This window comes from Staurois parvus, unplaced genomic scaffold (genome assembly GCF_062004578.1).
Source record: "Staurois parvus isolate SC_StPar_1 unplaced genomic scaffold, SC_StPar_1.0 ptg000207l, whole genome shotgun sequence".
NCBI classification, from domain to species: domain Eukaryota; kingdom Metazoa; phylum Chordata; class Amphibia; order Anura; family Ranidae; genus Staurois; species Staurois parvus.
This window is the reverse complement of record NW_028318003.1, coordinates 3,408,402-3,552,580: the sequence shown is the minus strand read 5'-3', so window position 1 is coordinate 3,552,580 and position 144,179 is coordinate 3,408,402. Positions and strand designations below refer to the sequence as shown.

At 39.5% G+C, this 144,179-nt stretch overlaps 1 protein-coding gene across 2 annotated transcripts; it reads right to left on the bottom strand.

Moving 5' to 3' along the window:
• Positions 1–54,403: 54,403 nt before the first annotated feature.
• On the bottom strand, positions 54,404–111,616 carry TRIM29 (tripartite motif containing 29). 2 transcript variants are annotated; one of them, XM_089678559.1, is made up of 10 exons: positions 110,839–111,615; positions 84,626–84,721; positions 82,864–83,097; positions 77,965–78,151; positions 67,583–67,675; positions 66,136–66,225; positions 62,571–62,654; positions 58,200–58,292; positions 56,311–56,387; positions 54,404–54,825 (listed from the first exon to the last, which is right to left on the bottom strand). In XM_089678559.1, exons 1-10 carry the CDS (start codon positions 111,442–111,444, stop codon positions 54,766–54,768), a joined length of 1,620 nt encoding a protein of 539 aa, XP_089534685.1. In that variant the 5' UTR covers positions 111,445–111,615; the 3' UTR covers positions 54,404–54,765. The 2 variants fall into 2 exon arrangements, with proteins under 2 accessions (XP_089534685.1, XP_089534686.1); XM_089678560.1 differs by lacking the exon at positions 62,571–62,654 and having other exon boundaries at positions 110,839–111,616.
• Positions 111,617–144,179: the final 32,563 nt, after the last annotated feature.

The following is a 144,179-nucleotide window of genomic DNA, read 5'->3' as shown; positions in this document are numbered from 1 at the left end:
AGAATCACTATCTATTATTTTAGTCAAACTTGTAGCTATAAGACGTTCGCAAATTACTTTAGAAAATGCACTTATATCAAATTTAAGTGATTGGGCTTGGATCTAGTTGAACTGCAGACTTTTTCTGGGTCAATGACTTTTGAAGCAACAAGGTCAGGATAGCAGCCAGGTAACTCTTATCCTCACAAAGAGAGTTCAGCAATGGCATCCTCTGTGGTTCTATAATTACCATGTATTTTATAGTCTGTCCCAGTTATTGAAGTCAAGCAACAGACAGGCATAGGTTAATTTTAATAAAATCAAAACAAAAAAAATAAAATACAAATATTGAAGCTTTCAAAATGATATTCCATTCCTAATGTTCAATGTATAAATGTACTGGAAAAGAAAACAATATAGTGGAAATCATGCCATTCCATGGATCCCAAGGGGTAAAAATAATAATATTTTATGTCTGGATACCACTGCCCTTAGGATCCTTGAAACTCAACCACTGATCTCACTTGGAGCACTTTGCTCCCCTCCTTGAATCACTGTGGGTTGCTATTCTATTCTCTCAAGGTTTAAGTGTTTATTACATTTTTCTCACTAGTACGAAAGGCACCTGCTGAGAACAGAGAAATCAGAGGCTCCGGGAAATAAAAGAACTTCCTAATCTACATTAGCACTCTTCAGCCCTGCATACATAACAGTTGAAATAAGGCAGCGGATATGTGTATCTCTGAAGTATATTAAATCATTTGCAATTAAAAGATCTTCTGCCATGCAGGCTTCCTTACATGTAAAAGAGGAAATCATTTTAGTATTTTAAAACAGTATTTCCAGATTTATCTGCATTTCTTTAATCTATTAATGAACACCAGTAGAAAAGGCATTAAAGGAAGTAACAAAAGCCAGTGAAGCAACATTCCAGCAAACAGCTATCTTCACAAGTCTGTCAGCCACTCAGGCAGATCTCTCATAACAGGTTCTATTTAAGGAAATTCAGGGCTAATAAAATAAAATCACACAGCTTCTGGCCCTTAGTCTTCTTTTTCACACTGTTTCTGTTGTCCAACGCTCTTTTCAGAAAATGTAGCTGCCTTTATTTATATAGTTAACATTTAGATACATGTATGAATTTGGTATCCGTATCTGAAGCCTATAGGACTATCAGCTCATTAATTTTCCCCACATTTGAGCTGCTGTCCGTTAAAGTGCACCTGTCAGGAAAGAAACGTTTAAAGGATGAGTTCACCTTTAAAAAAAAAATAATGAATGCACGTCTTTTTGCAGGTAAAAAAAAAAGTGCATTTATTATTTTTTGTACTGGGAGCCTGCAAAGCATTGCACCAGATTGTGGGTGAAATTCAAGGCTCCTGCAGACTGTCAGTGTAAGCTATCTGCTTGTACCTCATACGGGCAAGCAGTTACACAATGACAGGAACCATCAATGAACTACATAGAGCACTCACCCTAAAAATGGGTGTAATATGTAACATGTTATCCTTTATGCTGCCACTGTTGTCCATCTTTTGATTTGCCACTTCCCTGGCATACACTTGCAGCTTGCAAAGTTCACAAATCAGCAGCAACCATGTAAAAAAGAAAAGGATGATAAAAATCAAAATTCCTTACTTCTATTTTTGCTGGAGGTTAGTGATAAAGGATAATTGGACTTTTTGTAGTTACCCTTTAAATGTCCTCCCAGCAACCCACCACCCCAAATGTTCTACTCACATGTCTACTTGTTGGGGTGTTATACTGCCACTTTGTTGAAAATCTCCTGCCTGGACTATGTGGAAGATCTCCACTTTAAATTGGGCTCATAGGATGTCTACTTTATGTCTATGTTTTGTGTGCATAAAACCATATGTAAAGAGGTATACTGTATAATAATCCATTGTCCTGTGGTTTGTGTATGTTTGTGAGACACTTGCCTGGGGCACAAATATTAAAGCATTTTGCGCATACAAGGACCATTACTTACAATGTGTGCAGTGTATACTGTGAGTAGGCTTAGGCTTTATATAACCATGTCCATTTAAGCCCCTCCCACTGTCAATGGGCCATGCCTATTGATCTTTGCTTTTTCTCAGCTTGACAAGGGTGCCCCAGGTCTTTCACATTCCTATCAACACCTCAGCCTATTAGGGTCATTTGATGAATGAGAATTCTTCCTGAAAGCATTTTGTAAGAGTCACTGCTATTATCAGATGCTCCAGGAAAACTACATGATAAAAATCTCCAGTCAGGCTTGTGTCAATGGACAAGTGCAACTCATTTCAGGTGCATTCTGCTTGCATCTGAAATCATTTGGAGACTATTCTGAGATTACTTACATTTTATTGACAGGTACATTTGACCCGCTGTTTTATTCCTTTTTCTTCAACCTGCTTCAAGCTGCTTCTGCAACTTCATTGACTTGTACGGGGAAAGAAGTAGTTCCGACAGCAACAAAAGCCTATTGACACGTCCCTGTAAAATAGGTTCACCTTTTTTCAGAAACGTTCACAAGAAACGTATTAAAGCTGAACTTGAGGCAGATATAAAGATACCAATTAATGTAGCTATGTAATCATTAAGGCTACTTTCACATTGATCCATAGCAAAAATGCAATAAAAATACATATGCGTTTTTGCCACATTGTTGCTGCATTTTTACTGTGTTTGGAGTGCATTTTACGCAGGAGATGTGACTCAAACACCCTGTACCTGCATTGTGTTTTTGATGCCTTTTTGATGTCATTTTTTTCCACATTTCCCATGTATTTCAATGGGGAGGTGCGTTTTTGGTGATTTTTTTTTTTTTTTTTTTTTTACTGCACCAAACCTACACTACAAATTCAGGAAGCAGGATTTTACTAAACCCAGCAGACCTGCAACTAGTCAGTGTAAAGAGTTCCATAGGATTACAAATTGGAGTATTGTGGTGGTGGGAACTTGAGGTCGCCATCATCCCTTAGAATAGTGCAGACAAGAAAAGCATTTCCCAATGGAGGTGGGACGTTAAAGGGCAGCACTGATCAATGAGCCAAAATATCAAAAGCAGAAAAATGTTTAAAATCACAAATGATCTATTGATACATAGTTCATTAAAAAGGCAATTCTACTAACAAATCAGCAATCATAGTTACATAAGATTGCATATATGCTACTGCACATAGTCAGTTTGATAGTCATATGTGCAACACGTTTCGAGATTAAGACTTCTCTTCTTCAGGGATGCACAACTATGAATAAGTTCAATAGATTCAATATATATTGGATATAACCACATAGATATTTTAAAATCAAGAGTAATGCAGAGGTGCTGAAAGCTCATGTTGTCTGGGTACACCACTATCCGCCAATGCCACTGAGGTCACCATAGAGAGCTGGGAGTAAGAATCTCATCCATAATTAAAGAGCAGTAGTTTACTGTGGAAGTTGTATATAAAATCACAAAGAGATTGTAGACCCAAAGGGCAAACAATAGATGGAAACTTGTTGTGGATAGCCTGGAATAATCAAGGATGGAAGGGTTCACTGTATATAAGATGGTTAGGAGAAAGATGGCTGTGATGTTGCTCACCCAACCAGGGCCATAAAATCTTTCCCGGATAGCATGTAGTGTGTAGAGGAAGGCAGCATGGTGCGTCCATGTGCAGTCTATACGATTACATGGTCACGCATTGCGCCTTTTTTTAGCACAAATGTGGAAGAAAAACAAATCAGTGTGAAAGCAGCCTAATGCAACATTAAATGTATCTTTTAAATGCATGCAGTGTTACTACCGGAAGTTGATATGCTATCAGTTTATTACAGACCATGTACAGCAGGGATGGAGTGTAAGAGGAAGAACCAGAACAAGAAGCCAATCAGCCAATCAGTTCATGTGCTAACAAAAGTCATGCTAATAAGAAGAAAAAGCTGAGTGCCAGAAAGATGAACTATATATTATATTCTGTATGTGGGCTGTAATGTGCATATTGGGTAGCACAGTGGCTAAGTGGTTAGAACTTTTGCCTAGCAGCACTAAGGATTTTTCTTCGAAACCCAACCACAGCACTACCTGCTTGGAGTTTGCACAGCACTACCTGTGCTTGTGTGGGTTTCCCCCCACACCCCAAAAGCTCCTGTCTAAATAGGCCCTAGTATGTGTATGTATGAATGTGAGTTATGGAGCCTAGGCTGTAAGCTACTTAAAGGGCAAGGACCAGGGGTGGACTGACCATTTGGAAATTTGGGCACTGCCCGAGGTCCCGGGTTCAGCAGGGGGCCCCATGAGATGCCCCGGTACCTTTTTCATAGGCTTTTTTGAGTTTGGGCAAGGACACAGGGGCCCCATGATCCCCTATTGCCCACGGGCCCCATGAGTTGTCAGTCCACCCCTGGCAAGGACTGATGTGAAAGTACAATAACTACCTGTAATAAAAACATATAGATATAGTATTTTAGTTCTTTACCTGTAGTTTTATGTTTTATTTTTGCAATTTATGTATAAAATGTATGTATAAATATAAATGCATGCAAGTGAATAACAATTTCCTTTACAATTTCCACTTTCTCATTTAATTGTAAAGATATTGGAAAAAAGGTGGAGAGATAGCTGTGTAAATGAGCAGTACTGACAGAATATCAGCCTGGACCATCTTTTCTGTCACTCTTGCATGCACAGGCTAAAAAAAAAGCAGTCATTGGTGCTGCACATCATCCGTATCTTCAGCAAGCAGGGAGACCTTGCATGCCACCATGACTGTGACATTAATGACCTACACTCTGAAGCCCTGTAAAGACCTACATTTAATTAGATAAAAGTAGTAGACAGGTGCACATATTTCTCACCTCTCCCTCAAGCGTACATCTCCCCAATTCTTTGCAAAGTAAGACTGGCAGTTTCAATTTAACGTTTAGTTAGATAAGACTGGTTGGGACCAGTAGATTAAAGAAGGGATTTTTAGTCCATTTGGATTTATTTTAGCACTGATGGAATCCATAAGCAGCCTTATAGATGAGGCAATGCTGACACAGGCACAGGTCATTCTTGATGAATTAGAAATTCTTAAGCTGTAGGCTAGTTTTGCATTTATAGGAAATGCTTCATTTTTTTTGCACATTTTTTATATAATGTAAAATAAAAAGGAGATAAGATTGGCACAAATAATTTTATCAACGTGAATCACCGTTACAAAAAATATGTTTCTATATATAGTTTAGAATTTCGTATTTACCAGGAACTAGCAATTCTAGTGTATAAGGCTGACATTCCAAAGCAACAGAAAATGAGTTTTTATAGTATGTTTATTTTGCTCAGTGCAATGTTAGTAAATAGGGTGAACCTGCGTTCACATGACTAGGTATCCAAAATGCGTGAGATTGACTGACATGACTGTCATGAACAAATTCACCTTATTTTCCAAGCTCAGTAAATAGTCATTTGTTAAGTGTCCAGTCCTTGCTACTTTAATAAATCAAACCCTATGAGTTAGCTGACTCTTTGAAAACAATGCACTCCGTGTGTGACAATCATATGCACCATTTTCATTTTTCGATTGACAGAACGTTCAGTTTTCATTTTGTCTATGGCCAGTCTAAGGCCATAACAGCTCAACTGTTAAGCAGCCATTGTGATAGCCAATCTACACTGCCACTAATACTACCTCTACAAATATCTACATTTAATTAATGTAGTGCCCCTCAAATTCAGCTATAGGGAGCTAGACAGGTTTTTAGTCGAGGCTGAGTAGCAACCTGGGATGAGTGAGCCTGGGAGTGAAGTAGTGTGGTTAGCTTGGAACAAGCTAGGGAGGTACTGAGGTTCAGAGCTTCTAGAGCCCTCCCACCTCTCCAGAAATCTGAGAGTTTTCTGGAGGAGGGATGGAGAAGGGGAGGAAGCTCAGATCTACATACTCAAGGTACCTTGGCCAATCACCTGGCATGAGGCTGGGTATGGTGACCAAGGCGACCCCTTAAGTATTGCAGAGCCTGAGAGGAGTAAGTCAGTGTTTGGTAGAGGATGGAATGAGAAGAGCTTGGGAGGGGGCCCAGGAGAGGGGCTTACCTGCAAGCAGGAGCTAGAAAGGAGGATCTCTCAGCCTCACTGCCCCCTGAGAGAGGACCACCTGTGGATCAGGGAAGGAGCCAGCCCAGCGTAAGGGCTGAAGGCAGCCACCAACCCATCAAGCTCACAGGAAAAGAAGTAATCCTACATTCCCTGGGCCAGATAAGGGGAGAGGGCAGTCAGGTGGGAAACCCATCTAGCTCCCCATCTGGGACTGCTTTACTAAAGTGACATCCTCTGGGTCCCCTTGCCCAGGGATTCCCTCAGGCAGCTGGATGAAGAGGAGGATTCTTCTGGAGTCTGGGGTGGTACACCAGAAGGGCTGAAGAGCCTTTCAATCTTTTTTTCCACATCTGTACATAGTTGCTAAGGAGTTTGCCTTCAAGTTTCTACAGTTCCTTGGGCATCCTATACACCCCTCAACCCCATCCAAGTTCAGTACCCATTAACAAAAAATACAAAAAGCAAGATGAAGAACTGTTTACTGTCTCCAGTGTGCAAGTGTGGAACAACAAATGTTTGTTGCCTGGCTGTGCAGGACTATAGGGTGACCCAAAACTCACCGTCTCCTAAGCGGGTAGTGCTATAATAATAAAAGAAATAGGAACACATGAAAGCATCAAATATCCTGTGTATCAGTACAAACACTAAAAAAAATTTCATGAACATAATTAATTCAGCAATTAAGCTTTGTATTGTACTTTTTAGAGAAATGTTTACAGAAAACATTTTCTATGTCAGCATTTAATTGTTGATTTTTCATTTTCTGATCGTTGTGGTTACATAATGTTTTTTCAGTCACATAATGGTTACTTCAAAAAGTAAACTACAGAAATAAGAAATGCACTCTAAGTTTGATATTATAATTGCAATAGGAGTGTTCCAATCCAATAAACAAGACATTATTTTAAAAAATAATCAGAAAATTAAACAATAATAATGATAATTAAAGATTTGCTTCAATGTTCAATGCCCCTAATTTATGAGCCCCAGTCCTCTTGAGGGTTGAATGAGGCTGGCCATCCTTGAATATACTTCATGTGATCCCAGAAAATTGAGGAAATACCCCTTGGAGGTAAGTTATCAAGCTGCTCTGTGTTTGCAAACAGTATTTTTAATAATCAGTGCATTGACTGATTACAGTGATGTCTCCAACCCAAAACTAGTCTTTCTTGATACAATGGACAATCCCTGTGGGCAAGCCAGGAGTGGTGAAATGCGTCAAGAAAGGTGGGTTTTGGGTTGGAGACATCACTGTATGCGGTCAATGCACTAATTATTAAAAATACTGCAAGATGAGTTGATTGGAGTGTGGCCAATTTATTTCCATTTTCAATGAAGAGTGGATAACGATTGTGATGTGCAGGAGAGGTCAGTTTTGGCCGGAGCCATTGATCTGTGTGTGTTCTGCTTTTATGGTGGTGTTCTATGCAGTGTTTAGAACAGGCAAACCTTTGATGGAAGATGACGACCCAAAGTCAAAACCAGCAATAAAATTGCTATATGTATAGAGAAAACAACAAAAATAACAGTGTGGGGTGGCTCTACGTGGGGCTTTCAGTTGTTTCCTTATAAACATGAAATATACTTTTATTCTGTCCTGTGGTTGTTTCTTTTCATTAGTCAATAAGAAAAAACATGTATAAGCTAATTCAGGAGATTATTTCCACTGCATTTATTGAATTAGTTTAAAATCATTGCCCTATTATGTGTATTACATTATATTGAGAATGTATTGTAAAAACAAAACAGACAGGATACATTTTTTTCTCATACATACATAAAAGTGTTCTCTCACTGGATGAAGTGGAGAAGATAGTGTCACGTACCTTGATTGAAGGTTGAGTTGACGAGAGGGCTTCCCTTGTGGCTTTGGTCCGAACACCCCTGAATGTGGTGACAGAGGTACAAGGCTCAAAGAACCACAGGTGCCGATAGCTTCATAGCAGGTGATTGCCATAGTCAGAAATGCAGTCAAGTTTGAGCCAAGCTGAAGAACATCCAGTGATTAGTACACAGCTGAGTCTCCTTTAACCACTTCAAGTCCGGACACTTTTAACCCCTTCCTGTCCAGGCCAATTTTCAGCTTTGCACGATCATGCAACGCTGTAACCATTTTTTAGCCTTTTTTTTAGACAGATACAACTTTATTTTGGTGTTATTTATGCACCACTAGGATTTTTTTTTTTTTGCTATATAAATAAAAAATTCCAAAAATGTAGAAAAAAAGTGTTTTTCTTATAAAATTTTGCAAATAAATAATCTTTCTTCATAAATCTTGGCCAAAATGTATTCAGTTATCTTTTTAATAAAAAAAAATAACCCAAATTAGTTTATAACCAAAAATTATAATTTTTCTAAACTTTTTTTACATTTTATTTTTGTTTATATTATTATTTATGTTTTTTTTTTTTACATACTATCACCCTAGCAGTACAGTGTTACCATAGTGACACTGTACTACTTGTGGGGAGTGATAAAGATTTTTTTTTTTTACATTGATTGCTTTTACACCCATAAAGGCTGTAAAAGCAATCATTTCTCTTTCTCTCTGGCTGCATTCTTGCAGCCATTGAGAAATACTGTGTGAGCTGTGATTGGTCACAGCTTGTCACATGGTACAAGGCTGTTGTGAATAGTGATCACATGATCGGGACCTCACACAGAGGTCCCATACAATATTCGGTGTTCCGCTGTGTCCGGGGGACACAGTGGGCACCGGATCGCGGTGCTGCATGCTCTCAGGGAGCACGCACAAGCTGGGAGCGGGGAGGACATTTATAAACAGCCACCCGCTCTGCACTGCTCCCATCCAGCAGTTTATATATATGGGCCAGATGGGAAGTGGTTAAATAGGCAGCTTGGTGCCAATGCGGGAAGACGTGCACGTTGGATATTAGCCTGGGCTCGTCTGTGTGCTGGTACACGTGAATGAGCATTAGTGGCATGGGAATTAGCATCAGCTACGTGGGAATTAGCATTAGCTGAAGAGGAATTCACATGAGCTGCAGAAGAATTAGTATTAGCTGCACTAGTTTTCTGATAGATAGGCAGTGTTGTCACAGTCTCCACCTTGTCCAACAAGAGAGCGCCTTGTGGTCAGTGAGCAGCAGGAAAGTCGAGCAGAACCTAGGGGATCACAGCTATCACTGTAGTAGAAACAAATGGCAACCTCCCCAATCTATAACTGGCCTTTGCAGCAAAGAGCACATGAAGGGTTGACGCATGTAAAAAAAACAACAAACAAAAATTCCCAGCTCACTTACCAGTCAGCCTGCAACAAACCAAATTAACCTGTCTAACAATTCACGTTAAAACAAAGGGCTTAGTTTGCACACATTAGCAAATTTATCTGTATGCTGTAGAGGACACTCCATGGCAACCCAGTATACCTGCAGTCCTAACTTTTGAGAGTCTCCAAAGTTGGAGCACATATATAGTAATGGATAGATTGAGGGCAGGTATGCCTGGAGGAGCCCACCCCTCCTTAAAGGTATAGGAACACACTGGACACTTAGCAATACTGGGGTGCCATGAAGTGGCCTCTGCAGCTTACGCATATATTTCCAAAATTGTGCAAACTAAACCCCTTGTGTTAATATGACCTGTTGGATAGGGTAATTTGGTTTGTTGCAGGCTAGCTAGTAACACTCTACTAGCACTGACTACTACAATGATTTCCTGCTTCCCAGGTATAAAATATGCATACTTACATTGTGCTAAGCCGGACCAATGTCAGTATGCAATACAAATAATTCCTGAAGTTTAGCTTTGACTATTGAAAGCCTTTATTTCTCAATAACCATATGACTTCATATGTGCACTCATCAACAGATATTCGCAATTAATGCTAGCCAGAAGAGTGTTTTTATGTAATCATAAGCAATAAAATAAAAATTTGATAATGTAACGTGTATTGTAATTTCCAGTCATCTATGTGAGCTTTAATGCAAACTAATTAATACCTGGGAATCTCCTTCTTTGTTAAAAATAGCATTGTCATTGTATCCATGATCCATAAATAATACAATTGGTCTTAAACAGCTATTTCTGATCAGATGAATAAAATAAAATGGATACTGACAAAAAAAAGAACAGAGAATGATTAGTGTGTGTAAAACTAATCATTTTTTTGCATTAAAGTGCTTGTAAAAGCAGGTTTTTACCTTATTGCATTATATGCATTAAGGTAAGCGATTGGCTCCTGCTGCTGTCAATCATAGCCAGAGAGGAGACAGCAGGGCCAAGCCACGTTCTGTGTGTCTTATGGACACATAGAGCAGGGCTTGGGAGTGAGCAAACCTGAGTTCCCCCATAGCAAGCAGCTTCCTATGGGGGCATTCGGCTGGAGGGAGGACCAAGGAACACCGGAGGAATATCCAAGACAAGAAGGATTAGGGCTGCCCTGTGCAAAACCTTTGCACAGAGCAGGTAAATAAAGTATGTTTGTTATTTTAATACAAAAAATTACAATCCTTACAATCACTTTGTGTAGAGTAGAGAAAGGTTGAAAGCCCTATGAAATTGTTTTTTGCTATCAAAATCCTGCTGGGGAGTTGTCCCTTCATATCCTGCCCCACAGAAACAACAGGAAGTGAGAGGAAATCTCCCAAAAATAGAGGGAATTCCAATCTTTTTTTTTTAATTATTATATGTTTTATTAAATTTTCTTTTTCAAAAAATACATTACAAAACACCCCATTCCCTCCCCAAAACCCCCCTCCTAATACAAAATAAAAAAAACACAAAAACACGCTTGTCAAATTTTGTCTTATCCTCTCTTTCCCCTCCTATTGATCTAGTCATGTATTTAGATCTCTTTAACCATTTAAATTCTCTGGTTCTGCTACCGAGGGACCTTTCATTTTTAGGTATTTTTCTGATGTTTTAAACTCATACCATCTACCCCAAATCTTTCTAAATTGAATTTTTGGGCATTCCCATCATATATGAGCCATTGTCCCTATTGCCCCACACCCTCTCCAGCATAAAGGTGATACTTCTCACTGTTTATGTGCCACACTCGGTGTACAATACCATATAGACATTTATAGTTCATCTCAACTATATTCATGTTCATCACCCCATGCCAGGGGAGGACTGACCATTTGGAAACTCGGGCACTGCTCGAGGGCCCGGGGTCAGTAGGGGGCCCCATGAGATGCCCCTGGTACCTTTTTCATAGGCTTTTTTGAGTTTGAGCAAGAACACAGGGGCCCCATGATCCCCTATTGCCCGGGGGCCCCATGAGTTGTCAGTCCACCCCTGGCCCAAACATTTTCCTCATCTGGTGATCATTCATTTTTGTACCCAGTTATCTTTCCCAACCCTCCAAGAACGACAGGGATCATGGATCCACCAATTCAACCAGGATTCCAATCCTTAACAATTGTCACTGGAATCCCATTGAAAGAAGAGCCCCACTGGAAGATTTTCACTTACCTCTTGTTCTTATAACAACTATAACATTTTGGATTTCCACTCACTTTCTCACACTGTGACAATAGTCATCAGGACAAATGGATGGGTCAATCTTCCCAGCGGGGACACAAAATCAACAAAAATTCTTGACATCAAAAACAAAGGAAAAAGTTTTCTCTTTATTTAATACATGTTAAAATATATTCTAAAGCAAATTCACTGTACATTACATGTTCCCAATGTATTTTGTGCATAGAATGTATACTCTCAAGGCTTGTTTATATGGACTATTATAATATATAGATAAGTATGGAAATCTGGTTATAATTAAGCAAAATGCCAAGTTTTCTAAAGCATTAAATTATTTACCTGATTAAATTCTAAAACTTTGCATGAGTTTCTGTTCTTAGAGGATGGAAAAAATACATTAAGTCCAAGAACCAAAGTTCAGTAATGATAATAGTGTGATGACAGGTTTCTTCCTCCACTTTGGTATCCTCTGTGGTCCCCCACCCCCCATTGTCAAATCCTGCACATTTTTCTCCATCTTTTATAATGTTGAACATGCATCAAGTTTTAAAGATAAAAGAAGAGGATGCGTTGGTGCAATGAAATCTACCAAGAACGGCTGGTGGGATTGCAATGACTGTGCCCAAGTAACTTCATTACCCAAAGAACTGAAGCGGCTAGATTATTATTCATGTGCAATTTTTATTATTTGGAGCATATCTGTTCATAAAGATGTTGCTGTCTTTTTCCAAAAATAAATATATATATTTTTACCTCAATGCCTGTGACATTTTTGTGGATATCTGCCCTGTTTAGAGAGATAAAGCTCATTTACCCGTATTATATACAGAATTTCTATGGAAATGTGTACCATATAGATACATAATGCACATTTCAGCCCAGTGCTTATGATATTTCTATGGAAATATTTCCTGCATAGAGAAATATAGCTCATTTTGCAACACTATGTATCTTTTTTCCCAAATATGTGTAGAAAAATGTATTACTGTGTGAAACAACTGTATATATTGTCAGTCCTGCTACCTAGAGAGTTATTGTGCAGAATAAAGTGCATTTTCCTTCAGTGCTTATGACATTTCTTGGGTTCAATTTACAAAGATGGATGACTTAGTTTCATGATAATTTTAGCTATAAAATATCCAGTTCACAAACTTAAATATCACTAAGTTTTGGAATAGTAAGGCTCCATTCACACTAGGGTTTTTCAAATTGTGGGCAGAATTGCCGCGATTCTGCCCATGAATTGAAAATGCGCTGTAAAAGTGTGAAAATGAGCAATCACATGTTCAGGTGCCATTCATTTCAATCGCAATCCTGCAAACAAAATCTCGGGACGCGACGCCCAAAAAAGGTTCCGGAACCTTATTTGGGTGCCACGCATCTGGCAATTTTGTTTGTGCAATCGCGAAGCATTTGCGACGCAATTGTGCCAAAAGAAACCTGTGTTTTCAGGTGCCATTGCAATTAATGGCACCTGAACATGTGATCGCCTTTTTTCACACTTCTACAATGTGTTAGCAAATCGTGGGCAGAATTGCGGCGGTTCCACCCACGATTTGCAAAACCCTAGTATGAATGGAGCCTTATTTTACCATATTTTGGAATTTTAATTTGGCATTAAAAGTCAATCTAAAGTCTTAATAAAATGGCATTTTTTAAATAAAACACAGTTTTTACCTTTTTATTTCGCTATTCTTGTATGTCAGTACTGCTGAGTCCCTTTAAGCCAATTTCCATCTACATGCACTTACTCTTGTTTTGGCTGCTCATTATTTCTCTAGGCCAGCTTGATGTTAGTGAGGATGGTGGACCATGGTTGCACAATGTGGGTAACAATGAGGAGCATAACTAGGAGACAGTTGTCCCCCCATGACAGGAGGCTTCATCTTTAAAATGAATCAGATAGGTAAGGAGGCAATGCCATGTGACAGCGTCTTCCTTGATGATACCCATGTTCAGATCTGTTGGTGGCCTAGTCTAATCAGAACTTACATGTCACCCACTTTGAGTCCCTACACTTAGAATCTAATTGCGATTTTCTCCCTGTGAAGCTGTTTTTTCTTCTCTGGCTGTATCAGTGTGGTTTTATCTCTGTGAGCCCATTTCTAGTTTTGATGGCTCTGCTCTGATTACTTCTCTGCAAACATGTCTGCGGATTCTAGCTGTATGAGTACGGATCTAATCAATTTTAGTATTGATTGAACTCTGTATATATGACCTCAATCCTGTTAGTGTGATTTAAAGGCTAGACATAGATAGATAGTGTGGATGTAATATTTGGCCACATTTTATGATTGTTTTGCAGAGTGATCATCACTTGGACAAATACATGGACCTTCCTGCAAACAGGTTAGTGAGCCATGGAGCCATCCACTACAGAAGGAGGCAACACAATTGGGTCAGATAAGATGTATAAATCCTTCCAGATCCTGTAAATACACAAGAAGTGTAACTGCCCCTTTGATGCTCCTATGCTTGTTATGTAGCCCCAACTTCCCTCACAGACTTATACTCACTTGTCCTAGCAGGATATTGGTTGTGCAACACATTGGCACTGCACAGCCCCTAGTTAACATCTTCCCAGCTGGGCCTGAGTATGCCCTCTGCACCTTCATTCAATCTATTAACAAGTTCTAGCATGCAAGTTTATACTCCAAAATGAGGAGAAAGGAATGACTGGGAGTGCGCAGAAATAAATTATAGGTGGACAGCATTTGTTTGGAGAAACAAATCCTTAAAAATGGAACTACACTGCATCTGACCACCTCAAACCAAAACATTATTTAATTCATTTTTAATATTCAAAGCAAAATCCCTCATCCATCCATGTCTCCATGCTTTTTTTTGCTGAGAAATAACTTTGAAAAACACCCCCTAGCATTTCTGGCCATGGCCTTCTTGAGTATGAGCAGATGATTTATGTACCATTTACTTTCTGGAATCCATCTGTCCTTAGCTCAGGCATGCAGGCAGGAGGGTGTGCTTAGCTGTGAAAACCCCTTCTCCACTCCTTCCATCCTGAAGACTGAAGTACAGGTGAATATTCCAAGTGCATGTGTTTTAATCAGTGATTGTCATTATTGTACTCACTGAGACCAATGCTTAGGGTTACTATTCGATTCACAGACACCAAAGTTGGGGGTTATTTTTGTGCCCATTGACACCAATGTTGGTGGTATTATTGCACTCACTGACACTAATATTGGGTGTTATTATTGCACTCACTGACACTAATGTTGGGAGTTAGTACTGCACTCACTGACACCAGTGTTGGGGGTTAACATTGCGCACACTGACACCAAGGTTGGAGGTCATTATTGTACTCACTGACACCAGTGCTGGAGGTTATTTTTGCGTCCTCTGACACCAATGTTGGGGGTTATTATGTCCACTGACATCAATATTGGGGGTTATGGTTGCACTCACTGACCCCGATGATGTGGGTTATTAATCCATCCACAGACAACAATGTTGGGGATTATATTGCACTTGACATGTGGATGACAAGGGACAGTCCACCGCCAGAGCATAGGAGAGTGCTATCTGCCGGCGCAGTGGAGGATAAAGTAAGTGAAATCGCTTTTACTTTCCCCCTATATTTAATGAGCAGCCAGTGGGGGCAAGGGAGAATTTGTAAGTTTCCTGGAGCTGAACTTTAAATAAAGGCGGTATATACACAGTACTCTACCTTTAAGGCCACAAGCAATGGAACATATACCCTTCCAGTGACCAGGAACAATGGTAATGCAACCACTGCATCAACAACAAATCTGAGAAGAGGTTTGCGAACAGGATACTCATGGCACATGCCTGGGAATAGCAAATCCACTATTCTAACATTTATCTTATATTTTACATAGCTTAAAATTCAATTCACACATGAGTGGTTTGCAGCTCGATGCTCCAAAATGCTCAACATCCAAAATCCCATGACTTTTGCAGTTTATAAAAGTACATAGATGAGCATGGAAATATGTTTCGGGGCATGCGGTCCCTTGCTCAAGACTGAGACATCATCACACCTGCAGCAGCCACCATCTTGGTTTTTACATACTGATGGTTCATTTGCTGGTTCTTCCTGGTGTACTCCTTGGTGTATTTTCTGGATCCTGGAATCTGACATCATAACCCCCTGGAGGGGTCTGCTGTAACACCACTGACCACTTTATATACTGCCACCTAATGGAGACTTGACAGATGTGCTTGTATACTGTATTCATTTTACATGTGAGTGTAATATACTGTACACTTTTCATTTTTATAGCGTTTTAATAAATACTACACTCAGGTAGTGGTGCGCTCTCCCTCTTTTTTCCTTTTTGGTGTTTGCATGAGCTTCTTTTGAGCTGCAAGCTTCAAGTATTTGACCCCAATAGATTTCAATTAGACACCTGAAAAATGCACTAATATGCACAAAAAAAATATAAGAAAATGAGAATATTGTGGTGTCTTTGACATATAAAAATTGTATTCATTACCCTACTGTTATCAGGTATGTAAAGTGCACACCCAGGTGCAAAACAGTTCTTGCGGTCTAACTCAAAAAAGGAAACATTATTATACACTGCTCAAAAAAATTAAAGGAACACTTTTTAATCAGAGTATAGCATCAAGTCTATTAAACTCCTGGGATATTGATCTGGTCAGTTAAGTAGCAGAGGGGGTTGTTAATCAGATTCAGCTACTTTGGTGTTAATGAAATTACCCCCTCCCTCCTAGATTGTAAGCTCGAAAGAGCAGGGCCCTCGAACCCCTAGTGTATTGTATTGTTACTGTATTGCCTCATGTACTGTCCCCCCACGTTATTGTACAGCGCTGAGCAAGTCTATTGGCGCTATATAAGCACTATATGATAATAATAACAACAGGTGCACTAGATGACGAGACGACCCCCCGAAACAGGAATGATTTTAGAGGTGGAGTCCAATTAAATTTTTTTCCCACTCATTTTTTATAACTACTGGTATCATGAGGCGATACCTGGACTTTACAGAGCTTGCAAAGGCAGTCCAACTCCTCCAGGATGGCACATCAATATGTGCCATCGCCAGAAGGTTTTCTGTGTCTCCCAGCACAGTCTCAAGAGCATGGAGGAGATTCCAGGAGACAGGCAGTTACTCTAGGAGAGCTGGGCAGAGCCATAGAAGGTCCTTAACCCATCAGAAGGACCTGTATCTGCTCCTTTGTGCAAGGAGGAACAGGATGAGCACTGCCAGAGCCCTACAAAATGACCTCCAGCAGGCCACTGGTGTGAATGTCTCTGACCAAACAATCAGAAACAGACTTCATGAGGGTGGTCTGAGGGCCCGACATCCTCTAGTGGGCCCTGTACTCACTGCTCGCCACCATAGAGCTTGATTGGCATTTGCCATTGAACACCAGAATTGGCAGGTTTGCCACTGGTGCCCTGTGCTTTTCACAGATGACAGCAGGTTCACCCTGAGCACATGTGACAGATGTGAAAGGGTCTGGAGAAGCCATGGAGAACGTTCTGCTGCCTGCAACATCGTTCAGCATGACCATTTTGGTAGTGGGTCAGTGATGGTCTGGGGAGGCATGTCCATGGAGGAACGCACAGACCTCTACAGGCTAGACAATGGCACCCTGACTGCCATTAGGTATCGGGATGAAATCCTTGGACCCATTGTCAGACCCTATGCTGGTACAGTGGGTCCTGGGTTCCTCCTGGTGCACGACAATGCCCAGCCTCGTGGTGAGAGTATACAGGCAGTTCCTGGAGGATGAAGGAATTGATACCATTGAATAGCCCCCACACTCGCCTGACCTAAATCCAATAGAACACCTCTAGGATATCATGTTTCGGTCCATCTGACACCGGCAGGTTGCGCCTCAGACTGTCCAGGAGCTCAGTGGTGCCCTGGTCCAGATGTGGGAGGAAATATCCCAGGACATCATCCGTCGTTTCATTAGGAGCATGCCCCGCCGTCAAGCATGCATACAAGTACGTGGGGGCCATACAAACTACTGAGTACCAATTGAGTTGCTGCATTGAAATTTCAGCAAAATGGACTAGCCTGCTGCATCAATTTATCACATTCACTTTGATTTTCGGGGTGTCTTTGAATTCAGTCCTCTGTAGGTTGATATTTTTCTTTTCCATCAAACGATGGGGCATCCTTACGTTCCTAACACATTACCCAGTCCATATCAGTATAGATATCCAGCATGATATTTTACCCATTGAGATCTGATGTGTTTTCAAGGTGTTCCTTTAATTTTTTTCAGCAGTGTATAAGAACAGTGAGTCCATAAGGAAAGTCCATAAAAACATGAAATGTTCATATGATGGCAGCATCAGCAGTCTCTTCTTCACACAGTTCCCAGCAGAACATGTAAACACCAAAAAGGAAAAAAAAACCTACCTGGGTGTAGTATTTATTAATACTCAGTAAAAATGAAAAGTACATATTTTACTAGGGCGCACACCAGGAAGAACCAGCAGACGAACCAGCAGTATGTAAAAACCAAGATGGTGGCCGCTGAGGGTGTGCTGACATCATACAAAATATAGATGAGTATGGCAGCATGTTTCAGGGCATGCCGCCCCTTTCTCAAGACTGAGACATCATCACACCTGCAGCAGCCACCATCTTGGTTTTTACATACTGATGGTCCATTTGCTGGTTCTTCCTGGTGTGCTCCTTGGTATGCTGAATCCTGGTATCTGACTGCATAACCACCTGGAGGGGTCTGCTGTCACACCACTACACACTTGGCATACTGCCACCTAATGAGACTGGACAGATGTGTTTGTACTGTATATTCATTTTAAATGTGAGTGTAATATATACCTTTGATTTTTATTGAGTCAATTCTACACTCAGTCCCGCTCTCCCACTTTTTTTTTCTTTATTTTGTTTACATGAGCTTCTTTTTTAGCTGCAAGCTTCCAGTATTTTTCCTCAATAGATTTAAATTAGAACACCTAACATGCATAAAAAATGCAAGAAAAAGCAAATATTGTACTGTTTTTCCCCTTAATAACTAGCTAGCTTTCAATCTACTAAAAATAAAAAGCTCAAACACCCAAAAAATACACGAAAATGCCTTTACAAATGATATAAAAACACTCAAGCATGAATGTAACCCAATAACTTACTATCCAAACCTTCTGTCAAGCTTAAAACCTTATAGTTCTTTTTAATTCTGTCCTTGCAAATTGAAAGTATGGTACCCATTCACACATGCTCTGATTGTTGAAGGTTATTTTTCCCGTTTTTTTTTTTGTCCTTCAGTATTTTGAATCTGTCCGCAGCCTGCCTGATACAATTATAATAAAGGAAAAGAGTACAACATTTGGGAATGCAGATGAATATTGACAACTTGCATGTGGTTACATATGTATGTGCCAGACTGTGACCTGCTAAATTAGAGGCAAGTGGTCCAAACAGCATGGTGTATCTGATTCTCATGAATGATCAGCAAAGACTCCCAGGGAGAGGATTCTGGATTAGCCTTGTAGTATTATGGGCTGTAATGTGCCTATCCTCAATATAATACTGCCCTCTAGTGAGCAATGATAAAACTGAAAAAGAAGTGACCTTTGCTTAGCAATATGCAGTTTCATAAAATAAGGAAGCAGAAAACAAAAGGAAAATGAGAAAATAATATATACAGCAGTGCAGTGAGGGTGTTAAAACAGCTCTGCCTTCTTGCCTATTTTTATGATTGAAGCTAAATATTTCTGTCTTGTATACATAGCTAATGAATGTATTTTCATATTAAATATTTTAGTACTATCCTGTTATATCAGATATACTGGCAAGATAAAGCAAATATCACAGGATCCCCTGGCAAAAGACTTTTGGGCAAGATTTTAATTTTGGATGAATAACTGGTTTTCCCCCAGAAATAAACAAAGCTAATAGGGTTGATTTACTAAAACTGGAGAGTGCAAAATCTGGTGCAGCTGTGCATAGTAACCAATCAGCTTCCAGTTTTTATTGTCAAAGCTTAATTGAACAAGCTGAAATAAGAAGCTGATTGGCTACCATGCACAGCTGCACCAGATTCTCATTTTCAGTAAATCAACCCCAATGTGTCTGATGTGCACACTTACAGAATTTCAGTGTACATGTCCATAACACAGAGTAGATGCATTGTTAACCAAATACCGTGTGTGTAGCCACATTCTGATTTGAGAATTCAGCCTCTGATAATGGCAGACATTTCTCGGTGACAAGAATTGTATATCAGCATACAGCGAATACATTTCTATAATTAGCTGGAAGATAGTGGCTGTGCTTCTAATTTTCCATCCACGTAATTGGATTTACATTGGAAGAGTTCATAGAAATCGCCTTGAATTTCATTGACAGATTAATCAATACTGCATGCACCTAATTAATCTGACTTGTTACCAGGCATTTAAACCCTCCTGAAGTCTTTTTCCATTGACAGGTTGTAAGACCGTAGTTTTTTTTAGCCATGTGCCAATAGCTGATCTGCAACAGGAATAGTAAATAAAATAGCTGTGTACCCACAGGGTGACAAAAGGTAAGGTGGCCAGATGATATAATCAGATGATACATTCACATTCACATTTGGTGGTTTCCAGCAAAATTAAAACAAAGTACAGGGCATGAAAGGTATCACAATCTGAAGGATCCACAAGGTGGCGTGTCAGTAAAGGAGTTCTATTTACATATTGTACTACACTTTACATATTGTATATCATCAGCCCCTGCCATCAAGGAGCTTACAATCTAAGGTCCCCACCTTGTATGCATACATACTAGGGCCAAGTTACCTACAATTGGAGTGTGTGAGCAAATATTTGGAATGTGGGAGGAACCAAAGTAAGCACATTGAGAACATGCAAACTCCATGCAGGTAGTGTAATAGATATGATTTGAAACAATGACTGTAGCGTAGCAAGGCAGACATGCTAACCAATAAACCACGGTGCTGCTTTTCTATGGTATTATATGGTCACAGCATACACTTTCATTTTATAACATCAGCATTGTAATTAGAGATGAGCGAATTATTCAAAAATTCGATTCGGCTGATTCGCCGAATTTGCGGGAGAAATTTGATTCGATGCGAATTTATTCGCCGTGAATTTAACTTATTAAAAGGGTTTCTAGGCTTCAGAGAGCCTTTATATTAGTGCAGAACACTGTACCTTTAATTTAAATGCCCTTGGAGTCTGCTGGGGAAGAGAAATAATACTGTCAGTCAGTATGACATGCAGATGAGTGCCGTCGATCTTAGAATCACCGCACACTTCACTCATTTGGGCAGTCACAGGGCACGACGAAGAAGAAGAAGAAGAATGAAAAGAAGAATGAAAAGAAGAAGAAGAAGAATGAAAAGAAGAAGAAGAATGAAAAGAAGAATGAAAAGAAGAAGAAGAAGAATGAAAAGAAGAAGAAGAATAATGAAAAGAAGAATGAAAAGAAGAAGAAGAAGAATGAAAAGAAGAAGAAGAATGAAAAGAAGAATGAAAAGAAGAAGAAGAAGAATGAAAAGAAGAATGAAAAGAAGAAGAAGAAGAATGAAAAGAAGAATGAGAAGAAGAATGAAAAGAAGAATGAGAAGAATGAAAAGAAGAAGAAGAAGAATGAAAAGAAGAAGAAGAAGAATGAAAAGAAGAATGAAAAGAAGAAGAAGAAGAATGAAAAGAAGAAGAAGAAGAATGAAAAGAAGAATGAAAAGAAGAAGAATGAAAAGAAGAAGAAGAAGAATGAAAAGAAGAAGAAGAATGAAAAGAAGAAGAAGAAGAATGAAAAGAAGAATGAAAAGAAGAAGAATGAAAAGAAGAAGAAGAAGAATGAAAAGAAGAAGAAGAAGAATGAAAAGATGAAGAAGAAGAATGAAAAGAAGAATGAAAAGAAGAAGAAAAATGAAAAGAAGAAGAAGAACAATGAAAAGAAGAATGAAAAGAAGAAGAAGAAGAATGAAAAGAAGAAGAAGAAGAATGAAAAGAAGAATGAAAAGAAGAAGAATGAAAAGAAGAAGAAGAAGAATGAAAAGAAGAATGAAAAGAAGAAGAAGAATGAAAAGAAGAATGAAAAGAAGAAGAGGAATGAAAAGAAGAAGAAGAAGAATGAAAAGAAGAATGAAAAGAAGAAGAAGAAGAATGAAAAGAAGAATGAAAAGAAGAAGAAGAAGAATGAAAAGAAGAAGAAGAATGAAAAGAAGAATGAAAAGAAGAAGAAGAAGAATGAAAAGAAGAAGAAGAAGAATGAAAAGAAGAATGAAAAGAAGAAGAATGAAAAGAAGAAGAAGAAGAATGAAAAGAAGAATGAAAAGAAGAAGAAGAAGAATGAAAAGAATAAGAAGAATGAAAAGAAGAATGAAAAGAAGAAGAAGAAGAATGAAAAGAAGAAGAAGAAGAATGAAAAGAAATAATACTGTCAGTCAGTATGACATGCAGATGACTGCCGTCGATCTTAGAATCACCGCACACTTCACTCATTTGGGCAGTCACAGGGCACGACGAAGCAGAAGAAGAAGAATAATGAAAAGAAGAATGAAAAGAAGAAGAAGAAGAATGAAAAGAAGAAGAAGAAGAATGAAAAGAAGAATGAAAAGAAGAAGAAGAAGAATGAAAAGAAGAAGAAGAAGAATGAAAAGAAGAATGAAAAGAAGAAGAAGAAGGAGAAGAATGAAAAGAAGAAGAAGAATGAAAAGAAGAAGAATTAAAGTACAGCAAAAAGTGTATCTGCAGAGAGCTCCGCTATTTCTGACAGTTCTCTGACAGTTCCTTCACATTTACAGCAGTTGAAACATTGTATCTATTTATTTCCGAATAAAAACATCTGTATCCTAAATGGAAACAAATAGATACAATGTTTCAACCGCTGTAAATGAACTGTCAGAACTGTCAGAAATAGCGGAGCTCTCTGCAGTGACACTTTTGCCGGCTGATCGGGAAAAATTTGATTCGTGCACCCGAAGTTTGCTAAAATTCGGATTCGATGCGAATCGAATTTTTCCTGATATTCGAAACGAATTCCACTTCGCCAGGTTCGATTCGCTCATCTCTAATTGTAATAGTAAAACCAACAATAGTTTTTATTGACAATCCCGTAAAAGCTTACTTTCATGTTCTGAGTTCTGTGTGTCTGCTGACCATGTCAGTCCACAAATTCCTGGATTCCTTGCATGCTTTGCAGCTTCTCCTCTGCTGTATACTTTTAATTTACTAAGGCCTACATATCCCAAGGTACCTTGCTGCCTGCAAGCAGTGATTCCCGCTCAGACTCCGCCTCTTGAAACTCCTCCTCTCAGCTCCTCTGTAGCTCAGAAGGCAGGCTCTGTGAAATGGGTGACACAGCAGTCCCTACGCAGAGAATAGTGGATACGTGTCACAGAATTTAAGGAAGTCAATGTGTGGGGATATTCACATAGTACCTCCATGGCCACAGGTGTATAAAATCAAGCACCTAGGCATGCAAACATGCACAAACATTTGTGAAAGAATGGGACGCTCTCAGGAGCTCAGTAAATTCAAGCGTGGTACCGTGATAGGTTGCCACCTGTGCTATAAGTCCATCCGTGACATTTCCTTGCTACTAAATATTCCACAGTCAACTGTTAGTGGTATTATAACAAAGTGGAAGCAACTGGGAACAACAGCAACTCAGCCACGAAGTGGTAGGCCACATAAAATGACAGAGCGGTGTCAGCAAATGCTGAAGAGCACAGTGCGCAGAAGTCTCCAACTATCTGCAAAGTCAATAGCTAAATACCTCCTACCTTTGCATGGTCTTCAGATTAGCACAACAACAGTGCACAGAGAGCTTCATGGAATGGGTTTCCATGGCCGAGCAGCTGCATCTAAGCCTTATATCACCAAATGCAATGCAAAGCGTCGGATGCAGTGGTGTAAAGCACGCCGCCACTGGATTCTAGAGCTGTGAAGATGTGTTCTCTGGAGTGACGAATCATGCTTCTCTCTTCTCTGGCAATCCAATGGAAATATCTGGGTTTGGTGGTTGCCAGGAGAACGGTACTTGCCAGACTGCATTGTGCCAAGTGTAAAGTTTGGTGGAGGGGGGATTATGGTGTGGGATTGTTCGTCGGGGGTTGTACTTGGCCACTTAGTTCCAGTGAAACATTTGGAACAATTTAGTGCTCCCAACTTTGTGGGAACAGTTTGAGGATGACCCCTTCCTGTTCCAACATGACTGAGCACCAGTGCACAAAGCAAGGTCCATAAAGACATGGATGAGCAAGTCTGGAGTGGAGGAACTTGACTGGCCTGCACAGAGTCCTGACCTCAACCAGATAGAACACCTTTGAGATTAATTAGAGCGGTGACTGCGAGCCAGGCATTCTTGTCCGATGTGCCTGACCTCACAAATGCGCTTCTGGAAGAATGGTCAAACATTTCCATAGACACACTCCTAAACCTTGTGGACAGCCTTCCCAGAAGAGTTGAAGCTGATATAGCTGCAAAGGGTGGGCCAACTCAATACTGAACCCTACGGACTAAGACTGGGATGCCATTAAAGGTCATGTGTGTGTAAAGGCAGACAACGCTTTTGGTAATATAGTGTATGTATGCATATGTGTATGTATATATGTATATATATATATATATATATATATATATATATATATATATATATATATATATGTAAATATAATTATATATATATATACACATCGTACTGGTACTGCTTTGATCACTGATAGCTAGCTGGTTCTACATTGTAAAGGAAAAAAAGACACCTTTTATTTTTTTATTTTATTTTTTGAACACAGGATGCGGGGTGTAGGAAATTTAAAACCTTATTATGTGGAAGTTCACGATTCATGGCAGAAACAGATTGAGTTCTGGATTCATGGGAACGCCTTGAGCAGTGAGTTCTACATCAATTGCGGCATTGGGCAGCACAGTGGCTAAATGGTTAACACTTTCGCCTGGCAGTACTAGGGTCATTGGTTTGAATCCCAGCCACGGCACCACCTGCTTGGAGTTTGCATGTTCTCCCTGTGCCTGCGTGGGTTTCCTCTGGGTACTCTGGCTTCCTTCCACACCCCAAAGACATGCTGGGAGGTTAATTGGATCCTGTCTAAATTGGCCCCAGTATGTGTATGTATGAATGTGAGTTAGGGACCTTAGATTGTACACCCCTTGAGGGTTAGGGACTGATGTGAATGTGCAATATATATATGTAAAGCGCTGCATAAATTGATGGCGCTATATAAGTACCTGATATAAATAAATAATAAATAAATAAATTGTTCATTAGCGTGTGAGACGTCCAAAAATATCCCTGGGAGCAATTGCCTGACATCTCTTCCTTGTACTTTGTATTCTTACAAAGTCACTCCTGTGTTGCTCAACATGTTGGCCAGTACTACCAGCTCTGTACTAATCAGGGCCAAAGACCAATGCACATAGGTCGGTGATCTGCACATAAAGGATTGCCATGCTAAAATGCCATTTATTTAGATATCCTTGTAGAATGATCAAGGAGACACACAACAGGTTCCATATTTGTGTTGGTATTTACAAATTCACCTAAAGTATGTTTGGGGATGCCACCTTAAATTTAGTCCCAAAGTCCCCAAACCTGTTGTGTATGGCATGTGGAACCAGCTGTTTACTACCGTTTTTAATATATTTTGAATAGACATTTGTAGAAGTGGTGATTCCGTAAAGGAATTAGCACTGGTTACCATTAGTGGTATAACCTGTGTAAAGATATCAGAGAGTATAGGTAACTCAGAAGCAGGACTGTCTACTGAATGGGCAGAAATGGGCACTGTCCAGGGGCATAGGGGCCCCATGATCAGGGCCAGGACAAGGGGGGCCTGGGTGCTGTGTTGGGGGGTGCACTGGTGATTTGTAAACGTCTGCTGCTCCTCTTTGACAGGAGTAACTGGAATGTCACCCCTGTCATAAGACTGGCAGCTGGCTTCTGCTGGAAAGATAATTCTGCTTTCTCTTCCTTCCTGCAACCGGCAGAAGAGAGCTGACACTAAGACTGAGAACTCACCTCAGTCTCAGTGTAGGAAAGGAGGGAGGAGCTGCTTTCATTGCAGGTGGGAAGATGGGCACAACTCTGATGTAAGGGGACACTGTGATGGAGACACCGGATGGATGGGAACACTGTGATGGGGACACCTGATGGATGGGGACACTGTGATGGGTCACCTGATAGCAGGGGGAACTGTGATGGAGACACTGTTATGGGGACACCTAATGGATGGGGACACTGTGTTGGGGACACCTGATGGATGGGGACACTGTGATGGGGACACCTGATGGATGGGGACACTGTGATGGGTCACCTGATAGCTGGGGGAACTGTGATGGAGACACTGTTATGGGGACACCTAATGGATGGGGACACTGTGATGGGGACACCTGATGTATGGGGACACTTAATGCATGGAGGCACTGTGGTGGGGACACCTGACATAAGGGGGCACTCTAATGGGGACACATGATGTATGGGGGCACTGTGATGGGGACACTTGATGTATATGGGCACAGTGATAGGGGAACCTGATGTATGGGGGCACTGTGATGGGGGCACCTGATGCAGCTGGCAGGGGCCCCTGTGAATTACTTTGCCCAGGGGCCCATTATCCTATTAAGATGGCACTGCCCAGAAGACCTTTCTTTTTTTGGTGAGGGTAATTTGCATACAGTGTATTTCCCAGGGACCATTGCATGAAGTCCCCTTGCCTGCACTTTATGCTCATGTAAAGTCATTTTTGTAGTGCATCACAGGGTGCCCAGAAACATTGTCCATTGGCGAATACATCTGGAGTCTGAAATAATACTGTCCATAGATCAGTATTCTTGTTCAGCAAAGGTCTTGTGAAGCTACAAAGGCCCAGCAGATGAGGCACTCACTTCATACCAGCCTTGCAAACTTTGCATTTAATTTGGAAGCTCTTTCTCTCTTTGCAGAGGATTAGACATTTCGTATTATTTCCACGATAATACATCTCCCATAGAAGATTACCCAAAGGGGTAGATTTAATAAAACTGGTGCACTCAGAATCTGGTGCAACTCTGCATAGAAATCAATCAGTTTCCAGGTTTTATTGTTAAAGCTGAATTAAACAAACTGAAGTTAGACACTGATTGGCTACCATGCACTGCTGCACCAAATTTTGAGTGTTCCAGTTTTAATAAATCTGCCCCGTGGTCTTCTTACCTTTGTTTTATACTCTAGCCTCTAACCGGTCATTGACAATCATTCCAGTGCTGCTGGAACAAGCTTATAAATAATACTACAGCCATTAGAAATGGGAAGACCCTAAAGCCACCCAAGAAAATATGAAAATAGTTATGGAAGACATTTTATTACTATTTTCACACTTAGGGGGCCTCTTGATAGCTGGGAGCAGATCCTACTCTCCACCGAATACTGCAGTGCAGTTCTGCACACTGCACCTGCTTTAACCGAGTCATTTCTAAACTGCAGGCTGCAGTAGTGGGTGGACAGTGTCCTCCCAAATTCTCTCTATAAATCCTGCAGAGAGCACTCTCTATACACTAGGAGAAGAGGCCATACCATTGCTTCTTAAACCAAGCCCATTGTTTGCAGGGATGATAAAGATGATAATAATTATAACTTGCCTAGGAATTGCCTGAATACAGTATGTCATAGTCAAGCATACACTTGAAGTTATCTCTATTTTTATAATTAATTGGCTTCAAATGAATATTAAATCGGAAGAAAATCATGCTTAATGTCAGCTCAGCATACAAGCTGCTACACATCCAGACTCAGTGAGCATCCGTATTGAACAATGAATCACTGGATGGATTTGTCAAACTGATGCCTTTGCCAGGTGCTTACAAGCTTATCGGGAGCGTACCACCAAAGTATAAAACAAGTCAGCATCCTAATAGGGCATATGGTACAAAGCAATGATTTGTTCTAATCCAAATATCTAAGCCTTATTCTCTTATGTGTGTGTGGGCTTTAATTACCATTATTCAGTCCCTCTGCTTGCTGCTCATCCCTGGCAGCTTAGCAAATTGAAATTCGGTATTGTCTCTTCCTTTATTATTTCAAGGGAATCTTACAGAGCTTCCATTTCAGGATCTTAGTGGCACTGCTGCTAAGATTATGTTTGATTGTTTTTTAATCACAGTAATAACTGTAATGGATTCAGACACTGAATTGCTGTACACATTTCAATAAAAATTCTGTTCTGTTTGGGGAAAATATAAGAAAATATAGTTGTAATTTAAAAAAAAACTGTCAAAATATTATTGCTGCACAGAGTGTATTTATTGAATTTAGGTTGTAATAGAAAACAAACTCATTTGCAGTGGGAAAACCACAATAAAACAGGATGTGCGTTGTCTGAGAAAATAGTAGATACAAATGTACACTGCAGGCTACTTGTAACCTATAGGTCCTTGATAGTTATTCCATAAGCAGACAGAGGACATATACTCACATTGTTCCTTGCAATGACATTGCTCAGTTGCATCCGTTACATTGCTTTTCAAGTAAAAAGTCCTGTACATCTGTATTGTTTAAGCAGCTTACAGGGATTGCTAGCAATCCTGTTTTATTTATTGTCTACTCTGGCTTCGGATGAAGTGTCTGCAATTATTGAGTTGATTGTTATTCAGCCCTGCCACCTGCTAGGCACTGGTGAGTTTGAAAATCCTATCCACTGTGGTACACATAAAAGGAGATTTACAATAAAAGACCATTCACTCTAGAGCCATTCACTCCATCCAGTGTATTATGTTTGCTCTTTTCTTCTGAAGAAGACAGCTTACAATTGCCCCAACACTTCTGGTACATGCAATTATGTACATTTTTTTCAGAAACTTCAGAATATTAATAGAAATTGCGAACCATACACCACTGAATATTTCCAATTCAAAAACTAAAAGTATGTGCACACACCTAGCATCCCTGAGTTTGAACCTTTTGGGTTATCAGCCAAGACCAGGAAGTCATCATTGTTCACCAGGAAAGCCAACAAGATAATTTCATTTGCTTTTATTGATGCTACCATATAGGGCTGTATTTGACTTATGAACTCTCATTGACGAGGACCCTCTTCTGCTCACTTCTGGACATTTGTGAATAAATTCAGGAAAAGAACTGTAGGGAATTCTAAGGGTTCTTTCACATGGAGAGGAAGTCACCCCAATCAGCAGGGGATCTGTCAGCAAATTTCCTGCTGAATCAGAGCTGAAAAGGACAATGTCAGTTTTTTGACAACCATGTCCATTTGGTGGACATGGGCAGACCCATAACAGCTCTATGGGACTCTAATGTCCATTTACATCAGGCTAATCCATCATATTTAGGTCTGGAAAATGGAAAGGGATGTGAGTAGGTAGTCAGGTGTAAACTGACACAAGTCAGTTTCGGTCCATCTGTCCATAGGGCTGCATGGAGCTTCTGATCAGGTCCACCTGAAAAACTGGCATGCAGAACTGATCAGAATACCAATATGAAAGGGCCATAATCATGATGGGAGTATTCAGAAGGGTCCTCATATATTGGGGAACAAAAATTATCTCTACTTTCTATTGTTTGTTGAACTTTACAGCCAAAAAGATTATTATTATTATACAGAAATTATATAGAGCCAACAGTTTGCACAACACTTTATAACATAAGGGCAGACAATTACAATATAAATTAATACAGGAGGAATCAGAGGACCCTGCTCGTTAGAGCTTACACTCTAAGAGGGAGGGTCAATTGATACAAAAAGTAATAACTGTGGGGGATGGACTGATGGACAAAATATATGTACAGTTGCTAGGTGAGGACAGGATAGGCCTCTCTCAAGAGATGTGTTTTTAGGGATGGTCTAAAAGTGGACAGAATAGGAGATAGTCAGACACACTGGGGAAAGGAGTTCCAGAGGATGGGAGAAGTCCTGGAGGCGGGCATGGGAGGAGGTGACAAGAGAACTAGAGAGCAGGAGGTCTTTGGTTGATAGACTAGGTTACTGATGTAGCTGGGGGCTGAGTTGTGGATGACTTAATAAGTTATTGTAAGTATCTTGAATTTAATTTGTTGGGTATGCGGAAACCAGTGGAGGGATTGGCAGAGAGGGGTGGCAGACACTGAACAGTTGGCAAGGAGAATGAGCCTGGCAGCAGCATTCATGATGGACTGGAGGGGGGGTAACCTGTGTAAAGGTAAGCCAGTGAGGAGAGAGTTGCAGTAGTCGAGGTGGGAGAAGACCAGGGAGTGATTTAGAAGCTTTGTGGTGCCATTGGTTAGGAAGGAGATGTGGAGGCTGAGGCGGCAAGCTTTGGACAGTGATGGGATATGGGGAGATCCAAAGTAGTTCTGCATATTAAGCAGATCATATGCTGTTTCCAACAGTGCATTCTTATTGTAGGCTTTATTAAAATAATCACCTGACACAAGGGTGGAGCTTGTATTAATGGGTTCCATCATTAAAGGAGAAGTATAGCCAAAGCATTTTTGGCTGTACTGCTCCTATGGATCACAGAAGTGCAGTTAGTTCTGCACTCCTGTGACCCGTTTTGAGTGGACAGCTGGATGAAGCCCGATCTCAGCAGATGTCCGCTGTCAGAATCCACCCAGAAGCCTCTCAGTGAGGAGGAGGGGCAGAGCATTAAGCTGATGACTGTCACAGCTCTCTGCTCAGAGTGGAGAGGAGAACTGAAAGATCACAGTGTTTGATCGCTCAGTTCTCTGCATAGAGCTGGCGGGTGACAGATGCAGCATCAGATCAGTGCTGTATCCACTTAGGTGAGTATTTTTTTTTCTAAAGTCCAAACTTTTCTTTTAATGTATTCTTAGGACAGCATGATATATAAATACATCCCTGCTCACATTTGATGGCATATTAGTGGAAATTGGTCAGGTGGAGTAATAGGGGTTGAGTTAACAAAGGCAAAGAGGCTGTTCATATTGCAAGGACATTTTCTGTTAGCTTAGTGAATGTGGGGAAGCTGTGCTGACTTCCATCACCCAATCATGTGTAAGCAAAAATATACAGTATATGTTTTTATTTTTCTTGCATATGAGATTGGGTAGTCTTTGCAAAGTAAATTTTTCACCCCATTTACTAAGGAGAAAACTCTTTTGATGAAGTGCAAATTTCCTTGCAAAGTAAACAACCAATTTGCCCTTAGCAAATCAACCCCATATATGAATACAGACCAAAATGAGGAGCAGCAGTGAAAAGGCGTATTCATAGAATAGGCAGAAGCTTAGCTCTGGCATCAGGCTGGAGCAGTCACTGTATGAGCAGAAGGCTGTGAAAGGCACAATTGTTGCAAAGACAGATGGTCAAAGTTGGCCAAAGATGGTCAAAGATCCAGCAGCTGTAGACAAGATAACTCATTATCAAGATATATATGTCATGTATACATTTTTAGGCCTTGTAAATACTGTATTCTGATAATATGCTATTAAAAAAGTGTGAGGAAATCGAAATTATTAATATATCACCCTAACAGGAAAAAATACATACTTAATTCACTGCTTAGTGATAATTCCACAAATATATATTTGTCAGCTACAATAAGATTTTAAAAAATCAAGCATGAGTGCTTTAAATTAACCAATAGTTGTATTTCATTTGATGAAATTACAAAGGTTGCTTTACTGAGAATTTTTATAAAAAAGGGAGAAATCTTTTAACAGTGCAGAAAACATATTTCGCTCAGATAGTGATGTTCTGTATATCAGAAGTAAACAAGACTTATCAGCGGGTCATTAAATATTAAAGATCAAGTGGCTAAAGCTTCATGGAATTTATCAGTGATCATACCAGGAATCGCTTTATAATAGATGAGAAAGAATCCTGCAGTATACAGTCTGTCACATAGAGTACTTGCAGTTTGGTAGCAAGCGTATATCAAGCATTAATTGATTAAAGGGTATGACTGGGGAAAAATACAGTAAATTTCTGCAATACAAGTCCATTTCACGTGCTCTGTCTCTTTAAAAACTCTGCAAGTACAGACAAATATATTTTGATTCTGCCAGAAATCCAGTGTGGCAGAGCTGTGTAAATCTCAGAACTGGATAGATAGGAATAGAAATCATTGGGCTGGTAAGACATCTCCCTGGTATATTTGCCTGCAGTTCAACTTTGAAGCAACTGCAACATCAGAAAGGGAAGCTATAATGAGGTTGAACATGGGTGTTCTGATCAACAAAATCTCTGACACTTTGGTAATGTTGAAGATTGCTGCAACCTCCCACTCCCACACATACCTATTGGCCAATCACTATGATGAGCTGCCTCACTGGCCAATGGAAATATGCACCAGGCAGGAACAAGCAAGAAAGGTTTAATGCTACTAGAAACTGTTAGAGTTTTGCCTGGCAGAATTGCCTGGCATTTGGTACATGTAAATAAATAAATACCTCCCAAAATAAACCCCCACCAAAAAGGTCACACTTTCTCCCTAGAAAGTATAATATAATAAATAAACCTTTTTGTAAATCTACCAGTACATACCCAATCGTAAATACATATACATAAATAAATAATAAATCAACTAATTAATCAATACATGCACAAACCATAAATCCATAATGTGTCCAATTAAATTGCAATCTCAAATATGTCCAATAAAGTTCAAAATCCAAAATTCAAACTCAATCCAGTAAGAAGGATTTCAATCCTATATAATCCGCGAAAACCTCAAAGAAAAGAAATAATCTATAGTGCATTACCTTCAAACATATACATATGCCCACTCCAATCCGTGCAAGTTCAAAACCACTCCAAAATGTGTTGATAGTGCAAACACACCCAAAGAAAGAGAAAAAAACAATATATATATATATTATTAAATATTAATAAATATTAAACTCCGTGAGTACTCCAAATCTGTGAACACTCCGTGACCACTCTAATACTGTGTACACTTTGTGATCAAACCAAAAGTGATACTAAATACTATTACCCTCTACGAGTAATCATAAGCATAACCAATATCGTTACCTTCCAATTCCTTCGCCTCAGGGGTTGGTCCTCTAAAATCCTCATAAAGATAAGAAGACTCATAAATATATCCAAGTATAGGGACAATTTTATTCAAAAACTTACATCAGGATAACCAACTTTCAGCTCTCTCAGTGGCTCAGATACAGCCCTGCAAACAATAACATAAATTTGGTACATGACAACAGTTATTTTTTGCCGCCCTTCATGACAGCTTTACTTTAAAGCAACCCTTAATTTTACCATTGCTTACAGATTTCACTGCCATACTCATCTGTGTATAATCTATTATACATAGATTCTGACACTTCTCACTCATATGTGAAAATCAGCATTATTTTGATAGAAAATTACTTAGAACCCTCAAGCATTATATATTTTTTTAAGTAGAGGCCCTACAGAATAAAATGGAGAGTATTGCAATTTTTTGTTACGCAGTATTTGAGCAGCGGTTTCTCAAATGCAATTTAAAGAAAAAATACACTTTAATGAATTTTACTGAAAACAAACACATATGCTGAGTAAATAGATACCAAACATGTCATGCTTTAACCTCCTTAGCGGTATTCCCGAGGGTAGCTCTGGGTAAAATTTCTATACCAAAAGCGGTAACCCTGAGCTACACTCGGGCTTACCATGCGGCGTTGTTCTGGGGGTCCCTGCAGCACTTACCTTGTCCTTAGCTCCCGCGATGTGTCCCCTGCAGCGTCCCCGGCCATCTCCTCCGGCCGATGCCGGCATCCGGCTTCTGTGTTCCGGTCCCTGTGACGTCGGGAAGTACGGGCGCCGGAGCGGGAAATTTGAAATTTTTAAAAAATATCATTTTTGCTGTCATTGCTGTTTCAATGCATTTCACATATATTTTGTCCCTACTGCTTTGTCCTGTGCCCTGCCTGCATTTTGAATGTTCTTTCTGCCTGGAAACTTAGAAAAGTCCATGGCGTCCAAAAAGCCTCCCTTTATGTCAAAAGCGGTTTTAGAACAGCGATAGTAAATCAGAACCACTTGCAGAATTGAGTGATAATGATTAGTGGGGAAATTCATCATCAGACACTGAAAACGATTTTGCGACTTTGCTCAGCGATGTGCGAATTGCCTCTGTATTTCAAATTTCAGTGTTTTTGGTTTGATTATATTATTGAATTAAATTTATTATTATATTATTATTTTTTATGATTATTTATTAAATTATAATTTATGATTTCGTGTTTCAAATTTTATCATATCCGGAATGTTTAATAGACTCTTGTTCGTACAGATTCGGTGAGTTATTCCTAAAAATTACAGCCTACAATAAAAAACTACATATTTCCATGCAAAAAAATGGTACCACTTTCAGCACAAAAAATCGGAAAGAATCATACCGCCAAGGAGGTTAAAATAGCCCATGCCTGTGGAACACCGACAAACTACTGTACATGAAATTATCCACAGGCACCACTTTAACAGCCTTTCAGGTTACCACTTTAGATTTACACAAGAGGTTAGGTGCTAGAATGATTGCTCTCGATCTGATGTTCGCGGTGATACCTCATATGTGTGGTGCGATCCCTGTTTATGTACACATGCGGGACCAATGCGTGCTATCACTTTTGAACGTGAGCACAGGGAGATGGAGACACTTTAAACGTTTTTTTTATTTTGGTATTTATTTGATTACATTTTTTTATTTTTACGCTGTCTTTTTTGCGTTTTTATATCAACTTAATTCTTACTACAAGGGATAAACAACATGGGCAGTGACAAGTACTCTTTGCTGAGAGATATGGAGTCTAGTAGACCCCAAATCTCTCCTCTGCCTTTAAAAGCATTGGATCAACCCAAGATCGGATTCATCCGATGCTTTCCCAGTCCATGTAGTGGCTTTTTTATTTCTGGTAAAAATACTCGTTGCTTCCGGTCTCTTAGACCATGGAGACATTCCAGTCCTCGAGCATCTCTATGGTCAGCCAGAGAAATCACCGGCTGCTGCCCCAGGCACCTTGGTGGGTCAGAAGAGCCCGGGAAGATATGGTCAGCCAGTGGGAGAAGGGGGATCCCCTTCAAACGCCTGTAAAAGTGATCCAGCAGCTTATTAGCTGCTTGGATTGCTTGTACAAAAAAGTGCACTGCCAGCTTCATGCAACAATGAAGAAAGATTAGAGGAACTGAATTTATTCTCTCTTGAGAAGAGGAGATTAAGGGGGGATATGATCAACATGTATAAATACATCAGTGGTTCATATAGTGAACTCGGTGTAGAGCTATTCACCCTGAAGTCATCACAGAAGACAAGGGGGCACTCTTTATGTCTGGAGGAAAATACATTTAATCTCCAAACACGGAAAGGTTTCTTCACAGTGAGAGCTGTGAAAATGTGGAATAGACTCCCTCAAGAGTTGGTTCTGGCCAGCTCAGTGGATTGCTTCAAAAAAGGCCTGGATTGTTTCTTAGATACACAGAATATAACTGGATACTAACATTTATAGGAAAAGTTGATCCAGGGAATATCCGATTGCCTCTCGGGGGATCAGGAAGGAATTTTTTTCCCAGCAGGAGCAAATTGGATCATGCTTTGCTGGGGGTTTTTTTTGCCTTCCTTTGGATCACCTGTGGGTAAAGGATTATAACTTTTTTTTTCTATGGTTGAACTAGATGGGCTTTTGTCTTTTTTCAGCCAGACTAACTATGTAACTATGTAACAATACTGAGATGATGCCTGTAGCTGCAGGCACCATTCTGGTATAACCACTTTAAACTGGCGACATATATGTAAATGTAGCCAGGCTTACACATCTCTGCTCCAGTTTGTCATGTAGACTTATTTATTCTTTCATTGGGTGCTGCCATCTTGCCTCTCTAGAAAAGGTGAAGCCAGGCTGTCATTGACAACCAGAAGTGTTTTCCATTCCAGCAATTATTTTTTTAATCACATTCTATGTGTCTCTGAACTCAGTAGAAAATGTGACTAGTAAATTCCCTAGCACAGTCCCCTCTCACCTTGCATGTCATAGCCTCTGGTCTTCTGGGGTGCCTAATTACTCTCTGGGCTGACCTAGCTCCTCCATACTGCTCTTATCCTCACCTTCCTACACAAACTTTTATTTATCTGCCTGAGGAGGAGTAAAGAGGAATACTTAAGTGTTGGGGCTGCTAATATCACATCCAAGATGGCGGCACATAGTAGCAGTTTTGGAAATATTGAATGTCTACACAGGTAAGGCTTTTAAAAGTAAACAACATGCATAAAATATGTTAAATACACATATATTCTTATGTAAATATTTATGATGAATTTTATGATCACATTCTCAATAAGCTGCTTAGACTGCAGTTTTGGGGAAAGAGATCTATTATGATGGCACTGCTATATATAGTCATTATAAAAGAAGAGGCATCTCCTTTCAAATCAAATGTTCCCTTGCAAGCAAACAATAGAACTCTACTGATAAATCACAGCAGGAGGTGACGCTAAATATGTAGAATGCATGTCAAAAATTCTAGCAAAGTATGCTGTGTCTATAAATTTTTCTTTCATACTTTGACATACATGAAAATATTCATCATTGTATGTTCACATTGTTTGCATTGCATGGAGGCATTTGTGTCTGCCATCATTTTATGACATTCTTTTACTGTTGAGTTTCTGGAGCTATTTCACTGGCATGCTCAAAGGAAATATATCAAATACAGTTTCACTGTTTTCAAATGCTCTTCCTTTTCTCCCACTCTCACCACCCAGCAAAACAGAATTTGCATTCCACTCAAAGTCTGATTATGTTGCCCTGAGGATATTAGAGCTAAAAGGACTCTCGAAAAAAGCTTGTAGATTAGTGGTATCATAAGCCTGGAAAAGGGATCATTTCAGAGGGTTATCAACAGTAGTTGTACCTTTACATGAGTGTTAAAATATAATTGCCTAGACCGTTTGAAACATAAGGGATCTAGCATTAAAAAAAGAAAAAGAAAGACGTAATTACAAGTAAGTTAAAGTTGAATAAAGATGTATGCTACAGATGTGCACAATTCAAAAATGTGTTTAGTTTCAGATTCATGTGTTAAATTATAGTGTTACTAAACCCACATCAATAAAATCTGTCTGTGTATATGCAGTAAAGCATGCTTGGTATACTCCCTGTGGAACCGAAGGGGTTAAACCTCTCCTTCTTCCACTGTCCCCAATCCATCTGCTAATAGTACAGAGCTCTAGGAGTCACTCTGCACATGTTCAGCTTGGTTTGTATTGCTAGAAAGTTTTTTTTTTCTTTGGGAGGGTGCATGTGAGCAGCACAAGGCCAATCAGCACTGTCCAGACAGAGGGTCAGGGGTCATGCAGCCTCATAGGACAGTCAGAGCAGAATGGAAACTCCTACAAGCTTTGACCAGTGCTCAGCTGGAAACTAATAGAACTCACAAGACTGCTATATTCTGCTGATGAGAAAATATAGTAGTGGTATATAGCAAATGTAGGGTCATGGGTTTAGTAACACTTTTATCATTTTTTCATCATATTCGTTATGTTAGAATGATTCATTGGTTTTGTATATTCAGATTGAAAAGTTAAATAAATCCTCACACTAGGGCACAATATATATAAGCAGCTAGCACAATTTACAGGCAACAAATCATATAAATAAGACAAGGTGCAGTGCTAATGCATTTTCATTGCACACCAGAATGGACGGTGGCCATTTTGTTGGTTTGAAACAATATAATTTCAACATGCTGTCTTTTTGTGGATTCATGTAAGCACTACTCTAAATTCTGTAAATAATATTTTTTAGAACTTACTACACTTTGAGATGTTCTGCTGTCTCTATGATCTGCATATTTGGGAGAGATATTACTGCATAGTAATGAGCCAATCTGAATATTGAGTAGAGTGGATCAAGAGGAGTGAGCTGAAGGACTGCATCTGTCTTGTGATTGGCCTAATCTTTTGAGCCTAACTGTGCTATATGACCGCCTTTTCCTTAGTGTCATGGATATCTGGTAAGAGACTTTGAGGTAGATTTACTAAAGGCAAATAGATTGTGCACTGCAAGCGCAGTTGCTCTCTCCTAGATTGTAAGCTCCAAGGAGCAGGGCCCTCGAACCCCTCGTGTATTGAATCGTATTGTTACTGTACCGTCTCGTGTACTGTCTCCCACCATAATGTAAAGCGCTGAGCAAACTGTCAGCGCTATATAAAACCTGTATAATAATAATAATAATCTGAGGGGAACATGCAAGGAAAATGAAAAAAAAAAAAACCCTGCATTTTTGCTTGCACATGATTGGATGAAAGAAATCAGCAGAGCTTTGCCTCATTTCAGAGCTTCCCCTCGGATCTAAAGCAACTGGGAGTGCACAATATATTTACCTTTAGTAAATCAACCCCCATGTATGATCACTGATGATGGAGGACTGTTTTGGCCTGGCTTACATCACTTACCACTCCTTGTCTCTTATGAAAATCATGAATGAACTGGCTTAGAACTGCTATGATGACTACACACGTTCACTTATATTGATGTGGTTGAATTGGACTTTATATTTCTGCTGTATTAATGCTGCACTTTGTCTTCTTTTTCATATATTCAGATTTGTTTCGTATATTCGATATTTGGGTCCTCCTATAGTCCTGCACAGCCAGTCAGTTAACATTTTCCACACAACGTTCATCCACAGACAGAAATCAGGCCTTAAGTGTTGGTTTTGTTGTTTTATTGAGGGGATTAAACTTGGATAGGGTTTAGGGATGTATAGGATGCACAAGGGATCTGAAGTCTGAGGACAACTTCCTGAACTATTCACAGCTCCTTCTCTCCCTGGCACACAGTCTCTGTTGGAGTGCTAGCCAGCAGCTTGAGTTGTACTACCCCAGACCCTATGTGAAGTCCTCTTCACCCAGCAATCTGAAGGTATTCTTCCTGAGCAGGGGATCTGGCTCCTGTTCCTTTAAGTAAGGTGTAAGGTGTACACTCACTAGCAGAGTTTCCCACCAGAGTTCTCCTTCCCCTATCCGCAGCAGCTGTTAAGATCCTTTCTTGTACAGCTTGTGGGGTGGCTACTGCTACCCTGCCATACAGATGGTCCTCTCTCAGGGGACCAGTGAGTCCTGAGGTTTCCTCCTTTCCAGCTCCAGGCTCACAGGCAGGCCCCATCCCAGCAGGCCTCCTGGCAGTCTTCTTCCTCCAGCCTCACATCTTCTTGAGTCACACTCCACTCCTACCACCACACTCCAACTCCTGCTACTGAGCAGACTCTAACAACTTTTAAGGGAGTCCAGCCCCTTGCTAAGCCTTCTGTTGGGTATTGGCTAAGGTCCCTTCAAATTTGCAGCCAACCACTCCTCAGATCCACCCACTGCCTCCAAAACCCTCCTCAGAAAGCCTCGGAGCAGGGGGTAATTGCAGAGGGGCTGGCCTGCAGAGTCTCTCAGTCCTGAACACAATCTGACCCCTCTGGCTATTGCACCTGAGCTGCTATTCAGCTCCTGTCTAACCATTAGGGATCGAGCTCCACCCAGTGTAACTAGAAGGGTGCTACATTAATATGCCTTGTTACAGAAATATAAAAAAAGAATTGTCCCCAAAGTATATAATATTCCAGAAAAATTAGAAATTATCATTGTCCCCATAGTATATATTATATCAGAAAAAAGAAATGTTATATTCTCCCCCAATGTTTATAATATGTTCGAAAAAATAAAAATAATTGCCCCAAAAATATATGATCCATTAGAAAACATAAAAACAATAAGCATCCCCAAAGTATATATTATGTCAGCAAAATAAAAATTATAAACATCCCAAAAGTGTATATTTTGTCAGAAGACATATAAATTAAAAGTAGAGATGTGCATGACAGAAAAATTTGTTTTGTTTCATTTCAGTTTAATTCATTAAGTAAATCATTTTGTTTCATCATAATTGTTATGTTAGAATGATTTGTTTTTGGAACTATTCATTATTTCGGGAGAGTATATATTCATTGTTCCGAATCAATTTGTATTTTCGGAAGTTCTGTTTTCATTCACTATGTTATGCTGAATTTATTTCTCCATTCCCACTTGACTTTGTTGGGCCACGTATATACAAATTATATGAATTACCTCTCAATCCCAATACAAAAAGAATCTTATTAGAATACTCACATTATGCTCACTAGAATAAAAACAAATGGATCCAAATCATTTCAGATCATTTGTTTATGATGTTATTTCAGATGTTTCAAACATTAACAAAAGGCCCAAACTATTGTATCACGCCATCCAGATGAACTGATTGAAAATTAATGACTTTGTTGTTTTCGTTATAAATTTTAGTTGAAATTATTATTGTGAACCGGAGATTCAGATATATCTGAATCTCCAAATCACGCAACTATTGTCAGAATTTCAAGTTGCAACAAAATGAATCGCACATGTCTAATTAAAAGGGTTTAATGACAGAGTCATAAAAATGCAATGTTAGATATATTTCTGGTGTTCCATTTTTCAGGTATTATATAATAGTGTATGTAAGATCAAACTGCACAAATCCCCAATCAACTGAAGTCACAAAGCTGCAAGTACATAAGAGGATATCGTCTCTTAAAAGGCTAATTCAAATGGATACTGCGCTAGGTGAACCCTTAAAACTTTATGACCACTATGGAAACCTTCACAATTTTTGATCATTTTTCAGAGGTGTGAAGGTTTCCATAGTGCTCATAAAGTCTTAAGGGTTCACCTAGCGCAGTGTCCATTTGAATTATATAATAGTGGACACATTTTTTGTACCCTTACAGCCAGGACTTTTTTTTTCAGAGAATAGGTGCATGAACTCCCCCTTGTGAGTCACTCCTTGTCTTCGCTTCCTATCAACCTTTGAGTATTGTCTTTTGGTTCCACTGCCTACCCACCTCCCAATACCATCCCTTTTAGAGAATACAGAACCAAGTATCATTTTGTAATGCCAAGTAATTTTTATAGAATTTGTTAATGCTAAGTTGATAAAATAGATCCCCTGCAGCCAGCAGCAATACATCCCCTTTCACCAACAGATCCCCCTGAAACAATAGACCCCTCCACAACAAACCCCCCAACAACAATAAATCCTCTCCAGCAACAATAGACCCCTGCCAGCAACAATAGATCCCCCAACAGCCAGCATCAATAGACCCACCAGCAGCCAACAACAATAGACCCTCCTGCACATCTCAGCGCCCCTTTCTGTTACATACTTTTGGGGCTGGAGGTGCATTCTCCCGTGTACCTGCTGAAAAAAAGCCCTGCTTCCAGCTCATTCAAACATGCGCCATTCCATCTGAAAAGCAATGAAATTAAAAGTAATTGTTTCATGTCTTTGGTGTGTCATAGAGTATTAATGTGTGAAAAGAAATAAATTATTATTTACTCTATATTCTGAAATGGCCTGGACAGATTTGCTGGTACCCCTAAAAAAGATAATATAAAGTTGGATCATAGTTATATTTCAAACTGTTTTCTGTAATTACATATTTCTTCAGTTTTGTAATCAGTCAGTCAGTCTATTAAAAAAATAAAATATCTCTGTGTACACAACACTGAACATGGATCGAAAAAAAATCAAAGGAGATCAGAAAAAAACTTTAGACCACTATGTCAAAGCTAAAGGATAAAGACCTTCACTAAACATTTTGATATTTCTGATTACAGTTTCAAACATTATTAGGAAGTTTAAGGTCCATGGGAGTGTAGCCAATCCCCTTGGATGTGGTCACAAAAGTAAAATCAAAACAAGACTGAACAGAAGGATAGTGCTAATGGCAGATATAGAGCCAAGGAATCATCCAAAGCTTCCAAGCTGAACTCCAAGATCAAGTATATCAGTGTCTGATACTACAATAAAACACTTTTTGAGTGACAGTGGGCTCAAAAGAGGAAGACCGAGGACAACTCTAATGTTGAAAGAAAAACATAAAAAAGCCAGAATGGAATTTGATAAAATGCTAGAATTATTGACAGGCCACAGTCGTCTGAGGGAATGTCATTTGGGCATAGGAGACAAAACTTTAGCTTTTTGGCAGGACACATCAGCAGTATGAGCACAAAAAAAAGAAGCTTGCAAAGAAAAGAACACCATACCTACTGTGAAACCTGAAGGAGACCTGGTTATATTTTGGGGCTGCTTTGCTGCATCTGGCACAGAATACCTGGAAGATGTGCAGGGCACAATGAAACCTTGAGGCCAATAGGAATTCTGGAGCAAAACAAATTGCCAAGTGTCACAGAGCTCTGTTTCAGACTCAGATCATGGGCCTTCCAATAGAATACGTACCCAAAATACACAGCTAAAAGCACCCAAGAATGGATAAGAACAAACCCTTGGACTTTTCTGAAGTAACTGTCTATGAGCCCTGATCAGAATCCTATCAGACTTCAATAGAAAAAAAACACTGAAACATACAGCCTGGAGAAGGCACCCTTCAACAATTTGATAAAATAGAGGGGAGGAAGACCTGTTGGCAGGTGCAGAAATCTCATTGAAGGCTACAAAAATCATTTGTTTGCAGGGATTGCCTCCTAAGGTTCTGCAGCAATACAACAGGTTAAGGGATTCATCATATTTGTCCATTCCATTTTCATTTATTTTGTTACATAAAATATTCTGTTAAAAGATTAAAATCTAAATTTTTCTTTTTTTACTAAGTATGGAATAAACATTAATGGATATGAATTACTTTGTCCATTTTCAAGCTATATCATAAAAAAATGTGGTTCCTTCTTTATTCATGGAAGAATACCAATACATTTGTCCATATCTACATATTTGACTACAACCCAATGTCAGATACACAATTGTGTATGTTATTCCATTTGTTATGGTGATATTTCTGTGGATTTTTGGATTTTATGGGCTCAGTGGAGGCTTAGGATTAATGATCCATTAGACATAATGCACATGCTTTATTAGATAGAACAAAACTACAGCCAGCCTTATTCTGAAAATCATTATAAATAAGAAATGCCTGTGTTGCTCACCGTCTACAATTATATTTAAATTTCAAAATCAAAATGTCAAATATTACTTAAAAGCATGGCTAGTGCTAGAAAAAAACATAGGTAGTTCTTATTTAAAGGGGATGTAAGTATTTTTACATTCTTTTTGTTGCTAGAAATATGAAACTTGAATTTAGAAATGCTTTCTCTTTAGCAATTTTTGGTCACCAGGTGGTGTGCTTTATAGGTAGATAAGAGGCTGACGTTTATTAAATAATAACTGCGGGGATTTGTGATGTCCCTGATATTCTGTGCTCTGGAGACATCTTTGATAAGATGAAATGAGAGAACAGGGTAAGGCAGGCCATACATGATGTGATTTCCTCATTTCCCCCATCAACACTGACTGTGGAATCCCTCCCATGGAGCTATTGTGTTCTCCTGGTGGGTGAGAGCCGTCTCCACTGGGTAGACACAGTGATTACTGCTAACTATAATGGTCATTATAAATAATCACATGTAAAATCTGACATGCTGGTTGTACAATAATTGACTTATATACAATCAGCCTGCTTTTAGATGGTTCGAATCTCAGCCAGTCCCTGCTGAACAGGGCGAGATTTGAACCATCTATGGCCGGCTTAAAGATAGTACTTCCTTTGACATCAGATTCTACTCTACAACTTCACCATTAGATATGCTCATCCATACTACATTATTGACCTATTGGGGAAGGTAAACATAGAGCTATCACTGTATCCTCTACAATCATTACAGTAACAACAAATGGATGGGTGAGGAACCAGGCACACAGGCAGTGATGCAACTAGAAATGGCTGCACAGCACGTGTTACATCCTGCTACATACTACATGCTTTGCTGATTTTTTTTTTTACACGTGTTATTGTTCAGTATACCTTTAGCATGCAGTGCTCAGCTGTCTTTTGTCCACCATCATAAAAAAAAATAATGAAATACTATATATATAAAGGGGCTATTTCTAGAGGCAGCTCTGTCCCAGTGAAGCCAAATTGATCATGCAGGATTGGGAGAGATTCCCCTGCCGCATGCTTCAGTTATCACTCATTTATGTTGTATCAGATCAGATGTTAAATATTCTACCAAAACGTTTTTAGCTTTGAATAGAGTATTCTTACAAGTGTCCTGATCTGGGGCGGACTGACCATTCGAGCACTCGAGCACTGCCGAGGGCCCGAGGTCAGTAGGGGGCCCCATGAAATGCCCCTGGTACCTTTTATAGGCTTTTTTGGGTGTGCTTTGAGTGTGGGCAAGGACACAGGGGCCCCATGATCCCCTATTGCCGGGGGCACCATGAGTTGTCAGTCCGCCCCTGGTCCTGATAAAGCAGTAGCAGCAAGAACATTTTTATATTTAAAGGCTAAGTTCAACTTTGGTAACATGTTACATATCATGGGTGTAACATGTAAGATGTTAAAAAGTCGTGCGGGGCTCCACATTCATTCATTCACAGACTTTTTTGAAGGAGAAAACTGTAACTACCTTCATGCAGCTGACTGCTTGCAGTTCTCAATGAACTACCAGGGCGCTGATGAGCACTCTAAGTAGTTCATTGACTCTTTCTATCATTCAGTAATTGCCGGCCTGTATGAGATATGGGCTAACAGCTACAATAATTGTCTGCAGGAGTCTCACATTGCACCTGTGATCTGTTGATCATGGCTGCAATGCTTTACAGGCTCTTAGTTAAAAAAAAAATAATAAATGCACATTTTTTTTACCTGCAAAAAGATATGGATTTATTTTTTTTTTTTAAAAGGTGAACTTGGCCTTTAAAATCCATTAACTTAAAGTTTAACTCCAGGCAGATAAAAATATTGCAGCTCTGTATTAGTTTAGAAAACATTAAATGTGTTTTTAATGCAAGCACTGTAAATACCTGATTTGACATGGTATCAGCCTCTTGAAGTCCCTCAGAACAGAGGACAGAGAAGAAGCACAAGAAGCAGAAAAAAAAACTGTGCAGCAATGCAATGAGCATGTTGATAGGAGGACAGAGCAGAGTAAGAGTTGAATTTATCAGTGTGCTGCGCCTCCTTTCACGGAGTTGAATATAAAAAAAGGGATCCCCTAAATTGATTGGGACTTTAAAGGCATAGATACATGGATTGAATTAAAAATGTGAAATTTTTAATTTTCAAATTACACACATAGAAATATGACGTAGCATACCATCTGAGATTATATTGTAACATCACCATCAAGGCTATTTGTTTGGTAACAACAATGCTTTGTATACACAATAAACCATTTCAGATCATAATAGAACATCACCATCAAACATATTGTTTTAAAAGAATTGCAGGAACGATTTACATAGAACTAACGCGATTCGGAGTGATTTCACTCCTTCCTCAGGGAAAAGAGCACTCTGCTGATATGATCTACAAAATTGAAAATATATTTATTTGGAGCATTAATTAAGTCAATTGACAATACATTTTGTGATTCCCAGTCTCTATGCTTGCAATATAGAAGAGTGAGAAGACATGAAACAATCTTCAACCAAACTTAAAAACAAGGCTTCACCTCACAAGCCAGGGAACCGGAGAGTCTCGGGTACCCAGGGCCCCCCAAAAATGGATCGTAAGGGCCCCCAAAATCACTGCAAACAGAGGGCTTGAGTAGTAAAAAACATCTCCAAAAAGGAATTTACACAGTAAGAATGACCATTATGACCCCTCTGGGTGAAACCCACAATTGTATTTGTGAGCATTTCGATAGTTAGGGACCTCAACCACATCTAGCCAGGTACACAACCTTTGCAGGTACTGTGTCACTGAAAAAAGATAACACATATATATATATATTATATATATATATATATATCGGTATGTATATCCTTAAGCTTGCAAGAAAAGAAAAAAATGTATAACTACTAATTCCCAAGAAAAGACAGGGAGAAAGGAGATCTTTCTAGTAGATACAGAAAAACTGCATAATGCTCACCATGAAAAAAAGGTAGGAACCGCTGTAAAGTAATCCGAAAGAGTCCGCACTGGCCCATGGACACAAGGCGTATTCAAGTGTGAAAGTTGAAACTCAATTATATAGGGAATTTTGATCTATGATGTGAATGGCTGTCTTGGCTGCCTCCCTGGTTGGGGGGTCTGGTGGGAGTTGAACTTAGGTCCTTGGTCCCTCTATCTCAGCGCCCGGCATGCTGAGGCTGCACCACCGGGCCCTTATGACCTGGTGAGTGTAGTCTTACGTGACCGCTGTGGTGGTGGAGTTTTGACTTTGCTGCGACTTCTACGCCCAGCGGCCGTGCTCTCTCTCAGCATGTCGGCGGCCGGCTGATGCGTGATGTCACTCTGCACAATGTGGCATTGTGACGCCACGCTCCGGTGTTCCGGGGGGGCGGTTCCCAGCGGCACTCGCAATGGAAGCAACATTGTTTTGGCGTTTGGAAGCCATGTTTTTTCCCACTGTCTGCCTTGTAGGCTGTTAGTCTCTGCCAGAGGATTGGATGAACCTCCTAATGAGGCCCCTATATAATTGAGTTTCAACTTTCACACTTGAATACTCCTTGTGTCTGTGGACCAGTGCAGACTCTTTTGGTTTACTTTACAATGGTAGATTTCACCCAGAGGGGTCATAATGGTCTTTCTTACTGTGTAAATTCCTTTTTGGAGATGCTTTTTACTACTCAACCCTCTGTTTGCAGTGATCTGGGGGGCCCTTGTGATCCATTTTTGGGGGGGCCCTGGGTACCTGAGACTCGCCGGTTCCCTGGCACGTGAGGTGGCGGCAGACTGAAGCCTTGTTTTTAAGTTTGGTTGAAGATTGTTTCATGTCTTCTCACTCTTCTATATTGTAAGTATAGAGACTGGGAATAACAAAATGTATTGTCAATTTACTTAAGTAATGCTCTAAATAAATATATTTTCAATTTTGTAGGTCATATCACCCTTATGCAGAGTTCTCTTTTCCCTGAGGAAGGAGTGAAATCACTCTAAAACGTGTTGGATCTATGTAAATCATTCCTGCAATTCTTCCTGCAATGTTCTAATATGATCAGAAATGGTTTATTGTGTATACAAAGCATTGTTGTCACCAAACAAATAGCTTTGATGATGATGTTACAATATAATCTCAGATGGTATGTTACGTCATAATTTCTATGTGTATAATTTGACAAAATAAAGATTTCACATATTTAATTCAATCTATGTATTTATGCCTTCAAAGTCCCAACCAATTTAGGGGGTCCCTTTCTTTATATTCAACTCCATATTTTGGGGATGGTGGCTATCTATCAGGAAACGTTCTCTCCTTTTCTGTGTCTCTTTTCACTGTCCAGTCACAGGGTGGAGTTGGAAGACCTGCCAGTGAAAGTAAATTTGCCATAGAAAAAGATCAGGTCTCCTTCCCTACTAGATAGGGCTGTGCTGTTGGGCATAGGAATACAATTTTCTTGTACAATTTTTTGGATTTACCACAACCATATAAATAGGGTCAAACTTAAACACTTTCAATTTGTATGCAGTCAGGCAGGCCCTTGCACTTCATGGTTGAAGGTAAGTCTACAGGAAATTGTATTATATATGGCCAGTTTTAATCTCAGGATTATGTGAACAGAAATACAAATCCTTTGAAAAGAGAAACAGCTCCCTCACATTTTTTCGTAGGGCGAAGTGGTGTGACTAGTAAACCTGAAATCCTCCTGACTCTGCCTCAGGCCAGAACTTCCAGGTGTATACTAAACAATTCCTGATGGGCTTTGATGGGTCATTTAATTACCTGGGACTGTTAATGTAAATCCTTTTATCTTTGCTCACTTTACCTGATACACAGGATATTTTCACCTTCTTGGAATTACTCTGTCTAGGCTGGCTGGTTTAATACCTTGACAACATGTTCTGACATTTTCCTGGGCAGGAAGGACACTGGGGTCACAAGATTTTTTCTGTTATAGTCAGAAAACATCACTCATCATGTTAAAGGATCCATCATCCCAAAATTGTGCAGGCTGTAGAAATCCAAAGCTGATATCTCCCTGGGAGTTGAAAAGCAGGGCCATTCTGTAAAATACTTTAACTCAGGTATTCCTAATATAAGTCACATTTCCAGCATTAAAGAAGTACAGCCAAAGCTCATTTGGCTTTACGTATCCTTTGGATCACAGGAGTGCAGTTCGTTCTGCACTCCTGTGATCTGTTTTTAGCCAACAGTGGGCTGAAACTCACTTTCAACTGGTGCCATAGAGTCAGTCCAGGCTGGTGAAATATTGTGACCATATGGCCTGGACCGGCACCTGGCTCAGCCTCTCAGTGAGCCACTGAGAGCCTGAGCAAACCGCTCCCTCCCCCTCTACAGCCCAGCACTCCAGTTAGCATTGGGGGGGCAGAGCAGAGAGCGGTGACTGACAGCGAGGCAGGGAGAACTGAGCAACCAGTGGTGTCTGATCGCTCCATTTTCAGCTTTAGAGCCAAGTCGGTGGAGGACGGTTGCAGCATTGGATTGATGCTGCATCCACCTAGGTATGTATAATTTAAAAAAAAATACAATACTTATCTTTTAACCCAAATAAAATATATATAGCTGTATGTCGTATGTTAAAGTCACCCCACTACTGGAATGAATGTCCCAATAAAAGCAATGACGTAGGGGGTAGCTAGAGGAACCATTGAGAGTTGTGGGAGTCTTAGGAGATTGGTTTCTGAAAAAATTTCAGACATAAAGTTGCGTTCAGTGGCATGTGCAGTAGAAAGGGTAAGTATTCACTTTTTCTTTTGAGGCTCAGCATTTATGGGGACTTTAAGTTTGTTGTGTGTATAAATATTTTTAGTTTTAGATAGAGTGGGGGAATGGTTAACCCTTTGAGGACCGTAAGATTTTGGAACGCCAAAAGAATCAATTTTTTTGTTTTTAAAGTTCGTACACTTCAGTTGCTGTAACTAAGCCATTTCATGAAATAATTGGCAAAAAGCTAGATCCATTTTTTGTTTGTTGATAAGAACTAAAATTTTGACTCAAACCAAAAAAAAAAAAGAGTTTTAAGTTCTTAATCAGATGATACACGCAATTAAAAACATGGGACAAATACGTCCCTTGGTCCTCAAAGGGTTAAATGTTAAAACTCATATCAATTTATTTTTTGCTATTTCTGTGGGGGAGCACTGGTGTACTCAGAATTTGGTGCAGCTCTACGTGGCAGCCAATCAGCTTCTAACTTCAGCTTGCCCATTTAAGCTTTGGCAATAAAACCTGGAAGCTTATATATTTATATGCAGAGCTGCTCCAGATTTTGCACACTTCAGTTTTAGTAAATAACCCCCTGTGTCATTGGGAAGATTTCCCTTTATTGCCTGTCCTGGAGACTCAACAGGAAGTAAAGATCATTTCCCTCTTAAACAGTTTTCACCAGAACAGGTGTCCAGATTGGAAGCTTTACCCTCACCTTTTGTTCTAGTGGCCACTGTAAAATTTTGGATTTCTCTGACTTTCTGCCTTGCTGATAATGAGCACTTGAACAAATTGCAAGGGTGAATCTTCCCAACAGGGGCACAGACAGCAATAACATTCTAATCCTTCTCTTTCCAAAAGTAAGCGAAAAAAAGTTATGACCATACATACAGTATATGTTATTACCATACTCTATTATTGTGTGGACCACATGGAAATGATGGTAAATACAATCACTGTAGGTGGTAAGCCTGTAGGGCTCAGGACATATGCACAGGATGGCCCTGTAGGAGTTTATACTTATCATTGCCAGCATCAGATGCCACCCATGGGAGATATTTTGGATAAGACAACATTCTGGATACTGTTATTGTATATTTTAATTCCATAGTTGGCACTTGGACACTTAGAAGGTTGCGATGATTGCAACAAAATGAGCTGTGTTTGAGAAACACTGTGTAGCGCTACCCCTTTACTTCGCCCGCAGCCAGACACAGTGTATTTCCGCAGCCAAATACACTCACACACATTTCAGCTTGTTGTCTTCAATAATGAGTCTAGGGGATGTTTTGTTTTTGGAGTTTATTGTAGAACTGGGGATAGGGGTGGGGAATGTAGTAGGATACTCCAAATCAGAACTATTCACACTAAGGACATCTAGCTGATCTCTTAGATGAAGTTGAACCCTGTAGAAGTCTTGGCTGACAGTAGATAGCAACCTTCCTTGCAACATATAGCAGCAAGTAGTTTTAGGAGTGAGTAAAGTCCCTTTTTTGCAGTAATAGTAGTTACAGGGCTGAGCTCCTCAGGTATAAGCCAGTTACAACAGAATGCAACAGCCCAAAGATAACGTAGCTAAGCAAAATCCCTTTTCAGTAGCAACACTTGGACACGCTCTTCAGAACACTGGCCAGTGTTCCTTTTTTCCAGACCCACACTGACTATCAAACCCCATGGTAGGTAGAAAGCACACAGCATCCCCAAGTTCCTCAATGTCAGTACTCACAAGGCCCAAGGATAGAAGGGTTGCCTCCTTTCAATCTATCCAAGTGAAACCCTTCAGTGATACCAGAGAGAGCCTTGGTAGACAACTCCCCCTCAGTCAGCTTCCTGCCAAACCAGGGTCACTCTTTCTAGCTTCAGGCCCTCAGGAAAACCCACCTGAGGCCACATGGCAGCATGTTGCCAGGTGAGGCAGCCTGCCTCCAGCCTGGCTGGTGCAATCCATTCCCGGGAAAGACACTGAACCCATGTGCACCCACTCCCAGCATGCAATGGGACCACCTTTCCCTGCAATTGGCCAGGACTGTATCCATATTTATGCTTTTCAGTTGCCTAGTCCCTACCCATATTCTGGAAGGCTCTCATAGCTTCCTGAATGCAGGTAGAACTTAGACAAACTCCAACAGCCCCAGAGCAGACCTATCTCATCAATCACAGCACTCTGCTAAGCAGAATACCACACTGGATTTACCTGAAAATCTTTCTGGTAAGCAGAGAAACACAGATCTGCTTAACCCAACCATACACATCCTAGCACCTGACTAGAAGGGTGCTACAACTGTACCGGCCAAAGAAAACAGAAAATATAGAACGGCAAAATAACAAAGCTGATTTCTTTCAAAGACACATGAGATAAGTCTTGCATTAGCTTTAACCAATTTTCGAATTTCAAAAAGCACCTAGAGGCAAGAAAGCAGAAGAAAATATCCACTTAGCTGTGAAGATTACACTGGAAGAAAAATGTGAAAGTGCTGCTTGTTCTACCTGCAGAGTTTACATTGGAGTTTAATGCCTGCACCAGAGGAAATGAAAGGGTGCTGTGCAAAAGCTTGAAGGTGGATTTGTTTTGCAAAAGCCTTAAGTAAAGCTGTATTATTTCTGAATTGAATTTGTCTCAGGTCAAGCAGGGAAATTTTCAAACAAACAGAGGTTTCTACTGAAATTGTTTACCTGCACCATGCAGAAAATCTGTTCCAGATAACTACTGTATGAAAAGAGCAGCCATTGTTAAAGAGTTGCTGAAAAAAAGAACTCCTGTCAAACCAGTAGTCCTACAGAACATTAAAACTTACATTTTGTAATAAATACGCCAACAGCACTTGTTTTTAAGGTTAGCTAAAACAGCAGCTATTACAGTTTTAAAGCGGAACTAACCCGCCCTAATCCTTTACAGCCAATTAAGTGATCATCTTAGCCTCTGTTTGATTTGCAATTGCCATGGTGCTGCACATGTGATCAGCTATGACACCAGCCATTTCATGGCTGTAGCCTCCCTAGCGGTCTGATTATGTCCATATTTCTGTGCTCAAAGTGGTACATTTTTTTGCATGGAAATATGTATTTTTTTTATTGTAGACTTGTAATTTTTAGGAATAACTCACTGAAATCTGTCCGAACAAGTGTCTAGTAAACATATGTTAAAATTTGAAACACGAAATCATAAATTATAATTTAATAAATAATCATAAAAAATAATAATATAATAATAATAAATTTAATTAAATAATATAATCAAACCAAAAACACTGAAATTTGAAATATAGCGCCAAGTTTGCACATCACTGATCTTAGTCGCAAAATTGTTTTCAGTGTCTGATGATTTCCCCACGAATCATTATCACTCAATTCTGCAAGTGGTTCTGATTTACTATCGCTGTTCTCTAACTGGTTTAAAACTGCTTTTGACCTAAAGGGACGCTTTTTGGACACCATGGACTTTTCTCAGTTTCCAGGCAGAAAGAATAGTAAAAATGCAGGCAGGGCACAGGACAAAGCACTAGGGACAAAATGTATGTGAAATGGTTTGATACAGTAATGTTATACTATGCGATTTTAGTGTATTTAGTGAATGTCACTTTTTGTCATTTTCAAATTTCCCCTGCCGTTCCGTCCCCATACGTCCTGATGTCGCAGGGAACGGAACCCAGAAGACAGATGCTGGCTTCGGCAGGAGGACATTGCCGGGGACACTGCAGGAGGGGCATCGTGGGAGCGCAGGACAAGGTAAGTGAAGAAGAGATCCCGGAGCAGCGCTGCAAGGTATTCCTGAGTGTAGCTCGGGGTTACCACTTGTGGTACTGAAACCTTACCCCGAGCTACACTCGGGAATACCACCAGGGAGGTTAATGTTCATGGCATGCCTTGAATGTAACTGTGTTAGGAAATGGTTAAATCAGTGGGTTTGGTTCTGTTTTAATAATCCTGTATGCAGGCTGCTTTGTGTTATCTAAAATGCACAATGATTTTATTTTTTTATGAAGAGGGGCTGCGGGGCTTCTATACCCATAATTATATAAATGCACAAAACTACAAAACAATTAACAAAATATATTCAAAGATGACGGTAACTCTAAATAAATTGTGGAAACTGAATGTCTATTATTACAGTACATTCATCAAATCCTTAAAATTTCCAGAAACTATAACTTCTATGTTGACTGTAGCCCTTTGAAGTATAACTTACAGTGCAAGACCAGCACTGGCCACTGATCCTGCATTGTATACGACATAAGCTAGTGGGGAGATGATGTGACCCAAGAAGAGGAGCACCTTTGTGGGGTCAGGTATTAAAGTTATTCTAAAGGCAGAAGGTTTTTAACCCTAATGCATTCAATGTGTTGAGGTTACAAAAATATCTGAGCCAGATCTCAATCCAGCGGTATGCACAAGTGCAGCAGCTCTCTCGGTCTCTCTCTTGCCCCTTTATTGAATAGATAGGCAGCAGCGGGAGCCAATGGCTGTCAACCACAGCCAGTCATGAGAGAGCAGGGGCAGGGCCAAGCTGTGCTCTGTGTGTCAAGGGATACAGAGCCAGCTCAGGAGTGAGTACGCACAAGTGCCTCCATAACAATAAATAAAAATTCCAGTACATCCCCTGGCAAAAAGTATGGGATCACCACTCTTGGAAAATGTTCATTCAATTGTTTAATTGTGTAGAAAAAAACACAACCTCAGACATGCCTCAAAACTATTTTCATTTAATATTCCAACCTTCTGGCTTTAAGAAAGACTTAAAAACATAAAGAAAGAAAACTGTAGTCAATTGAAACTGTTTTTGCAGATCAAGCAGTGGAAAAAAAATATAGAATCACTCAATTTTGAGGAAAATATTATGGAATTACCATGTACTTTGCATCAATCCAATTGAACATCTATGGTGGAAATGAAAGAAAATGGTCCATTACAAGGCTCCAACCTGCAAAGCTGATCTGGCAACTGCAATAAGAGAAAGCTGGAGCTGGATTGAGGAAGAATACTGTTTGCCAATAGTTAAATCCATGCCTCAGAGAATTCAAGCTGTTATAAAAGCCAGAGGTGGTGCAACAAAGTACAAGTGGCGTACCGTAGTGTTTTTTTTGTTTCATGATTCCATAATATTTTCCGCAGAATTGAGTGATTCCACGTTTTGTTCATGTGCTTGATCTGCAAAAACAGTTGCAACTGACTACAGCTGTCTTTCTTTTTTATTTTTTCAACTGTTTCTTAAAGCCAGAAGGTTGGAATGTTACATGAAAATAGTTTTGAGGCATGTCTGTGATTAGTTTTGTTTTCTACACAATTAAACATCTGAATGAACATTTTCCGAAAGTGGTGATTCCATACTTTTTGCCAGGGGTTGTATATATCCCATAGTTTGTAGACGCTATAACTTTAGTGCAAACCAATCAATATACACTTGGGATTGGAATTGGGATTTTTTTACCAAAAAATATATAGCAGAATACATTTTGGCCTAAATTTATGAAGAAATTTGATTTTTAAATTTTTTTTTTGGATATTTTTATAGCAGAAAGTAAAAAATATTGTTTTGTATTTTTTTAATTGTTTGTATTTTTGTTTATAGTGCAAAAAATAAAAACCCCAGTGGCAATCAAATACCACCAAAAGTAAGTTCTATTTGTGCGAAAAAAAGATTTACATTTCACGTGGGTACAGTGTTGCATGACCGTGCAATTGACAGTTAAAGTAACGCAGTGCGGTATAGCAATAAATGGCCTAGTCAGGAAGGGGGTAAATCCTCCAGAGGTCAAGATTAAAGAAAAAAAGGAGGTTTAGAATCACTTTAATACTAGAAAACCTGTAGGACCATGGATTAAAGTAAAATTTGTAGGTATTCCAGTTTTCTTTGTAATTCCATTTTTTTAAGTGAACACTCTAATTCTTCCAACCCCCAATTAAAAAAAAAGTGCTCTGTTAAATGGAAGATATGAAATATTGTGAGTTAAAATATTTCCTCCTACTTTACTTATTTTCTTTATATTTGTCTTATCTTGACAATGATCAGTATACTGTATACAAGATATCTTCAAAATATTTTTTGTAGCCATTTCCTGGTAATACATAAAATCTTTCTTGAAATAAAAAAATAGTGTGACAAAAATATGCCGTCTGTGTGGCTTAGTTGGCCCAATAATTTACTGGTGCTAGTGAAAGACCTAGGAGCCTATTTATCAACGTTTTACCCAAGATTCACAATTTTTTAAATTCAATTTTAAAATGTGTGAATCTTATGTGAATCTTGGTTTGAACATTGATAAATAGACCCCTTAAAGAAATGCTTTAGGCCATTAAATGTATATAACAACAATGTTTTGCCAAACAGTACACCCAAAAAAAAATGCTGAGACATGAAATTAGCTTTTCAAATGTATTTATTGATGAATGTTTTCCTCCAATTCTCTTTTTCTTGGTATTCTAGACTTCCGTTGTTATAATAGTAACATTTAGTCAGTAATAGCATAATACTTTCTACATCAATAAAGGGTTAACTTGAGAAACATAGATAAAGGTTCATTCTTGCTGGACCCACCCTGGAATTCCAGTTAGCAATTGTTGCCCTTGGCTAGACTAAAACCAGTTTTCTTCCTCCCAGCCAAATCCAGTCACAACACATTCACTACAACAGCAGTGAAGGAATTAAGCACAGATCCCCACCCTCTTTCTGCCCACATATCTATAGCTTTGGTACATAATCTTAGAGCTTGGTCCCAGGGATTCATGGGGATTCGGTGTTAGTGGTATTTCCCTTGTTCACATAGAAAGGGCGTTGCTGAGCCTGTGAGAAACAAGCATAAATGTTAGTTACGTTTTATTGTTTCTTGAATAAAGTAACATTAAGCATTTCATTAAAACTTGAAGGCATCTTTCTAAAGCATGACTACATAGACAGACTATAGGGGAATTGTATTTCAGTACAGAAGTCTAGTTATAGCATTGGATGTATGTATGCCATTGATCCATAGGTTTAGAATACACAGGCAGATCTCATACAGGCTAAGAGTAAGGGTGAGAAACCAGATTGGGCTTGTTTGCTTTGCTTACTACATTGCTAGCACTGAATTTTATTCCAGTTTTGGATTTTCTGTTGTGGTACATGCTCTATGAAGGCTTGTCCCTTTTACTCGTAAGGAAGGGAAGCAGTCGCAAAACATTCACAGAGATTTTCCAACATGTTTGAACTTATCTGAGCAGCATCAAGCATTTCCTCCACCTGAGAGTGCTCTCTGTGTGTACTTGGAATTCAAAGCTTTTTTTTCCATTTTTTTTTTTATAGTTATGGATAGAAATAACGTAAATAACAAGATTCAGATTCTCTCTCTCTATTTGTCTCTGAAATCATTGGAAAGTGACGGGAAAGTGACGGGAAACAGAAAGTGATGGGAAATGCAAAATGTTACAGTTACAAGAAATAAGAGCAAATCTTCCATTGGGGGCATCTACTCCAGGGGCAGTTGTCTAAAGCTGGGCACCTACTATACCATTTATTGTAATACAATAGCCACAGCAGGAGATTCCTCCATCTGTGCTGTATAACATGGATGGAGGAATCTGTTTGAATATTTTTCTTTAGCCCGCATGCTGAACAACAATAATCTATGTGTGCATACTCGGCTTAAGAGAGAAATTCCCCTCACTTTTAGGAGACTTTCTCTCACTTCATGTTGTTTCTGTAAGACAGGAAGTAAGGGGAAATCTCTCCAATGGCACAGAAAATAAAAGGAGAGTGGCAGGAAAAAATGACATCCCTAAATTATGTAAAGCATAAAAAACTTGGGCTATAAATACATTGTAAACCCTACACAATTTGATTGCTTCAAAATCATTGTTTGCAAACAATGGGGCAATTGTGGTGACCAGTGGAAGTAGATACAGCATAGCGTGTTTCACAATAATATCTATGCATTTTCGTACACACAGACAATGATAGAAATGGTTATGCTATGGTGCATCTGAAAACATAAACTTACAGACACCAACAACATAAGGCCATAATCTATACCCCAACCACTTGATATCTGAGTCCAAGACTTAGGTATATGTCTCAAGACATAAAAGTGCATAATATTATATTATATCTAACAATGACCAATCTGACCAAAACATTTTTGGATATCGATGGTTAACAGTATTAGTAGTAGTAGCAATAACAAAAACAGCATAGCCCACAAGTTATACATGCTATAGTTCACAAGCTGAAAGAGGTTGGGGATGACCCCACAGAACAGATGATCAGATCATTAATGAAGTACACTAAACTCACCAGCAGACTCTGTTTTGGGGATTTCCATGTTTGTGGCAAAGCTTTTGCTGGTTGGTGCCTTGTCATCATTGGGTACACTGTAGGAACAGAGGGAAGATTTAAAATAACATATTTGTTCTTTGGGCATAATATATTATTCTAAGTAAAGTAAGAGATAATACATCTGTTGTATGCACAGCTAACAGGGAAGCTATCTGCGCTCTTTCTCTCTCCTTCTCTCTATAGTAGTAATGAGCAGAACACACCTGGGTTCAGCTCAAGCAAGGTTTGGATGAAGAATCTGAACCACACTCAAGTCAACAGGAACCCGAATGTTAAAAGTCAGTTTTGTTCATTTTCTAGGCTAACAGGCAAGCAATTTTCAAACAAATGCCATGGCAGGCTGGCAACAGCCTCATGCTGGGAGACATGTACCAAAACAAATAATTTGTGGGGTTCCCCTTTAAAATCCATATCAGACCCAAAGGATTTGGTATGAATTATAGGGGAACTCCTGTGCCATTTTTTCTTTTAACTATCCCCAGCTCTTTTGCTTATGTGGCTGGGGATTCCCAACCATTTAAGTGAACGGGGCCGGGTGACACCACTAGTTGTTAAGGACTCAGCAATGCCTGCACCTGCATTGTCCTTAACCTCTAACAGAAGCTGCCATGCATAATAGCAGAAGTTTTACCACTATTTTACATAACATTCAGCTCCCACTGCATAAGTAAATGTTAGGGCGTTTGCCCAAATGCCAATATTTGGTCCAAACATGTGTCCAGACCAAACCTTAAGCTCACCCCAATAGACATGTCCAGTCTTGCAGTACAGCCCTATATAAGTCTGTTATACTGACCTTTACTTGGTCTCTACACTAACACTACATGCTATAATTCACAGCTACCAATTAGAAGTTGGACCACTGCAAGAATGGAAGTTCAGTATGTTAAACACAATCATTTTGAACTTAGTCTCTTCAAATATGAAACAGCTTTTAGAGAAAATAAAAGTCCCCCTAAACCTTACTTACTGTTTGAAGAAAATACAGTCTGGGATAAAATTAACGTCTCAGGGAAGCAATTTGCCCCTTTGAGTGTATTTGTTATGGACAATGTGGGCAATTAATGGGAAATGCTTTAGTGGGAAATTAATATATTGAGCAGAAGGGTGACTTGGCAATACTGAGATCCAGGGTTCAGTTCTTGTCAAAGCAATATACGTAATAACAGCCCTTGTATGTTCTACCTGAATCTTTAGGGATTGGTCAGGATAGTCTGATTATGATCTAAATATCAACAGCATAGTAGTAAGTTAAACACTTTCTACACAATCTGGCCCTCTTGTACAAGAGAAGATGCAAACACATATTGTGAAATGTATTGAATGTATTTTATGTGACCCAATGACAATGACAATATACATATTATAGTTTAAAGTGGTTCTAAAGCTTTAAGGTTTTTTCTTTTTACCTTAATGCATTCTCTACATTAAAATAAAAAAACCTTCTGTGTCCATTATCCCTCTCCTGCCCAACCTTATACTTACCTGAGCCCATTCTCAATCCACTGCTGTATATGAGAGCAGCGGCTCTCTCTGCTCTCTCCCTCCCCACAGGGCAAATTGATAGCAGCAGGAGCCATTGGCCAATCAAATCATATGATGAGGGAACAGGGAGCAGATCAAAGCCCTGATCTCTGTGTCAAAGGACACAGCAAGGAGCTCAGGAGCAAGCCTGCACGAGTACCCAAAACGGCTTGCTGAGGGGGTACTTGGAAGTGGGGAGGAGCTAGGAGTGCCAGCGGGGGACCCCAGAAGAGGAGGATCAGGTCTGCTATACCTTTCACAGAGCAGGTAAGTATAACATGTTTGTTATTAGAAAAAAAAAAAGTTTAATATCACACATTTACCATTCATGTTGTAGGGGTTGTTTTCTTGCTGACTATTAGTCTCTGTGGTTGTCACAGTGGATGAAAATTGGTAGGATGGAACTTGGCTGGTGGCTAGAAAAAATACAGTTTAATTAACATACGGTTAACCAAAATTTAAAAGAAGGGAAGTAAAACTGACTAGAAAAAAATTACTGAGAAAACCGACTACATAAGAGGTAATGGCTAATAAAGTCAATATGATTGTTTGATTTTTTTTGGAGCATGTATACTTGTAGTATGGTACCACTTTGCCTGCTCTTGGAGACTTGGAAATGTTGTTATATTTCCTAGCCTTGGTAATTTGTTAGATTAGAAAACAGTACACAAAGAACACAAAATAAACACGAATATTAACTAACAGTGTAATTAGTGGGAGTAGATTGAGCCCAAAGAAGACATTTTCCAAAGGAGAAATTTATCTTGGCAACCAATTTAGCAGACTTTAGTATTGTGTAATCTGGTACTCAGAAAAACGGACTTTTATAAATGATGGATATTAGAATTAGAATATCAACCCCCCCCCAAAAAAAATTGTAATTTATTGCAACACAATTGGTCTGTGTTGGGTTTACCAATCCCTCAATCAGATGGTTGCCCTAGGGGTTTTGTAGGCTTTTTTTCTTTATTTTTCACTTCATGATCCAGTCAGTAAGTCTGTTATTTTTCAACTTCAACAGACCAAGCTACCCAGCAGGAGTGGCAGTTAGAGGGTCGAGAAAAAACATTTAATGCTATCAGGGGTGCTTGCAATGGTTAGATTTTATTAATGTATGTAAAATCTTTATCCCAAAAACAAACAACTGTTGCTATAACTGCTTAAAAAGTGTTACCTGCTGTCCAAGGATGACTTAGAGCAAAGCCACTTTAAGACAGGAAGTGTATTACTGGCTGGATAACCAGGTGAAAACAAAGAAATAAAAGCCTAAAAAAATGAAAATTAATGCTGCCATCATATTTAGGATTGGAAAGGTGCAATATATTAAATCTTTGTTTTTTTGTATAGATATGCTTTAACCACTTGCCGTCCTGAGGAATTACCCCCTCCCCCTCCTTGGGTGTGATGTCATGCTGCACCCAAATTAAATTTATGTCTTTTTTTCCCACGAATTGAGCTTTCTTTTGGTGGTATTTGATTGCCTGTGCATTTTTTTATTTTTTTTTGCGCTATAAAATGAAAAACAAAAAAATACTGCCAATTTTGATAAAAAAAAACAATATTTTTTACTTTTTGCTATTAAACATATCCAGTAAAAAAATTTAAAAATCAAATTTCATCATACATTTAGGCCAAAATGTACTCTGATACATGTCTTTGCTAAAAATCAAATCCCAATATGTGTAAATTAATTGGCTTGCAGGATTTTAGTTTTAGCGTTTAGAAATGGCGGTATAGATACTGGAATTTGTTTTTATTTTTACTGGTAATGGCCATGATCAGCAACTTATAGCGGGACTGCAGGACTGCAGCGGATATTCTGACACTGGGGGGAACTGACTTGGTGTCACTGACATCCCCAGTGACACCAATACAGTAATCGGTGCTGAAAAAAGCATTGCCACAGTACTAATGGCACTGGGCAGAAAGTGGTTAACATGAGGGGCAATCAAAGGGTTAACTGTGTGCTGGGCGTGTCTTACATAGGGGGCCTTGTCAGTGTGCTTCACTGTAAGCACACTGCTATGGATGGCTGTGCTGTGCACAGCCATCCAAAGCAGTGTGCTTAAGCTGACAGGGAGAAGAACTGTTAGTAAACAAAACAGTTCTTCCCTCCATCGGAGATCAGCGGAAATCACCAGGTGCTGGTGATTGACAGCTGCGGCCGTGAATGGTGGCGCGGGTAGTGTATATATATGTGATTTTGTGCACCCATGCCGCCCTGTAGCAGTATTTCTGCTATAGAGCGAATGGGAAACAATTAAAGCGGAACTATAGGCAAAACTTTTTTTCATGTTGGATAGAGTAAGGGGGCTTATAAAGTTTTTTTTTGCCATATGTGTCCCTTTGGGGAGAATTACCATCACTTTCTGTCTCATAGCCAAAACAGGAAGTGAGAGGAAATCCCTGAAAATTAAGTGAATCCCTTGACCACCCCACACACACACACACATACACGTCCCCATTGGAAGATTTCCCCTCTATTACTTTTCTAGGGACAACCTAATATTTAGGATTTTCTTTTACTTTCACTTTCAATGATAGTGGTACATATGACTAATAGAAAAGGTGAATCTCCATTCCATAACAAGTGGGGGAGGGGCAGAGATAGCAACAAAAATCTAATGGGTGTTCTAAGCCATCTCCACTCTGTCAAGAACGAAGGAAAAAGTTTTGCCTTTAGTTATACTTTAATTTTGCTTCAAAAACAAAGCTTCTGAACAAATCAGCCCTGATAAAGGCAACACTGTCATTCTGAAGAGCATTGGATTTACACCCCTACATACAATAAAAAGATCTGTGATCAAGATTGATCCGCCTCCCTTTTGTCATTTAGGTTTACCCCTCTGATTTGTAGCTAAGCACTCACTGTAGTGGCTTTTAATGTCACTTTAGCGCACTTATTGCATGTTTTATATTGTGATGCACTAATGTGTAAAGCAATCTAGCTGGATTCTTCCCACTTTCTGATCGACTTTTGCAGATCCTAATTATATCTTAATCTCTACTTATTCATAATAAATGCCAGCAATCCAAAACACACTTATGTTCTCTCATTAGAGTGTGTTGTGGTAACTCTGCTAATATACAACCCTCAATCCAAGCTGCTAAAGCAAACAGCAATGAAATTTACATTGCCAATAAAATGAAGGGAAAAAAACTAAAGATCAAAGAAGATTACATTCCTTTTTTTTTATCTTCTTTTTAGACTGCTAAGTACCTTATTAAGCCAAGATATAAAATGTTCCTATTGGCCACATCCAGGTAGTAGTGAAAACATTCACTAAATTGCTCAGTGTCCAATAGATCTGTGCATTTCCATTCTTAGAACCAAGCTGAGTTAAAAGAAGAATCTTACTGTCTAAAGTTGTTTTTTTTCACTGTAAAATGGGACTTAGAGGAAGCAATCTTTAACAGATTTGACCAAGTCTGACAGAACTAGATTTTCTGGGCCCAAGCCAAACTTCACATTCATGTGGGTGAAAATAGAACTGGTTATATAATGACTGAATACAGTAGCAGGTGAGGACAATGTGCAAGTGGATTTTGCTTTTTATACTTGAATATTATTTTCTGTGACATTTGGATTTGTTGTAAAATATGGCCCTGTCAGTAAAATTTCCAAGTTCTGCAAATAAAAATATTTTGGTGACTGGTAACCCTGCTTTGCTGAGAGCACCATCCTTTACCCAAAATAAAACGACGGGTCTCAGATTTGGTGAAAGATGGTCAAAATTCAGTCTGAGGTCAACTGTAGATCTTTATGGGATGCTAAGATGTGCTATCGCCAGGGGCAGACTGACCATTTGGGCACTTGAGCACTGCCCGAGGTCCCAGGGTCAGTAGGGGGCCCCATGAGATGCCTCTAGTACCTTTCATAGGTTTTTTTGGGTGTGGTTTGAGTGTGGGTGAGGACACAGGGGCCCCATGATCCCCTACTGCCCAGGGGCACCATGAGTTGTCAGTCCGCCCCCGGTTATCGCATAGAGTTTTGAAAGTTAGTGTATTTTGCATTTAGGCAGATCATTTATTTTTAATGTGCTCCCAACCCTGTTCAAAAATGTGACACAAAGCCCTTTAGAACAATGTAACTGCTATACAGTGCAGGTTTCCTTTACTCAAACATACAGGTCCCCTAAAGCTTTTTAAACCCTACTCTGCTATCCTTGTACCCAAGAGAGAACAAATACATTTTATTTCTCTCTTTCCACAAATGAAATAATGTATTTTTATAAATATAACTGTAAATAAAAAGTGTATAGTAAAAAATGTCTTCTTCGGTTATGTTAGTTCTTTAGAATAGGAAGGAAGAAAAGGTCCCAATTATGACATTGAGTAGAGGTCAGAAAAGCAGTTAATGCGAGCCACAAAGCATGAACAGTGAACAAAAGGTGGAACTTTCCTTTTCATGATTCATACTCTGATTTCCACTGCGAATATAATATTAAGGGACATACTTATAAAGCAGAGATTCTGAAATTCAACAAACATTCTCTGCAGGTGAATCTTTCATGTCCATGTGTTACATAGTTAGTCTGGCTGAAAAAAGGCAAAAGTCCACCCAGTTCAACCAATGCAGTTTGAAAGACATCAATTGATTCTCCACTAGAGAATGTTTGCTGAAACTCAAATGTACGTTTATACGTAGCCCCCTTGGTGTGAAGTTTAACTAGCATCAGAACCGGTAGGAATACCTTTCTGAGAATAATTCGGTTGGGAGAAGCTGGGAGTATCTTCTTGGGCCGTAAAGGAAGAGGTGTCGAACATCCTGTGTGATCCTATAACAAGAGGCGCTATCTCTTAAGAATTACACTACATAGCAAAGTCTTTATGAAATAAATTTCTATAGAGAACTCTAAGTTTACAAATAATTATTTTAATCATTTTCCTGTAAAGATAAAGTTCATTTAAATGGCAAAAAATGGTGTGGAAAACCTTTCACACTGATCAACCGCAAAAACACAGCAAAAATGCATAGGTGTTTTTACCGCACTTTTGCTGCGCTTTCTGAACATTTTGTAAAGGACTTAAAAACTGCACCAAAAACGCTTCTCAGAGACGTTTTTGAGGCGCTTTTTGGGCATTTTCCATTGATTTCAATTGAAAGAGGCGTTTTTGTGGTGTTTTTTTTAACTCACCAAACATGCCCCAAAGATACTGCAAGCAGGAGTTTTTACACCGCACCGCCAGCACAACGCCTCAGTGTGAAAACATACATAGATATACATTCTTATACATAGGGAAGGATTTTTCTTGAGCTTTTTAGGCGCTCATTTTATGCAAAAATGCTTCAAAAACTCCTCAGTGTGAAAGTAGCCAGTTGTGCGGACTTCTGTATTACAGCTCACTATAGTTTGAGAATCATTGCTAACACATTAAACAACAACAGATCTAAGAAATAATACATTGCTTTGTATCTAGATCCTATATGCAGAACATGTATATATTCACTCCTGGTTCTGATTAAAGATTGCAGTAAACAATGGGGTTGACTTAATAAAGGAGTACAATGCTCACTTTGCGAAACGATGCTGTGATCACTTCCATTATCATGTGCAACAGGATTTCCAATTTTTAATCCCCTTGTATACATGTCTGATTATTTGAAGTGACCACATTCTCACTGGTAAGTAAACTTTCCACTAAGGGACCAGTTACTAAGGTATTGTTTGGATTAGTTAACTCACTTGTCCCACGAGTGCAAATGTACAGTAACTTGGCCAATGGGAAAAGTTTACTTAAGTATCAAGGGATATGAAGTTAAAGTCAACCCTTCGTTTGTCCATACAGGGCAAAGTAAAGGCCACATCAAGCCTCCAACCCCACCACCACCTCTAACAGCATATATGCATCATTCCTTGACCCCATGGGATTTATTTACTAAAGCTGGAGAGTCCAAAATCAGACTCCCTTCTGCATAGAAACCAATCAGCTTCTAACCTCAGCTTGTTCAATGAAGCTTTGGCAATGAAACCTGGAAGCTGATTGGTTTCTATGCAGAAGGGAGTCTTATTTTGGACTCTCCAGCTTTAGTAAATAAACCCCCATGTGTCTTTCTTTGATCACCAAGAGTGAAGCGTCTCTTCCAGTCACTTCCAGGTGACTTACTCCTTCACCTTTCATGTGACAGAGCTAGCTGCTTGGCGATAGGCCCAACACTGTCACATGGACCTGGGGAGGCACGGTGTGTGCTCTGATTAGTCAGTTTGGAGCTTACACATTGATGTTTTCCTCCAGACAGCCAACTGGAGAGGTGGAGAGCCAGGAAAGTTGAATGTATGCCACTGAGGAAGGAGGGGGGACGTTAAGTTATCCTTTTACTTTGCCTTTCATGGGAAAAAGAAAGGATCACATAATGTGTTCTTTTTAAACATACAATAATGCACAGGAGGAGTTCCTATTTCTTTAATTTTACTTTCACATGATTGGATATGTGATGTAAACACAGGTTAATTGCAGTTCACCTTACCTTTTACTTTAGTAAATACGCTTCATGCTTACTATGGCTCTGGGGCAAAGCTAACCTGAGATCAAGATGCAAATCTATTCAGATCCAGGGGCTACTGTAACTGCATCTAATACATGCATAGACTTATTGAATGAGGGCCACTGGGTTAGAGCATACAGCAAGCGAACATATTACCTGGGAAAATCATGCGGCTATTAACAGAAAGCATGCAATCATAACACATTTAAAGTGCAAATCAGGGAACTGTGTACAGCTGTAATATGGTGCTTATCAGCAATGTTAGGTTAGTAGACATATATTTGTCAGTGAAAAACAACTACGAATATTTAGGTTACTTTCTTTCTGAAATTTTTTATATTTTGAGTATACTGCTTTCACAGTTATATTAAACTAATAATGTATATTTTGCAGTTTGCAAGGTATTTAAATATTTTTTCTCCACGGCACTAACAGCATGCTCGTGAAAACGTTAAATGTTAAACGGTAAACATTGTGGGCAACACAGTGGCTAAATGGTTAGCACTTCCTCCTGGCAGAACTAGGGTCGTTGGTTCAAACCCCAACCACAGCACCACCTGCCTGGAGTTTGCATGTTCTCCTTCTGACTGGGTGGGTTTCTTCCAGGTTCCTCCCACACTCCAAGGACATGCTAGTAGGTGAATTGGCTCCTGTCTAAAGTATGTATATGTATGAATGTGAGTTCGGGACCTTAGGTTGTACGTCCCTTGAGGGTTAAGGACTGATGTGAATGTACAATATATATATGTAAAAGCGCTGCGTAAATTGATGGCGCTATATAAGTACCTGTAATAAATAAATAACAATGCATTAGATTGCCAATACTTTTGGTAAAAATTAAATTGAACTTCAAACTCTTTTGAGCCAATTGTAACTGTATACCTATTCTTAACAAAATATTTGACCACCACTTTTATAATGACTGATATATTTTTTCAGACCTTTAATTCTCCAACTTTGTGATTATGGGCTCATACCCAATCTCCTTATTAAATTCCAATCACTGTCTCCTCTGTGGACGAGATATGACTTTGGTCTGACTGAGATAAATTCAAATGAGCTCTTCCAGGGAGTCTGAGAACTTCATCAAGTGTTCACACCTCACTTTCTTATTATGTGTTATGGCTCTGTCAAGAATCTGGAGAAGCTTTAATCAGGACTGTACTATACAGGTGACTTAAGTATGACCATCCCTAAATGCTCACAAAGACATTTAATATGCATTAGATTAAGGTCTACACCTAGCTTTTAGGTATCATTTGGTAAAATCTGACTAGTGTGTGTCAGTGGAAAGACTATAGGGTGTGAAGGTAATAGTGATTATAAATTCTTATACTTGTGGTATTAACATTTCCAAACTTCTATGTCACTTGGTAAGCCAATAAAAACTTCTAAATATGCCAAATCATATTTTGTTTTTGCAAACAAATGATTGGCTGCATGGATATCCATCTAGCCAAACCAAATGAACAAAGAAATGTCTGCATAGATACAGTATGTGAGAAAACTTGAAACAGGAATAACAATAGAATAATATCATATGAAAATTATATCAGATGTAGTATTTAAATATACAGTATATTATGGTATTTTGTGCCTATTCATAGACTCTTGGTGGGAATTGTTTTAATACATATGATATGTGCACTTCTAACCATATGTAGTGCACCTGTAGTAGTGGATGTCTTATATATGAAAGTAGCATCTAGCTCTCCATTATGTTTGCTAAATGTACAAAATTACTTCAGAAGCATAGTGAATGTATTTTATACCTTTGGCTCCATAGAGGCTGTTCAAGCTTGAAGCAGAGCTGTCAGCTAATGTGTGTACAGAAGAGGGCTGAAAGGATGGTCGTCCACCAGCTACAGAGTATAAAGCAAGGTAAGTATGTGCATCAAAAATAATAATATTCATAAAAATAATAATCTTTACTGTATAGCTAATAAACATATGACCTACATTTAAAGTTATTGTAAATCTCAGACATTAAATATGAACAAAGCATATCCCTCTATTATGTGTACTTGTCTCAATTAAGAGCAGTAAGTGTCTGTCTGCTGCCTCCTTCCTCTGCTATCTGCACGAAACCCTTTTGGCCAGTTTCCCAGCACCAAAAGCAAAATGGTGATAGAGGAGGGACCTCCATCAGATTGACAGCCTCAACTCTGTTCATGTGAGCTGTGTTCATTGGCTGTGTATCTTCCCATCAATCAGCTCTCAGAACTCTTCTCACTGACCTCTGCAGAGTGTAATTTCAGCTCCCTGCCCCCTTTTTTCTGAACTCTCAGACAAGCTGTATAAATTCAGCAGTTTGAACAGATGTAGAGAAGAGAAGACTGCAGATAGACAGGTACAACCTATGTAAGATGTTTTATTTCCTCTCTGTGTGTCACCTGTGGCCAGTCACTTCACTGATAAATGTAAGGGTTTACAACCACTTTAAGTGTAAACATCTTTAGAAATAGAGAAATTGATATAATCAAAAGGCAGATCATGTAAATTCCCATTTTGCCATACAGGCATTGCTATTACAATGCTCATGAGCACTAGGTTTATAGCCATTCTTCTCTGACCTTATTTAATTAATTTGGTGGGTTGTCCACAGAACTTCTATGTACAGCTATTTAAGCAAATCTAGAGACTGTAGAACATGAAAATCTAAGGGAATGAATAGTTTTTCAGATGCTCCATCACACCTGTTCCTTACAACAATTCCACTTGTCAAAGTAGCTTAGATCATATGTCTTCAGTTTTCTAATGTTTGAACAAGTGAACCTCTTAATCTGTCCCCATGCTTTATGTATCGTATTTCAAACCCATGAATTCCTGTTATATTATTTTATGTACTTTACTTTTACTTTACTTTACTTTATTCTGCTTATGCTTTTAACAATAGGAAGCCGTCAATAGAATGTACTCATTCATTTCATATGCTTGCTATACATTTTGATTTATCCTTTGTATTTATGTAGAGTTTTCTCTCCCCATCTCTCTCTCTCTTTCTAACTGGCTCTTAAAATTGTAATTTTGTATAATTTGGTTCTATTATGTAAAACTTTTGTGAAAATAGGAATTACATATAATGTGTACTAAATGACCAATAACGCCACAGCTGTCAGGTATTAAAGTATAAGACAGTTCTCTTTCTATAAACTTAGTATACTACTACTAAGAAGAAGAGAAAATAAACAGAGCAGGATAAAGAAAGCTAATTAATACCTTTCACATTAAAGAGAGAGCTGAACCTTCCATATGAGTCACTTGGTTGTGCCCAGTTAGTTGCCAGATCCTTCATCATGTATCTGTTCTCCACTAAAACACAAGAATAAACATGTTTAAGCCTAAGAAGCACTGTTAAAAAAACTATAATTTAATTACATTCTAACAGAACGTTATGTTTATTTGTCATGTGTTCTGTGATCATGTTCCGTTTCTATAATTATATACTCTATTATCCTTTAATAATGCTAGAAAAACATATCATTAAACACCAGCAGTAAAGTTTGAAAATGAAACATTGCTAATCAAAATGAAATATTTATTTATGGATAATTTGTACCTTCTGTATTACTTTGAAGTGGACCTTCTATAAAAAAAAAAAAAGTCAGGTCTGCTTGCCTGTGAGCCCCTCCCCCCAAAAAGTACTAATTTAAAGCTAAAAAAGCCCAAACCATTAAAAAAGGACAACATATCTCAGACCCTGGCTTCTGGATGATTCTTGTAGGTGTCGGTGACATCACTGAGCCTCACTGCTGTCTCTTGGAACAGCTGAATACTTGAAATTCGGCTAGAATCGGCTCCTTTACAGAGCTCACAGTGCACATTCTCATGAGATTGGAGAATTTAGCAGGTAGCAGTGAGACATCAATGGCGCCAAGAGGAAGTGACCAAAAGCTGGGGTCTGCAGTATGTATTTGCTTTTTTTTCTTCTAATGTTTTGGGGGGGAGGTTTATTGGGTGGGGCAGCCAAGCAGGCTTTGCATTTTCATGCAAGGTCCGTTTTAAATCTAAGCTCCATGCAAACAGCAAAATGGTAAAATTACTATGGTATATATGGTAAAAAAAACAAACAAACCTAGATGGTTGCAGCATCGATCCAATGCTGCAGCTGTCCCCAGTCGGCTGTACACGCAGAACTGAGTGAACAAAAACCACTAATCGCTCAGGTCTCAGGTCCACTCTGACAGTCACCACCCTGCTGTACTCTGCCCTTCAGCTCTCACTGGAGCGCTGGGCTGTGGAGGGGATGGAAGCAGCTGGTTCAGGCTCTCAGTGGTGTGCTGAGATGCTGAACCAGCTGCCAGGCAGGCATCTGGGAGGATCACAACATTATTGTCAGGATCCTTCCAGAGCCTGGACAGCTCTGTGACGTCAACTGTCAGTGGACTTCAGTCCCCTGTCAGCTGGATCTGGATCACAAGAGTGCAGAACTAAGTGCACTTCTGTGATCCACAAGATAAGTACGGCCAAAGCTTCTTTTTAATAAACTAAGGATGAACTAAAATTTCACATGCTAAAAAAGAATATGCTAATAAAGAGGAAGGAACCAGGGAGGCAAAATATAAGAAGACTAGTATATTTAAGAAATACATCCTGATCTATAACATGCCACAGCCTTTGATTGAAGCCAAAGAGATGAGTATATGAGATTCATGTGCGTATGTCCGTTTTATAAAAATTTGAAAAAGGTGGAAACATTTTTTTCTTTCTACAAAAATACAATAGTTTACGATAGACAGTGCTTTAGCAAATTGGGTATTTTTCAGTTGAGGTTTTCATTTACTCAAGTTTCAAGGCATTTTTATATAAAAAAAATTCTACCTCTTAGTTAAGTCCATTACATATATACATACACTACCTACAGTAGGTACACGCAGTAGAGCAATTAAACATTGCTTTCTATCAGTGACTCAATGATATACTTGAAATGCTTTTTTTGAACCACGTTTTCAAAGTCTGATTTAATTGGTATGAAAATCAACTTGACTAACACACATAATTGTAGCAACATGCATTCTATATAATTTAGCTTTGGCACAAACTATTACATACAGATTCATATAAATGCTTGAATATATTTGCATCAAAAACATGCAGTTTGGCAGTTTTCAAAATGCCCTTCTGTACAGCCTTTTCATTTTTTATTTTTTGCTGAAATGTCATTAAGCAATGTCACAGGATACAGGCTTTACAATGATAAAATAACTGCAGAGAGCATAACAAATTAGTTGTTTCTTGAATTCACAATCTACCCAGTAATTAATTTCTGAAATATCTGGTCTTAATTAGTGAGCCAGTTATAAGCATACACTAGTTTGTGTTTACAGTGATTCTAAAGTCTCACTTTTTATTTATTTAAACTAACAAACATGTCATACTTACCTACTCTGTACAATGGTTTTGCACAGAGCAGCACAGATCCACCTCTTCTCAAGTCCTCCACCTGCGCTCCTGGCCCCTCCACCCACTGAGTGCCTCCATAGCAAGCTGCTTGCGCTGGGGGCACTCATGTGTGCTTGCTCTCCAGTCAGCTCTGTTAGTCCATAAGACACAGATATTGTGGCTCAGTCCCACCCCCTGCTATCTCCTCACTAGATGTGTGCTGTCAATGGCTCCTACTGCTGTGTTTGAGTCAATGAGGAGAAAGAAAGCTGAGAGAGCCTCGGCTCTCATGCATATCACTGGACATATCTGATAGGAAATCCAAATTTTACAGCTGTCACTAGAACAAGAGATGAGGGAATATCTTTCACTGGGGACACTTTTTTCAGTGCAACTGACTTCCTTAATTTTGAAAGGGATTTCCTAACCCTTTCCGTTGTATCTCCGGTAGGGATGAGATTGGGTTTGGTCAAAACCCATGTTCATCTGAACCTGGAAGGAAGCTGTCAATGTTGGCCCAATCAGCTGTGGTCAAGGCATTCCCCACACTGTAACTGCAGGTATACAAATAAGGGGGATTTTTGTTTTTCTGATTTCCAATACAGGTTCACTGGCAAGCCTGAAAAATGAAACAGTTGGTCCAAATATGCTGTTAAACTAAATGTTAAAGAATTCAGTCCCTGGAAGGACAGAATGATGACTAGAAAACTATTACCAATGGAAAAATACTGTTCCTTGTAGTGTAGGAGAACCATGTTTTGTTGTTAACCTGAACTGTTACACATTCATAACTGTGACCGTACTCAAAACCAACAAAATGTCTAGCTGCTGCATTATATGAATACCAATTTTGAGATTACTGAATAATGTATATCATAACATTTCCAATGGAAGGGTAATAAAATGTAATTATATAATGTTACTAAATGTTTCTCTTGTATGAATTATATATTACGATCAACACGTAACTAATGTGATGACAAAGCAACAGCATGTAGGGATTGTGAACTATTATGTATTCTCCCTTTGCCACTGGGCTTCTTATTTTATAAAGTCTTATTATTATATTGTTTTAGCTGTAATTCACTATTTTTACGCGTACCAAGATATCAGTGCTCACAAAACTACACACAACAATCTTTCAAGATTTACTGGGGCTTAAAGCAGAACTTCACCTTTAAAAGATGAACGAACGAAACCAGGGCTCCAGTCTTCAAACAACCAAGGCGATGCCAAAATGCCAACCGAAGAGGTGTTGCCCTTTTAAGATCGAGAAATCTGACCACTAGTGGAAAAGAACAGAAAAAGGACGCACTCTCATCGTGCATTACCGTGGTATAACACATATTTATTGAATAAAAAGAGGATATATACTCTCAAACCAACGTGATAAAAGGCAGTAAAAGTAGTCCACAAAGACAGTCACAATGCATCTGTGTCTAATGATGCAGATAGGCTAACGCGTTTCGGGAGCTGAACCCCCTTCCTGAGAGCTAGCTCCCGAAACACGTTAGCCTATCTGCATCATTAGACACAGATGCATTGTGACTGTCTTTGTGGACTACTTTTACTGCATTTTATCACGTTGGTTTGTGAGTATATATCCTCTTTTTATTCAATAAATACTGTACGTGTTATACCACGGTAATGCATGATGAGAGTGCGCCCTTGTCTGTTCTTTAGAACTTCACCTTTAATACTTCCTCCCCCCCCCTCCTCTTCCACTCTCCCACTTTTGGGTGCCTAGTTTTAGCAGGTACCACTCCCACTTTCGCAGCAAATGCCTAGGCAATCACAGTGGAAGTCGCCCTCCGAAACTTTCTGAGATATGTCACAGGTCCCAGACGTCTGTGGGTCCATTCACAAAGTGCAGGGCGATTCGCACAAGAGCAGTGGGAAGCCCACTGTAAAGCCGCAAGGAGTCACAGCCAGCTTTCCTCCCAGAGTAAAAACGCCAACACCAAGGACCTGAAGACCAGCAAAGAACCGGGCCGAGTGAGGACAGCATTGGATCCTTGGACAGGTACGTATCCTTTTTTAAAAAAGTCAGCAGCTACAGTGGTGCTATTGTAAACACAAGTACAGCATAATGGCATATGTAAAAACAAGAGAGTTTTCTTTTTTGTGCATACACCTGCAAGCTGCGTTTACGATCGCACCACCATATACAGTTACGCTGAATGGACTTAGCACGTGGGCTCAGCTGGCCTATGTGAAGAGACCTAATAGTTAAAACAAGTCCAATGTGTTGTTGGGGTAAATGCACCCATTCATCAGGGAGGGCAAGCAGATCACAGAGAATATGGGGCAGCACAGTGACTAAATGGTTAGCCCTTCCGCCTCCCAGTACTAGGGTTGCTGGTTCAAATCCCAACCATGGCACCACCTGCCTGGAGTTTGCATGATCTCCCTGTGCCTGCGTGGGTTTCCTCCAGGTACTCCGGTTTCCTCCCACTCTCCAAAAACATGCTGATAGGTTAATTGGCTTCTGTCTAAATTGGCCCTAATATGTGTATGTATGGATGTGAGTTAGGGACCTTATATTGTACACCCTTTGAGGGTTAGGGACTGATGTGAATGTACAATATATATGTAAAGCGCTGCATAAAATTGACGGTGCTATATAAGTACCTGAAATAAATAATATGTTTTGCCCATAGCTGTCAGTTTCCAGTTTATAGATTTTCTATTGTGGTTTCTCTTATTTTTTGTCTATAATTCAACACCATTTCTCTTTTCCTTCCTAATGATAAAACTTTACAGCTTCATATTTCTGTAGGCGGGAATGCTCATTTTCACTTATTTTACAAACGACAATAATCCTTTGTATTTGGGCTTGTTAATAACAGCTTCGACAAATAACCTAACAGTGAGCAGTCCTTCAGGACTGACTCAGAGATCTTCTCATTTGTATTGCTGCTTTTTAGCGACAGCCCTCTGACCTGGATGTCTACTTAATCACTGCTCTTTGCAAGAGTTTTAGAAATCTGGCCACCTCGTTTAATAAAAATTCATTCAATAAAAACATTCAGGCTGGGATCACACTTGTGCGGTGCCATATATTGCATGTGATTCGCACAGGAACCGCACCGCATTCTTGTGCAAATCACATGCAAATGGTGTGTGGTGCGATTGGAGCCATACATTTTGTAGGGCTCAAATTGCACTGCATCCACACCAAAAAGGTGCAGGACCCTTTTTTTGGTCCGCACTAGAATCGGATAGCATGGGTAATCACACCAATGCGATCTGATTCTGCACATCGCACCATGGTTTGCAGACTGATTTCGAAATGTTGTTAACTTAACGTACACACCCGCAGCGGTTCGCATGAACGGAGTGCGATTGTGATGCAGTGCGGAATTTGCACACAGAAAACGCGAATTCCGCACCGCATCAGTGTGAACCCAGGCTCAGAGTTAACCTATAATGATGACACTATTTATCTTGCAAGATCAGTGGTATAACTGGAAATTTTTGGCTCATAGCAAACATGTCAGGGCCCATCCATCCTCTCGTTGCCTACTCCCATCAGAAAATTCTACAGCTGTTAGCCCTGGTTCACACTGATGCCATGCGGATTTTGCAGCGTTTTTTGTGCGAATTCTGCACCGCATCAAAATTGCACCCGTTCATGCGAACCACTGTGGGTGTGTATGTTAAGTTAACAACACCCCGAAAGCGATGTGCAGAATCGGATCACATAGGCGTGAATACCCATGCGATCTGATTCTAGTGCGGACTCAAAAAAAGGTTCTGCAGCTTTTTGCTGCGAATGAGGTGTGATTAGAGCCATACAAAATGTACAGCTCCAATCGTACCGCACACAAATCGCATGTGATTTGCACAGGAATGCGGTGTGGTTCACATGCGATATACCGCACCGCACATATGTGAACCCAGGCTTAGTGTACCAAGGTGTTTATGTACAATATATGTAAAGCACTGCATACATTTTTGGTGCTATGTAAATACCTGTAATAAATTAATAAAGTATTACTTGCCATTGATTTGTAGACAGTATAAACTTATGTTCTTATTAATGTTTGGTAGCAGCAAACCTGTCAGTTCAGTCAAAAAACTGAACATATGTAGAAAGAGAGCTGATACAAGGCTTGATATCAATAAGTGATATAATTCCTGCTTGTGTAACGTAGACAGTTGTTTAGGCAAAGAAGCACCATCTGCACTCAGGGCAATAATTTAATGACACCTGAAAAGCACTTTATAAATTTTCAATGTCAGCTCTGCTAACTGCAAGTTTACATGAATGAAGAAGGTACATACAGGGGTGCCATATGTAATGCAGGCATATGTTGTCTGCATAATTTATCTCAGGAAGAATAATAGCTATTGCGATTCACCAACAGTAAGGGAAATACCTTTGTAACAGGAATGCATTCTCTCGCTTTCACTATTCTAAAAACAACTTAGCAGCAGATGTATCACATACTTTTGTAACAGAAACACAATCTCTAGTTCTCTGTTGAAAATAACAAAGTATTTCTATTTCTCCCATGCTATTTAAAGTGCTAAGCCAGTATACTGATTTATTAGGCTTTCAAAAATTTAATTTTTAAGAGATATCACACAATATTATTATTGTTATTACAGGTACTTATATAGCGCCGTCAATGTATTCAGAGCTTTTACATATACATTGTACATTCACGTCAGTCCCTAACCCTCAAGGGATGTACATTCTAAGGTCCCTAACTTACATTCATACACATACTAGGGCCAATTTAGACAGGATCCAATTAACCTACCAGCATGTCTTTGGAATGTGGAAGGAAACCAGAGTACCCGGAGGAAACCCATGCAGGCACAGGGTGAACATGCAAACTGCAGGCAGTTGGTGCCGTGGTTGTGATTCAAACCAACAACCCTAGTACTGCCAGGCGGAAGTGCTAACCATTTAGCCACTGTGCTGCCCAATTTAGCCAATTTGCTAGATCATTATCAACCTACCTACTACTTATATTATACTATTTTCAACTAGTTGCCGTTAAACCTGGAATTTGCAAATATTTCCTACACAATGCACGATGTAGCTTTTGGGGATGATTCACTAAAACCGGAGAGTGCAAAATCTAGCGCAGCTGTGCATGGTAACCAATCAGCTTCTAACTTGTTCAATTAAGCTTTGATAAAAAACCTGGAAGCTGATTGGTTTCTATGCAGAGCTGCACAGAATTTTGCACCATGCAGTTACAGTAAATCAATCCCTCTGTCTTTGCAAGCTTTTCTTCTCTCCAGACCTTAACAGCAACAGTCTTATTCCTAGGTTTGGTTTAAATACTCAATTTGCTACGTTTAGCAAATCTACTCTGTTGTGTTCTGGCTCTGTACTCTGAGTGAGGATCTGACAAGGCTTGTAGGACAAAGCCCTAGAGGCTCACCACTTACATCACTCCCATTTCTTCTTTTTTTTCACTTTCAACAGATTTTTATTAAAGAATTTCAATGTAAAATTCACAACATGAAGAAGCATCTGGATATAAGGAACACACTGTTGATTGTCAGTGCTGAGCCACCAATAAGATAAATCTCTCTTTTAATTTGACAAAAATCTTTAAATATTCAGATTAGAAAGCTACATACTGTGGGGGACCCGTAGCACAGCCTTGGGTCTTTACTCCTTGGCAAAAGTGTTGCTTTAAAGACAGAGATATAACCATATAAAACAGAGACACTCAACCTTTTGAATAGCGAGGGCCACTTACGTGATTTGGTAATCAGTCGTGGCCATAATGAAATGAAATGGTTGAGAATTTCACATTTTTTGTTTTGAATAGAATAATATACATTTTCCTTCTGCAGTTGATGAATGCCAGCAGAAGGAAGAGGAGGAGAAGCCAGCTTTTCAGCAGTTGCAAGAGGAAAATGGAGAGAATCTGTTCCTGTATATGCCACCCCGCCACCCCTCCTGTCCAAGTGTAAAACAGTATGTAACAGTGAGGCTGCACAGGCCCCCTGGAACATGGCGCTTGGTCACCATTGCAACCTCTGTCGCTACACCAGTGATTGGGCAGGTGTGGTAAAGACATGTCAACTATGGGGTTTAAAAGCCCCCAAACCCAAATGTAAATGTGCCCTTACTGTCCCGAGCTCCCTATAAGGCTGCTTTCACACTGGTTCGCTGCGGTTTACTCCTGAGGGGTTAGCTGAGCTTTGCCATAGACTTCTACTGTAAGCTGTGGGTGTGGTGCATTCCTGCATTCAGTTTGAGGTCGAGGGCCATATCAGAGGGCTCTGAGGGCCATACAAAAGTATGTGATACATCTGCTGCTAAGTTGTTTTTTAGAATAGTGAAAGCAAGAGTCTGCATTCTTGTTACAAAGGTATGTCCCTTACTGTTGGCGAATCGCAATAGCTATAATTCTTCCTGAGATAAATTATGCAGACAACATATGCCACAGGTTGAGCATCCTGATATATGATAACAGTACAGATGTAACTATCTGTGTACATTTGTACAGCATTACATGTTTCAGTTAAAGGTGTTCTCTACACATGTTTAAAAAATGAAGCAAGTGCCACAACTTTATTATAGGGTTTTATCTTCAAGGTGCTGTCTGCCAACTGTTCTTGTGCCTCCCTCTTCCACCAATTCTACAGGGCGTGCCTACATGATATAGAGTGTCCTGTAGACAACTCCCCACTTTACTTGGAGTTCACAGAAAATGTTCCCTATAGGAGTTAGGCAAGTTACAAGAGAAGCTTTCCTCTGGAGGAGTAAGTGGAGGATTAGGATGGCAATTAAAGATTTGACTATAGGTTATCTGTAATACCTTAATTGTATGACCTATATGAATATTTAAGACATTTGCCCAATATATGTTACCGTACCCTTTGTATACTATATGCTAAATCCAAGAACAGCACTTTACAATTTATGGTATAAATGAGCTGTAATACCACAAAGTGCATTTTATCCCAAATCCCCAATCCATTTAAATGTTAGATATAGTGATAATGGCTTTCTAAAGATTATAGGAACTTCAGCACAGTTCTTTTATTCATATTGCGCCTGGGGTTGGAAGGTAGATCAGTTAATAAAAAATGAATTGCACAAAACCACAGAAATCAACACACATTTAGAAAAGCAATTAAGCTCCTCTGTGTAGCACCTAAGTCTGTGCTACATCCTGAAAACTAAAAGAAAGGAAAATTAATATGATGACTGGTAACAGGAAATATCCGTACAACGCTGAATAATGGAATATTTTCGAATTGGCAGAGTGGATTTATTTATAGGTAAAAAGGCAGCTCTTAAAATATAAGAATATTTTATCTTGGCACCTGGCCAGTATTCTGTGGCTGTATGCAAATCTGTGTTTTTCGATGGCATGGCAAGAAAGGTATCAAACTGCTTAAATACTTTTTACACTGATATATGTTCAGATATTCTCATTTAGCGTACTATCATCTGTATAATACATGGACTTACATTATTTTGAATATGCCAGTTGCCAAGCCAGAGTAAGACAGAACTCTTAAAGCAGTGAATCCAGGGCCATCATCAAATCCAAGAGACTAGCAATTTATGTTAAGGTCAGAAATGGCAGCTCATCTATACCACTTATGACTGGTGTCCTTGTTTGGATACTTATGTATCCAATATTTTAAAAAAAATTACTTTATATACAGTTTAACTGCATGCTACTTGTAACCTCAGGCAAAATGCAAATATGTTTTAACAAGTTTACAGATTGGTCATTGTATTTATATTTAATATATGTATAAAATATGTATTTTTATTACATACCGAATATTGCCTGGTTGCATTATACAGTTCAGAAAACAATGAACTAACTACTAAGAAAGCCCAGCATTGGTAACTTCTTTTGTGACACTCTAAGGCAGCCCATAGATGAGTCTTTCATTTCCCCCATATGAAAATATGACAGGGCAGTTGTACCGAAGATGACTGGTAGATTGACTTATGTACAACCTCCTGGCCATAAATGGTTCCAGCTGAACCAGCCATATTTTGTTCCATTTATGGCCAGATTATCTGAAACTTCATGCGTACTATATGGGTTTGGGAGGGAGGGGGGTTTATCCATTTTGAATGGATAAAACAACAACTCATTCACAACAAAGTAGAAAAATTACTTAGCATAGGTGGGGGCCAAGTTATTCGAATTCAGTATCTACTGACTAGAAGTGGTAAATGAATTTGTAAAATTGATTGGAAGCAGAGAATTACTTACCATTCTTTTCAACAAGATTTTTATTAGCCTCAAGTTTACAGTATTTCTCCACATTCTTCTTGCAGACTCCCAACAGTTCTTCTTTCATTGCTCCCATAGCTTGAGTCAGCCTTTCTCCTTCCAGAGTCACTGCATAAGTAGGTAGTGGGGGTATTGGAGGAGCATTTCTTATTACCATTTGGAATTCCTGCAAAAATATTCATAAGGAACATAAATTTTAAAGGACATATTTGTGAGGAGGTATATACAAAACTGATCTAATGAATAACACCTGTTGACAGATTACTGTGCCATGGTTCTCTTTCCTTGAGGTGCACTCTTACCTTGGCTTCACATTGTTTATATTTCTCCCATCTCTAGACATGCTCTTCCTGCCCCCACCTATCTTACTATGGTTACCTTGTATCTTGCTACCTTTTACCCTACACTTCCATCTTGCTATTATTTTGCCTTCAATCTTTTGTCTTGTATCCTGTGCTGGGTCACCTTGCACTCCTGTCTTCCTTGAGCTTAGTCTCTGTCATGTGTTCATTCTGTTAAGTCTAATTGCCTTGCTACTTTCCCCCAGTATAATGCCTATATAGTTCAATCTGTTCACTTCTCAATGCATTCACAATTTGTGGATTTTAGTTTCAATTCTGTCTTTTCTGTCATTCTTTGCATTTTGTTTCCCTTGGTTACTGCCTGATGTTTATTGTTGTCAATAAAAATAACCCACGAGTTTCATTATAGCAGTGCCAGGAAACTCAATTTCATTCTCTCCACTAGAGGTGCTGATGAAAATCAGGCACCCTTAGGTCCTCCCCTATGCAGCACAGCTTTCAATGCCAACTGGTATCACAGCTTCATATATTTGCTTCCCTGTCTTCTAGGTGTCTCTTCATTCTCCATTTACTGTCATGTATCTAACTATCCTCCTGGAATGGTACTGAAAGAATAATCCAGGCACTTACTTCTAATAACAATATTTCTGCTTTTTATTTGGCCACTGTAAACCCTATGGCCCATTTAAGTGGCATTCTTGTCCAAAGATGAGCAAATGTTGCCTCTGTTGAGGCATGCCTAGACACTGACTGCTCTCCAACTATGCCTAGATGCTTATTTTACCTTAGTGTGCCTAGACACTACCTCATCTGTCCAAACACTGGCTGCCCTCTAGCATGCCTAGGTTCGGGTGACATACATGTAGACCAGGTTCCATGGAATTCTTAAGAGATATAGTGGCTTTGCGTAGTTGTTTTCCAGGAGATGCAACTGACTTTCAGATTTTTTTTAGGAGATTATCATCTTCTGAGGAGTCTTCTGAGACTGTATTACCTCAAGTATCTGCATTCTCCTAGCCTTGGTTACTGTTTAGTTTGTCATTATTGTCAGCTTTATAGTCCATTTCAACCCTGTTAATGTTTTACTGGCTGCATTTTTATATACAATACATATACTGTACTTTTAGCTTTTTCATTTCTAATAATTTCTAACAATATATTTGCTTTCACTTCAGACACTGTAAACTCTATTGCCCCTCCAAGTGGCAATCAAATGTGAATATACCTCTTTTTTCCAACTAAATGCTACAGCAAGGGTTAAAAAAAAACCTTGTGTTGCCAGCACATAGAAGAGTTGAGCCTCACCTCTTAAACACAAGCTCTCTTGTGGTCCCCACTAAGCGCTGGTCTACTCAACATCATTCTTGCTCTCTGAGCAGAAAAGTTCATAGGGTCTGCATTTAAGGGAGCGTGTCAGAGAACAGGGCTGATTTGACTCTCTCTCTCTCTCTCTCTCTGCAAATGTAATCAGGGAGAAGTAAATGGTGAAGCTCTGTGTGTGGGTTTGATGCCCCGCTCACCCCCCTGATGGGATCTGTGCCCTCTTCCCCACAGCGGCAGAATTTGATTCAATCAGAGGGCAGAGAAAAAGAGCCAATAGGAAGCTCAAAGAGGACTTGCTGTACAGGATCCTGGGAGAGTCTTTAAAGGAGCTCTGAACCATACACGTCTATGGAGGCTAATGGCTAAATTTATCAAGATTAGGGCCAGTCTAAAGAGGAGAGTCAGGGTCTGTGCTCTACATTCAAGGGACTGGAGACAAGGAGAGGAGCTGAGTGGACCTGCTTCTGTGCCTGTTCAGCCACATTAGAGAGAAAGAATGACCGTGCTGCTGAGTCTGCCTCGCTGCCATAGGGAGTGAGCTTGAGAGAGCGAGTCGCTGCATTTCCAGGACTAAAGCTGAGAGACTGCACTCTGTGTGAGGATCCAGGCTGATAGACTGAGCCTCTGGGACCTGCCTTCTGGAACCTGCTGAAAACCAAGACATTGGGAACAGACTAGTAGCCGCCAGGAGTGGTGAGCTGAACTACACATCCTAAACGGTCGACACATACAGTTAATGCCATAGAGACTGCTTTTACCCAGCTGCTCATTTACATTCACCACCAACACTCTTAAAAGGACAGTGCATCACCCACAAAAGGGCCCCATCAGAACTATTAGGCGCCAGGTACTTTCAGTCACCTTCATATACTAGAAACACATGTTCTCACCAGCTACTGGTGTTATATGCATAGTGTGCACCCATGGACCCTATTAACCTTCTGAATTAGTTGATGACATTACAGAGACTCTAGTTACACCTGTTATAATTCAATTCAATTTTGCTATAGTGTTTTGTGTGCCAGTTAGTCTGTGTAATTATCTGTTTATTGATTAATGCTTTGCTTAATTGCATTTGCCATAATACATTTAATTAATTTACCACCAAGTTGCTTGTGGCCTAATTCCTGTGTATTGTTAGAGAGGTTTAGAGAGGAGTAGCTTACTAACTCCTAAGTCCCACAGATGTAAATGGCTTTTAGTCTACGACCAAGTATGTCAGGGGGAATCAAGCAGAGGTCCCACCATCACCAGCATCTCCTGCAAGTATAAGTGCTACACTGTAGAAAAGGATATAGGCATTCTGAAGGTGTTTCTAAGCCAGGCATTTGTTATATTGAAGAACTTGAAAATCTTATTTCCAAGAAATATAGCAGTGAATTTATAAACATGTTTTAATAAGTCAAATACTTGTATAAAGGGTTGGCAAATGAAGCTGCAATTAAACCTTTATGAAAAACCTCACTGTTAGCAAATTCAACCTAAATATTACTTGATCCCCCTCCTTTTTATTACTTGTTAAATCATTAGTAGTTTGTAGATCAGTGCATCATGCAGAGCTTTCTGCCAGCTCTTGGTTTGTGCACCCCCACCTTTGCCATGTAATAGCAGAAGATGCATGTCTCCAAACAGTGGTGTGGCAGCATATCCTAGTAGAATGCTTTTCATTTGAATGGGTGAATGAAGCTGTGGGTCCCACTACAAGGAACATGGTTAACATGTAGGCATGCTATACCTACATCAACTTGTACTCTGCATGAATGCATAGAATGTCAATACTTGGAGGACAATGTTCATGCATAGACTTAAACATGTGTGAAAGGATGTTCCAGGATCACCAGGTACAAAATTAAAGAAAAGTAACCCTTTCTTTAATGAAAAAGAAAAACACTTAAGAAAGACAATAAGGGGAATCAGTTACCATTTAATGTTTTTGTATTTAGGTATGATTAAACGCAATGTCATATCATGAGGACAAAGGGACATCAATTGCAAATGTTGTAAAGGAAATGTTATCACCTGCTTTAGAAAGAATCTGTTACTCTGGTAGTTGAGATGTGGAAAGCTTTACCACATGGCAAAAAAATGCTATAATTTAGAAAAGCAATACATGATTTTCTTGTATTACATATCATCCAATTACTAAAAGCTAATCCAGAAAATTTAACCAACTTGCCTTTGGGAAAGGGGGTGTCAGAAGGAAATGATTTTTATTTCTGTTTGGCAACATATGTCCATAGGCTTTTGTATTGCTTGCTTTTAGAACAAAGCTGAAGGAGTGGTGCAAGGTTGAATGTAATAGGCACAAGTCCTTTTTCATCTATATTAAAGCAACCCTTTCCTTTGCCAATGTTTACAGGAATCACTGCCAAGTATGAATTACTCTGCTTATAAACAACTCACTGACACATAATCAGTCAACATAAAAACTCTGCCCCAGTCTGTCCCCAGTGACCTATTTATTCCCCTATTGAATGCAGCCACATTGCCTCTTATCCAGCACAGTAAAAGTGAAGCTAGATTGTATCAGAGCCTGTACATCAAAGACACCCATGCCCTTGTTGTGATAGCCATGTATCCCTGCTCTCAGTGGCGGGAAGAATTTGTTAGAGTAGCAGATGATAGCTAGGCTGCTGACTTTAACAAAAAGTCGAAATTTACATAACAATAACAGCAATGGTAATAAAGGGACTACTATGTGTTCATGCTCCGGGAAGCATTTACCTTAACCACTTCAAGTCCAGACGCTTTTACCCCCTTCCTGTCCAGGCCAATTTTCAGCTTTCAGCGCTATCACACTTTGAATGACAATTGTGCGGTCATGCAACACTGTACCAATATGAATTTTTTAGCAGATTTTTTTTTCAGACAGATAAAACTTTATTTTGTTGGTATTTATTCACCACTGGGATTTTTATTTTGTTTGCTATATAAATGAAAAAGTCCAAAAATTTAGAAAAAATGTGTTTTTCTTATAAACTTTTGCAAATAAATAATCTTTCATCATAAATCTTGGCTAAAATGTATTCAGTTATCTTTATAGTAAAATAAAATAAGCCAAATTAGTTTATAACGAAAAATTATAATTTAAAAAAAATTTTTTTACATTATAGGGAGCACACACAGTCCAAAATGGTGGGCGCCGTTTATGAACGGCAACTCGCCCCTGCACTGCCACCATCCAGCTGTTTATATACAACGGCCAGATGGGAAGTGGTTAACTATGTTTGTAACATTGCAAAAATAAACTTACCTGTAAGAAGAGCACTGCATCTGTAGTATGTAACAGTTTATCTCCATCATGTTGCTTGTCTTGAAGTTGCTCTTTTTTCACTTTTAAGTCATTTACAATTTGCTCAATGAGGTCAACAGCTGCACGTTCTTTCTGCTCTAAACTGGCTTTCACCTCCTCTTGCTGTCTCTGCAGTTCTTTTATGAGATCTTTGAAGCTGTGGTCCACACCCGATTTCTGGTTGGCTGTAAAATTCTATAAAATATATTTTACAGTTATCCTGGTCCCATCATTACACGTGACAAACAGATATATCACAATATTTTTTTACGTTTTTTCTTCTTTTTTTCTGATACACAGTCTTACCCTCGGTTCACACAATATGCAATGACAGGACTGCGTGTAATCACACGATTTCCCAAACCCGCATCAAAACCTCCCTGCTGTTAGCAAAGTCAGGGGGTGCCATTAATTCATAGTAGCATATCCAAGCACTGGAAACCACAGCGCTTTTTTCTTTGCTGGGGACTGCATTGCACCATGTGGTTTCCCTGTACTTACATTTTGGAAAGGGTGCAGGGATCTTTTCCCTGCATTTTCCTTAGTTCAGCAGTCCATTCAAATGAAAATGTGGGTGCTGGGAACCTGTCATAGTGTGAACCTAGGGTTATTTAACATAGGATAGTAAAGTACAAAGGTGATGTCTAAGGCATGGTAACTAATAGCAACCTTTCACATTTTAGTTAAAACAGAATTTATGTTTGTATTTATAGTGACATAGTAATATGCAGGGCCGAGACAAGGGGTGGGCCGAAGGGGCGGCTGCCCCGGGTGCAATGGTTTACTGTAAGGATGGGGTGCCTACCTTCTGTTACAAGGCCGACAGGACTGTGGCAGTGATTTTGACAAGCGAGTACCTGCTGGGCGTAGGATCCCCTAAGCTTGCACATCATGGACGCAGTTTGGCATCTTTGCCCTGGGAGCTGGATGACCTTGTCCCAGCACTGGTAATATGATTCTCTCAACAAACAGCGGTGACCTGACAATCCATAGGAACCTCCCTAAATCGCAGAGCAGCTGGAGCAATTCAGCACTCTCCGATGCCGGTTGGAAGGGGGTAGTGTTGTCCGCAATTCAGCGCAATTCAGCGCATCACACTGCTCTCTCTTTTTTCTATGAGCATTATTTGAAGTGTACAAAACATACACTTCATCACACTGCACTCCACTGCCTGACATTGCAGTGAGATAAGGGCTGGTACTCTATGATACAATGCAGCATGTCTGCATTTTATTGTGGCACACTGCAGTGCAATGCCAGGCTTTGTTGCAGTGTGAATGGGACACATAGGAAACAATTGTTTCCTGTGTGTCCCTGCGGTAAAAGACATTTTACCACGCGGTAAAACATCTGTCACTGCACATAGTGTGAATTGGCCCTAACAGAGAAACCATACTAATACTAAGGTAAACTTGCAAAATATACAGTATTCCCTAAAACACAGGGGCTGATTTACTAAAACTAAATAGACTTTCAGTTTTCAAGATAATTTTTTCTTAGCTTACTGAAGTAGGTGAAGCCCTGCTGACTTGCATCATCCAATCACCTGTAAGCAAAATCATTTTTTATTTTACTTTTCTTTGCATGTGATTGGGTACGCTTTCCACCACTTTGACTAAGCTAAGTGAAAATTCACTTGCAAAATGAACATGCTCTACTCTTAGTAAATCAACCCCAAATATTTTTTTTCCAGTAGTAATATTGAAGATTGTGAATTTCTTACCCTAATGCGATCTTTCTCCTTCTGCCATCTCTCCACTTCATCATCTACTTCAAGCAACTGCATGTGGTACTGATCCTGTATCTCAGACAGTTCTGTCTATGAAAGAGAAAACAATGAAAATATTAGTTTTTAAATCATCACAATAAATCCAATCTACTGTATGAATGACCTGTCTCTGCACTCAAAGCCATTTGTTATTTATTTGATGGCATTAGAAAAAAATACTGTAGGTATTATGTAGGTATTATGATGTATTTATTACATATGCACACATTTCTGTGGCAATGCAATGGAATTAGATGTTACATTATTACAGAAAGTGCCCCCAACAGCCCCTGCTGTCTCTGCAATTGTGTTCTCGTGATGGTTTTGTTCACAAGTTTCCAGAGTCAGCCAAAGGAGAAAACATTGTGTACTTTTATGGGTGCCTTCTTTTACCTAGCTGCCCGAGGCATACAAAAAAGAAATCTGATCCTGTTTAACCACTTGCCCTCCAAAGGATTTACCCCCCTTCCTGATCAGGCCATTTTTTGTGATATGGCGCTGCATTACTTTAACTGACAATTGCGCGGTCATGCAACTCTGTACATAAATGAAATTGATGTAGTGGTATGTAGTGCTATTTGATCACCTCTGTGTTTTTTATTATTTGTGCTATAAACAAAAAAAGACTGACAGTTTCGAAAAAAAGACTATATTTTTGTCTTTTTGCTATAAAACATATCCAGTAAAAAATTTTAAAAATCAAATGTCTTCATAAATTTAGGCCAAAATGTATTCTTCTATATGTCTTTGCTAAATAAACAAAAAAAAAACAATACATGTAAATTAATTGGTTTATGTGAAAGTTATAGCATCTACAAATGGCAGTATATATACTGGAATTTTTATTTGAATTTTTTTTATACTAGTAACGGTGGCGATCAGTGACTTATAGCAGGACTGCAGCGGCCATTCTGACACTGAGTGGGAATTGACTAACAGCCACTGACATCCCAATGACACCAATACAGCGATCAGTGCTAATAAAAAGCACTGACACTGTACTAAGGACACTGGGCAGGAAGGGGTTAACATCAAAAGGTTAACTGTGTGTGTTTTACAAGGGAGACATGCTGCTTTGTATTTCCCTGCTGTGCAGAGAAATACAAAGCAGCATGTCCTTGCTGGCAGGAGAGTGACCTGTGTTGTTTACACACTGGGCTCTCCCATGTCAGCTTTCCCCGACAGTCGCCGGGTGCCCTCCAGGAATCTCCAGGTGATTAACATCCCTAGCCCAATGGCGGCGTGGGTATGGCAGCACACACGCTCCCTACATGGAGATGCAAATCACATATATATATATATATATATATATATACATGATTTTATGCAGCCCTGCCGCCATGTAGCAGTAGTTCTACTATAGGGCAGCGGTAAAGCGGTTAAAGGAAATGTTTACTTTTTGTGAAGCTGTCTTTTAAGTATCCCTCTTCCACAACTCCCTGAGCAGCAGCCACCTACCTAAATATTTGCCTTTATCCCTACTCCCAAAATGTTCATTTAGTGGCCTTGCTCATCATCTACTAAGCATGAGGACCGCTCACTCTGCTCATTCCTCTGGGCAGCCCCCACCCATCCAGAGGAGTACAGATTAAACATTTTAAATGATTGGGGCAAGTGGTGCCCATCTGCAATAGGATGTGGCATTGAGAGTGAGGCCAAAGGCATTTTGGTGGGTGGCTGAAATATAGGTGGAGATGTAAATACAACTTCACTACCTGTAAAGCTTTACTGTAATGGATATTGGCATGCTATGTAGAGAGAGGGAGGAGCTGAGATTTCATTATGTGCTATACTCAGCTATAGTTATATCTCTGCTATGAACACAAATTGACAGATGGTGTTGAATGTGATTCAGATTCAGAAAACTTTATTAATCCCACAGGGAAATTACTAAGGTACAATGTGATCATATGAGATATACACATACACACACATACACACATGGGGCATTAATGGAACCTGCAAAGAAATATGGGAGCAACCACTGCTGGATTGTTTTTTCAAAGGTGTTGGAACAATCATGCAGTCAGTAAGGGCTGAAATGTCTGAATTCTCAACCTGCATAATTGTTGTAAATCAGTGACTCACAAGGTAGCGAAGCAAGAATGAGCATGACAGCCCAAAGCTTGCACCTTTAAAATGTAACAATGTCCTTTTCTAGATTTCTGTCCTCACATAATCCCTTAATATAAGAGTGTTATGTATTCCACTACAAGCTTTTATAAAATCTGCAACATGGAAACCATACTATAATTCAAAATTCTATATAGTTTATTAACAAGTAAAAGTTTCAAAACTAAACCTTGTAACTAAACCTTGCCACTTGCAACTTTAGACCATGGAAAATATGAATCATTGGTCACTTTTTGGATGCAGTTTTTAAGCCAGTTTTAGCCAATTGCATATTGATTTTTTTTAAATGGCAGACTCTAATTTACACATACAGATGTCTTCAAACAAATCTAAGAATTACACAGAAACTTGGACATAGGAGAAAAGGTTATATTTTTGGACCTTGCTATTGTTTGACACCAAAACAAATGCTAACTTAAAAAGTACAGATATGCTCTGACCAAAGCTATTCCACTTTACAAATGTCTGCATACGTACCAGATTTATTTTATTACATCTTTCTTTCATAAATCAAAGCTGCCTCCCTTATAGCATATTCTATCATATATTTGTGTATATGGTTATTTATTATTATTATTTATTAAATATTGTATAATAATAATATCAACCCCTTATCACCCTCTAGGTAAATCCCTAAAATACATGTACATGTTTGTTGGTGAAGACCTTCATTTTTTTTAATATAACTACTACAATACTTTTACACCAATCCATTGGTGCCTATCCAACCATTAAAGATTACTGTATGTTAAAAATAATTAGAAACAATGGCTTAGAAAAACCTCAGCATATCTAATTGAGAATTCATGGGTGTAAGCCATCCTCCCCAGGTGCATTATGCACATTTATTTTGTCTAATTAATTCTGAACACTATCAAAGTCAAGTTAATGTAGAACATATGAAACAGTGAAATATTGTCCTCAGCCTTTATTTTATTACATCTGTCTACAATAAATCTAAGTGTGGCTCTCGCTTTATTTTATGTTCTTTGGTTCCTTATCCCTCAGATAGCTTCCCTACAATAAAGATAAACTTTCAGGTCAATAGTTTGTTGGTTTAGACCTTGATCTTTTTTTTTTTTTAGATATAACTACTACATTAGTTTTATACTATCCATTAGTACCTAGCCAACCGTTAAGGATTGTGTACAAATAATTAGAAACAATGGCTTAGCTATAACTGAGTCTATTATATTAAGAACTCATGAGCACAAGGAGTATCAATGAATCAGTATATCCTCCAACTATAAAATAAGCTTTGTTGCCATTAAGTTTGGGTCAAGGTGCCAAGAAATTGCATTTTTTCTAATTGTTGCCTATTTCAACCAAAAAAGGATGTATGATACTTTAGGGAAAACTTAGAACTAATCTAAGAATGCTGTAAAGCACGTGCCTTAGTGCATGTGCATTATTGTGCTTTTTGTGTTGGTCTGCATTGGGCTAAGCTTTGGGCCCTTAATGAACCTTGCCACATGAAACATGTACATGCTCTTCCTTTGAGCATGAACGAACAACCAAAGTGTATTCACATTTGTGCATTTTAAGGAGCTGAAAAAGCAGCAGCTTTTGTTTACACTGTATATGTGCATTGGGGTGCCACTCCGAATATATAGCAATGCACTACAAGTCTCGTGTGCACAGATTTGAACCCAGTCACAGGGGCCTTTTCACACCATAGGGAATTAAAGTAATGTATGCCCCACTGTGCACTCATGAACCTTTCTATTTTAAGGCAGCCTATTCATTTTAAGTTGGCCTCAATGCAGGAAAAAACATCCATGCAGCAGTTTCACCATGCTACACAGATACACACTTTGTGCATTGTGGTGCAGTGTTACACTGAAGAACAGGTGCATTGTTCCCTAGCTCCCTGGTCTCCTCCTCCCACGCCCGATTGCAGGACTTCTCTAGGACTTCCCCCATCCTCTGGAACTCCCTACCCCAATCCATCAGACTGTCACCTACCCTCCTCACCTTCAGGCACACCCTGAAAACCCTCCTCTTCAGAGAAGCCTACCCCAACCTCACCTAACACCTGACCTCACCTAACAACTAACCTCCTCCACTCCTCCCACCATTCCATCCCCCACAGCCATTTCTTCCTGTACCACCTTCCCCTCCCTCCTAGATTGTAAGCTCGAAAGAGCAGGGCCCTCGAACCCCTCGTGTAGTGTATTGTTACTGTCTTGTCTCATGTTCTGTCCCCCCTGCTACTGTACAGCGCTGAGCATACCCTTTGGCGCTATATAAATACTGTATAATAATAATAATAATTGTGCTGAAACATGGGAGATATACTGTATAGGGAAAAAAGTTTTGGGCTCAAAATGTTCAAATGCAATTGTGACATCTGTTATTGTCACCAGTTTTGCCAACCTAGTAATCTCATTTTACATATTTCGAATATTTTTCTTGTTTCATACTATGCAAAGAGTTTGAGTTACTGTCTGTCTATTCTGTTCTCAGCATTCCAGCACTCCTAATTATTGTCATATATTAGCCTTAAAGTATCGATCTGCATGTTTAATTGGTCTGAAGTACATGACAAGGATAAGTGTTTCTCCTGCCAAGTGCAAATTCAGTGAAGGATTTATCTAATGTTAGTTATTACTTCTTAATAGCAATGCTGAATGAAACTGTAATGGAATGCATATGAAGCTACTTATAACGCCACTGTCAGGACAGTAAGTGGAGCACAGACTATCATAGCAATTTTTTTCTTTGTTTCTGCAAGAACAAGCTTCAAAGGGGTCCAGATTCTAGAAAGATTTATTCTCGGGTTCTTATGTGTCTTAAGCCAAGCATAACTTTGCATAAACAAGCCATATATTGAATTCATCCTTGAAAAAAAAATCAATGGAAACCTTTCTTTGTGGTGTCATCAGAGCAAATGATACAATTGACTTTTCTTGATAGATGCAGAAAATATACAACATACTAAACAAGAGTTGAAATATTCTGGACGGCAAATCTTTAATGGGGTTTAAGTCCATTGGTAGAATGTAATGATTTTGAAAACATAATTTGATGTTTCATATTTTTTTCCAATATATTTTTTATTGAAGTTTAAAGTAGTTGTGCATAAGGGGAAAATATACAGAAGAGAACAAACAAATGAGAAAAAACATCTCAAGTCTTATAATTGAAGGTACGGAGCATTCAATCAGTTAACGTGCTGGATTGAAAACACGCAGTTGCAGATGCATTGAAACACGAAGGTTTAGAAAACATATACTAAAAATCTGGACTATAAGTTTAACAGGGATACAAAAGAACCAACCAGTTTCTGGTACCAGTTGAAGGATTAGGGTAAAGTGAGTAAATCTGTTATGTCTGTAGAGAATTAATGTGTAACAGTGAGGGCTAGAGGTGAGACTAACAAAATTAAATCGGAATTTCACCCAAAAGGGGAAGTTGCAATTGTTTGCATCCCCCTCCCCCCCCCCCCCCGCATTTCCACATTGGGCATGTTTTTGGGGGGAGAAGGCAGCGGGTACCTGGTTTTGACAAGTTCCTGCTCCTACTTTCGGGTCAGAACACTGCCACGATCTGTGAGGAAGTTCGGCCCCTCTTCCTTCCCCATGTTGCCTTATGGGACACACACAGATCCCAGAAGAGACCATTCATAAACTGTGGCGTGCACATGCTCAGTAGGAAACCAGCTGTGAAGCCGGAAGACTTTACTGCCGGTTTCTCTTACTTAAGATGTTGGTGCCTGAGCCCAAAACCAACTGAAGAATCAGTTCGGGTGAGAACAACACTGGATCCCTGGACAGGTAAGTGTCTTTATATTAAAAGTCAGCACCTACAGTATTTGTACCTGCTGATTTTTAATTTTTTTGGGGGGGAGACTGTGGCTCCTCTTTAACCACTTCCAGTCTGGCCAATGTATATAAACAGCCGGATGGGAGCAGTGCAGGGGCGGGTGGCCATTTATAAACGTCCCCTGGGAGCCCGTAGCACCGTGATTGCCACTGCTCGCTGTACGGGACCTGACATCATTGCTTACTATGTGTGAAATCTGTGAATGATCACAACAGCCTTGTACCATGTGACAAGCTGTGACCAATCACAGCTCGCACAGTATTTCTCAATGGCTGCAAGAATGCAGCCAGAGAGAAGGAGAAATTATTGCTTTTCAGCCTTTATGGGTGTAAAAGCAATGTAAAAAAAAAAAAATCTTCATCACCCCCCACAAGTAGTAGAGTGTCACTATGGTGACACTGTACTGCTAGGGTGACAGTGTGTTAAAAAAAAAAAAAAAAAAAAACATAAATAATAATATAAAAAAAATAAAAATGTAAAACAAAATTTTAAAAAATTATAATTTTTGGTTACAAACTAATTTGGGTTATTTATTTTTAAAAGCGTCCGAACTTGAAGTGGTTAAGGCACAATGCCAATATGCAACCTTTGTATAGCCAATGAGAGGTCCAAGCTTGCCAGGAAGAATTACATTTAGTCATTGTTTTTCAAAACAAATAGGTTTTCAAGTGAACAATTGTGGTTCAGATCTCTAGATATATTAGACAGATTGGGTATATCCATCTCCAATGCCTCATGAGGTTAAGCTTGGCAGAAAGATGTTTCAAATTTTTTAGCTGAAAAGGCTATATACCACCCTCAGGAAATACAGTGTTTGCAGTGGTATAGCAAAGTCTGGGCAATGTAATGTTATAACTAAAGCATTTATCTTAACAAATATATTTAAAGGACCAATCCACTGAAACAGTTTTATTCTATCTGTTCAGAGTCCAGTAGGAAGATTCTAGAAGCTAGAGTGATCCCTTTAAAAAGAACCGACCAGTATTGGGCTTATGCATTAATATGAAACTTTAGTCTTAATTTATTATAATTCCAAAACCTGAGCCATGAAAAATGTATATTTTCCCCTTATTTATTTCATTTTTTTTCTGAGATGACTCTTGTAGTTAAGTGTCAGTGGTGAGAAGACTCCTGAGGTCTTACTGTACATCTGCTACTTTCAAATGCCTGAGTACGATCCAATAACACACACTGTGGTTCTGCTGCTAAGTTACCATAATTGTATCAAGCATATAACCCTGAACTTGTTTACACTCTGCTTGAAGTGTATCTAAAGCTAAAGCAGTTCTACTTTCTGGATAGAGTAGTGGGGGGTTTGAATACTACAGAAAAAACTGTGAACAGATGATTCACAAAAGAAAAGCGGTTACATAAGGACAATGTTATACTCAGAAATATAAGCAAATAATGCTTTTTATTAACAAAATAGCAATATGAGACAATTGAGCAAAGACTGCAAGGTAGCCATCACCTCAATGATAGACAGTACGAAAACCAAAAAATAAACAAGAGAGACATCATGGCTAGGCCATATACAGTAATATGCTGTAGAAGCAACGACTCAAGGGTCTTTTTCTCATTCAGCACACCCATCGGGGTGCACCAACGAAATGAGGATACATCCTAGATTGTAAGCTCGAAAGAGCAGGGCCCTCGAACCCCTCGTGTAGTGTATTGTTACTGTCTTGTCTCATGTTCTGTCCCCCTTGCTACTGTAGAGCACTGAGCATACCCTTTGGCGCTATATAAATACTGTATAATAATAATAATATATGATGAGAGAAGTGCAGTAACAGTGCTAGAAGACCAATAATCAAAATGAGCAGGTGTAGTCTCTACTGTCATGGAAACAGAGGCCCAACTAGGGAAAGGTCACTTGGTGAAAATAAACCTGATTCCCATGTGAGTGAGTGTAGTCTGCATGTATATACGTATAACCAAGTAGCGGTGAATAAGGTACTATATGCAATCCAGATAGTATGTGGCCCTTTAGACCAATTCCTGGGATCAATAAACACAACCTCAGTGTGTTTCATACAATAATAGTCTTATGAGGTCCACAGAGGGACAGTGGATATTGCAAATGAAAGTCCTTAAGTATGAGTGCCGTGTCATCCAAGAGTAGAAGAAATGTGCAGCTCCCTGCCGACTAGATATAAAGGTGTAAAGTCACTGTTCCTGGAGTGATAAGTAACTTGTAGGAAGTCCGTAAGGCAGCCGCCATTTTCAGACTTTTATTGGCAGAGCCCTGCCTTTGTGTAGATGCAACATATCCACCAGGTGTGAGTAAAGTGCGCTACTCACCACCTACTCCGTCAGTTGGAGATTGTATGACCTTCCCTTGAATGCTAAGTTCCATGTGTGGAGTCCATAAAACAGCCGCTGTATCAGCACCTCCAACAGTAAGGCCCCGCTTCCTGGAGAGTACACTGTGGTAATTGGTCTGCACTGGAAAGTAGCGTGGTGCTCCGTGTCCCCACTGGGACTGGGTGCGTGAAGCCGTGTGACGTCAATGCGTTTCGCCAATGGGCGTATCTTACTCAGCTTCGTCAGGGCCAATGGGAGATAGGCTAGCAGACTCTTTTATATCAGTCAGACTTCGCCCATGCATGTCAATCTTATGCTGCCATTATACCCATTAGTAAATCAATTGAAACGGTCAACAGAAACAATCAATACACTTCAAAGCAACCAAGATGATAAGTAAATTAGTACTTTTGTAATAAACAAGAAAGAACAGGGGATACTTACTACTAATATTAATCAAATATAGCCAATGGGAAAAGATATCCTGGGCCGGTCAAAATCCCTAAGGGTTTAATTATTCAGGAAAACTTGGAGGTCTAGTTCAACATTTAACCCTTTGGGGTGCAGAGTGTTCAGTTTATAAATCCAATATTTTTCACGTTTAACAATTCCCTATCAAAGTCTCCTCTTCTTAATGGAAAATTAAGGGCATAGAATCCTTTCACTTTAATACGCTGCAGCTTGCTGCCATGGAATTTCAGAATATGTTGAGCCAGACTACTATATGGTTCTTTAGACTTGATATCTCTAAAGTGTTCACCTGTATACATATTTTAAGTTGCCTCTTGATTTTCCCCACATAAATCTTATTACATGGACATGTCAACATATAAAGCACTTTAGACCTAGAGCAATTAATAAGGCTCTGGATTCTATATTGAACCCTATTCTCTGAGTCTGAAAACCCTGTCAGGTTAATTTGCTGTCTATGGGATTAACTCATTCTATTTATCCTGATGACTTTTGTCACCAGGACCGAGAGCAATGTAGAATCTAAAGTTTGTCGCCAGAGAATGAATGATGGGGAAAATCTCAAACGGGAACACTTATTCTGTTGATAACTGTCTAAAGCTCAGATCACACCTGAGCAACTTGCAGAGCTTCTCTAGAAGCAATGTAACGCTCAACATGAGGATTCCCATGTTGAGCGTTGTCTTTGGTCCCTAGACATCACATGCCTGATGAAGGGGTCCTGTACATGTCTGAAATGCTGCACTTTTCTTTCTGTGCTGTGATCATTCTTCAATTCTTCTTTTCGGACAACATTGATGATCCATGGTGTGCTGGCAAATATGAACCTGTGATGTTTCCAGTTTCGAGATGGATGTTGCTGAAGCCCCGCTACTCCTGAGCCCGATTCAGGAGCCTTAATAAACATGTGATCTCTTCTCCTTCTGCTGGTAACTAGCTTTTCATTGTCTACAACAAAAATGCTCCAGCTCAGGGGCTGACTGACAACTCATGGGGCCCCCGGGCAATAGGGGATCATGGGGCCCCTGTGTCCTTGCCCAAACTCAAAAAAGCTTATGAAAAAGGTACCAGGGGCATCTCATGGGGCCCCCTACTGACCCCGAGTGCCCGAGTTTCCAAATGGTCAGTTCGCCCCTGCTCAAGCCTGAAATGCCCAAAAACATTGTGTACAAACGAACATAACAAACTCTCCAAAAACACTTGCTAAAGAAAGTGGAGCCTAGAGGGGATTTAACTCACTTGGGAGAAATATCCTCTTCCATCTTGTTGTGTCTAGAGGAAAGGAAATCTTTTGAATGGGACACAGGTGGCAAAAGGTCCCAACTTTAGCCAAAATAAACAAAAAATTGTTCTGGCTTTAGATACTGTATCATTTATCTACAAGGCTACTAATAGGATACAGTTATGTTCATACAGGAGACAGCAGGAGGTCAGACAGTTGGCAGGACAGGGTTGTCAGACTTCAGGTGACCTCTCAAATCATAACCTCAGGGCCAAGGCTCGTGCCTTATAATAGCCAGTTAGGCTAAATGCAGGAAATATTAACATTTCTTTGGTAATTCAACACAAACTAATATTCACATTCTTTCAAAGCTGGTTTTCTGTAAACATGTTTGACAGAGGACTCAAACATCAGCTACTTTGACATGTTTGAAAGCGCTAATTACAGAATCCAACACTTTCTTCATACATTGAAATACTTTTCAAAATACCAGAAATACACAAAATAACACAGTAGTGAAAAATGTATACAGTATAATTAATTCAAAATGATTTCTATTTAACTGTGCTTACTAGCGGCCCATTCAGGAGTATATTCATTGTATGCCACACTTTATAAATGGACATTGTATTTTTCTTTAAAAAAACTAACAAGACATAAGGTTAACATTTCTAAATCAAGGTAGAATTAAACACAAACAATTTAGAAATCTATGACAAATTTGTGACAAACTGTAAATTAATGGTCCAGGCAGGATACCAATAAAAAGGTAAAACAAGAAGCTTATATACCTTTACTGCTTGTTAAAATTGTTTACATACTGTATATGATTGACTCTTGTCTAAATGACCTGAGTTTGTGTTTGATCTGCCCAGATTGTACACCCAAAACTTTTCTTCTGTTTTGTTTTCTTTTATCAACCTGCCAACTTCATTTCTAAAGCCTATAACTCACTCTAAGACCTAGTATACACTTGCAGTAGGGTGCAGCAAAAATGCTTGATTGAGCCATGTTTATACCTTCCCACAACTGCTCCCCCTTAAAGTGGTTCTAAAGGTTCAAGGTTTTTTACCTTCATGCGGTCTATGCACGAAGGTTAAAAAACCTTCTCTGTGCAGCAGCCCCCCCCAGCCCCCCAAATACTCACCTAAGAGCCCCTCTTGATCCAGTGATGTGCATTGGAGTCGTGGCTATCCTTGGACACCCACTCCTAATTTGGCTGTAACAGATGTGGGAGCTATTGGCTGAAACAGAAGTGGGAGCCATTGGCTCCCACTGCTGTCAATCACAGCCAGTCAGACAATGAGAGAGAGAGGGGGCTGGTCCGAGCTGCGGCTCTGTGTGTGAATGGATGCAGGAAGGAGAGGCCAGAAGCACTGGTGGTGGACCTAAGAAATGGAGGATTGGGGGTGCTCTATGCAAATACACAGCACACAGCAGGTGAGTATAGACATGTTTGTTATTTAAAAAAAAAAGCCTTTAGAATCACTTTAAGCTGCAAAGGCAGCAGAGGAGAAATAATTTGTGTACTGTTTTGCATTGTGAAAAATGATCTCCACTGTCATGTTCTGTTGGTAATACTGGCCAACAAACTTGACCCATTTAACTGAATGAGAGTGCCCATTCACTCTCAATGGAGTGGCAGGCAATTGATCCGATCCTGAGGTAAGTGGGGGGGAGGGAGCGCTAGGACGCATCTTCTCTGTGTGCGTTTGTGATTGGACCATCAGCAATGGGGGTTAGTTGAAGGTCCATGTGGAGGTGGTGTCCAAGTCCATCTGTAGTGGGGGGCTTGTAGTAGTATGAACTTGTCCAAGGAGGCAGCCGGCTGTAAGAGCTTGTAGATACTCCTAATGCAGGTAGAGAAGACAGACAGCAGCACCACTCTAAGTGTAGACGGTTAAAATCAGGCAGATTTAATGGTAAAATTGCACTCACATAGATAGGTAACAGGTAGGCAGGTCAAGTAATGGAGGTCCAGTGGGAGCATCAGGTCCTCTGGCTGTGCTCTGGGTGTTTTCCTGCCACTCCGGAGGTATCCAGGGCTCGGTGAGCAGCAGAGGGTCGCAGGGAGGCTCGCAGGGATGATGTCACCACATGGACCGGGTTTCCAAGATGGTGCACGGTTGGAGCATGCTCGGCCTGACAAAAGAGTCCCTGCGCCCCTCTGCCATTCCCGGAGCCCTGGACACCATTGGAGCGGCGGGAAAGCACCCAGAGCGTGGCTAAAGGACCTGATGCTCCCACTGGACCTCCATCATTTGACATGCCTACTTGTTACCTACCTATGTGAGTGCAAATTTACCATTAAATCTGCCTGATTTTAACCGTCTACACTCAGAGTGGTGCTACTGTGTCTCTTCTCTAATTGATCCGGTCCTGTATGTTAAAACAGACGGATGGCCATCTATTCCGCATCCGATCGGACAGGATTACAGTCAGGTGGAAATGCACAGGCAGTCCAATTCCATCCGATCATCCCATAGAAAACAGCGAGCTGTGTCCGTGTCCTCTCTGCAGCAGCAGCAGAGTGAACACAGACCTGTCATCCACTTGCTCAGCAGGGATCAGCAGAAAGATCCCCAGCTGAGCAAACAGATTCACTGATAAGTCCACCCTATCTGAAAGGGACCATACAGTTCTAGTCCTCCTTCAGCAGTCTTTCCCAAGGTATGAGAGATTTCACATAGATTTTGCAGACAAAAGAAGCTGAAGGATGACTAGAACAGGAAAAGCAAAGTAAGGGGCTAGGGCATTATAAGAACAAGAGCATGAAAGTATATATTAGTATGCTTCGCAGCACTGCCATTCAAAAAAGTCAAATGGAGATCTGTATTATGTTGGCAAGATGTCTGGTTTCCTGGTACAGTATATATTGAACCCTGACCATGGTGGTTATTTTCAATATTGCAACAAATGGAGCGTTTTATGTGAAAGTTTCACACATACAAAGAAACTGAAGGTCTTAACGCAGTAGTAAAGAGAAAAAAAAAAAAAGAAAATCCCCTGCAAAATAATATCATAATGTGCTAGTATGCATCGCATAATAACACATTATGAAAGACTTACCTTAAAATGAACCTCCAGTGGCACGCTGTCACGCTGACAGGGCTTCCATCTTCACCTGGTCTTCCTTCCATGTTCACAGGCTCTGGCCACGTGATTGACCAAACCGCGATGATGTTACTACCGCGGTTGCACATGGGAGTCTTGGCTGCAACACAGAACTCTGAAGGAACAGCATGGATATGCCATTTCTTCAGATCGAATGCGCCGGTAAAGTCATCGGCTGCAGGGACACTGCATATCTCCTATTTGGTGCATGTTTAGAAGATATTCCTTGTACATACGGGTAAGCTTTATTATAAGCTAACCTGTAGGTACAAGTGTCCAGTGGGAGTTTTCTTCCACTTTAATGCCTAACTGCATCTGCGCTAATATCAGAATTCATTACATTTCCTGTTATCCACTGCAGATATAGTAGAATCCAAATACCATCACACAGGTTCACTGGGAGTGTACTTCCTGAGATCATTTATAGGCAGGCTTGAATCGGTGGCTATGTGACATGTTTTTTCATTGGTATTTTTTGCATTGTGCTTTCTGTATGAGAGACAAAGCTTGTCTGCAACACAAGCAGAAGTTCCCAAATATTACTGTTTACAGATATTACTGTTTAAAAGCATTGGGATGGACTGTACTGCAGCAGTGTCTAGATAAAATCCTGTAGTCCTGAACAGGTAGGCTGTATTTCCTGTAATCATTGGTACCTACCCAGCCACTGAAGGTTATTGTATATTAAAAATAATTAGAAACAATGGCTTAGAAATAACTGAGCTTATCTTATTGCGGTTTCCTGGGTGTAAACCATTCGCCCCAGGTGCTTTCTTCATAATTATTTTGACTAAATTATTCAGAACAGTATCAAAGTTAAGCCGAAGTAAGACCATGTAAAACAGAATTACTGTCTGTGTATCATATGTCAGCGCCACAGTGTTACATTGTTTACACAACACTATCTTCTTTATAGCCATTATAATGAACTGTGTGGTCTGGCTTTTTAGGGGCCTACAGTATATACTTAGATCAGATCTTCTATTTTTTGCTATTAATACAGTTAAAGCATTTTTGGAGGATCTGTCTTACTCTGTTTAGCAACCTCCCTTGCATTCTGAATTTCTGCCACTCTCATTCCTACAGTATTTACATTTCTTGCTTTATTTGTTGCAGCTTTCAAATATTGAAAGCACTCCTCCACATTTATATTTTTAAATCCGCTTTATCTTTGATTTATTTTAGCAATTTAAATAATCCACATGGGTTTTAAGGTTATAGTTACAGTGGATGCAATGGCAACCTGTGCAGCCCTTTTTCTCTACATTCTTACTAATATTTGGGGCACTATAAAATATTCCAATAGTAAATTTATAAAAATATGCTCCTATATATAATTCCACTCATAATTCCTCAGCACAGAAAATCTCCATCCACAAGGTTGTCTTTCATACAAAAGTACAGATTATTCCAAGCATGTTGTACAATCAGGTACAATCAAGAGAAAACAGTCATCAAAGATCCATCATCAAAGATCATCTTCTTCTACAATCAGGAGAAAATCCTTTGTTATCCCTTCCCCACCATAAATTAGCCTTCAGTCTAGCAAGCCCACTTTATCCATTTTTGTAATATTTATTATTAACCCTTTAATGCCAATGCCTCCCAGGCCCTTCAAGGGGTTTCTGATGCCGATGGTGGGGCAGGGTTTATGATCATGTGACCGCCATGATTGGCTGCCACAGCAGCCACATGATCAACAAGCTCCCAGTAGCTTTCCGTTAGGCACCGGTAACTGTGCCAGAAGTGCACAGGGTGCTCGCTCTTGGCACAGGTTTGCTTACATTTTGGTACACATATATGTTGCCTCTCTGCATCAAGGCCCACCCACCGAGAGGCCGTATATATATGCGTACTGTCGGCACAAACAGGTCAACTAGCAAAAGTGTGCACATTTTAAAATGGAAAAGTCTGGGGATGTAGCACAAAATGCTAAAAAGCGGGAAGTATATGCAGAAGAGGAGTGTGGAGTTTATGACAGTGGACAGTGGACAATATGTGAAAGAGAGGAGTGGAAAGGATGTGAAAGTGGGCAGTATGTGCAGAAAAGGCAAGTGTAGGGTTTGACAGTGGGCAGTATGTGAAGGAGAAGAGTGGAAAGGATATGAAAATGGGCAGTATGTGTAGAAGAGGCAAGTGTAGGGTTTGACAGTGGGCAATATGTGAAGGAGAGGAGCGAAAAGGATATGAAAGTGGACAGTATGTGTAGAAGAGGCAAGGGTAGGGTTTGGCAGTGGGCAGTATGTGAAGGAGAGGAGTGGAAAGGATATGAAAGTGGGTAGTATGTGTAGAAGAGGCAAGGGTAGGGTTTGACAGTGGGCAGTATGTGAAGGAGAGGAGTGGAAAGGATATGAAAGTGGGCAGTATGTGTAGAAGAGGCAAGTGTAGGGTTTGACAGTGGGCAGTATATGCAGGAAACAAGTCCAGAGGGTATGACAGGCGCATTATGTGCAGGAGAGGAGTTTGGCAGGTATGTCAGAGCACAGAATGTCCAGGAGAGAAGTGCTGAGTGTATGGCAGGAGGCATTATGTGCAATAGTGGAAATGGTGGTCCCTGACTTTTGCATAATTATTAACAAAATCACTGCCAATGTGAATAGCAATCATGGAGAAATGTGCTCCAGAATACATTTTGCACCCATTTGTAAATCTGGGTAACTATAGAGCAACAGCATTATATCTAAGCTTGCCACTAGAGGGTTTTGCAGAGGAAGAAGAAAGGTTCAAATCAGTGTTCAGAAAATGCAGAGGATACTGAAACAGGGGTAGTGTGTGTCAGTAGAATTGAGGGCAATGGATGTTGAAAATGAAATACTACAATTTAGTTATTAAAGGAGACTGTGAAATGGACACAGGAAGCAGTGCTGGGGATGTGGGATATGGAGCAAAACATTGTTGCCGCAGGTTGGGTCCCACTGGACCAGAGTCAATTGAGTTTAGAGAAGTGCACAAGGGAGAAATTTGTTTAAGATTGATTTGTTAAGCAAATCATTTTGTTTTGTCATATTTGTTATATTGGAATGATTTGCTTTCAGAATTCCTTTCATATATTTGGATTTGTTTCGTATATTCTTTGTTTAAAATCAAATCATAATTTCTGAATTTATTTTGGAAGATTGTCTATATTCACTTTAACGTGTTAATTCATTATTTTTGGAGATTACTTATGCACTCTGAGTCATTCCTGCTAATCCAACCCACAAAGAGAAATGGAATGAGCTGATTAAATGATATTGACTGGAGTAGTGAAAGTAACAAATGGAACGAGATTAATTTCGAATTCATTAGTTATGTTATAATTTGGAGATTCTGATGGATCTGCCTCCATCCAACCTAAACACAATAAGTAGGAATCATCTTATTTCACTTTTATACCTTACTCTATTTATTGCATTATGTTTCCATTTCATATGTAGTGCATTTTTTATAAAAATGAAGAATGTTAATGCAAAAGAATCAGCTAATTATCTAAGAGGCAAAGACTACCACGTCACTCTTCTTGAATAAAACAAGAGTATCTGAATCAATCTGTTATGTTGTTACGTTATTTTGTATGCTTCAAACATTAAGGATTGTCACCTTTGGGGAGCAGGGGGGGCAGATACCCCCCGAATTTGACAGGTACCCGCTCCTACTTCCGCTGCAATCGCCTAGTTGTCCTCCCCCCCTCCCTCCCTAGTCTTCTGGGACACGTGACAGGTCCCAGAAGACTACTGGGCCATTCACAAAGTGCAGCGCTTCTTGCACATGCACAGTGGGCACATGGCTGTCACAGTCGGGTGCCCACACTAAAGATGCTGGCGCCAGGGAGAGAAGATGGCCGGTGAAACCAGCAGTGGTGAGGACACTGCTGGACCGAGGGACAGGTAAGTGGCTGTATTTTAAAAGTTAGCAGCTACAGTTTTTGTAGATGCTGACTTTTTTTTTCAGGTGGAACACCGCTGTAACAAAAACTATTGCATTATGTCATTCGAATGAAACAAATGAATTTGTTGGTTTCATTATAATTTATTTTGGATTAGTTGAAATTCATTACTATTGTGATTCAGAGATTCAGATACACCCGAATGTCCAAATAATTAAAATTTTGTCTGAATTTCAATTCCTAACAAAATGAATCGCATATGTCTAGTTGAGATGAAACTTTGGTGTGGTGCACAGAAATACGTGAGGGATTATTGCAAATGAACTGTTTAGGGGTTGATGCACATGGGTTTTGCATGCAGTTTTTTAAACATGCACTAGGGACCGGCTGCTGAGGTACAAATGCACATCTGTGTACTCAGGGGGCCATTTTACTGCTGGTATAGATACTAAGGAGTGAGGCGTATGTGATGAGTACAGGTTACAGGGGAATGATCAGTGTGTGCCGTAACACACACAGAAATACAATTGTGAACTACACACTGACAATTTACTTCTGCGGGGGTAGAAGGGGCAGAATGTTCACACCGTGTGCCTAGGCTCACTGTGCTGTCTATGGGGAGGACAAAAATAAAGTTTAGTATGCTTAATTGTTGGGGGGGTAGTGTGGCACACTGAGGAGTCTCTGCAGAAGAAACTGGAGAGTGTGCGTTGGAGGAAGAATACTGGAGAAAAACCAACTGAGTGCTGGAGGTTGCATCTCACTAGGGTGAGACCAAATGCAGAAAACACATGCTACGTCTCTTCTGCAATAAAACAAACCTGCCTGCCTGTCACAATCCTCTTTTCCAGAATGAATGAATGCCAGCCAATAAAGACAGCCCAAGACCTTGCACCAGAAAGAAGCCAAGGAGAACATGTCAGTGCAGGAGAGGGCAATCGCAAACATTGCATCGCTGGAGCTGTGGTGAGTATTTGCAGACTTTAGTTCTTCTTTAAGCAAAGACTTACTAAATGAGTAAAGGTTTCTCCTTTACTGTTGGAATTATTTATTTAACCAAAGTGAATGTTTAAATTGATATTCGTAAATAAGGTGAACAGATGTTCACTTTGATTACCCAACCATGTGCCAAAAAAATTCAGAAAAGCAGATTTCTGATAGAACATGATTGGCTTGCTGAAGTTAACACAACCACAAGTTCTTTACTAAGCTCATTCAGTATTCATTTTGAAAAGTGAAAATAGAGGGAGAATATGGGGTGTGGAAAGAAGCACAAGACCGTTTACTTGGCTTAACTTCAGTAAAATGTTTACAAGTAAAAGGAGCAAAAGTCACTCAATGGAGAGGGCAGCATACTAAAATGTACTATAGTGTTCCATATGACCAAAGGCTGGCCCTAAAAAAAGCAAATAAATACTTCATATTTTTGAATTATTCCCACTATGTGTTACAAAGTTGATGCAATTTCATTGCAAGTCACTTTATTTTATTTTTAGTCATTTTTATATGAAAAAAGGGCTCCTTGGTAGTGTTAAAAAAAACAAGCTGCAATTCATTCTGGTAGGTTTTTTGACTTTTATCACTATATTTGCCATTCTTCCTTATTTTTATAATATACTCAAGAACGAGGAAATGAGTGCACTGAAAGTATACCATGAAATCCAGTCTATTGAATGGTAGCTTATTCTTCTTATTTGAGCTATTCAGAATTGAAGGTACAGTGTCACAACTGCTGAAAACCAAGATTTAAGGTATAGTGTAACAAACACGTCATGATTGGATTTGTAGTATTCAGTAGTCCTATGAGTAATATATAGTATTTGATAAGATGATATACACCAACTCCATAACAATGTGATCCTGAATGATTTTAAAATGCTGCTACCTATTCACAAAGCTCATTTGCTCAGAAATTGTTCAGATGAAACCCGTATCAGGACAAAGAGGACACCTTAATGCATACTGTAGTTACACAAATGTGGCAGAACCTGTTTTGCTACGGTAACATTAGCGTTGTTGGTTAAGCTTTTAAAACCTCTTAACATACCATAAATGTTTATTTGGCATGCAAACTACCAGGAATGACTGTTCTGAATTTCCAAATCATTTGCAAATAAAATGGAGAAGAGAGATGTCACTTTATTGTATGGTTGTATGTTCACATTTATTTCTGGATGGATCTACTGTATGGGTAATGATAGGCTATAGCTTTTAACATTTCTGACAATCTAGGTTTTGCACTGGAGTTCCAAAGCTTTTCTACACTTTCTTTACTGCTGGAGTTTCCCTTTATTTGTTTACTTTGGATTACAGAGAATAAAGAAGAAGCTCCTTATTGTGGTAATGGCTATACTACTGGAGAGACAAGCAATACCAGAAACTGCCATCAGTGAAAAATGGCAAAAAACAGGGGGTGACGCTAGTCAGCAATGGCCACCAAAAATGGAAACATGCTTTGGGTAAATGTTCTCTTTGAAGCAATAGTAAACTTGTTTTGGTTTTTTTTTTATCCGGGCCCCTGCAGCTTTATGACATAATGCATCACAAACTAGCACTTTATGACCGATCTATTTGTCAAATAAGCCCTGCAGCTTTCATATTCACCCAGGACGCTGCCATCTTCACCCAGTCTTCATTTCAGATTTGCTCTCTCCAGTCACTTGAATGGTCAGACCGTGTTGACATCACTCCTGCGCATAAGTGCAGGAGTCACCACACCCCAGAGTAAGCGCCATAATGCAGTCTGAGCTGTGCATGCTCATTACTACTGACAGGCAGGAGGAAGTATTTACAGTATGTCATAAGAGACTGATAATAATATTATTATTTATATTATTATCCATATTACTATCATTATACAGGATTTATATACTGTAGCACCAACATTATGCACATCGCTTTACAATATAAAGGGAGACAGTACAGCAACAGCACAATTCAATACAATTGGAAGCCAGTGGAGGGATTGGAAGAGAAAGGTGGCAGACACTGAGCGGTTTGTAAGGGGGATAAGTCTGGCAGCAGCATTTATGATGGATTGAAGAGGGGATAGCCTGTGTAGAGGTAGACCTATGAGAAGGAAGTTGCAATAGTCAAGGCAAGAGATAGCAAGGGAGTGAATGATTGCTTAGTGGTTTCATTGGTTAAAAGGGGGCACATTTTGGAGATGTAACATAGGTGAAGTGTACAAAATTTGTACAGTGATTGGATTTGGGGCTGAAAAGTTCAAAATTCAGGATTACACCTAGCTCCTTGACATAAGGAGAGGGACTGATAGTTATGTTATTGATCTTGATAGAGAAGTCAAGGGAGGGGACAGGGGCAGGAGGGAATATTATGAGCTTAGTTTTAAAAAGATTGAGTTTGAGGAAGTGGAGTGATATCCATACGGATATGACAGTTAATAAGTTAGTAATGTGAGAGGAGACTGAAGGGGTGAGGTGGGGAGAAGAGAAGTATACAATAGAAAAAACTATTGTCTGCATCTAATGTCAACTGTATTATATATAAAAATCAAAAATGTATAAATAGATCTGCAATATGAAACAGGATTTTACCTTTAACAGTTTCATGTCTGTATTCAGCATGAATCAATTTGTATGTTCAGGGTCTTGCTATAAGTGAAATAAGTGATCAGCTTCTTACAATTGCATAGCTTAAAGCGATACTAAAGGTTCTCTTTTTTTGTAAAATAACAAACATGTTATACTTACCTGCTGCGTACAGCGGTTTTGCACAGTGCAGCCTGGATCCTTGTCTTCTCAGGTCCCCTGCTGGCGCTCCTGGCTCCTCCTTTCTTTCGGGTGCCCCATAGCAGCAGCTTGCTATGAGGGCACCCAAGCAGGTGTGTTCCCAAGGTGCTGCTCCGTGTGTCCATTCACACACAGAGCCATGGTTTGGCCCTGACTCCTCTCTCTCCTCGCTGTCTGACTGGCTGTGATTGACAGCAGCGGGAGCCAATGGCTCTGGCTTGCTGTCTCAGTCAATGAGGAGGCAGAGACCGGCAACATCCGAGGCTGTTGTGCACATTGATGGATCTCAATGGGGCTCAGGTAAGTATTGAGGGGGCTGGGGGCGCTACTGCACACAGATGGTTTTTTAACTCATGCATAGAATGCATGAAGGTAAAAACCCTTGAGCCTTTACAACCACTTTAAAGCATGGCCTAAGCTTTTTTGGTTATACTTCTGTGAATCACAGGAGTGCAGTTAGTTCTGTACTCCCATGACCCTTTTTTAGCTGACAGGAGGGTAAAGCTTAGTCCATGCTCTGAAAGATCCCGACCATAAGTTCGGTATCTGCCCAGAAGCCTCGACCAGCAGCTGGCTCAGCCGCAGCAATCCACTAAGAGCCTGAGCCAGCAACTACTGCTCCCACCACACAGCCCAGTACTGCAGTAAGCACTGGAGAGGCAGAGCAGAGAGCTGGTGACTGACAGTCACTAGCTCTCTGCAGACTGAAGACTGAAAACTGAGCAATCAGCAGTCTTTGATCACTCAGTTCTCGGTCTTAGAGGCGGCGGGGGACAAATGCAGCTGGGATCAGTGCTGTAGCCATCTAGGTGAGTATGATTTTTTTTATTCCCAAACGTCTCTTTTAATGTGAAGAAAAATATGGAACACATAAAGTAGACGTGGATGAATTTTGCATTGCATTAGCTGCTTCCTCCCCTGACCAAGGCACACAAAGAGAGCTAGATAACAAAAAAATCACTGTGATTGGCTGCCTAAGGATTTAGCAAGTAAATCTGGATTCATCCAGTTTTCAAGCCTGAAGTCCTAAGAAACCACCTTGGAATACAGACCACGGCTGCAAGCTGTCATTTATCAATTTCTCAGGTGGGGTTGAAGTGATGTCAGTCTGCGTAACACGCAGAATTTGGCTGCAGGCAAGTACCTTGTCTGCATAATGCTCTGGCACACCCAAGGTGGGGCTGCAACACAGCCATAGATTTTAGTTATTATACAGAGGCATTTATGAAATGTCGTAATGAAGGAGACGCCCTCAGACTGAGTTCTGTTGAGACAGGACCATAGCAGCATATAAGCCTCAATACATTTAACCACTTCTAAACTGTGCTCTTCCCTAGCTTACCTAAAAATGCTTGTCAAGTGGCTTTACAAAATCTATTCAGTATGGTGGTGCAAAGAACAGTCACCCTCTATAACCAATTAGTTTCTGGAATTTCTGAAGTTAGGTAAGTGAAAGATATATTTTGAGATAGATAGATAGATAGATAGATAGATAGATAGATAGATAGTTCGATAGCTTGGTAGATACATGGTCATACAACCAAGAAGTTAAGCAGGCCAAAGACAATCAAATTTCTTGCCTGCAACCACGGGTTTCAGAACACAGTGAATATTGCTAACAGCTATAGCCACTGGCAATAATCTCATGAAAAATCCAACATGTTGGATGTACCCTAGTCGCACAACAATCAAATTGGGTATAATCAACTTGCACATCGATGGTTTTAATTTCGGGCCGGTCCCTGCTGAACCAGCCGAGATTTGAACCATCTATGGCCAGCATAAAAGCTTCCAACCATTTTCAAAGCAAGCAACAAAAAATCATAGAGACCAAAGGTTTTCTTCTTAATGTATTTCTTAAGACAAAAGTTCTGTTTGCCATCTGTGTACCATTAGGCAGATTGCCATTTACTTCTAGCCCCATAAACACATTAGGAAGTCAAAGGAAATCTCTACAGAGATTAGGAAGTCAAAGGGAGTCCTCACTTGGACAGTGGTCACCTGAACAAGTTTCCCCATATATTTGATCTCCAGTAAAAGGGAGTATCCCAGTATAATCTCTACAGGGTATCCCAGAGGGCTCGCAGAAAAAGTGGTGTAAAAGACAACAGGTTAGTTTAAGTCCAGTAAAAGTATATCTATCATAGTAAAAAGTCTGAAGACAAAGTCATGTTTTTTTGGAGGGATAGGCTCCTACTCCATCAGAAGTGTAATAGAGGCAGGGGCAGACTGACCATTCGGGCACTCGGGCACTGCCCGAGGGCCCAGGGTCAGTAGGGGGCCCCATGAGATGCCCCTAGTACCTTTCATAGGCTTTTTTGGGTGTGGTTTAGAGTGTGGGTAAGGACACAAGGACCCCATGATCCCCTATGGCCTGGGGGCCCCATGATTTGTCAGTCTGCCCCTGAATAGAGGCTTATATTTAACACACAGTTGTAAGGCAACAAAGTCATAGGAACAGCAGTGTAATCTCCAACTGACATCGTAACTTCTGTTGCCTCACACATATGTGTTTAGAATAAGCCTCTATTACAGCCAGCTTCCAAGCCCTGATGAAAGTGGCCTTGAACCCCTGAATGTGTTGGCTTTGTTCTCTGACCAAGAATAGCAATTTACTGGACTTACATAAACCTGCAGCACTTTCAAACTTTTATACATCATTTGTATTTTTCCTATTATGGCAAAAGTTAAAAAAATTTAATTTTTCCTCACTTTAAGTCCCAGAAACAGTGGTCACCAAGACATAGAGAATGAGAGAATCTCCTAAGTGGGGACTCATACAGCTATAAAAACCCAACAGGGGTTCTAATCCCTTGCTGTTCTATCCAAATGTAAAAACTGCTTTTTCCAAAACTAAAAGTTTTGTCTTTAGAAAAACTCTATTTTATAAAATGTTTATTTTTTTCTATTTTACCATTTATGTGCTTCATTTAAAAAAATCTTTTCAGCATATTGGAATCTTATAGTATTTCTTCTAATTAAAGTGTAGTACTTTTTTGTTCTAGATAGAGACAAGAAAGGGTTAGAAACTCTGTCAGGTTTATATTACTGTCTGGGCCCCCATTGGGGAGACTTCTTTTCACCTTCTCTCCTAGTGACTGTGAAACTCTCCTAGAGACAGTGGGGGGGGGATTTATAAAAGTTGGAATAGACAGAATCTGGAGCAGCTGTACATGACAACCAATGAGCTTTTCTCTTCAGATTGTTCAGCTAAGCTTTGCAAAATGAATCATAGAAGCTGATTGGTTGCCATGCACAGCTGCTCCAGTTTTGATAAATGAACCTAAGTGTGTCATACAAGTCAGTTAGTTTTCCTGTTCTTGGATCATGAGAGATAGAATCTGTTTGGAATTGCTGTATGGACAATCCTTTGATATTATTGTAAACTCTTTCATACATATAACCCATTGTGTGCTCAGCATTAAGGATGACTATAGTGTATTTATTTGCTTTTTTTTTACTTAAATGCACAAGATCCTATGCTCGCCATACACGTGACAATTTTCAGTCAATCTCATCCACTTTTGATCCTCCTGGAATTGCAAGTATGGGCAACAGATATTATCAGAAATGAAACAATCTACACCCAAAGGTTCAATCAACCACCAGTATGTGATTGATTATAAATTTGAAACTGGACCTTTTTCACGTCAATTGTGTCTTTCGATGCATGATAAAAAAAACACATATCAATCTCATCAAACATTATAGTTATTTTTCCACCATGCTCGGACTGGCAGTTTCATTTCCATCTCCTTGCTGTCAATCAAATCCACCATTTTATGTCTTAGATTAATTGCTCTGTGATCTCCACAAAATAACTTCAAAATCAGAATTCTGATTGCCCAATCAAATTGCCACATGTATGGCCAGTTAAGGAGGTTTTATTCATCGGAAAAACTTAGTTAACTCTGATTTATTTATAGTTTTTCCTTGGATAGTAGATTCTAGATATTGTTAAGAATTAGATTTGCGTAAAAGAAATCCCCCCGAAATATTTTTCTTTTAGATCACATTATTATTATTATTATACAGTATTTATAAAGCGCCAATAGTTCGCTCAGCGCTGTACATTACAAAGGGGGACAGAACATGTGACAGAACAATACCAATACAATGCAAAACATGAGGGGATCGAGGGCCCTGCTCTTTCGAGCTTACAATCTAGGAGACAAGATACGTTTTATCTGCACATTAGATTGAAATGATCTATCAAGTTTCATCTGCACATAATGACCTGAGCGTTCATGTTCAGGGCAGAGGCAGTGCTGCTGTAGGTGGTACCATTGGGAATGCATATTTAATAACTCTCTAATCTCTTTATGGTCAGCTTTACAGTACAAAACAACAAGTGCGTGCACTTTGGCTTACCAAAAAAAAGTAAGCAAAAAGTTCTAACAATAAAATGATTGTAATCAAGTAACTAAAGGTATAACATACTCAACTAGTTAGATTTAATTTTGTATGGTTCATTTCAATACAACAAAGCACCGTGTTACCCTGTGTGGCAGGTTTTCATGAATAACTCTGGATACACAGGCTGAGCCTCTCTCAAGAGCAAGATCACTATCTCACATTAAATTTGATTGGGGTCTTTTTTAAAAAAAAGGACACATAGACAAGCTGAATTTAACCTCCCATCTTGTTCTATACAAAGATCCTATGAAAACCTAGGTACATGCTTTTTTTCATCATTATAAAGAACACAACTAATATCTTAATAGGACTTGAAAGCTGCCCAAGATGTGGGGGTGATGTTGTGCCCCTCTATTACTTTCACATAGACTTGAACATTGACCACTTCAAGGGTCACTTCTAGAAATGAGTGACCTTCTTCTCAATAACCTAACTTTGCTTCTGGTTCGACATCTGACCCATGTTGTATATTATGGACTATGAAAGAGTTCAGAGCATTACAGAGGCTGCACTTCACCTACACTCTTCTATCCATGCTCAGTCAATAAACATTTGTACTTTGGCATTAACTGAATGAAAGGGGTCCAAGAATTGTTGCCATTTGTCGTCATACTGTATATAGTCCTTACACAGTAGTTCCAATTTAGCTTCAATATGTGGGAATAAGTTGCCGCAAATTCCACATTATTCCCCTTTATCTGATTAATGGGTTTGCCTACATTGAAACAGTGACCTGCTGCTTAAGTTGAAACATACGAATGTAAGAAAATTATTGTAAAGAATAGACCTAATGGACTAACCCATAAATAATATGATACCTGGACTATTATAGAAAGTCTATGTGTATATAATTGTATATTAAAATTCTCCTATTTCCTTTGGCATAATCTAAATGTTTCCGTGTAAAGAATTTTATATCATAATTTCCCTTAACGTAATGCAAACTGGTGATATATTTAGCTACATTAAGAGCTTTGTGCCAGCCTCATTAATAGGACTTTAGTGTGATTCAATTTTGGGCCTAAAGTAATACTACAAATGAGAATTTGAAAACAGTACTTACCTCCTTGACATACTTTTCAGCCTCCACTGTCACTGTGTTATGGTTCTTGTGTTCTTGGAACATGCACAAATAACAGATGCATGTCTGGTCTGTTTGACAAAACAGCTCCATCGTTTTGCTATGCAGTTGACATTTTCGAGCTTCAAAGTCTCTGATGGGATCCAGCAGCTTATGGTCCCGAAAGGCAGCCCCCTCCAAATGGGGCTTCAGGTGAGGTTCACAGAAAGATGTCTGGCAGACCAGGCAGGACTTGACAGCTTTTTTCTTGTCGTCGATACATGAATCACAGAGGACATCATCATTATCCATAGATCCTACACTTCCACGCACAGATCTCCGAGCTTCTGAATTCTCAGAACCAGGACTGCTGGGTATCTGTGAATCTGATGAACTAAAAAGACTCATCCTGCTAATTTTAATACTCCCTATGCCAGGGCTGGTTTTTAATAATGACGACTTCACGCCTCCTTGTTCTGGGCCAGGACTATTGACGAGCACCTTCTGGTTCTCATCATTGACGCCTGAATTTGCAGAATCCGGTTGGACAGGACTGCCATTTTCTTCACAGTGGGAGCCGTTGGTAGTTTTCGTATCTTGATCTTCCATTTCTCCTTAACACTGTGGAATTCCAAGTGCTGGTCAGCCTGCTGAGATACTTTCAAATCTGAGAATGAGCAAGAAAAGTGCTCTGATAAAAATGTACCCCTGACTCACACCTATTCCAGTGAAGAAACCAGATTCTTATTAATGACGAGGAATGACAGCAAAGGAGATATGATGAAGAGATGAGGCAGCTAAGGTTACACAATCTGATCCACACCCAGGAAGCTCTGAGAACATTCTTGCCCTGCCCTCCTTTACAGAAAGAGACTTTTTTTTTTTAATTATTTTTCTCACTGGCTGCAACCTGCCCTGCCTGTCATTGTGGACAATTATTTTTTGGCAGTACAACTTGCTGATTAAGTATACTATAAGCTGTTAGTGACCTACATATGAAGGTAATTTTGATGTGCACATAGTGACATTACGACAATGATAGGCTTTAACAATAAGGCAGTGCAAGGAGCAATACTGATAATGGAGCACTAACTAAAAACTAATTAAATTTCACCTTTAGTAAATAAAGCTCGGTCAGAGTAATACATGATTTGAGCTGCTTTCTAATCAACAGTTACAGCACATTGCAATAAGGTTCAATAAACCTTAGAAAGGCAGTAAGGTTAAAAAATACTTAAAAAAGTAAAAGTACTTTATGAATCAATACAAAAATAACAAGTAATCTGTAAAACTGTATAGGGGGATTTACTAAAACTGGAGAGTGCAAAATCTAGTTCAGCTCAGCATAGAAACCAGTCAGCTTCCAGGTTTTATATAATTGTTCAACAGAATACACCAACATAGGGTGGTGACTATGGGTGTAATTTATTGTCAAAGCCTAATTGAACAAGCTGAAATTAGAAGCTGATTGACTACCATACAAAGCTGCACCAGGATCTGAGTGCTTCAGTTTTAGTAAATCTCCCCCTATAAGTAAAGATCAACAGAAACCAAATATATAAATTTTTTAGCTCACCCTTTAAGGTGGAATGTTATACAAAATAATTTTTTGTACTTTTATTTACAATGAGGGAAGATCAGAATCTTTATTGGGTTTTTATTGCTATGTATGTCCCCTTTGAGGAAATGTATACTATACTGTTATATACAGGAACAGGGACCCAGACCATAATAAAAACCTGACAGAGACTCTTAAATGTCCCACCTTCCAAAGTTTTAAATGTTTTTGGCTGATGTTCCTTTTAAATATGTTATTTATAACTGCAAAAGAAAATAAATGTATGATGTAGCGTATAGGAACACATTTACCTAATGAATGCATAAAAATATTTCCATAATAAACATGGGTACAAATATCCTGGTTGTAAAGTAAGTTTTTTATGGAATACTGTTACAGCAATGACTGGCAGAATCAGAGGAAAAATACGTTAAAGTTTTTAAAGAGGCTAGATCATATTACAGTACTGCTGTGTATGTGCTTCAGGGTACAAAGTCGAAGCCATTCCAGGAGCACTGAAAGAGAAATGTGAAGCATTTACTTACCATTTACTGGAGTAACAATGAAGCGAAAGAGGATCATTTGAAATTTAATTTGTATAGTTAAAACAAGAAATAATAATAAATTAGCATTCTCCTTGCAATGTAAACTTAATATGCAGCAGAGTCCAACAACCCCATTCATTACATAATGGCAACGCCATTTAAATAAAGTAGACTAGTGAACGCACCCATTGCAATTTGGGAGCAAGAGTTTTTCTGATTCACACCTACTTAGTTAGCAGAATGGGAAAAAAAAATATATTTTTTTTTTACATTAAAACATAAGTAAAGTCAAAGCCTTTTGTTCCATAGCTATGTATATAATGTGGATGGGTTAGAACCTCTGTTTTGTTTTTATTGATGCCAGTGTTTTCCGTGGGGAGATTCATCTTAAAGCAGTATTCAGCTCCTCCCACCCCACTCATGTTTTTTGTCCTCTTACCTGTTGTGCTTTGTTCTCTTCAAAACATGTACTCACCCACATAGCAAATCCAGCATTGTCCTACTGTGATCCGCCATTCGGGTGCCATATAGTCATACTGTATTTGGGTGCCATACAGTGAGTCCTACATTGCCATCTGCTCTATTCATCTTCAGCTGGCTATCTCTTTTGTGTGCAGACAGCCAGTTCTGATGATACGTTGGACCTTTCCCTTGGCCCGACCGCCACCGGACCAGGTACATGTCATCGTGACTTATAGTGATAGTAAACTAGGGTTTTCTTTTAAATTAAAATAACAAACATGTCACATTTACCTGCTCTGTGCAATGGGTTTGCACAGAGCAGCCCTGATCCTCCTCTTCTCAGGTTCCCAACTGGAGCTCATGGCTCCACAGGCCCCCCCCCCACCGCCGAGTGTACCCATAGGAAGCCACTTGCTCTGAGGGTACTCCCTCCACCATCACAGGGATAAGCTCTCAAACACTGTGCTCAGAGCAGGGGCAGACTGACAACTCATGAGGCCTTCAGGCAATAGGGGATCATGGGGCCCCTGTGTCCTTGCCCAAAGTCAAAAAAGCCTATGAAAAAGGTACCGGGGGCATCTCATGGGGCCCCCTACTGACCCCAGGCCCTTGGGCAGTGCCCAAGTTTCCAAATGGTCAGTCTGCCTCTGGCTCAGAGCTACTTCATCAGGGGAGAAAGAGAGCATATGGGCTTGAATCAGAGAAAAAGCTCACTCCAGTGATGAAGGAGATGAGCAGTAATGACTAGGCCTGATTTAGCAATGTACAAGCAACATCCTGGGAGTATTTCAGTCAGCAGGGACACAACTAGGAGGGAGGGCATGGGGGCATTTGCTCCAGGCACCGAATTGAGAGGGGCACCGACGGTCTAATCTTTTCCTCCTGCCGCTCTACCAGCACCTGATCTTCTCCAAATCTTAAGCGCTAGAGCTGCTGCAAAGATTCATGTAGTGCTTAGTGCTTGTGATGTTGAGGAGATTGGGTGTGGGCAGGGGGAGAAGATCAGATGAGACAGCAATCAGCCTCTCACTTGCCACAGAGCTCGTCCCGCTAGCCAGTGATCTTTGAAGTCCATGAAGGAGATGGGGAGCAGCATGCCAGGGAGTGATCAGAGCTGATTGGCAGGAGACATGCTCCTCTGTCCCCTCCATGCCCCTCCACTTATAGGTATCAAATGGCAAGGCTCCCTTCTACCTCTCATCTGTATGGATGTCCTTTCTCCTCCTCTCCCCTCTCACTATTGTTTATGGTGCCTGCTGTCTGTCTGTCAGTGGTGAACGTTTTATATACATCACACACAACACACACTTTTTATTTTCTCCCCTTTTTTTTTTTATAACGCTGCCCCCTTGTTTTCCATGTCAGGAAGATTGATTTGTGGATTGGCTGTGTAGTTCAAAGGAGAACAGGGAGCCGCAAGGCTGAATTATTTCAATTGGTAGTAAACCACAAAATAAATAAATGGACCCCTGCAAGATAAAGTTATAATGTGCTACTATGCACCGCATACTAGCACATTATGATAGACTTACCTCAAAATGAAGCCCTCCAGCAGCATGCTGTCACCTCTGCTGGTCTTCCTTCCGGGCTTCTAGAATTCAGCCATTTGGATGGCTAAGCCGCAGTGGCGTCACTCCCAATCATGGGAATCATGGCCGTGGCACAGACCTCTGAATAGACGGCACTAAAGTAAATATCTCCAAAATGGTGCATATTTAAGAGATATTTACTGTACCTACAGGTAAGCCTTTTTATAGGCTTGGCTTACCTGTAGGTATAAATCAAAAGGTGGACTTTAGCAGCGTTTTAAGATTACAGCAATGTTTCAGCACTGAAAGCTGTCATTTTAAAAGCTGCCATTCTTCATTCCTTATTAACTCCTAACTGCCCAGCCCCAGTGTCCCTTTAACCTCCCTAGTGGTCTTATGTCAATATTTCTGTGCTCAAAGAGGTACATTTTTTTGCATGGAAATATGTTGTTTTTTATTGTAGGCCTGTAATTTTTAGGAATAACTCACTGAAATCTGTCCGAACAAGAGTCTAGTAAACATTCCGGGTATGATAAAGTTTAAAACACGAAATCATAAATTATAATATAATAATCATAAAAAATAATAATATAATAATAAAACATTTAATCCAATAATATAATCAAACCAAAAACACTGAAATTTGAAATAGAGCGCCAAGTTTGCACATCACTGAGCAAAGTCGCAAAATCTTTTTCAGTGTCTGATGATGAATTTCCCCACGAATCATTATCACTCAATTCTGCAAGTAGTTCTAATTTACTATCGCTGTTCTCTAGCCGGTCTAAAACCACTTTTGACCTAAAGGGACGCTTTTTGGACGCCATGGACGTTTCTCAGTTTTCAGGCAGAAAGAACAGTAAAAATGCAGGCAGGGCACAGGACAAAGCACTCGGGACAAAATGTATGTGAAATGATTTGATACAGTAATGTTATACTGTGTGATTTTAGTGCATTTAGTGAATGTCGCATTTTAACATTTTTAAATTTCCCAATGATTCCGTCCCCGATACCTCCCATACGTCCCGACGCTCGCAGGGAACGGAGACAGGAAGATGGATGCTGGCATTGACCGGAGGAGATGGTCGGGGACGCTACAGGGGGGACATCGTGGGAGCGCAGGACAAGGTGAGTGCAAGAGGGAATCCCTGAGCAACTCTGCAGGGTAATCTCGAGTGTAGCTCGAGGTTACCGCTTTTGGTACTGAAAGTTAACCTCGAGCTACACGCGGGAATACCGCCAGGGAGGCAGGCCAGCGCGTGCTCTGAAATGCGTCGCAGTGCATTCTGGGATCTGACATCATCACGGCCACGCTGCCGCTACGTTCCACCCGGCTCTGAAGGGAGGACGTGCACGCCGGCTGGCTCCTCAGCTGTTCCCCTCCAGCCACCACGCTGCTCCAGCTGTACGCTGACTACACCATCCTCCCTTCTGATGACAGCTCTTCACCCTGTACACCCATCTGATCGATGTCACAACCTACTACGGTTTTTAATGCTTATATTAACCTCTACCATGTGAGTGTTTCTACCTTTCAACCTTAATAAAATGGTATGCTGCACTTAGAGACGCTTCTTCTCCTTCTCTCACCCTTGAAAGAAGAGCGCACAGAAGCAAGCCTTATATATATATATATATTTATTTAATATATATATATATATACACACACACAATGTGCAGTATAAATGAGTACACCCTGACAGATTTGTCAGAAAACCTTTCATTTCAGAAACAACATTTTCTATGGGTCACAATATTACAACATACTCCCACAAATGTGGGCCATTGATTGCAAACAAGATTTTGCAAATAATTTTCCTAACAAATTTATTCAAGAAAATGAAATACACTCCAATGAAAATCTTAGGAGCAAAGCTAAATTTTAGACAACAAAATCCTAATTAACAAGAATTAAACTACAGGTGAGTCTAATTATTCATTAAACAGGTGTCCAGCAGACAGTTGATTATAAAAGGGCGTTACTTAACAAAGAAACCCCATACCATTTCTTGCTGTCAATAATGGCTCCACATAGAAGACAAATGTCACAAGGCCTGAGAAAGAAAATAATTTATTTTCACAAGAAAGGTGATGACTACAAGAAGTTCAGCAAAGCTTTACTTATAAGTAAGAATACTGTAGCAAAAATGATACAAAAATTTTACAAAGATGGAACTGCAACCATCTCACAGAGACGTCCAGGCCTTCCACAAAAGTTAATAGCTCGACAGGAACATCTTCTGATGAGAAGGGTTGAAGAAAATCGCCATGCAAGTTCACTGCAGTTAGCTAAAGAAGTAGATGGCCAAACTGGGGTGATTGTTTCCCATGACACAATACAGCGTGCACTGCAGAGGAATGGCTAGCATAGGTGTCATCCATGCAGAAAGTCTCTCCTAAAGCCCATGCACTAAAAAGCTTTGCTAGAATTTGCCAGGGCTCATGCTGAAAAAACAGAAGACTACTAGGACTCTGTACTCTGGAGTGATGAGACCAAGATAAATGTTTTTGGAACTGATGGCTTCAAAACTCTATGGTGTTGCAAATGCGAGGAGTACAAAGAAAAATGCATGGTGCCTACAGTGAAACATGGTGTTGGCAGTGTTTTTCTGTGAGGCTGCATGAGTGCTGCTGGTGTCGGGGAGCTACATTTCATTAATGGTTTCATGAATTCACAGATGTAGTGCTTTATATTGAAAGACAAGGTGCTACCATCACTCTGTGCCCTTGGTCGTCGTGCACTTTCCAACATGACAATGATCCAAAACACACAAATAAGGCCACTGTTGCATTTCTGAAAAGGAACAGGGTGAAAGTTATTCAGTGGCCAAGTTTGTCTCCTGATCTGAACCCAATCGAACACCTATGGGGAATTCGAAAGAGACAAGTTGAGTATCACTCTCCATCCAGCATCCGGGCTCTAAAAGAGGTCATTCTTGAAGAATGGAAAAGGATAGATATTGCAATATGTCTCCAACTTGTTCATTCCATGCCTAGAAGACTTGGTGCTGTTCTTACAAATCATGGAGGTCATACAAAATACTAGATGTAGTAGTTTTTGTTGTGGGGTGTATTCATTCATGCATCAACTAATTTGCGTAAAACTGAAGATTTTGTAATCTAAGTTAAATTATTAACCTTACTTTCATGTAATGAGCTAAACAAATGTTCTATAAAACTCAGTTTTGACAAAATTTGGAAAACTGTTCTTGTGTTCATTGAGATATTGATTAAAATCTTTATTTTCAAAAGGGGTGTACTCATTTATGCTGAGCACTGTATATAATATAAAGTATAAATAAACAAATGAGGAAGGGGGCTCTGAGGAAGGGGGTTCAGCTCCCGAAACGCGTCAGCTTATCTGCACATTAGACACAGCCATTTGCGACTGTTGTTGTGGACCACACACACTGTTTTTATCGTTAGTTTGTAAGTATATATCTACTTGTCTATTCATTAAGCACGTGGTATACCACGGTAATGCATGATAAGAGTGCGCCCTTGTTTGTTTTTTCTTTCAGTGGATAATATAAAGTATATAAAGTCAGAAACACTGCACTCATATAACAACTCTGGAGAGGAGATCAAAGTATAACTAAAGGCAACACTATTATTTACATTTGGATTGATCGGTAAGGGGTTAGAACCACTGCAATTTGTTGTATCCCCAGCAGGAAGATTTACTCCCTCTGATTCAGATCACTATTGTGAGAGGGAATAAAAGTGAAAGTAAATTCAAACATTTGAGCTGCCACCAGTAGACAAATAGAGTGGAAGTTTTCCATTGGATGCACTTCTTACTGACACAACTGTCTAAGAGAGAATTTCCCTTATGTTGAAAAGGTATCCTCTCACTTCCTGTTGAGTCTACAGGACAGGAGGCAAAGGGATATTATCTAATGAGACACAGATGGTAAAAAAATCTAACTGGGTTTAAACCTCCTCTACTCTATCCAAATTAAAAAACAAAAAAAAAGTTTGGGCTTCACATCTATTTTAAGGTTGTTACAAATGCAAGTTTATTACTGACTAAAGTAATATTTGCCATACACAAGCAGATTTTTTTTGCTACTCTTACTGAGATTGCCTCAATGATCACATGCTGTAGACTTAGAAAGACTTCAATGTATGTTTTTTGAGCAATGCAAATCTGTAGATTTCTTTTGAAGGTCTGGTTACACGATTTGTATAAACAGAGTTTGGCTAAGCTGCTGCAATAATATTTTCTTTGCTCACATGATGAATAATACAAAAGAATACTGTGGTCTTTAATCAACCAAAGAGCAATGTATACAATAAGAAGAATCTGCATTGGATGGTGTGTACCTTGGACATTGGGATGTGCACATTTCACACCCCAATGCCTCCCCACTTTAACATCCAAAAAACACAACTAAGAATATGGAGTAGTAGAAAGCTCGCCTTATGTAAACTTTACGTACATTGAAATGTGCAACATACTGTTTGTACTGCCAATGTCAAAATGGTTTAAAAAACAAAAGGTTCAATTATCAAAAAAACTGTATGACACATCTACAAGCCTACCAATAAACAAAAACCCATACACGTATGTGTGAAATAGCAACAAAACTATTGAAAATACTGAAAAATATATGAATGAGCTAAAGTTCTGCTGACTTCAATCATCCAAACTAAAGCCCGCAAATACCTCACCAACAATGCAACATACAGTATGTGGACTTCATTCCCAGAGCTCACATCTTCCCCTGGTATTCTGGGTTTGGCATTCTCATCTATTTTGACTGGCCAACCTAGGATGAAATAACTCGTGCACGTGTGCTGGGGAGTTCCTTCATCCCTACATGGAAGTCAGCCAAGAATGTACACTGAACTTGTTCAGGGGAGAATGTACTGCTAGATTGGTCTTTTCCTCTAGCTCCCTGCTCCTAAGGTAGCCCATATATTATTTTTTTTATTCATGCAGCAGGTAACAAAAAGTGACTTGATTCCTCCATCCACAGGTGGATGGGGGAATCCTCCTTGTTGCGCTATTGTATTCTGGGGAGACTTCCCCACCATCACAAATTTCCATCGAGTGGAAATTTTTCCAACAGGGTGGTTGCACAGAAGTCAGTCTACCGATTGCCTTCTGTACAAACACCCTGCCCATATGGATCAAAATTTGGCTGGTTCACCAGGAACTGGCTGATTTTTCATCCATGGTCAGCTTACGGCTGCTAAGACCTGCCAGACAGGAAGATGGCTGACGAAGGAGAGCACCTTCAAGCAGTTTGCTAAAGTCCAATGCTGGTCACCTTTTAAAGGTACACTGTAGAAGATCTCTGGTCCCAGCTTAAAAGTACACTTTTGCCTAAGACTAAAGCTGAAGTTATTTCTTTTGAAAAGCTGAATGGCTATTTTTGCAACCCCCAACCCTCTCTTCTCTGGACTTTAAACTATTAAAATTGGTTTCTGCTTACAGATTGGTGAGCTCTTTGGGGCTAGGGTAAGTTTGTGCACTGGTGGTAAGGCTGGAGGAGGCACAGCAATCCAGCACTTATACAAATGTTAAAGGAATAAAAAAAAGAAGAAAGAAAAAGCACACAATGTCATACACATATACTATCAAGAGTATACTTTTTTAGGGTTTACTGACACTTTTAAAGGCAATGATTCAGAAGAAATTAAAGCCATTAGATCAGCATAAAAGTTAACTACCTGATATTGTGAGAAGTAGAGGTCAGCAATGACATTTATGGAACCTGATTTACTAAAGGGAAAAGAACAAGAATAAATTATTATGATATGCTTGCACTACAGAACTGCCAAGTGCTCATGTATGCATACATAGGGGACACCATCTCTAAAGCTATGGAGCATTAAGGAATATGTATGTCAGTATTCAACCTCAACAAAAATGCAAATGTAACCAGAAAAGCATTAGGTGGAAAAAAAACCTTCTGTTGCAGCAAGGAAAACAATGTATGTATAGTAACTTAGCACTGGAAACCTGTATGGTCACAACAGGCATCACTATAGTTACCCACTGTGACACCGCCAGTACAGCATGTACTATGGATTTTTTACTTGTACTGTTTTTTACAGTCACCATTAAGGGCAGAGCAGACTTCTGGTGGTAATGTTTCTATATAAGATGCTCGATTAAAAAAAAAAATGACTCTAATTCCCTTTTACATCTATTGCACCGCACAACAACAACAACATATACCTAAATTACATACATTTTAGTAAATATCTAAAGAAATTAGCTTAAATATTTTAATTTTAGTTTTGTTTTCTAATTATAAAGATATATACTGCACATATGATCCAGTAGGGGACATAATAATACTGCAAAACATGAAAGCCCTACCTTATAAAATGATTAGTCTATGTGTCCATAGTAAGTCAACCTCACTGTCTTTTGTGCAGTAAAAGCTTCTTACTTGCCTTACTTGATAGTGGCCAATCAAGACGGTTAAAGATGTTGAACCCAGAACAAGACCCGGGAAGATGTGAGCGCTGGCAAGGTAGCTCACAGATGTCGCATTGTTGTATTTGTGGACTTTAGTTCTGCTTTAAAGTGGTATTAGACAAAAAAACAAAAAATTAATATATTGCAGCTTAATAAATCATTAGATGTGGCGGTTGCATTAGTTTAATTTTTTAAGGTTTTTTTTCTCTGTTTTCACCTGGTGATTTGGCCAGTAACATATCTCCTGCATTAGAGTGCCCCCACTCTGGATGAAGGAGAACAGGGGGCACTTTCGGATAGCAGCATTGTCACTCTGTGGGGAGGGGAGTTTTATATGTACTAGCAAATTTCGATACACTAACAAATTGAAGCCAAACTACAGCTAACATTTTATAAGCAGTTACAGCAACAGTTTTGCTCCTTTTGGGATAAAGGTTTTACATACATACATAAAAGCTGAAGATGGTAAACACCTTGTCAGTGTTAAATGAGTTGTCTCAACCCTCTAACTGCTACATCTGCAGGACAGCTTGTTCTGTTGAAAAATATCAAATGTACTGGCTAGATCACCAGGTGAAAATAAAGGAAAGAAAATCTTAAAAAGAAAAACTAATGCAGCCATCACATCCTAAGACTTGGTAAGCTGCAATTCAACAAATATTTGTGCTTAATACGAAAATATACACATTGGGGATTACTTACTAAAACTGGAGAGTGCAAAATCTGGTGCAACTCTGCATAGAAACCAATCAGCTTCCAGGTTTTATTGCAAAAGCTTAATTCAACAAGCTGATGTTAGAAGCTGATTGGCTACCATGCACCGCTGCACCAGATTCTGACTGTTCCAGTTTTAGTAAATCAATCCCATTCTATCATTTGATTCACCTTTACATTATTTTGTATTTCTTACTGTGCAGTGCCCAAAACCATAACGGATTTTTAAGATGTGACCTTGCTAGGACTGTACTCGCATCATTTGTTTTTTTTCTCCCTTTTATTAGATCAAAACTATTTTCATTGTTTTTGCAGCTGGTGTTCGGCATTGAGTGTTGCTATTAGCGCATTATTATCCAGTATTCCTAAGCTTTTCATAAATTCATTTTTTTGTGCTCAAAGTACAATCGTATGCATTAAATTATGAGCATTTATAAACATCCTAATTGTATGTGCCACTTAACTGCTGCATTTTCTAGCCTTTTGTTTTAAAGATTTAGAAAAACAGTCAGCAGAAAAGAGACAATAAAGCTTGTCCTGGTGTAATACCCAATCCCATCAGGTGAAAACCTTGCAATTTAAAGCTAAATGTTCAGGTATGGGCAATTATACATAGTTACATTGGTCCCGCGTGGACCGGTGTAAGTATATATGTGCCATACTTGTGGTTTCCCAGTGGACCTGGAAATCACTGTAACAGAAACTGCTACTACAGTAATTGCCGAATGGCTGCCCTGCTGCTTACTGAACACAGGAGGTCGCTTGTTCAATACGGGTGCCATTCAGGGAACACTTTGCACTTTTTCAGTGAATGTAAAGTGTTTTCTGATTGGACAATATGGAGATGAGGACATCGCCATCCCACCTGTCCACCTTGTCCAAACAAGTAAAAATAAGTAGATGACAATAAGATGCATTTTCAAAAAACGTTTTATTAACCACTTCATGATCATGCCATTTTTTGCTATTCAGCACTGCGTTTATTTAACTGGCAATTGCGCAGTCATGCATCACTGTACCCAAATAAAATTTATATAAATATAATAATAATAAATAGAGCTTTCTGTTAGTGGTATTTGATAACCAGTGGGTTATTGTTTTATTAGATAAATGAAAAAGACAAAACATTTTGAAACAAAAAATTATATTTTCTATTTTCTGTTATAAAACATATCCAATAAAAAAAATAAAAAAAATCTAATTTCTTCAGAAATTGGGACCAAAATATATTCTGCTACATGTCTTTGGTTAAAAAAAATCCCAGTAAGTGTATATTAATTGGTTTGTGCCAAAGTCATAGAGTCTAAGAACTATGGTATATGTACTAGAATTTACACAGCTATGACGCTATACTGGTAATGCCAGTCATCAGCAACTTATAGTGGGACTGTGATAGTGTGGCATGCAATCTGGCGCTAGCTGACGCTGGCTGGGTGGTACATTAACTGGCTAACTGACTCTGACATCAATAGTGACACTAATATAGTGATCAGTGCTAATACTGTACACTGTCACTGTACTAATAACACTGGCTGGGAAGGGGTTGACATCTAGGGGCAATGAAAGGATTAACTGTGTGCCTAATAATGTGTAATGCATGTAATTTGTGCTGCTTTTGCTAACAGATGTGGCTGTTTTTTCTCGTTGCTCTGCAGGAAGAAGAAACAGCTACAACCCTGCTCAGTGTACAGAGCCTTGTGTTGTTTGTAAAACTGAGTGGGGACTGGGAAGGATCAACAGAACTAATGGGAAAGGCATGAATCTGTTGGAAATGAGTGGGAGGTGTGGAGGAGCTGTGGTTTGGGGGTAGGAAGCAGGGGGACCTGGCATTGCAGAGGTAGCTGGGTAGGGGGTGGACCTAGAGGAACTGCAGATGGATATGCAGCCACAGGAGAAGGTGTTGGCAGAAAACCTCTTTTAGCTGACCTGCAGACCACTATAAATGCAAAAATGCTACCCATGGCCTGCTTGTCCTGCTCCCTCCAGGTGATCCAGTATCGGCCACAGTCTACGGCAGAAGGCTGCCTGAGCATCTCAAGGATCCAAAAATGGATCCACGTCTCTCCATTTTTGCTGCACTTCACCAAGCAGCTGAAGGATCCTTTCCTCTGCTTGGGGATCATTTCTGTTTCCCTCTGACGCCGCCCATGCCCACATCCATGCTCTGATGTACCATAGCGCTCCTCTGCCGCAACACCCTAGAAGACCAGAAAATGTATTATGGACAATGAATAAGAGACAGATAGATAGATAGATAGATAGATAGATAGATAGATAGATAGATAGATAGATCTGACGACGTGACACATCCAGGCTTCCCGAATGTTCAAAAAATGTACTTTCTAGACTCCATTGTCCTTTTTGGGAAGGCAAGATCAGCTGAAAAAAAGTCCAAGTTCTCCAAAGTGAATTTCTGGCACAAACAATCTCATAAGAATCTCCAACGAATCCAGAGGTCACCATTTCATGTAAACAGGAAAATTTACATGGATAGGTGAATCAAGCAGATAAATTGTATGTACTTTGACATATCCGCAGTTTCTTGTCTACTGTAGTTCATCTCAGTCTGATGTCAGATCATGAAATATCTCCCGTCTTGTATTTTTTTTTAAGATGTGGTCCATATTTTGGGCCACTTCCTTCTCCACTGTAGAACAGCACAGCAGCAGCACACAGCAGAAGAAGACCATGAGGGGGTAAGGCCACTGGGAACTTCCTGTACAGACAGGAATTCCTGGATTGTCATTTTACTAATCAAACCAACTTTTTTTTGGACCACTAAAATGTATTATGCTCAAACATGCAAATTCGCCTAAACATTACAAACCTTTACATGTGTTTACACAAATTTAGGCTCATTCTGCTTTTTTTCTGCTGAAACACTCTTCTGAAGATCGCACCTTTGGTAGATTTTTGTTTTTGCCTGTAAATGCTCTTCTTCTAAAGCCGGCCATGCACGGGTCGAATTCCGAAAGAATTTTCTTTCGATAAGCTTTTCTAAGGATTTTTGCTTGAATTTTGCACCATTAGTGGGCCACAGAAACGGCCATCGTGTAACCAACGAATTTGAGTGATCAGGCATGTTGGAAATTTTTTGAAAAACAAATTAATTTCGAGTCAATGATGGGAGAATTGTGCGAGAAATATAACTAAAAAAAAGAAATAAGTCTGAGCTGTGACCTGGAAAGAAAAGAAAATTCTTGGCCACGAAAATTTTTCTGTAGCAACATGAGGTGGAATTGCAGGCTTGGTTGGTTGAATTTCGAAATCAATGGTGGCACGATTGGATTACAAAACACACGAAAAGTCTGATTCTCTAAAGAAAATTTGTTCGGAATTGGACCCATGTATGGCCTGCATAACTCTAAGGAGAACACTGAAGCACTGAACTTCAGTCATATACCTGCTAGCAGCCCATGTCAGGTGCAGCCTAATTACCCAGACAGGTCAGCTGCTGGGAGACACCCGCTAGTGACCACCCAAACTGCACCCTTTGACTCTGGGGATAACAGTGCCCCCAACAGGTGGCCCAGGTGATGACAAAAGTCCTGACAGACTAACTTGTGCAAAAAACAGGTTTTGAGGACAGAGAAAGAAACTAATTGTAGCCAAAAAACCACTGCTAAATGTCAATGTACTACAGAACAGTAGTAACCTAATGTAATTCAATACAACACAGAAAGAATACATATACGTGGGACTGTTAGTTGTGTCATTGCCCTTGCATAGGTTTGCTTTTATCAGTATGTAGAAGAGTGCCTTCTGAGATTATACATTCTGTAGAAACCAATGCACCTCATTTAGCTTTTGTCTGTTTTGTTATCTCAGGTGCATAAAGAAAGGGCAATGTTCAATACCTTTTGGAAAGGCAAGCTACATTCAAAATCTCTATTTTCTCATTTTCTTTGTTTCTATATGTAGTGCTCATCCACATACATCCACAGAAGGGCCGCTGATTTGTGTCCTAGGCTTTTTCCCACAATTGCAGCAGCAGCCAGGCAAACAGCAACATTCACTCCTTTTGCTCAGTAAACAGTCTAGGGATTTGCTTTTCTGATGCTTTAGGCTCCATGCACACTGGGGGTTTCACTAACGCTGGTAAAGTTAGCTGTTTAAAGTCATGTTAAAAACAAGAGTTTTTCAGTGGTTTTTATTAGCATTTAGCGGCATTTTGCCGCATTTGTTCGCATTTGCGTTTTTTCAAATTTTTTTTTTTACAAAAAAAAAACATTTTTTAGTCAAAATAAGTCCAAAAATGCTGGTTTGCCACATTTTACCGCTTTTTGCCGTGTTAGAGCATTTTTACAGCTAAAAAACTCCTCTAGAAACCCACTAGTCCTGGGGTTTTTTCCAGCCAAAAAACGTCTCAGCCAAAAAACATTGATTACAGTCTATGTGTGCATAGACACATAGGATAACATGCTGGGAAGTTTACTGGCTGTAGAAAAAAACATCAAAAGCCAAAAACAGCCGCTGTAAAAATGTCCAGTGTGCATGAAGGCTTATTGTAAAACTTAAACTGGGATGCATTTGGAAACTCGGGCACTGCCCAAGGGCCCGGGGTCAGTGGGGGGCCCCATGAGATGCCCCTGGTACCTTTTTCATAGGCTTTTTTGAGTTTGGGCAAGGACACAGGGGCCCCTTGATCCCCTATTTCCCGGGGGCCCCAGGAGTTGTCAGTCCGCCCCTGCTTGGATGGGTATAAGGAAACCATGGGATACTCCAGCAATGGTCACCACAGAGGACAAGGGGGAACTCTACGTCTGGAGGAAAAGAAATTTAAACAAACACGGAAAGGTTTCTTCACAGTGAGAGCTGTGAAAATGTGGAATAGATTCCCTCAAGGGTTGGTTCTGGCCAGCTCAGTGGATTGCTTTAAAAAAGGCCTGGATTCTTTCTTAGATACACAGAATATAACTGGATACTAACATTTATAGGTAACGTTGATCCAGGGAATATCCAATTGCCTCTCGGGGGATCAGGAAGGAACTTTTTTCCCTGCAGGAGCAAATTGGATCATGCTTTGCTGGGTTTTTTTTTTCCTTCCTCTGGATCAACTGTGGGTGTAGGATTATAACATTTTTTTTAATGGTTGAACTGGATGGACTTTTGTCTTTTTTAGCCAGACTAACTATGTAACTATGTACCTATGTAATGTTAAGCATTAACTTGAGGATACTAATCTTCTTCCTGAGAATTTTAGCACAGTCCTTGCAGCAGCAAATATTGGGCTGAAACATAATGTCCTTTTAGGTAGCGCTGACTCTAAGGCAGGCCATAGACGAGTCGAAAACTGAACATTCTGATGATTAACCGTTTCAATACCGTGCAATTTTACACCTTCCTGCCCAGGCCATTTTTCAGGTTTCAGCGCTCTCACACTTTGAATGACAATTGCGCGGTCATACAACACTGTACCCAAACTAAAATTTTATCATTTTCTTCACACAACTAGAGCTTTTTTTTGGTAGTATTTAATCACCGCTGGGGTTTTATTTTTTGCTAAATTAACAAAAGAAGACCAAAAATTTTGAAAAAAAAACACATTTTTCTTTGTTTCTGTTATAAAAGTTTACAAATAAATAATTGTTCTTCATAAATTTAGGCCGAGATGTATTCTGCTACATGTCTTTGGTGAAAATAACCCAAATTAGGATGTATTTTTTAGTTTGTAGGAAAGTTATAGAATTCACAAACTATGGTATAGATCTGAATATTGATCAATCCTGAAGTACTGACAGCCAATCTAATTTCTTGAGGTCCAAGAATGTCAGAATAGTACAGATATCCCCAAATGACCCCTTTTTGCAGAGTAGACAGTCCGAAGTACTTCATAAGAGGCATGGCGAGTTTCTTGAAGTTGTATTTTTTTGTCATAATTTTTCAGAAAATGAAAAAATTTAAAAAATTATTTTCACTATTTTTTTTTTTACATACTGTCACCAGTGCAGTACAGCATCATCATATAACTGGCATGGCGGTGAACAGGGACACTGACTGGTGACAGTATGAAAAAAAATATATATATTTTTTTTTTTTTTTGTTTTTTTTTTATTATATTTAATTTTTTATTACATTTTTTTTTATTTTTTTTAAGATTTATTTTTCATATTTTACTATGACCAAAGTAGTACAATGTTACCATAGTAACATTGTACTACTTTGGGGAAGTGATCAGTATTTTTTTTTTTTTTTTTACACAATTTGCTTATAGCAAAGAATTACTTTGCTATAAGCAAGCATTTACCTGAATGAAATCGATTCATTCAGCTTTTTTTTTTTCTTTTTTTGTGCTTAGCTGTGATTTGGTCACAGCTAATCACATGACATGGGCATGTGATTAGCTGTGAACATTCACAGCTAGGCACTAGTATACAATGGATGGCATCATCAATGAAGCCATCCATTGTATACAACTGTCATGTGACCTGCTGCGATTGGTCACAGCAGGTCACATGGTACCAGTAACGGGAGCCGGTACTCGGATCTGTCATCGGCCATGTCCGAGGTGCACGGCCGGTGACAGATCGCACTGCTGCGCCGCTCTGCATTAGCGCAAACGGCGCATGTGCGGGAGCACGCCAAATGGCGTGCACCTGGAGTGCAGAGACACTTCTGAAGCTGCCAAACAGCCATTGGCCGGGCGGCTAGTGGTTAAAAAGTGAAAATGGCGCATACGATTGTGCCATCGTTTGTTTTGTTTTTCAAAACAAAAACCAGCATGCTGGATCAGGCACTTTTGATTGCGACACAAAAATTACGTGGCCCAGCTGGCATACTGGTGATGCAAAAAATGAATGATCAAGAATTTTCGTAAGGTTCTGTACTCACTAATGTCCTTGGATGATTGGACACCTCCTTCCAAAATCTTCCAGACACCTCTCCCGTGAATTATTCAGACAAAATCCCCAGCAAAAAAAGTCCCTCAGTCAGCTCCCAAGAATTTCAGCAGCACAGGCTAGCAAAGCTGGGACTGCGATGAGCAGCAGAACCATGGTCGGTCTGCCCAGAAAGGGAAGCATCCCTCCAGGCCAGGCTCTCCTTCTCTAGGACAAGAGCCTCCTCTGTTCCAACCCCATGCTATTTATGATCCTTCTCAGCCATCATCTGGGCACTCCAAGGATTGGCAAGGGCTGCATAAATATTCAGCAGCTGATTTGACTCTCCCAGCCCACTGTCTTCCACTGAACCCACCAGACAGGCAAGGGGAAGCAGCCAATCCTGCAGCAAGTAAAACACAGAACAGACCAAAATAATCACATCATATTACAGTAAGCCAGTAACTAAATTTACCTAACCTAGCACTTATCTAGGAGGGTGCTACATACTGTATAGAAAGCAAACCCTGGCATGATCTGTAGAAATTACGAAGACTTGTCCCATCTTGGCTTAGGTAATATTAAATATTAAATGTTATCTATACCATGGGCTTCCCTCTCCCAAATTATCTCTCTTTAATCAATAAATTGTTGACTTTCAAAGTTCACCTTGGGATTTACATTTAGGGTATTAAAAGATACATATTTGCTGTACAAGATGTTAGGTGAGTTTATTCAAGAGAATTGACTAGTGGAGGTACCATATATGTAGGTCCTATGATAACTATTAGTTTAGATGTGTGTAAATAATATTTTAAACTAATTAATTTTGCATCCATCTCTGTTCTCTACTAACCAGCTATTATGTTTTACCACCAACATTGACAGTGTCAGCTGTAAACAAAGCCCAAGCAGCGGACTTGTTGTTTATCTTATCCTCCCCAGCCCCACCCATTAGGTTATGTAACATTCAGATATGTTGAACCCAAGGAAAGGGAGACAACACACTGGGGTCGATTTACTAAAACTGGAGAGTGCAGAGTCTGGTGCAGCTGTGCATGGCAGCCAATCAGCTTCAAACTTCAGCTTGTTCACTTAAGCTTTGACAATAAGGTCCTTTCACACAGGCGTTCCGTTTTTTTCATCAGTTCAGTCACGTGTTTTATCCAAGAAAAAGCGGATCAGTTTTTCATCAGTTTTCATCCGTTTTTCATCAGTTAACTTGTTTTTCATCAGTTTACATCTGTTGTTTAACCATTTTTTATCAGTTTACCTCCGTTTTTGTAAATCCTTTACCAATGCAAAAACGGACCGTATGTTAGTTTACATCCGTTTACATCAGTTTTCCGTCCATTTACATCCGTTTTTCATCCATTTACATACATTTTTCGTCCTTTCCGGGTTTTTTTATGGAAGAAAAATATGGGGTTTTCTGGTTAAAAAAAAACCAGATGTTAACCACTTGCCCTCCTGAGGATTTATCCCCTTCCTGACCAGGCCATTTTTTGCATTATGGCGCTGCGTTGGTTTAACTACCAATTGCGCGGCCATGCAACGCTGCACCCAAATGAAATGTATGTCCTTTTTTCCCCACAAATGGAGAAAAAAAATCCCAATACGCATAAATTATTTGGTTTACGTGAAAGATATCGCATTTACAAATAGTGGTATATATAATGGAATTTTTTTTATTACTAGTAATGGCGGCGATAAGCGGAACTACGGCGGGCATTCCGACACTGTGGGGAACTGACTTGGTGTCAATGACATCCCAGTGACACCAATGCAGTGATCAGTGCTAATAAAAAACACTGACATTGTACTAATGGCACTGGGCAGGAAGGGGTTAATATGTGGGGTGATCAAAGGGTTAACTGTGTGCTGTGTGCCATTTTACACTGTGTGGCTGTGTGTGTGTGCTTCACTGTAAGCACACTGCTTTGTATAGCTGTTCTATGCAGAGCCATGCAAAGCAGTGTGCAGGAGCTGACAGGGGAGAGAACTGTTTTGTTTACAAACAGTTTTCCCCCCGTCAGAGATGCTCGGCAATCACCGGGCGACAGCGAGTAATCGCCGGCTGGGCCCCAATGATTGACAGACACGGCCGCGAATAGGGCCCACTATTCGGAAATGCAAAATCATATATATATATATATATATATATATATATATGATTTTGAGCACCCGTGCCATCCTGTAGCAGTACTTCTGCTGTAGGGCGGACGGGAAGCGGTTAACCACTTAAGGACCGCCCAAAGTACATTTACTGCGCAAAATCATATATATATGTGTGTGTGTGTGATTTTGCATTTCCGTGCAGGGGGGGATGTGCCCTGCCCGCGCCGCCAATAGCGGCCCTGGGTGTCAATCACCGGGTCCTGGCCAGTGATTACCCGCCGGCTCCTGGTGATTACGGGCAAACACCAACAGGGAGGAGGGCTGCATTGTTTACAATGAAGCCCTCCTCCCTGTCAGTTTGTGCACACTGATCGGGATGGCTGAGCATAGCCATCCCAATCAGTGTGCTTACAGTGAAGCACACACCCCCCGCCCCCTAGTAAAACAGTTCCATCACACAGTTAACCCTTTGATTGCTCCCAAATGTTAACCCCTTCCTCCCCAGTGCCATTAGTACAGTGTCAGTCCTTTTTTGTGCACTGATCACTGTATTGGTGTCACTGGGGATGGCAGTGACACTAAGTCAGTTCCCACCAGTGTCAGAATGCCTGTCGCAGTCCCGCTATAAGTCACTGATTGCCGCCATAAGTCACTGATCGCAGCCATTATTAGTATTAAAAAAAATTCCAGTATCTATACCGCCATTTGTAGACACTATAACTTTCACGTAAACCAATTAATTTACACGTATTGGGATTTTTTTTTTTAGCAAAGACATGTCGCAGAATAAATTTTGGCTTAAATTTATGAGAAAATTTGATTTTTAAATTTTTTTACTGGACATGTTTTATATCAAAAAGTCCAACATAGTGTTTTATTTTCAAAATTGTTCTTTTTTTATAGCGCAAAAAATAAAAAACGCACAGGTGATCAAATACAACCAAAAGAAAGCTCAATTCATGGGAAAAAAAGGATGTAAATTTCATTTGGGTGCAGCGTTGCATGACTGCGCAATTGTCAGTTAAAGTAACGCAGAGCTGTAACACAAACCGCTTCTGTAACCGCTTCCTGACCGCCCTATAGTAGAAATACTGCTACAGGGCAGCACGGGTGCACAAAATCAAGTATATATACCTGATTCGTGCTCTTGTGGTTTTCACGCCCCTCCCAGATAGCGTCAGATTGCCCGTCAGTACACCAGTAATCACATTTAACCCCTTGACTGCCAGGAAGATGCTCATACACAATAAATCTCCATTGCTAGTATAGTGTCTGAACGGATCAATATCTGTGATCAGATCAGCACTATACCAGCGTTCACATTAGTATAGCGTCCCCAAAAATGCAGCGTTAGTGGGATCAGCCCCGGCACCTACCAGCACCTGCATATAGCCCCTACACTTACCCCCCCCCTTCTCTCCCAGCAAGTGCCATCAGTCAGTAGGTCACTGTCACTTGGTACATTGCACACAAAACCATTCACTACCCAACCCGGAATTCAGGTGGAAACAGCAAAGTTAACTACTCCCCACTGATTTTTTTGAGCTGTTTTTCACAGGAATATCTGTATGCATTCATTGTGGAACAAAGCAATTTATATGCGCAATTTATCACCACCAACCCAAATTCAAACCTTGCCAGACCATTTGCATGGAAACTCATTACGGTTTCCAAATTTACATTTTTTTGGGGCCTAAGAAGTCAGCAACATGGGCTTTACTAAAAAAAATGAATTGCGGTTGTATTGGTTCACAGACCCGATTCATCATATGCCGTGTTCTCTGTTGCCATGGCCAGGCATAGATATGAGAGTATAATGTGTTTTATGCATTTCAACGACAATACACTCTGTCGTCCTCGGGGTGACACTGAATTTGACTGGCTCCACAAAATTCGGCCCCTCGTAAATCACCTTAACCAAACATTTGCAGATATCTATACTCCCCAGCAAAACATCTGTGTTGTTGAGTCCCTCATTAATTTTTCTGGCCGCCTTGCATTCAAACAATTTTTCCCCAGCAAGCATGCCAGATATGGGGTCAAGATGTATAAGACCTGTGAAAGGGCAACAGGCTATATATATAAGTTTTCGGATTTATGAGGGAAAAGATAGTCACGAGGAGCCCCCCGGATGCCCAGACTACATGGGGAGTAGTGGAAAGATAGTTTGGGACTTGGTGTCATCCTTTTTCCATATGGGGTACCACTTATACGTGGACACTTTTTATTCAAGCGTGCCACTATTTAGACATTTGTAAAATTTTGAAATTGGCGCATGTGGCATCGTGTGACCTAATGTGTGCCGACCATTAGAAGTGGGTGGATGCAGGGCAGTGTATTCTAATGGTGGGCATACCACACACTTTTTATGGCAGAGATTTATTCTCTTTTTTTCATTCAGCCCACAGGCTGCATACAAAAAAAGAAAAGAACATAGTATATATACCCTACAAGGACCAGCAACGTACTGGTACATCACTGGACTTTGAATGGTTATACCAGGATGATGCCTACAGCTGCAGGCATCATCCTGGTAACATTTTTTTCAGCCGGCGATCGGCTTTCATGTAAAAGCAATTCTAGTGGCTAATTAGCTGCAGGACTGCCCCCCCTCCCCCACTGCCTTTTATGGCCTTTTCGGGCAGTCCCGTGCCATTGGGGGAACCTGAGAATGCAGCCTGTGTTTCTGCCAGCTGACCATAGAGCTGATTGGAGACCAGAGTGGTGCCAATCATCTCTATAGTCTAAGAAATCGGAAGCTATGAGCATTTCATCACTTCACTTTCGCAAGATATAAACAGCACCATTTGTAAATTGGGAAAGCATCTGACCACAACGATCTTGGTGAGATTAGATAATATAAGGGCAGAGGAGATATCTAGAGTCTGATACACCCCAGATTTCTCAAAAAAGAATATATGACAATACCCTTTGAAGTTATAGGGGAGAATTGCAAACCCTGTGATAGCATTAAAAGTGATAAAAAAAAATTGATAAAAAAACAAAAAAAAACAAAAGAAAGCACCCTCGACCCCACCCCTCCCCCCGCACCTGTGTGTGCGCGAGCGCTGACCCTGTGCTGGTATGTAAACAGTGGTTGCACCATACATGTGAGGTATCGCTGCGAATATCAGATCAAGGGCAGTAATTCTAGTACTAGACTTCCTCTGTAAATCTAAAATGGTAGCTTGTAAAGGCTTTTAAAGCGATGCCTGTGGATATTAAAAATGTATGCAGATTGTCGCCATTGCACAGGGCATGCGCAGATTTAAAGCATGTCATGTTTGGTATCTATTTACTCGGCACACCATCATATTTTATATTTTACCAAATAATTAGACAATATATTGTGTTTTTGTGCATTAAAAGTAAAACAAGTTTGAAAAATCGCTGCACGAGTACTATGTGACATAAAAAAATTGCAGCACCCACCATTTTATTCACTAGGGTGTCTGCTTTAAAATATATATATATATATATATAATGTTTGGGGGTTCAAAGTAATTTCCTAGCAAAAAATAAAACATTTTTTCATGGGAACAAAAAGTGTCAGAAAAGGCTTGGTCTTCGGGTGGTTAGAAGATTGAATGATGTGTGGCATAAACCTCTAATGCCCCCACACCCCAAAACGACCCCTTTTTGGAAAGTAGACACCCCAAACTATTTGCTGAGAGGCATGTTGAGTCAATAGAAAAATTTATTTTTTTAACACAACTTTTTGGAAAATGACAAAAAAAATTATATTTTTTTTTACACAAAATTGTCATTTAAATGATTTATTGCTCACACATGCCATGGGTATATGTGGAATTACTCACCAAAATACATTCTGCTACTTCTCCCAAGTATGGGGGTACCACATGTGAGAGACGTTTTGGCAGTCTAGCCAAGTACAGGACCCCAAAATCCAATAAGCACCTTCAGGCTTTTAAAGGGCTTTATTTATTTTTATTTATTTATTTATTTTTTCTATTTCAAAATCTTGTGAGAAAAAATGAGAGCTGCAAAATACTCACCATGCCTCTTTTTAAATTCCTTGGGGTGTCTACCTTTCCTTGGGGTGTCTAATTTCCAAAAATGGGTCATTTGGGGGGGGGGGGGTTTGGTGCTATCCTGGCATTTCAGCGCCTCCGAAAATGTGATAGGTAGTCAGGAAGTGAAATGAGGAAGTTATGCACTGTCAGGCTTTCAAAGTGGCCATTGGATTTCAGGCTCCTGTATGTGGCTAGGCTCCCAAAAAGTCTCACACATGTGGTATGCCCATTCTCGGTAGAAGTAGCAGAATTAATTTTGGGGTGTAATTCCACATATACCCATGGGTTGTGTGAGGAAAAATATAATTTAAACGACAACTTTGTGTAAAAAAAAATAAAAAATGTTTTTGTCATTTTCCAAAAACTTGTGGAAAAAAAATAAATCTTTCATGGACTCAATATGCCTCTCAGCAGATAGCTTAGTGTGTCTACTTTCCGAAAAGGGGTCATTTGGGGGTGTTTGTACTGTCCTGGTATTTTAGCACCTCAAGAAATGTGATGGGCAGTCAGAAAGTAAAAGCTGTGTAAATTCCATTATCTATACCATAGTTTGTAGATGCTATAACTTTCTTTTAAAGCAATCAATATACACTTTTTTAACCAAAAACATGCAGCAGAATACATTTTGGCCTAAATTTATGACGAAATTTGAGTTATTGGACATTTTGTATGACAGAAAGGAGAAAATAGCGTTTATTATAACAAAACAAAATTTTTATTACTTTTTTTGTTTATATTGCCAAAAAAGAACGTAAATTTCATTTATGTACCATATTGCATGACCGCACAATTTTCAGTTAAACTAGTGCAGCGCTGTATAGCAAACAAATGGTGTACATTGCAGTATCTATACCATAGTTTGTAGACGCTATAACTTTCACACAAATCAATCAATATACACTTATTGGGATTTTTTTACCAAAAACATGTAGCAGAATACATTTTGGCCTAAATTTATGACTAACTTTGAGTTTACTATATATTTTTTATAGCCAAAAATAAAAAATATTGTTTTTCTTCAAAATGTTCAGTCTTTTTTTGTTTATAAGCGCGAAAAATAAAAAGCGCACAGGTGATCAAATGCCACTGAAAGAAAGCTCTATCTGTGTGAAAAAAGGATGTAAATTTTGTTTGGATGCAGCATTGCATGACCGCTCAATTATAAGTTGAAATTGTGCAGCGCCGAGTAGCAAAAAGAGGCCTGGTCATTAAGGGGGGAATTCCTTTAGGATGGCAAGTGTGTAATGGATGCGGACATTAATGGATGTAAACAGATGATCATCCATTTATAATAAAACAAAAAGAAATCGTGTGCTGCCAAATAGCTAAATGGATAATGACTGATGAGCTCCTGCAGACACGTGTTATGTGTGTAAACATAAAAAACAAAATGAAAAGGATAGAAGTGTTGCGCTGCTAACAAAAGACAATAAATATGAATATACTGACAAAAAAAGTTGTTAATAGTCCCAAAAGATTATGAAACATAAATAATAAATAGAATTCTTAAAAAAATCCAAATAAGTGAAATATAGCGCTGCGTAAATGGACGGCTCTATATAAGTACCTATAATAATAAATAAATATCTTCCTGCTGGTGATTGCACCCAAATTCCCAGTGCTGTGAATCTTCAATAAACATGAATCACCACAGTGAACATAGACTCCTAGGTGGACCCTCACCTTCTCACATGGACCTGTATATGAACACAGGTCAGAAAAGCATCTCCCCTATTGGTGGGGGTAACACATAACTTGCTCCTTTGTGGGCAATCTTCCCCTTATGAATCACCTCTGGACCTTCACATACGGCACCTGATTTCAGTACAGCCAGCTCTGTGGATAAAGCTCTACAACCACAAAGAAGACCATAGTGCAGTATGCTTCTTTAAAAGGCATATAATTTATTAGGGCATATGAACTCACATGGTAACTGTATCAAAAACGCATTAAAAACAATGGCCAAAGCAATCAAAGGAGAACAAAATCCTGCCTGTCAGATCAGCGTTGGAGCTCTGACGTCACCCGACTCCTCCCCACGCGTTTTGTCACGCACCACGTGACTTCATCAAGGGTAACCTGTGTTCACATACACAGGCTCAGCTCTGTTCCTGTAAGCTGTGTGGTGGTGATGGTGGTGGGGTGGGGGTATCTCTTTCCTCCAATCAGCTCTCAAAGCTCCATGTGAGAAGTAGTGAAGATTTACAGCACTGTGAATTTGGCTCCAATCACCAGTAGGAAAATATTGAATTTATTTGGATTTTTTGAAGAATTCGATTTATTATTTAGGGTTCACCATCTTTCGGGATGATCATCCATTTATATCCGCTAGTCCATAGAAATATATGGGTGTCCATTTTTCATCTGTAAATGGACAAATAAAAAATGGACATACAGAATGCCCGTGTGAAAAGGGCCTATAACCTGGAAGCCGATTGGTTCCTGTGCAGAGCTGTACCAGATTTTGCACTCTCCAGTTTTAATAAATCGTCCCCACTGTTTAACATTCATAAAAGTCATCACACCTGACAATTTATTGATGGTAAGTGACATATCCTGCTGCAACACCGACTCATCTGAACTTACATTCACAACCAGAAGGGCATATTTATTAGCATGTTCCCATTTAAGACTAGCCCCTGTCTTTCCTTTCTTTTACAACAGGACAGCAGATGTCTTCCAATGTTTTTAGTACTTTTGCTAAGCTTACAGGAGTATAGAATGAAAGAATGTTAGGGTCCAATTATATCAGTCATTAGGCCCAGGGACCGCAGTAGGAGCCTTAGGAAAGATCTCTGACCAGTCTATGTTTGTGTTCAGGTATGAACCCCTTTGTGGACCATTTTGAGTATTGATAATAGTCCCCTTTACTGTTTTTTATGCTAACCTATGGCACAGTTCCCATGGTCATGTAATATTAAATGCAGCTACACATGGCTTTAGGACAGATTCACATTTTCATATTGGATATACCATGTGGCAAAAATTCTTTGATTTTGAATGGCACCTTATATCCCCAACACTCCACATCCCACCTGTGTTTTATAAAAGAACACAATGAACACATGTGAGCCATCAAAAATATGCAGATGAGGTCCATTGTGGTGCATTGGCAGCCCATTTGAATCCCAAAATTTTGAATCTAGCCCACAACATTATGTCTGGCTCACTGGTATTTCACTATATTGCTGCCATGCGTGTTTGTTAATTTAAAGTGGTTGTAAACCCTTCCATATACCCAGCGAAGTGACTGTTGTCAGGTGATACACAGAGATTAAACAAATCATCCTACATGAATTGTACCTGTCTATCTGCAGCCCTCTCTCCTCTACAGCCATTCAAAGTGCAGATTTTATACAGCTAGCCTGAGAGCTCAGGAAAAAGGGGGGGGAGCTGAAGTTACACTCTGCAGAGCTCAGGAAGGGGAGCTCTGAGAGCTGATTGGAGGAAAGAGATACCCCACCACCACCACACAGCTCACAGGAACAGAGCTGAACCTGTCAATCTGATGGAAGTCCCTCCCCTGTCACCAATTTTCTCCTGGTGTCAGACAAACATGTCAGAAGTGATTCATGCTGATAGCAGAGGAACATGACAGCAGGCAGAAATAACACTTAGTGCTCTGGATTAAGACAAATACACATTATAGAGGGATATGCTTTGTTCATATTTCATTTCTGAGGTTTACAACCACTTTACATACAAAATATACTGATCAGCCTTAACTTTATGCCCTTTGGCTGCCAAAATAGCTCCTTTTGCAACCAAAACAGCCCTGATTCATTGAGGCATGGACCCCACTAGACCTCTAAAAGTATGCTGTGGTATCTGGCACCAGGCTTTCAGTAACAGATTTGTATGTTGTGAGGTGGGGTCTCCATGGATCTGACTTGTTTTTCCCACAATTTATCATTTGGATTGAGAGCTGGCGAATTTGGAGACCAAGTCAACACATCAAACTCGCTATTGTGTTCCTTAAACCATTCTTGAACCATTTTTGCAGCGTGTCAGGGTGCATTATAACCATCAGGGAATTCCGTTTCCATGAAGGGGGTCCTTGGTCAGCAACAATGTTTATGTAGGTAGTACACATCAAGTAACCTCCACTTGAATGGCAGAACCCAAGGTTTTCTAGCAGAACATTGCCCAAAGCCTCATACTGCATCTGGGTGCATCCAGCTAACCATATTATGCAAAATACAATGTGATTCATCAGACCATGCTACCAACTTCCATCACTCAGTGGTCCAGTTCTGATGCTCAAACGCCCATTGGCACACTGACCAGTTTACGGCTACACAGTCCCATACATAACAAACTGCAATGCCCTTTTTTTCTGTTTTCAACACATCAACTTCAGGGACAACATGTTTACATGCTGCCTAATACTGTATATCCATAATATATCCCACTTTCAGGTAACATTGTAATGAGATAATCAATGTTAATTGCTTAACCTGGCTCTCAGCGGTCATATTTATGGCTGATTGGTGACTAGTAAAATCTCCTTCTTTCCACAGCTCTAAGGTACTGGCAGTTCCCTTAGTTTTTTCATCTAGGACTTATGTGCTGAAATCCAATCCCGCTGGTGATGTGCTTTTCCCAGGCCATAGGGGAACATTAGGAGACATACCACAAAGCTAGTGTGATTACTTTCTGTGCTATTTATTTCACATTCTTTTCCAGCATTCTGGCAAAGTGCATGTGATATGATTACAAGATTACACTGGGCACAAGACGCACAAGGACATGTTTTCTTCTCTATTGCATCTAATGGTGGCCTTTGGTTTGTTATTACTGACTTCGTCATTGCACCTCTGAATAAAGTCCAACCGCTCTGAAATGAGGGGATGGGATATTACATAAATGTTCAATCTGTGGATAATGTCATTTCAGAATATGCCAGTGTTTCCTCACATTTCACAGAACTCTGCCACTTCAGTCAGTGTATTGCATGACTAATGAAGATGACTTATTTACCTAGTCAGGTTTATTACCATGTACTGGAACACAGCCCAGCCTCTAGAACAGGAGCTTACATGACACTCAGTTCCCACTAGGATAAGGAAAAGTCCCAGTTATTTCTAACTGAGTCCAATATCCACATGGAAGAAAAATATATTTGAAATATATTTTAAAAATATTCTTCCCAAATATATTGCCATATATTTGAAATACTACAATTTTGGCCATATTCAATATATATTTATACACTGCATGTTGAAATGCATTTTTATTACAGAATATATGAAACATATTTTTAAAAATACATTTCAAATATACTGTATGTCTTTCAAAATACAAATCTGCATTTTTGGAATGCATTTACAAATTTACAAATATATGAAGAAATATATATATGTTAGAATAGAATGTTTAAAAATATATCCTTCAGATTTTTTTTAACATGTAAAAAAGTAATTTTAACATATATTTTTACATATAGTTGTAAATGCATTTCAAAAATGTAGATTTGTATTTTAAAGACATACAGTATATTTGAAATGTATTTTTAAAAATATTTTTCATATATTTTGTAATAAAAACGCATTTCAACATGCAGTATATATATATATACACAGTTGCAAGAAAAAGTATGTGAACCCCTTGGGATTACGTGGAGTTTTGCATGAATTGGGCATAAAATGTGCTCTGAACGTCATCTAAGTCACAATAGAAGAACGCAGTCTGCTGAACATAATACTACACAAACATTAGATGTTGCCATGGTTTAATTGCACATAACATAATATATATATTTTTTTTTTTTTTTTGTGAATATATTTATATATTTTGAAATATATTGAATATGGCCAAAATTGTAGTATTTCAAATATATGGCAATATATTTGGGAAGAATATTTTTTAAATATATTTCAAATATATTTTTCTTCCATATAGGTAAGAATAGTAAATTATGCTAATGTGAAAATATAGTTCTGTATCCTTCTGTTAAAGGGTAAGAAAACTACGCCCCCATCCTATTAGGTTTGTTTATTTAGTAGTAGCCCATCCTCCACCCCACAAATGGCTATACTTAACTTTGATCCTGCTTTAAGCCCTGCTGCATTGTTTGCATCCCCCTCCTGGCTTCTTGATGCACAGTTTGGCCCCATGGATGGGTAGGATCCATCTACCAACCCCCCAGCAGATGTTAGATCAAGAAGATGGTGGAGGGATGACATTAAAGCTGCGGGCATTGAAGCGAGATCGAAGTAAGCATAGCAATTTCAGGGAGTACCCCTCCCAGTAGCCCCTCTCCTTCCCCAGGGATCTTTGCTTTCCTCCATGTTGTCCAAGTAGATGTCAACCTCTGAAAGGTTGCCTAACCCTGCTCTACACTAAAGCTTTACTACAGACTACAACATACATTTGTTTCTATCTAAAAACGTGTTGAGCATTTTTTTCTTTGTCGTGTCCTTTGGAGGTTGGAAAACAGTGTTGTGATGTAATGAAGACAATTTTGTATCTGAAGGTCATAGATCATTTTGATATATTATATTTAGTTTTAATGTCATTGATTGTACAGTACACAAGAATATTCTGGTAGTTTATGTTTCTTAATATTCTGGTGGTTTACCTGCTTAAACCTGGGACATGAAATATGAACAAATCATATCCCTCTATAGTGTGTACTTGTCTCAATCCAGAGCATCAAGTGTCATTTCTGTCCACTGCCCTGTTCCTCTACTATTAGCATGATTCACTTCTAACAAGTTTTCCTGACACCAAGAGAAAAATGGTGATAGGGGAGGGAGCTGCATCAGATTGACAGCCTCAGCTCTGTTCCTGTGAGCTGTATGGGGGGGGGGGGTGTCTCTTCCTTCCAATTACCTCTCACAGCTCTCCTCACTGAGCTTTGCAGAGTGTAATTTCAGTCCTCCGCCCCCTTTTTTGTGAATTCTCATACAAGCTTTATACATTCAGCACTTCAGAACAGATGTAGACAAGAGAATACAGCAGATAATCAGGTACAACTTCTGTAGGAGGATTTGTTTCATCTCTGTGTATCACCTGAGACCAGTCACTTCACTGGGTATATGGAAGGGTTTACAACCACTTTAATGAAAAACGCCAAAGAGTAAATTGTACATCTGCATGTCATAACCCACATGGAAGAGAAATATATTTTCCAATATATTTAGAAAAAAAATTACGGTATGTATGTGACATATATTTACAATATATTGGGCTACGCTAATATATTTTAACATGTATTCTAAAAAAAAGTGTAAATTTAAATATATTTTCTAAAGGCATTATATTTAAAAATATATATTTTATATATATATATATATATATATATATATATATATATTAACATATAAAAAAAATCATTTTAACATATATTTGTACATATATTTGATAATGCATTCCAAAAATGTAGATTAAATGTATTTTCAAATATTAAAAATAGTTTTCATATATCTTTTAATATATAAAAAATGTATATCAACATACGGTGTGTGTGTAATATATATATATATATATATATATATATATATATATATCATCAATTCTTCCGATTTTTTTAACATATAAAAAAGTCATTTTTTTACATATATTTGTACATATATTTGTAAATGCATTCCAAACATGTAGATTAAAGGTATTTTCAAATTCTAAACATATTTTTCGTATATCTTTTAATATATAAAAAATGTATATCAACATACAGTGTGTGTGTGCAATATATATATATATATATATATATATATATATATATATAAATATTCTTCAGATTTTTTTTAACATATAAAGAAGTAATTTTAACATATAATTTTACATATATTTGTATATACATTCCAAAAATATAGATTTGCATTTCAACATGCAGTATGTATATATATATATATATAAATATATTTTTAAATATATTGAATATGGCCAAAATTGTAGCAGTTAAAATATATTATTATACAGGATTTAAATATATGGCAATATATTTGGGAAGAATATTTTTGAAATATATTTCAAATATATTTTTCTTCCATATTGGATTTAAGTCAGTTGGAAGTGAAAACACATCAGAGGGAGAAAGTCTGCAGAGTGAGAATAACCTGTTTGTCCATGAAAACTACTTGATGGAATATCTCTACGAATGTGAATTTATGGGTGATTCTGAAAAAGACAGAACTGCAAGGAAAAAGTGTTCTTAGAAGAGGAAAAAAGTAAGAAATAGGTGTTTAGGAAATAGCAGTTTTAACCCTCCCCTACTTTATCCAAAATTAAAAATAAAAAGGATCGCTCAGCTCCGCATATTCAATTGTTAAAATGATCATAACAATAAGAAAAAAGCATTTCTTCTAGAAGAGATCTGGCATTCTGCGGGGTGTGCCTTCCCAACAAAAGCTGTCACATTACTTGTGTGATGCAGTTCTGGTTTTCTACTAAAAGCTGATATGGAGGAGTTGTAAATACCATTCTCCTACGTACAGAATATTTATTACAGGAATGTACTGTATATAGTGCCACAGTTCACACAGCACTCTGCATACTCTGCATTCACATCAGTCCCTGCCCTCAAGCAGCTTTCAATCTAAGGTCCTTATCTCACATGCATACTCTGCAGGTCTGTCCTGACTGTGTCCCAGCTGCAGTGCATTCATAAAGTATTCAGACCCCCTTCACTTTGTTCAGTTTGGTTATGTTGCACCCTGATACTACAGTTGTTTAAATGCATTTTTTTCTCATTCATGTACACTCAGTACCCCATAACAGTGCTTGGACAAGGCCATCTAGCGTCCAGGGTGAAGATGCCAAATGGTGCCCCCCCAAGATGTATGAGCAAAAATTCCCATCAAACCCCCCCCCATCCCCCTCCAACCTCCTAAAAATGTTATCTCTAATCTGCATGCTTACCCTCTAAGCATGAATTGGTTTTGAAAGCCAAACTCTCCAAAACAAAAATGTCCCCTCTTCCCAGGACAAATTCCACTCCCTCATTGAAATCCCCAGCCCTGCATAAATCCCCCATCACCTCTCCCAGCTTAAATCCTCTCCTTCCCCAAATTCCCTCCTCCTTACACAAATCCTCTACTCCTCAAATTTCCCCTCTGAGCGCAAATCCCCCTCAACATTCCTACTAGCATAAATCCTCTCCCCAAATCCCCCTCCTAGCACAAATCCC

Coding starts and splice junctions, on each gene's coding strand:
- TRIM29 (XM_089678559.1), bottom strand. CDS start 111,444: ATGGAAGATCAAGATACGAAAACTACCAACGGCTCCCACTGTGAAGAA. Junction 78,152..82,863: donor ATGCAGTGCTCTTCTTACAG/GTAAGTTTATTT, acceptor ATATTTTTGCAG/GAATTCCAAATGGTAATAAG. Junction 54,826..56,310: donor CCCCAAAACAGAGTCTGCTG/GTGAGTTTAGTG, acceptor TGTTTCTCACAG/GCTCAGCAACGCCCTTTCTA.